At 39.8% G+C, this 142689-nt stretch overlaps 3 protein-coding genes and 11 long non-coding RNA genes across 14 annotated transcripts; all 14 read left to right on the forward strand.

Moving 5' to 3' along the window:
• The first annotated feature begins 1026 nt into the window (after positions 1-1026).
• Positions 1027-33734, forward strand: LOC139708324 (uncharacterized). Its single transcript, XM_071620287.1, has 25 exons — positions 1027-1220; positions 1690-1931; positions 7671-7812; positions 9544-9702; positions 10501-10563; positions 11587-11768; positions 14483-14645; positions 15104-15276; positions 16444-16545; positions 16988-17036; positions 17798-17838; positions 19086-19182; positions 19917-19970; positions 20462-20521; positions 21340-21402; positions 21896-22161; positions 22702-22858; positions 24174-24376; positions 25288-25416; positions 25822-26824; positions 27281-27552; positions 29663-29840; positions 30817-30960; positions 32735-32923; positions 33667-33734. Exons 1-25 carry the CDS (start codon positions 1037-1039, stop codon positions 33717-33719), a joined length of 4368 nt encoding a protein of 1455 aa, XP_071476388.1. The 5' UTR covers positions 1027-1036; the 3' UTR covers positions 33720-33734.
• A 122-nt stretch (positions 33735-33856) lies between these two features.
• Positions 33857-37694, forward strand: LOC139708325 (uncharacterized). Its single transcript, XM_071620288.1, has 7 exons — positions 33857-34060; positions 34328-34738; positions 35081-35269; positions 36008-36031; positions 36237-36401; positions 36669-37079; positions 37420-37694. Exons 1-7 carry the CDS (start codon positions 33874-33876, stop codon positions 37677-37679), a joined length of 1647 nt encoding a protein of 548 aa, XP_071476389.1. The 5' UTR covers positions 33857-33873; the 3' UTR covers positions 37680-37694.
• An 841-nt stretch (positions 37695-38535) lies between these two features.
• On the forward strand, positions 38536-39980 carry LOC139708310 (uncharacterized). The gene is made up of 3 exons (XR_011709338.1): positions 38536-38739; positions 39007-39417; positions 39758-39980. It is a non-coding gene; the product is annotated as an uncharacterized lncRNA (long non-coding RNA).
• An 890-nt stretch (positions 39981-40870) lies between these two features.
• LOC139708311 (uncharacterized) lies at positions 40871-42315 on the forward strand. The gene is made up of 3 exons (XR_011709339.1): positions 40871-41074; positions 41342-41752; positions 42093-42315. It is a non-coding gene; the product is annotated as an uncharacterized lncRNA (long non-coding RNA).
• Positions 42316-43166: 851 nt separating this feature from the next.
• LOC139708312 (uncharacterized) lies at positions 43167-44414 on the forward strand. Its single transcript, XR_011709340.1, has 3 exons — positions 43167-43370; positions 43638-44048; positions 44399-44414. It is a non-coding gene; the product is annotated as an uncharacterized lncRNA (long non-coding RNA).
• Positions 44415-50516: 6102 nt separating this feature from the next.
• Positions 50517-51948, forward strand: LOC139708313 (uncharacterized). Its single transcript, XR_011709341.1, has 3 exons — positions 50517-50706; positions 50974-51384; positions 51726-51948. It is a non-coding gene; the product is annotated as an uncharacterized lncRNA (long non-coding RNA).
• Positions 51949-52844: 896 nt separating this feature from the next.
• Positions 52845-54290, forward strand: LOC139708314 (uncharacterized). The gene is made up of 3 exons (XR_011709342.1): positions 52845-53048; positions 53316-53726; positions 54068-54290. It is a non-coding gene; the product is annotated as an uncharacterized lncRNA (long non-coding RNA).
• Positions 54291-55227: 937 nt separating this feature from the next.
• LOC139708315 (uncharacterized) lies at positions 55228-56631 on the forward strand. The gene is made up of 3 exons (XR_011709343.1): positions 55228-55389; positions 55657-56067; positions 56410-56631. It is a non-coding gene; the product is annotated as an uncharacterized lncRNA (long non-coding RNA).
• Positions 56632-57524: 893 nt separating this feature from the next.
• Positions 57525-58969, forward strand: LOC139708316 (uncharacterized). The gene is made up of 3 exons (XR_011709344.1): positions 57525-57728; positions 57996-58406; positions 58747-58969. It is a non-coding gene; the product is annotated as an uncharacterized lncRNA (long non-coding RNA).
• Positions 58970-59864: 895 nt separating this feature from the next.
• Positions 59865-61308, forward strand: LOC139708328 (uncharacterized). Its single transcript, XR_011709347.1, has 3 exons — positions 59865-60068; positions 60336-60746; positions 61087-61308. It is a non-coding gene; the product is annotated as an uncharacterized lncRNA (long non-coding RNA).
• Positions 61309-62204: 896 nt separating this feature from the next.
• LOC139708329 (uncharacterized) lies at positions 62205-63650 on the forward strand. Its single transcript, XR_011709348.1, has 3 exons — positions 62205-62408; positions 62676-63086; positions 63428-63650. It is a non-coding gene; the product is annotated as an uncharacterized lncRNA (long non-coding RNA).
• Positions 63651-64547: 897 nt separating this feature from the next.
• Positions 64548-65991, forward strand: LOC139708327 (uncharacterized). Its single transcript, XR_011709346.1, has 3 exons — positions 64548-64751; positions 65019-65429; positions 65770-65991. It is a non-coding gene; the product is annotated as an uncharacterized lncRNA (long non-coding RNA).
• An 897-nt stretch (positions 65992-66888) lies between these two features.
• Positions 66889-68333, forward strand: LOC139708317 (uncharacterized). Its single transcript, XR_011709345.1, has 3 exons — positions 66889-67092; positions 67360-67770; positions 68112-68333. It is a non-coding gene; the product is annotated as an uncharacterized lncRNA (long non-coding RNA).
• A 3313-nt stretch (positions 68334-71646) lies between these two features.
• On the forward strand, positions 71647-82540 carry LOC139708339 (uncharacterized). Its single transcript, XM_071620300.1, has 10 exons — positions 71647-71827; positions 72822-72986; positions 73590-73964; positions 75140-75310; positions 76074-76223; positions 77004-77267; positions 78381-78409; positions 79349-79453; positions 80659-80701; positions 81883-82540. Exons 1-10 carry the CDS (start codon positions 71647-71649, stop codon positions 82227-82229), a joined length of 1830 nt encoding a protein of 609 aa, XP_071476401.1. The 3' UTR covers positions 82230-82540.
• Positions 82541-142689: the final 60149 nt, after the last annotated feature.

The raw sequence follows: 142689 nt of genomic DNA on the forward strand, positions 1-142689 counted from the left end.
ATCTCTTTTGATCGTGTAATGATCCATTCATATATAACCGGTAACTGCTGATATTCCAACAACACATCAACTTCAGAATTTTAAGTAATCACAAAGAAAAAAAAAAGATAATTGGCATGTTATTGCTTTGGTAGGTTTATGTCCATATATTTCTTGCTGATTATTCTGGTACTTTATAACAGTGCACTCAACTTATCAGCAACAATTTCACACTACACTACACTACGATTCATTTTTGTTTCATTAATCAGCAACGGGCATGGAAACAACAGTAGTTACAACCGTTGTAACTACAACTGTACCTACCACCACGTCGAAACCCACAACAGTCACTGAAGCTACAACCACAGCTGTTACCACAACAACTCCAATGGGTACTACTAAATCTTTCAAGACCATAGATTATTTGATATTTCAGCTCTGTCTAATACGAATATAATTGATCCATAACGACAATGTTCTCATGTTATTGTTTTTTTATCTCAACATTTACAGAAACGACAACTCTGGGTCAGTCAGGTAGGTCTAAGTCTCCATTATTATAATTGCAATTTTTGAATTAACAATTACACACACAAAAATGAGTTATCACGAAAAAATTATTGCTTTAGTATCAAACTGGTTTCGACTCTTCTTCGCTCTAACTCTTCTCTTAAATAAAAAAAAAACAACTTTCTCTCAACTCTCATAATCACTTAGTGATAGATACATGCGTATCGTGTTTTTTTTTTTTTTTTTTACAGAAGTCACAACAAGGGCGCGAACGCGAGCGACAACTACTACTGCTCCAGGAACCGAGCAAACAACAGCTGTGGTAGAGGAAACTACTGCAACTCCTGAGGCAACAACTACAACTCAGACAACTGTTACATCGACCACAACAGTAGTATACATTTTTCACTCATTACTCTTGCACCTTACAGTGCAATCAACTTCCAGCAAAGAAAAAAAAAAGAAATCACGCTACATAATCTCCAATTTGAGTTTCTCACCTTGGATTTTTGATGTACTTTTGTTCCAAATGTCAGCAACGGGCATGGAAACAACAGTAGTTACAACCGTTGTAACTACAACTGTACCTACCACCACGTCGAAAGCCACTACAGTCACTGAGGCTACCACCACAGCTGTTACCACAACAACTCCGATGGGTACTACTAGGACGGAGGAGACCACAACTCTTTCTACTACTACTACTCCTGCTCAGACTACAGCAATGGGTAAAGCCTTGTTCTTGGGGGGGGGGGGTTTCTCCCTCCTCTCTCTCTCTCTCTCTCTCTCTTTGGCAAATGAGCTTTCTTTACAAATTAATCCCGTAAGTTACATTTCCCTTCTATCCGAATTTAAAGCATGGGATTTAGCTGAGAATAATGTTTTACATTGACTACTGGTGGCACTTTGATACTTAAACGATTGTCATCGCTACAATACAATACATTGTTATATATCCCCAAAACAACATCTCCTCCAACAACTAAGGTGGTAGTGGTGGAGACAACTGCTACTCAGTCGACCATCACATATACCACTTCAGCAACTGAACAACCGACAACAGCACCAGGTTATTTCCATTCCATTCTAATATGATTCATGTCCCATTAGTATAAACATCAACGGTAGTGGAACGCTATGGTATGGCCAAAATGTTTTACCCAATAACTGAGACGAACGATTGACCATTCTTTTCAGAATGCTACGAGCCACAAGAGCCATTGCAAGAAGTCACTGCCTTGACATACGAAGCCAGCTTCAGTCAGCCTACTACTATCACTGGAATCAAACTACCTGCTAACAGCTTCCCTACAATGACTACAGTAGTATTCAGGATCAAGCGCGCCGAAGGAGATGAATGGATTATTGTTCCTGCACAGAGCACAGAATCAGGATCTGGTGACTTCTCCGGTTCAGGACCGGGAGAGTCAGAGAGTCAGGTAAATCCTAAATAGACAAGTATTCCCTTGTTCTACACAGAACATACTTTACCACTTCTTGTTTTAATACGTTATAAAAGGAAAACGGGCGGTATTTCGCCTGTATCTTCTATTAACCCTTTATGTGCTTTGAGTGTTGGTTTGCACGTACCATGGGCGTAAATCCCGGGGGGGGGGATGGGGGGGATATATCCCCCCCTGAAATGGAGGAGGGGGGGATGGCCTGTACAATCATCCTCCCCTGAAATCTGAGGAAAAAATGGAGGAAGCAGAAATGTGCTTTTATCAATTTTGACATATTTTTATTGCATGACGTTCGTACGCCCGCCTTCAGAGAGGTAACAGAGCTGAACAGTATTCCATCTGATAGGATAATGTATACTTAATTTTCTCAAGCGCTCGCTCGCTTCGCTCGCTCGCGAAGAAAGTAATATCGACATAAGGTATGGTCCAGACGTTGACAACGTCAAATAGCATATGACAGGCTTACATGTAAACATGCTATGACGCGAGCAACTCGGGATCATCTGCAAATTATGTACGAAAACAAACAAACAATAACAAAAACCATACCGCCATAATTGAACCCCCTCCATTTTCCTGAATCATTCCTGAAACGATGATGACTCTGATACATCTATGGGCATACCCAGGGATGATCAGGGGCGTCGAATCTATCTTGGGGGGGGGGGGGCAAAGAGGCATTTGCCCCACCCCTGCGGAAGTGTTGGGGCAGACAAATCATTTGTCCCCCAAGCAATTCCCGAGATGAGGACAAATCTCGAACTTTCTTTGTAGAAAATTGTCCAAATACCGCCAGAACTATGCACCAGATCGTTGAATTGCAATCATAAGCATGCAAAAGCTCCGCTACTGGATCCCTTTCGATAGACTTTGAACACTTTTGAGATTGACGTATTTCCTAATATTTTATCAAAGAGCGTGCAGCAGACCTTTCACTTACAAAAGCTCCCTCATTATATGCAGAGGCGTCGATGGAGGGGGGGGGGGGGGGTGGTATCCCATAAAAGTATTGGGGACAAACATATCATATTGCTCCTCCCGAGATGTGGAAATATTCTTACTTTTTTGATAGAAAACTGTCTAAATATTTCATCCACAGATGGCTGAATTTCAATTCTGCAAAATAATACAACATCCCTTAGGCCTACCCCATGCCTCCTATACCCTCCTCGTTCAGTCCTTTCTACTTAATACACTTTAGATTAACATATTTTAAAATGTTTCATCTAAAGTGTGCACCATTTCTGTTACTTCAGTTTTAAAAAAAATGCAAAAGTTCCGTGGGTGGAGATATCTAGATACCTTCAATTAACAGAGGGTCCCCCCCCCCCCAAAAAAAAAAAAATCCTGATGTTGCGCCCCCCCCCCCCCCTTAATTTCCAAAGCGAAAAAATAGCTACAAACGGCAGTTTTTGGACTGTAAAATGTCAAAATTTCCAAGCTCGCTCGCTTCGCTCGCTCGCATTTAATCGTTATGCCTGATTCTGATATTGCTACCAGTAACTGACAGCAGTTTCGCCCCGTTGCGCCCCCCCCCCCCTTAATTTCAAAGACGAAAAAAATGTAGCTACAAACGGCAGTTTTTGTACTGTAAAATGTCAAAATTTTCAAGCTCGCTCGCTTCGCTCGCTCGCATTTAATCGCAATGCTATTCTCCCGATGTTGCTGCCAGTAATTGCCCACAGTTGCACCCAGTGCGCCCCCTTAATTTCCAAAGCGAAAATGTAGGCCTACCATTAGCTATCAAACGGTAGTTTTTGGACGTTAAAATGTCAAAAATTTGAAGCTCGCTCGCTTTGCTCGCTCGCATTAATCGTTATGCCATTCTCCTGATGTTGCTGCCAGTAACTGGCAGCAGTTGCGCCTGTCGCGCCCCCCCCCCCCTTAATTTCCAAAGCGAAAAAATAAAGCTACAAACGGTAGTTTTGCGACTGTAAAATGTCAAAATTTTCAAGCTCGCTCGCTTCGCTCGCTCGCATTTAATCGTTAGGCTATTCTCCTGATGTTGATGCCAGTAATTGTCAGCAGTTGCGCCGGGTGCGCCCCCCCCCCCCCCTTAATATCCAAAGCGATAAAATATATAGCTACAAACGGCAGTTTTGGGACTGTAAAATGTCAAAATTTTCAAGCTCGCTCGCTTCGCTCGCTGGCATTTAATTGCTATGCTATTCTCCCGATATTGCCGCCAGTAATCGTCAGCAGTTGGGCCCGATGCGCCCCCCCCCCCCCCACTTAATTTCCAAAGCGAATAAGTATAGCTACAAACTGCAGTTTTGTGGTTTTAGAATGTCAAAATTTTCCAGCTCGTTCGATTCGCTCGCTCGCATTTAATCGTTATGCTATTCTCCTGATGTTGTTGCCAGTAATTGCCAGCAGTTGCGCCCGGTGCGCCCCCTCCCCTCCTTCTTAATATCCAAAGCGAAAAAAATATAGTTACAAACGGCAGTATTTGGACTGTAAAATGTCAAAATTTTCAAGCTCGCTCGCTTCGCTCGCTCGCATTTAATCGTTATGCCAATCTCCTGATGTCGTGCCGGTAATTGCCAGCAGTTGAGCCCGGTGCGCAACCCCCTTAATTTTGAAAGCGAAAAAATATCGCTACAAACGGCAGTTTTTGTACTGTAAAATGTCAAAATTTACAACGCTCGCTCGCATTTAATTTTTATGCAATTCTCCTGATGTTGCTCCAAGTAATTTATTGTTTCACACCGTCATTCTGAAAAACTTACAATGTTGCTCAATGACTGCGCTGTGGAATGTATGGCATATCGTTATGTATTGTAGTCCCCATTAAGTTTGCAGACTGACAGCGCAGCACACACGCGCACACACACATACACACGCAAGCACGCATAAGCATACACACCCTCAAAATTACTTTTCCACGAGGTGCCCCCCCCCCCAATGTCTCGACCCACGGTACGCCACTGTGTGTCTGTGTGTGTGTGTGTGTTCGTGTGTGTGTGTCTGTCTGTGTGTCTGTCTGTGTGTGTGTCTGTGTGTGTGTTGAGGGGGGGGGGAGCACCTCCAGGCTTCTCCACCCCATCCCTCCCAAGGCTGCGCCGGTCCAGTTCTGGGCTTGTAACCGTGGTGATGGTGACTATCGCCGATCATCCCCCCACTCCTCAGTACGGATTTACGCCGTTGGCACGTACAACCCTAAAGCACTGTATAGACCGATTCAAGCGACTGTTCATGGAAGTGCGCCCTCTTAAGGCGACGCCATAACTGGGGGCCAACCAGGCCGGGTCGGCAAGCGCCGTGCGTGCGTGGCAAGGGTGCCAGCGGCAGCCAGTGCTTTTACCACCCGGCGCCAGCCGGCCAGCTACTGTATCTCTGGCAGCGGTCGACGCGTCTGACTTTGTTACAACCGAATTTTTTTCGCTCGCTAATTAAAAAATCCGCGGTCCAACAGTGATAAGCGAAATTCGTGAAAATTAAATAACTTATACCGAGTATGAGCGTATGGGTAGGTGACATACAGCTGTAGCCAAAACTTGAATTTCAAGGTAAATATCGGTACGATCCGTGAGTGTTTGCAGACTCTTCTTGGCGATGACATGGGTAGGGCTAACTGCGACCAGCCCCAACACGCAGTGTTGGGGCTGCGCATTGTAGCAGACATGATCATGACAGGCGAAGTATAGCGCCTAAAAATCAATATGAAATCGCAAAAATTCTGCAATATGAAGACTTACAGGTGAAGATGTAATGTTGAAGACTGACTGCGTTCAACTTTTGGTTCTGGCAATAGTCCCTTTCTGCTCGGTTTGATGAGTTAAATGCGACTCGGTCGAGAGGAACTCGGGAGAACTACATCTTACACAGTCAATGGATTTGAGATTTGTGCGCATGCGCTGGCCGTCAAGTCGTGTAGCTTTGTGGCAAGGCCTTATCATACTGTTGGCAAACCCTCTCGCTGTATATTGCGTTGCTTTCTGGGTGGGTGCGCGCGCGCAGGCCTTGTCAGAAGGCTAAACGCATTGCGACTCCGCCAGCACATGAATATGTACGTGCGCAGTGTACTGCATACTGATTTCGAAAATGGTGAATGGGATGGGGAGCTAGGACTACGGACCCGTATATGGCCGTGAAAAAAACGTTTTTTCAAGATCATTGGACCAGTGTGAACAAGAACAAGGTGAACGAAGGGTATTAATTAGATAAGAATCTTATGTATACTATAAAAGTACGTTTTTTCCTCGTGATATTCGAAACTTACGGAGGTGCGAAAATCTGTGACAGACTGTGTATGTTTTTCAAGCTTACCGATATAGCACTCTATTGACTCAGGACGCTCCCACAGTGTGTAACTGTATACGGAGCGTCCCGGGGTTAGGGTAGGGCCTACTCGCGTGTATAACTCCTTATACATAGGCCTAGGCTTATTCACATTTGTGTAAGAGAAGGAAAACCACTGGGGAGAACTATGGCTAGGCGCAGGTAGACGTCTTGCGAGTAAGCCTAGACTGTTGAGAAGTTAAAGATATAATTAAATACGTAGACACTCTATGATGAATCAGAATTTTGAGCTAGATATGCCGCTATAGATTGTATCTTTTCAGTTAACTAAACATTTCTACTAATTCTAGGCTCTTACTCAGCAGGGTAAAATCTGTCTTAACGTTAGATCTTGTCTAGAATTCCAAGCAAGAATCCAGACTAACAACTTAAAGTGTTAGACCTATTGACTTCTAGAAACCTGGGTCTACATCCTTTATCATTTTCGGTTGTCGCTAACTGTAAAGTGCTTGTCATAATGATAGCCAGGAACAAACTTTGGAAAGTAGTGCACCAAGCATTGATCTTAACTTGTCTTCTAAAATGAACAACGTACTTTACGAATATGCATTGATAGCATTGATGAAATTTAAAAAAAAAAGATCTAGTAGGCATAGGCCTAACTCTGTTTCGAAATCTGTGCATTTTCATACCGTAACCGTTGTATTTCACTTGTCTCTAATGCAGGCTGTACCTATACCAGGTCTAATTTATCAGGCGTCAGTGGTGAATGAATTTCACACACTGCCATGCCATGACTGCCCATGCACCTTCAATTTCCGTTTTTTCTGTTAGTTCAGTTGTGCACCCAACAACTGTACAATATATTTTCCTGATCCTTTGAAGTTTTCATCGTGTATCAATATGTCTGAATCATTTGATTTGTTCAAAAGAAATGCAGGAAAAGCCGCTGAAAGACTTTCGCACAGCAGGTAAACAATCACAATATTAGAGCGGCGGCCGCCGGTGCAGCGGCCACGGGGGCCGCCCGGCTAACTATGCGCAATGGATACGCTAGGCCGCTGAGCTGCAAGTGCAACTCGCTGGGTAGCTAGCTCGCTGGAAGCCCCCGTTGGCCCCCAGTTATGGCGACCGTTATAGCGCCGCTAGCGGCAGTAGGTGAATAGGACCTCGAAATTGAATCGGTCTATACGATATCCAACGACCATGAATGATAGAGAAACAATATCCTCTATCTTCAGTGTACCAGTCCTAGCTGTCAAATCTCTACTGATCATCTTCTCTGATTCATCGTACTAAAACTTGTTATCTTTCTTGGAAAAACATTATTATGTCACCCCTTTATTGCAGTCGTACTTCAAACATATTTGATTTTCCAGATTTGCATTTGCATTTTCTGAACATTGTTTGGTCCAGACATCAAATTGGAAAGTGGTGCTAATGCATTGATTAATTTCTTTGTATTCTTCATAGGGCGAAGTGACGTTTTCTTTGAGTGACTCTGCTCCAACGAACCTCTGGCTTCCATCCGAATTGGGGCCTGTGCGAGCTATCGAAGCAACCTTTGGAGATGCACTTAATCTGGGGAATGAAATCAAGGTCTACGGCTGTCAGGGTAGGTGCACTTTAAGCGATTTATTCAAAAACAACACTCTTATGTGGACAAGTTCTTGTGAGTTTTCGGCTTTCTAATTCCATGAAAACTCTCTGATATGGTTCAATTTAGCATCTCCAATAGCTGCACAAAATTTGATTGACAAACGGCGAAGCGAACGGTAGGTGTGCATTTCTACATGATTACCAGAATTCCGAAATTTACGTTTAGGCCTATTTGAGGGACTATGTCCTTCTAGATATATGAAAGTTCGTTCTCCGTCATCACAAACTGGCCCGTATTTTGATGATTTTTCAAATTAACATTGATTGTTTTTTTTTTCGTTGGAGGAGCATTTGCTCGGTCGCAGTCACACTGCACGATATGCGCGCTCAATGTCAATGCCTGTGCAAGGCCGCTGAAAATGCATCGCGCTCTACACTAAAATTGCATCGGGGACGTTGCGGCGCTCGTTGGTGGCCGAATACTGGTGCAGTAGACATTTGCATTCAACCCTTGCATTGAATAATTCCCGTAGACACTAATCATAGGGATAATTGCCTAGGGGGTACTGGTGTACGTAAATTTTGTTTTTCTTTTGCGCTTTTTTGGATACCATCAAAGATCGTACACTCATACGACCTTTGATATCATCACACTCTCGGCTTGCTATAATTAAAATATCCCGCAAAAAAAAGGCGTATTTCTCGATTTTTAGCGCTTTTTCGGCGACCCGTCGCGTAGACAATACAAGTGTACTCTTAAAACTGGACTTAATTCGCGCGCGCTTGGAAAAGTTCCGATTCTGCACTTTTGACGGTGGAATTTTGGATTTTCGATGGATTTTTGGAGGAGACTTAAGGACTTTCCTGTACGTGAATGAGTGTTAATCCGTATGTGTAATGATGTGATTTGCGTGTGATGTGACTGTAGAACCAAAGATCGTACACTTCAGTGTACGATCTTTGGTAGAACTCACTGGCTGGTGATAAAGCACACTGGCAATTAAGTGGCCGAATTCTGGTAGATGACCGAATGCACATTATGTTTACCCCGACTTTGTACTTATAGGCGTGGGTCTGCCGCCTTTGACGGCCCCTCTCTAGTTGTTGTTTTGTATTGTGTTTTAAAAGAATCCTCACGTTTTTCGACCGTGAAATTGCCTGGAGAGAAATACTTGACATGGTGATGTTAGCACTTATATTATAGTATGTCCACGAAGGCAAAACTCAAAGGTATACCATTCGACAAATAAACCACGTCATCTTTCGCCATTTCTGTCTACGTCTCCAAAAGTTTAATGTTACGCAACAACACTCAGTCAGCGCAAACTGCACCTTTTTCATGTGTGGGTAAGAGAGCTCGTCTCTGAATAACATGAGCCTGGTATGTAAGAATCATGCTCGAGCCCATGGGAAGCCCGTCACGTTTGTCCTTCATCAAGACGCTATGTCCACATTGCTGCTTTCCACACAGGAGTATAAATGGGTACCTGGTGTGGATGAGAAAGCTTTTGTTGGTTGATCAGCATCATGTGTGCGCCATGAGTGCGACAGGCTGGAATGCTCCCCAGGGAGTGGAGGGCGAGCACTGTTGTCAGTGCTGGTTGGAAACTTTGTTTCCAGTGGCCAGGGTAATAATAGTCCAAAAAGCGCATTGAGATACTAAATACATGTGAAATGCGCTATATAAAGACTAGCAATTATTATTATTATTATAACTATAATTTACATATTGATATCATATTGATAGGTAAATCAACTACCTTGTGGACGTCAACTCGAACGACAACGGTAACCACCCCGAGTATGGAAGAAACGACGACCGTCATAGAGCATTCAACGTCGGCACCCGAAGAGTCGACCATCGTCAAGACTACAGCAACTCCAGGCGGGACGACTTCTGTTTCTGGTAAGAGCGGTAACAACACCATCAACATAAGAAACATTTCGTGTGATGAATACATTATCATTTCGCTATTCTTGTCCCATTTGGAGGATACTTTTTAACTTGATCTTTATTCTAATATTCGTCACCTTGATCATGGTGGGCTCTGCATTGAATGTACTTGAAACTCGAAAGTATGGAACATCGGTTTTCGCCAGCAATGAAACAAACTTTCAAATCGTTCATACGCGAGTTGTACATACACCACCATGTAACTGAAAGGGGTTCTGTTCAGAATTATTAAGCAGACTTTATTCGGGTTTCGGTTTGGGTTTTTTTTTTTTTTTTTTTTGGTAGGTTTTTTTTTTTTTTTCTGGGGGGGGGGAGGGTTGTTTTGTTATGTTTGTTGCCACTGTTTGTTTGTTGTTGTTGTTTGCAATAAACAGAGAACACAGTTTGCTACAACAGCATCCAAAGCGTGATTACGAGAATTGCTCAGGAGCTTCCAATCGTATGAGTAGTATTGTGTGTGTGTGTGTGTGTGTGTGTGTGTGTGTTTGTGTGTGTTTGTGTGTGTGTGTGTGTGTATGTGTGCGTGTGTGCTCACGTTTCTGTTCATAGTAGGGAGTTACATGCAAATATTGTCACAAGAAGACAGCCCCTGTGTAACGGGGTTATTGGTTGATCCCCACGCACACACACATATATAGGGGAGAGAGAACGATAAAAATATATATGGATATAGATATAGATATACATGTAGCAGTTTTATATAGAGATATAGATATTTACTTTTATGACCGCTGTAACTTCTCTTTTCAGAGCTAACAACTACATTAACCCAGGAGGCAACCACAGCAACGCCAAAAGTGACAACAACCCCCGGTAACTAATTGAGCATATGAGTGGACAATCCATTTTCAGAAAAGATACCGAATTGAACACACGAACTTTTTTTAGAGTACTCGTTCTAGAAGCCAGTGTGACTCAGTAGATGATCAAACGGACTCTCGGTCAGGAAGTCCCGGGTTCAAGACCCCTGGCAGAAGTGGTTGTGTCCAAGTTACCCACATTATTTAAAGGGATGGTATAGTTTTGGTTGAGATGGGGCTTCAGGTTTTTAAATTTCTTCTAAGATATAATATAATATATATATATATATATATATATATATATATATATACTAGTATATATGTGATAAAAACCTAAAATGGCAATAGATCTAAAAACGCTTTATTCTGGCGAGGAAAGCGCATGATTTAGAAACAAGACACCAAAAAGGTTAGTCATTGCATTCTTCATCAGCGACCAGGATGCGATGTGATGGTTTTTATCACATATTACATATATATATATATATATATATATATGTATATATATATACATGTATATATATATTATATATATATATCTATCTATATACATATATATATATATATATATATATATATATATATATACATATAATATGAAAAACTATGCCAATCTATATAAGAAGGTTTCAAATTATGTAAGATGAAATTTGGCTTTGAAATGGTTGAGATATCCAACAACAAAGGGATAATGATAAGAGGTGCATAGGTCCTACCTTTTTTATTCTTTTTTTTTATCTCAGTCATTTCAAAACCGTTCCTTTTAGAATTGTATGCTTTCTCTTATTTCACAAGTAGTAGTAGACAAAAAAAAAATGAAGCCTAATCTTGACCAAAACTATACAATTCCTTTGAGCATGGAGGTGCATAGTGATTGTGATATCCCTTTTAAATCAATTCGTGATGTTGAGTAGACATGATTGATGCCGTTTATCTGTGTATTGCAATGAATACTTCCTATCATGCCAAACATCGATGTGATTATGGCAGTTTTGATTATATCACATCGATTTTTTTTTTTCGCTGAAATTTGAAGCCTGCGAAGAAAATCGAGAATGGAAATGCGGCTGCAGTACTACCTGCGAGGATATGGCCAACAACCCATCATGCAACAACTGTGTGTACGCCTGCCACTGTGCGGAAGGATACGTCTTGGACGATGGAGAATGCGTACGTGAGGAGAGTTGCCCATGTTACTACAATGGACAATTCTATCAGGTTCGTATTCTGTTTCCAGTGTACATATGTGTGTCTGTGTCTGCGTCTGTTGTCAGTATTTATGGGCGTAGACCTATTGCGAAAGAGAAACAAGAGCTCAGGTGTAATTTAATGATCGTAATATTTTGGATGGCGATGAAGGTTATAACATTAACGATGGCACGACTTTCGTTTGCAGTATTGAGTATATCGTCATGTAAAAAAGTTAAGAATTTGTCCGACCAATGTTGCTGCAACAAAATGGGCAAGAAAAAATCGACAATTTGCAAAGCCGTTGCCCGCCCACGCATACACATACACTCCGGGGGTCATTCTGTACCGCATGCGCGTTCCCGATTTTGGGGAAAAGGAGTATATTTTTATGGGCTCAATTCGGGGGAAAATCCCGAAAATAATTGACATACGAGATCTTAGAGGATTTTTGTCCGAAATAATTTTAATCAGGGATAGTTTTCAAATCTTTACCAACAACCCTGAAATAGGTCCCGAACAGAGTTAGTTTCAAACCCAGTTTTCTTGGTGTTTGCTCCGATTCTCCCGAATGTGCTTACTCGGAATGTTTTGCCGCAAAGCACATTGGGCTGGCCTTCTTTTCGCTGTGCAGGGAAGTACATCTTCTTTGGTATATTCAGCATGAGAAAGTCTCTGAAGACAATCAAATCAAATCAAGTTCAAATTTATTCGCTTTTTCCACAATATACAAACATAAATCTCACTTTCTTGAGTGAAAGAAACGATACATACAATAATTGTACAGAGAAAACAACAATAACAGAAAAAAACTAACAGTAGCGATACATTGCAATAGTTGCTGAAGTAACGAAAGTGAAATAGTTGTCAATATATGCACTGTGTGAAAAAACGGAGGGACCCACTAAAAAGACAAAACTTGTAGAGTGTGGGCCCCTCTTGTATTAATAGCCCGATGCAAAAATTGACTTGAAGACAACAACAAATCGGCTCAAAAAGTTTGTCACATAAAAGTCTGGCAGCCCACTAAGAGACAGACGGACAAACAGTTATACAAAAAAAAACAGAGTAATGAGCATAAAACAGGACTGAGACAACAACAGGACTACTTGTAGGAAAAAAAAAACTGACTAGACGCCACAAGAGAAAGCAAGACTATAGTGTGATAAAGAGGTAACAGAATAGACAGGAATATGCAACAAAGATAAAGACAACGATCCGCGGAGGTTTGAGGAAGAAAGAGAAGAAAAAAAGAAGAAAAAAAAAGAATATAGAACAAACCCTTCAACTGCGAAATATAGGTTAAAGAAGATCTTATAGTGAAGGGTTAGGCAATAGTAACAATAATAAAAAGAACGGCAATGCAGATATTGCGGACGGGTAACAAAGTAAGCCTATAAACTAATCTGTTTCTGGGAGTCGTCATTATAGGATTGTAAAAGAAAAAAACTTTAATCTCCTTTTAAATGAGTTTATAGAAGGAGCAGATTTTAAATCATGATTCAGGGAATTCCAATAATTTGGTCCAGCGTGAATAAGTATATTCTTTGCTAGAATCGTTCGAAGAAGTGGTAAATGAAACTCGTTAGAGCGTCGGGTGGGGTAATTATGGAATGATTATTTTTTTTTTGAAACATAGAACCAAAGATAGGTGGGAGTAAACTGTTATCATACATATACATAAATTGACCTAAGTTAAATAAAAATAATTCGTTGATTTCTAATAGGTTATAACAGTCAAACAATGCATTTGTATGTGAACGTTTGGGAGAATTGGAAATGATACGGAGGGCTTTCTTTTGCAGTAATAACACTCTATTCAGGAGCGTCTGATGAGTATTGCCCCAAGCTAAAATTCCATAATTAAGGTAAGGGAGTATCAAAGAGGAGTATAACACTAGTAAGGACTTTTCAGAAATAGAAAATTCCAGTCTGTTCATAACACCTATATTGCGAGAAATAATTTTGCAGATATGATTAATATGTATTTTCCAAGAAAGTTTATTATCTACAAAAATACCAAGAAATTTAAAATATGACACACTTTCTACCTTACAATCATTCAGAACTATTTCTGAATTCAAAGAATCAACAGTATTGCTGAAAATCATATATTTTGTTTTTTGAACATTCAATGATAACTTGTTAGCTCTGACCCAGTTGGTCACTTTTTTTTTCAATTCCGTATTAACTTGTTGAACAAGAACATCGATATCGTTATGGGCAAAAAAAAACAACAACAACACTGGTATCATCAGCAAAGTGTATAAAAGAAAGTAACTCTGAAACAGAGGAAAAACCTTTGATATATATTATGAATAACAGCGGCCCTAAAAGACTTCCCTGTGGAACGCCACACTAACTTCTGTTAAATGAAATTCCTGTCAATACAAGGGCTTAAAGTGTGGACACTCTTCACCTCTGAATTCTTTCTTCATTTATTGGGGTTATTTTACAATCTTCCCTTCCAACATGTCTAAAAAATTGTGATGGAGGTAATTCATGGATTTCCTTCCATAAGTCCGTAATAGGGGATCACAATCCTGACCAATTTCCATCTCTAACGGAGGTACACTGTATTTCTAAGACTCTGGATGAAGCATATGTGTATGGTTGCCCGCCTGAGTAGAGGGCCGTAGGGCCGTGAGCCGTTGCTATTAATGTCATAGGTTTCTGACGATTGCATATTACGCCTACCCCCAGCATTCACGCTCCTTAAATCTTTCACACTCTTTCCGACCCAGTACGGCGAAGAAGTCATTCTGGACGACTGCTACTCGGCTACGTGCGGCCCGACGGTGATCCGTCTTGAGAACAGCAAGGTCAAGTCGTGTAACATTGATACCTGCGCGGAAGGCATGAGGCTGTACGATCTGCAAGACGGGTCATGCTGTCGCTGTGTGCCCGGTAAATGTTGACACGCTGCATGCTCGACATTAAGTGTCAGAATATATTGTGTGTGAGAGACACGCGTTTATACAGGGCGTATATTCACGTGTCGTGTGACCTTATACTGACGAAGATCATCGTTTATTACGAACTAAAATCTCCAAACATTTATGTGCCTTCTATAGATTTAGCATGTACTAATCGCAAGACAATGTTTTTGAACAAGGGCTTTTTATTCAGTGATACAGTATTTGAGTCAAGACATCATGATAATGACTTCAATGCCACAGCAAAAGACATTTGCCTCATTATAGACTAGTTCAACAACTAGACGCAGTATTTTGTTCTGTTACCAACCTGTGTGTATAGAAAAAAAAAAGGGAACAGGTAGGCTAATGAAGATATCAATTTAATGTTGTAATGTGGTATCCCACTTACCGAAAATACTTTGTTTCTTCATGAACGTGCATATCCAGAGTGCATCGACGGAAGGGAGTGGCGCGAGGATCCTCGAGAACGTTGCGAGCGGACCTGCGACTCCGACACCGAGGTGTGCAACGTGGAAGGCCGGGAAAGTCCCTGCTATTGCTCGGACAACATGGTGTGGAACGGCACGGCGTGCGCTGACAGCTGTCAATGCGAGCATGATGTAAGGCTTCTAGCATTACACTCGTTAAATGGATGCAGAGAGAGGCCTTTTCCCTTACCCCGCCAACTATAAGATAAACAAAACAACGACAAATCGTTAATCATTTGCGCTCATCTATTGACACTTTGAATATCATCAGTTTCCCTTCCTTATCTGTGCCGTACGTACACTGTGCCGTACGTATACTATGCGTCTCTGGAGGCGATTTTCTTTTACCTCTCCGAAATTAAAGGGAAGGTAAACCCAAAGAACAATGTGGATTGAGTGAAAGCAGCAACATTAGTAGAACACATCAGTGAAAGTTTGAGGAAAATCGGTCAATCGATGCAAAAGTTATGACTTTTTAAAGTTTTGGTGATGGAACCGCTGGATGAGGAGACTACTAGAGGAAATGACGTATGAGTGGACAACGATACAAAGAAAATATAAAGGAAATTCAACAAAAAATCACTTTTCTAGAATAATGAAAGAGCAGTGGACCAACCGCTTTCAGAAAGCAGGGGGAATAATTGCTACCCTTAACATATGTCAATATCAAGTTGATGAAATTTGTAATTTTCATGAAAAATGGATTTTTGTAGTATTTTCTTTATATTTCCTTGGTATTGTTGTCCACTCATACGTCATAACCTCTAGTAGTCTCCTCATCCAGCGGTTCCAACACCAAAACTTTAAAAATTCATAACTTTTGCATCGATTGTCCGATTTTCTTCAAACTTTCACTGATGTGTTCTGCTAATGTTGCTGCTTTCATTCAATCCTCATTGTTCTTGGGGTTTATCTTCCCTTTAAATGGCCAGTCAACGCGTATGAACGATTCGTATACAAAATGCATTTACATGTATAATACATGAATTAGGTAAATCAAAGGCACCCGCAATCATCTTTCATTTAAGGGAAGACCCCACAAGATGATATTCCCATAACATTGCCTTAGTGATGCTATAGCCTAGCAATATGTCCTGGGCCCTGTTGCATAAAAGTTATGATCAAACGCAACTTGATTTGCAACCAATCAGAATGGAGCATTTGGGACTTACGTTTGATCTCCTTGACTTGCGTTTGATCGTAACTTTTATGCAACGGGGCCCTGGTCAAGGTTACCGTCCAACTTCTTTTCGTTTTTCATATCTGTCTCTCAAACCGTGCGTGGTCTTTGCTTTCCAGGGAACCTGGATGGAAGGAAACTGCACATATTGCGAATATACAGACCCGATCTCGTGCATCAAATCTTGTCACAAGAATTGCACACTGGAATGTGCGGCGGACGTGAGTTTATTTTCCATAATCAGTCATTTACATGTGAATATGCCCTCATTTTTAGAGCTAATAATTTATGTGAATTTGGGGCTACGCACACGAATGTAAGAAGTGATGCATTTTGGTGTAGTTAAGCTCATTTGAATGTCGTGTCATCGATATGATCTCAAATATCAATATAACTTTAGGAGGTTTAATGACGATAGGAAACAACACAAGAAACACTTATGCAATGCCATAAGTTAAAAATTGATACTTAAATGGATCGGTTGTGCTGACCTACACTATTATGACAGTGAAGGAGAGGGCACCTCATTATGGTGAAGTAATTTTTAGTATAGTCACACTTTTTCGAACACGAATCAAGAGAATATTTGAGATGAAGGTTGAACATAGTTTCTATCGTCATTTGATTTATGTCTATTTTGTTTTTTAATACCGGTGTTTTTAGGAGGAGGTTGAAGACGTTCCCGACGAGTGCTGCAGATGTGTGCCAAGAGGTATTTTTAAGGCTTTGTTAGTTCCAGCTGTCTCTTTGTAGTTGGAAATAAGGTAGTAAATATGTATGATAATTGTAATACACCAGTATAAGTGTGTTTTCATCATGCCAAAACAGTCATATTCACAAAGCAAAAGGTCTATGCAGCCATTTAAAAGAAAGCGGGGACAATAAGAATCTCATCATTTTGCGTCCAGTACACAGTTTACATGAAGAAACTTCCATGCAAAGCTGTAATATCTAGAAACAAAAAGTGTTTTGCAGCCCTTTAAACGAATGCGGAGACACTAAAATTCTGATCATATTTCGGTGGACAACAGAATAGACTGACAGTGATGTTCATCATCATATATGTCAAAACCAGAAACATTGCGTGAAAGCGTATTGTTTGTTTTTTTTTTTCTGAAACCACAAGTGGACTAAGTGCTAAGCAAGAAAAGTATTGCCGATAGCTCTATGATTAGCTTGTTAAAGTCTGTTTCATGGTGTTGATAACCTGACTTCGTTTTTGTCAAAACTCATAGACGAGGAATTGAACGTAAAAGACAAAATAAGAAAGGAAATTGCGTATTTCACTTGAGATGGGGTGAACAGAAATATACATCAATAGTATGTAAGGCCTATTCATAAATTTAAATGCAACATAACTAGGACAGCTTTCAGACGAGAACACTACAACAAACGTTGGTTCACCTATACCTGCGTCTGGCTATAATAGGTTTTCCTGCCAATTCTATTGCTTTGTATTTTTTTTTTCTTCAGAACGTTGCATTGATCCGGATGTCCCCAATGGCTACATAGAGGTAAGTTTCGAAGCAATCACAATGATAGGTTAAGATTCATTTTGACTGCTCTTCGAACATTTAATGGCTATATACATGATGTAAAGAAGAAATTGACCCTCTATGTACTACTTTAATTACCTGTCCATAGTTTTGTATGCGAAATTTGTGCATATTCGACTTGACATTGGCACTGAAAGGGTTAATCAGCATGGATAAAAACCAAAAATTAATCATTTTGTTTCTCTCATGATAACGTACCACTTATGTTGGTTCATTTTGGAAGATAACTTTATCTTTGCTTTCGGTGTGCATTTGCTTTGCTTATCTTTGTTTTCTTTGCTTTCGGTGTGCATCTGTCTTTAGTGGGTCCCTCCTTTTTTTCACACAGTGCATATATTGAAACCTATTTCACTTTCGTTATCTTAGCAAATATTGCAATGTATCGTTACTTTTAGTTTTTTTCCCCTATTATTGTTGTCTTCTCTGTATAGTATACAATTGTATGCATTGTTTTTGTCACTCAAGAAAGTGAGATTTATGTTTGTATATTGTGGAAAAAACGAATAAATATGAACTTTAACTTGAACTTGACAGATTCGTAGCTTTTCGCAATGTGCAGTCAAGTTCAAGTGAATTGTAATACCCTGGGGCAGCCATTTTTTCTTGTTTTCATGGCCCAAAGGGGTGTTAAAGGGGACCTCCGGATGATTTTTTTTTTCAGACTTTACCATTTGAACAACTATAGATTAGTTAAACTGAATACAGAGTTTCAGAATTTATAGTGATTGGGATGAGGAATGAGAATGTTTTCAAAATCGATAACAAATTGCAGCGAACAAGGATGATGACATGGCAGCCTCACCGTAAGAATGCATGAGTTAGGGCTCAAAGAAGCAAAACAAAAGAAGAAGAAATGCGTAGATTCTTCACAGGTGAACTTGTTGAATTACAGAATTACACTGCTACATTTCTATAATATGTGAGGCTCTCATGTAATCAACACTGTTCAGTGTAATTTGTTTAAGATTTTTAAGTTTATTGGTTTCTCTGCACAAGGACCACAATACATTCCACGAATCTACACATGAGGCTGTCGATTTATGTACCACCATGATGCGAAATTATGAAAACCATCTGGAATGTCCCTTTAAAATTGAGCACGGAGCACGACCTTGGTTTTTTTTTCCTGCTCTGAGAATTGAGAAGTGACGTACTGGTTGTATACATACATTTACAACGACCATCCAATTTTTCGCCCTGTCCAGCTCAACGAGGCCTGGGCGATATCGGAATGCAAGATTGCCGAGTGCATCAAGATAGGAACACAGTATATCATTCGCGAGACAATATCCTCCGAGTGTGGTAAGCCTTTGTGTGCATGGCCTTGTTTTGTTTTGTTTTTAAGACTAATATCTTGCATATTCAAATGTCTGTTCCGTACAACGTCGCATATATGATCATTTTGTCAGCTGGTCGTTTCATGATAATCGCGTCAGCGAAAGTATTGCCATTTACAGTGTTCTGTTACCCAACTCTTTTCAAAGTGAAATACAGGTCCATGTCCATGTTGGCTTTGGTCTAATGATTTCTTTTTGTTTCTGGCAGAAAAGCTAAGATATTTTGCATACAGAAAAACAACAAAATACCACATTGTAAGATGCCTTCCTCTATGCTAGAGTTATGCCAGAATTTTCCATACAACTTCTGTATTATCATATTTGCTTAATGTTCTTCTATTCATGGCAGATAGCTTAGAAGGTAGTTAGCATTTGACACTGATGTACACTGAGAGAGAAAAGCGCTGGAAGCACCTAATCTCATTCCTCAGTTTTCGTAAGATTGCACTTTAATTTTATTCGTGTTCCTTCTACTCCATTCACTAGCGATTCAAAATGAGTGTGGTCAATCCCTCGATCCCCTCCCCCCCCCCCCCCCCATGCATGACTACTTTGGTCATATTTTTCTGCTTGTCAAGTAAGGTGGTCAAAAACAGAACCCTTCTCAAAAGGGGGCACATAAACTGCGAAAACAAGCGTTATTATATCAATTTACATTCCCACTAATGCTACCATGTACGTATATGTTTGAACGCGCAGTGCCAGGAACAACAACGCCTCAATTTACGTCGCCAACGGTGCCTACCACGCCAGGTAAGTGGAGAACCAAAGTATATTTTAGCAGTTGATCTATAAATGGAGCTAGTTCCGTGATATATCTATATCATGACCTATTCCTTTATCATTTTGGACGCGTCTGCAAACCTTTGACAAAGCATAAGATGGATGCGTCCTGTATATCTGTAGCATCCATTTCCTACTGTTGATTTGATTTTTTCTTTCATTTGATTTCAAGTACTATCTATGTGGCATTTACAATTACATCATTTTTCAGCAATTTCACTGACGTCAAATTTGGTATTGCACAATTATGGTTACTGTACTTTCGCATTTTCCAATTAGTTTTGCCGATATCCGCTCACGTAATGTTTTGCTTACAAAGAGTTATTTGGTCCTCTTCTAATGTCAGTCGAAAAGAGGACCGCTTTTTCCAAAAGAAAGAGGTGTCCACAACCCTAGAAAGCATGATTATTGTATAGAATTTCCGTTAATGCTATCTCACGTATATGTGTGTGATTGTACAGTACCAGAAACGACAACGCCTCAGGTTACGTCATCCGCGGTGCCTACTACGACACTATCAGGTGGGTGTACTACTACCATGGACCTTAAACAACGTCGTATGTTCATGGTATTATCGATGTGGCTGTAAGCACCAAATGTATCCAACATATCATATCTATGACGTCAATCGCATCTGCTCGAGCACTATTTCCTCCCTAATCCACATTGTCTGATAGTGGTCAAAAAGTCCAGACCGGACAGTCGAGTCCATTCCAAATTGCTAGTTTTATTATTTCAACATTTTCCAGACTTCATAACCGACAGCAAATTTCACTACCTAGACAAAAATAATATGCTGATACGCATGGTATCAAAATGTCGACACAAGCCCCGCTCACACTGCCAAAAGATCGAGATCAGAAAGATCGAGATCATAAAGATCGCGATCTTAGACTTCGCGATCTTTTGCCAATGTGACCGTGGCTTTTGTGGTTTCTGTATGTATTTTTTAATGTCATTGTAAAGTCCTTGCCTAAAATGAATCATGACAGCAGTAGCAGTATCGGTCATGATGACCAAATGGAAAAGAAGAAGGTAAAGGGAATAATTTATGCAACATTTAAACGATTAAAATGTTTCGAGTTCTGCAGTGCAACTTTAATTGAAGATTCTACGTACATTGTAATAACTTGCTAATGTATTTTCTTAACGTTTCTTAATAAAAGGAAAAAGCTAAGTGAGATTTATGATGTGGAAAGTGTTTTCTGTTGTTATTTCGTGACTATTCTAGGAAGGAACAAGAATAGTGTAACTGCAATCCATTCATCATTATGCCACATGCAAATTGCATATATATTATAACATTATGGAAATTGCATTTTCAATGATAATATTTCAGTTACAGAATCAACTACAGCGGAAGGCCGAACCACCACTGCTTCTACACTGCCAACCGAAGAAGGTGATTGTTTTACTTCAATTTTATCTTTCAGGGATACAGGTGCGGTAGTATAAAGATCTTATGCCAGTTACAATCTCTTCTCCATTTGAAAACAACAAACATATATTTTTTTAATGTATTCTAGAATGTTATATGTTATACATATTTTTACGTTTTTTTCCTCGGGTTAGCCATGATTACTAACTCTCTTTTTTTCGGCAATATGATAATACTAATAATTATTATCATTATCATCAATATTATTATTGTCATCATTATCATTTTCAACATCATTATTATTGTATATTAAGATTATCATTATTTTTTATTATTATTATTATTATTATTATTATTATTGCAGAACGTACATCATCGTCTGCAACATTTCTTATACTGATGATACGTGTCCTGAACAGTCAGCAATCATTTCCAACAAACGTACCATAAGAATCTATGATGAAGAAATTCCCATTAAATACATTTCTTACACTTCGTGGGTACCTTGCTGTTCCAGTTTGCCAGGAACGTTGTCATGTTGAGGTCACTTGCGACTCCTCTATAGAGGACATACCGTTCCCGACCGATAGCGATTGCAAGAAAATAACCGACCTCGCAGCCAACCCGGATTGCGCCTGCAAGGCGGGCTACTACAAGGACACAATCGAAAACCAAGAGGAATTCCTGGCAAATGTTGGACTCGTGTCCAATACCAAAATGTGCGTGAAGCCGTTGGGTGAGACGGAGTGCACTTACTGCCAGTACAACGGTGAGGAAGTCCGGGTGAGTTCTGGCTCGCAAATCTGAGATTTGGAGGTGCCATACTATCCTCTCTTCACAATAACACCATTGCATTGTTATATGCAACCCTTATATGATTTGACTTTTTGCCCTTAAATCGACTGAGTAACATTAATTCATTCTTCTGTTGAAGAGCAATGAATGCTTTCCACCCAGGAAAGTAAAACTGATGATTTACATTCTAACTTGTTTTCAGTAAATGAATGGGAAGAATGGGGGAAAAATACATACGTACATACAAACAGAAAAGGGTATGCTGGCCATCTCACATTTCGTTTTATTTCCTGACTCGGCGAACATGTCTTCGCTGAACCATTCATGTTTGGTCATTGGAAATCATTATTCTTTACTTTTTTCACTGTCATATTTGGTGGATCGTTATCTATCTAAGATATCTATCACAGAAATTATGGACGAAAACAACAAATAGAAGGGAATATACTACTCGCTCTCTCTCTCTCTCTCTCTCTGACGATTCTCCATACAGTGTATTTGTTTTTGCATTGATCTGACGTAACACAGTATGGATCATATATCACGATACCGGGAGACTGCACAAAGTGCCAGTGCATTCGGAATCCTGAGACGGACGCAAGAGAAACGAGTCCATACGTGCTTGATTGTGAACCGTTCGAACCCGAGAACTGTCAGCTCAGCACGACGACGACAGTATCAAACGGTAATATCAACTGGCTCCGCTGCTGGTTATTGTGGAGGCGGTATGGCAGTGTGGGGGCGCTGTGGCATAGTGGATAAGATTTCCGACTCCCAATCGGAGTTCGATTCCCGTCTGGTCCTTACGTCCTTTGGGCAAGATGTTTTTAAACCCACCATGGCCCAGGTTTATAAATGAGTATGGCCTGCCTGGCAACGCTAGGGTTATAATAATGGCAGGGCCCTCTGGTAGAGCAGTGGCAACACTGAAGAGGCTACCCTGGATAAAGAAGACCATATTTATTGTTATTACTGCCGTTATTGTTAGTAGTAGTAGTAGTAGTGGCGGTGGTGTAGTAGTTTTGTGGTATGGTTCGCAGATTATGACTTCCGGGTAAGGTTTACACAGAATGTCAAAGACGAAGGGTTTGAAACACGCCGAGTGAGGGAATAACCTCCGCGGAATGACACTAATCCGGCCTGGAGGCAAAATCTGCCATTACACTGTACTGCAGTGTCCCATGCGCGCAAGCGTAGGGCGAATGCACGATATACAATGGCGACCAGCTCATGCCCTCAACGATATACTTGTATATCATGCATTCAGTAATACGCGTGCACGGCTTGGACACTGCACTAGTGGCGGGTGCTCTGCAAGGTCGGATCGGTCTATAGCTCCCTAAGAAATGTTCTCTTTCTTTTTAATGTATGCCGTTGCATAAGCATTCTCCAGAGAGAATAATTCAACCCTGAGAAATTATGATCAACTTTGACGAAATATGGCTTTACACATGGATAAAAAGGAGGACGTCGGCCTATTGGTGTTTGCTATTTTTATCGAAATTTGAAAGAGTCATCATGTCACTTTCTATTTTTGTGGAATTGCACAAGGTCTTTCGATCAAAAGTGAAACTTGCCCCTCAATTATTGTTGGTTATGATTTACATTTTCGCAGAAAAATATCCGGATCTGCATAATAAAGGTCGGGAAAGGGGGATTTAAGGACATTTCCACTGAGTGACACTATTATGGGAGTGTATATGTGTAAATAAGAATATAATGATATAATTTGATGGTATGACAGTATGATAGTGTGATAAGTGTAATGGTTTGTATGTGATGTCTGTCTTTCTGCCCTCAGTGCGTGCATGTGTACGTTTGTCTGTTTGCGCACAGGAGTGCGTGTGATCTCGTGGGTGACAGAGCGTACATGTACTCTAGATCCTTGACCGGATTGAATAGTAGTCCACAATACACTGACATCGTTTAGTTGACATTGTAGTTTTGTCACCTCGGACGAAAAGTCATTGAGTTGTTGTTTTTTTCGGCCAACATTACAGTTTGCGATGAGGAGTGCTCCTGCAATGTTACCTGTGACGAAAGAGGACAGGGGGCATCTGTGTCGCTCAACTGTTCGGATAACGAAGATTGTCGAAACTGCATGTGCACGGACACACTCATTAGGGACTACATCTGGGGCACATCTCTCTGTTTAAGGATGCCAATATGTCCTGAATGTTTCTTCAACAACCAAGTCATACAGGTCCGTATCTGGTTATACATTCAACAAGTGAAGTCATCAGCGAATGGCCACAACTGTTGATGTAAAAGCAAAATACTACAATCACATTTTTTGGGGAAAAAAATATGTGTATCTTTAATGCAGAAGTGTGATAGCGAAGTTTTTGATGCATATAGTCCTCGGATATCCTCCATATTCCATGTAAGAAATATTTTGTAAATAAAAGTATGAAATATACTGTATATCCCAGACCCTATCAGACTTAAAACAATATCAACAACAACGACAACAACACAGGAAAGATCGGCACTACTAAAAGACAGGTATTACTGCGGATCACACGCGCTTGGGGTCTGGGTGATGCCCAGCGAAAATAAGCCACCGCAAACTGCCATTTCAGTCTGCAAGAGGTTTCGAAAACATTGCCGGGAATTATTCAATAAATGGTTCATGTCATACACTGTGAACATAGACAAAGAGAGTTTTGTCATTTTGGACAGTGGCAGTGATGTGTGAAATACTCATGGTGAGTTGGCGACCAGCTCACATACAAGAACCAAAACACGGTTCCTACAGCCCCACCATCTATGCTCAGCGCAGACGGCATGCAGCGGGCACTGCTTGGAAAGCTGCGCCTGATCGGAACTGCAGACAATCAGCTTGCGCTTTGCATCGCTTGCCGCCTTATGATTATTTTGATCGAAAACTGTGGTATTAGACTGTAATCATGTACGTAAGTGAATCGGTATGTTGACCAAGAATATTTAATTCGTCCGTGCCATATTTCCTTGCCTGTTGACTTGTTTGTTTACTTGTTTGATAGAGGGGGAGAGAGGAAGATAGTTATATGTTATCTATATTACACATATGAAACGAAAAGTAACTGATGTTGCTCAGCAGTAACTCTTCTCCATGTTTTCTGAACCCCTCAGCCGGGGGAGAAATTCACGATGGGAACTTGCAAGGACTGCGTCTGCGATCAAATGGGTCCCATGGGATCTCTAGGCGGTGCTGTATTTTGTACCACCACTTGTTTACTGACAGAAGAAGACTGTAGCCAGGTAAGGATGCTACACAGCTCTAATAGACCATCGTTTCCCCGTTAGTAGTTTTTTCGATTGTCTGTGAAATTGGCAAAGGCGATTTCTGTTCTTTTTTTTCTGCACCCAACTCGTTGTGCGTCACATGTTCGTGTGCATGTGAGATGCATACATATGTACATGTATGCTTAGTACATTTAATTCGATAATCTGGCTATACTTCTGCCAAGTCTGTTACTGTTATGTCAAACTGGATACAAAATTGATTTTTAGTTCCCTTCGTAGACATAATGAAATATTAATGGTATATTTGAAGAATTGCGTTTTTCATAATATTCAAATGACGGTCGACGTTCCAAATAGAAGTTTAGTTCCATCCATTCTTGAATATATATTACAATAAACTTGATTATGTCTTTGAATTAGAATGGACTGGTTTTGGACAACACGGAAGGCAAGTGCTGCGAATGCAGAGAAGAGGTTACCACCACCACAGAGACCATTACAACGAAGGCTACGACAGAGCATTCAACTGAGGGACCAACTACTACGATGACTACCACTGTCACTACAGTCGAGACAACAAAATTACCCGTTACGACAAAATTGGCTACAACTTTGGCACCAACCACTTCTACTCACTCTGTAACGACAACTGAGGGCCCGAAGGTGACAAGTGTTACAACTCGGGTCTCGGTGTCTACGGCCGCAACCCCAACGTCGAATGTTTTGACAACAGTAACGGAGAGAGTCACTGAAGAAAAAATGACGACCACCCCTGCACCTGTTACATCACCGCTACCAACCACACGCGCCCGAGAAACTTCCAGAATCCCTTCGGTGACGTCACCCATACCGACAACGATCACGACAGTTCCAACCACTGAGACGGTTGGCAAGACAACAACTATCTCGCCGACTACTAAGCTGTTCCAGTCTTCCACGATAGTTCCATCTACTGTTTTGACTACAACTGCAGCTCCAGCTATCACAACCCTACCAAGACCGGCCAACCCCACAGAGCCCAAAAAGCAGACAAAGCATATTCCAACCACAACACTGGGAACAACGGAAGGAACGGTGGGTGTAACTACAACGGCTTTTACAACGCCAACGCCCGAGGTGAAAACTACAACGGCAGTACTAACCACACCGCCAACGGTTAAAACTACAAAGACAGTTGAAACAACGTTCCCAAGAGTTGAAACGACACCAGAAATCATAACAACAAGAGGAATACCAACAACAGCTGCAACTACAAGGGTATTTGAAACAACAACACTACCTTCAGTTGGTACAACAACGGTCATTCCAACAACAATGACCAGACGTGTAACTACCACGCCTATGCCCACTACAACGTCTGTAACAACAATGCCGACTACTGCGGCCACAACCATCGCCACCACTACGCGACTGACAACACCAGGTAAGTTTACCGCTGCTGTCGCTATATACTGAATGTTACAAGAGTCATGAATTTTGTTTACATTGCTTTTACTCTTACCATCCATATTGTCATAATGATTGTATTCACTATGTCTTATTGTGATGATTACGGCAACCGCTGTTCTTATTACTTTACAAATGTACTACCACAATATCTTCGTCATTTCTATCTCGTCGATATTTTATAATAAAACAGTAGAGATAACACATAAGACGTTAGAATTATGAGAATGCAATCTATGAATCTAATTTGTCACTTGTCTAGGTAATGGGTTCCTGATCAGTGAATAAGAGTACTCAGAGAACAATTGTATGTACTTGAGATAGTAGGATTTTCACGCTGGAATTATTTTGGATGACGTTGCCTTGCTTGGGTTAAGATTACACAATCAGCATTTTTTTTCTTCTTCTTTTCCAATTCTCTTGCGACTGCCAGGCATCTGCGACGAACCTCTCAGTGACATAAGTGACGTCAGCATCGTCATGACGCCCGTTAACGAGGTTGGTTTAGTCATGTGGGGCAACGTATGGAACGTACTGAATCCCACTGGCCAGCTTCCGATGAGTCTAATGGTCACCTTTAGCACACCTGTCACAGTGTCGTCAGTGGTCATCGGCGATCAAAGGAACTCAATCACGGGCGTCACGATACGACTGCAGTATCGACAATCCGGACAGCAATCGCTGAATCCCGTACAGCGTGCCGACGTGAGTTTGACCCGTGTTCTTGCCTGTCTATTCTTGTCTCGATGTTCACAACCACGAACGTGATTAAGCTTTCCTAAATGTACAAGGATATATGCGAATTTATGTCAATACGTTCTGCCGCTTGGTGCAAGAAAAGGATGAAAAAGAAAGAGGGTTCTTGTTGCCTTAGAAATTTGGTTAGGATTAGGATTAGGTTCAGGATTAGGATTAGAGTTAAGGTCGGTAGAAGGGTCTGGGATAATAGCCCAGGGGTACTTGTCCTAGAACCGTTTGTTGTTATACAAATATTACAGTTTTTCTTAATGAGCATGTCAGTAAGATATTCTTCCCTGCATCATTCTTTTTTGCATCTGCTCTCATAACTTGTCTTCCCTTTGACTCTACGACATGTACTTCCCTCCACTTCAAACAAATGCTGGGCCCAATCTTTTGCTGGAACAGTATGCTTAAATTTAGTTACAAAATAGACCCTATGAAACAATAAGCAATAGAAATGATTAACCTGTAGAAAGGATTGGACTAATTTACTTGGGAAAGTGCCTGCTTTGTACGAATAAACACGTGTAGGGGCATTCAAATGCTGTCAGTACATCTTAACTTTATCGATTAATTCCTTCAGTACGTACCACCTTTTTCTTTTAGTACTTTTTTTTTACCACACCATTTGTATATGTGACTCAGCACCACAAAATAGACAAAAAGTCGCCAGACATGGATATTTAGCTAAGGGCAGATTCTAAAAGAGCACACTGTAAGCTTTGACTGATGTATAACTCGATTGAAATGGACTTTCCTAAACTATCTAAATCTTGAGAAGAAAGCACACTCTCTAGAAAACTGAGTAATGAAACAAAAGAGGCTCTTATGTATAGGGTCTATCCAATCACTTAATCTTACCAAGCCGTGCTCTGTGCAATGAATGGGGCAAAAACATGGTATATAAAAGTCCATATAAACAACAGTGAAGGATTTATCCGATTATCCTGAAGATTGAGAATGCTCTATTAACACATTCTATCCATGGATCCATTCCATGAATTTCAAAGCAGTAGCACCATCCCTTCAAAAATTATAAGATTTGAGAATAAAGAGTGTGTAAAGGGTTTCTACAAAATTAAAAGGTGCCTCTAAGACATACCAGGGACCCGTTTCATAAAACTGCCACATTTCTATGACAAATTTGCTCTCAGCCAATCAGATGCAAGGATTTCAGTAGCTTATCACAACTATGACAACTTGTCACTGATGACAAGTTTTATGAAACGGGGCCCTGATCACATTATCCTACAAAAAAAAAAAAAAAAATGTGTTCTACAAAAACTGCTAAAACACAAATTCCCTTTTGTTTTATGATAGAATAATTGCTCTTTCAGAAAATATAAAAAAGTCAAGATTGACGGGGTTGGCCCGTTTCACCTTAATGAATCCTCACGCAAAATAAGGGCCTGCCACGTTTTGTTGATTTTGTGAGGCACGGTCACGTGGCTGCACATCCCATAGAGTTCAATGTGACTTCTGTCTGATAGTGGTATTCTCCATGCTAACAATGAATACATACCATCATTGTGTAACAGATATCACTCCGCAGATCAGGCGGGTGCAAACAAAGAATCCAGTACTGCGGAGCACTTTGACGCATTTCATCGGCCCTGCAACTTGTGACGACAGACCCTCATAAGAAGAGGTTGATTTGTGTTAATATGAGAAATCTGAGATCAAAGCTGCAATAAAAGAAAATATTAAGAAAACATAGGTGTTTTCAATCTCACCTTCAAGAAAATAATTGGGTATGTAACAAGTGAGGTGTCGCTGGAAAGGTTTTATTCTGCTTGAAATGGTGGTTGACCTACTTTAATTTGTTTGACAATGACACTTAAACCGCACACTACACGACCTTCGGTAGCACGACTGACCGACTTTAGAACTGAAATATATCAGAATATTCTCAGAATATACACGCTTGTTTATTTCAGATCCAAAGTTGGTCAGTCGTGCGATCGAAAGTCGTGTAGTTTGCGGTGGCCTTTAGCCTGTTTTCCGACCTAACTCTTTACAATTATACTTAACGAATTGTGTGTGGTGGTGTTGTTGTTGCTGTTGTCATTGGCAGGGTTCACTGGACTTCCAGCTACAGACGAGTGGCGATAGCAGTAGTCCCTGGAACGTGGAGCTTCCTGAAACCATGATGCAAGTGACAGACATTGCGGAATTCTGGATTACTGTCACCGCGCTGGACAATACAGCAAACGCTGTCTACTTTACCTTTGATTTCAAGGGCTGCATTGTCGGTAAGCAGAATGATTTCTGACTGCCAATTTGTCACATTTGGATGTCACGGGATGTATCTCTATTCATGATAAAGCAATACATTTTGATAGAAAAATATGATGATAGTGATGGTGATAGTATAAGTATGGTAGACCACGCACTTGAAATTGTTTGAAAGCATGTCATTCATATCGGCCGTAATGATATTGGGTAATGAAGTAGATAGCATTCAGTGTAATCATGAGGGGAAACCCTCTAAAGCAAGGAATGACTGCAATCTTTCACAAACTCTCGAACGATCAACAGTGTTTCTGTATTTTTAAACATTTCAGTACTACGGTCACGCAAACGCTCTGAGACATAAATGTATAATTGGGCCGTGACGGGAGAAAAGGGCCCTTAGGGTATTAAATACCGAAAATGAGGTTTTACCTCCACATTGTAGAAGAAACTCTGACGCATTTAGATATGCAAACCTTTTTCTGAAATTCCAACGCGGGCACTGGTTAAGTGATAATTAGCGTGACGACATGCATGTGCTGCTTTCTGAAAGTACGATCCTCGATTTGATGTGCGTAGTTCTAGTCATTGAGAAAAGGCGAATGTCACACGCTAACAAATATTGGTCAAAGAAATGCAAAATATTGGAAGAAAATGACGAGGGAAGACTAAAAGGGTGCTTTTATACGTATAGGTACTTGTATATGTCAGTGAAGACCCGGAGAGTAAAAACACGCTGCGTCGCGTGGCGGACTAAAGCGTACAAGTATTATGATCACCATAAACAAAGACATAATTATGTAATTGGCAATATTTTCTACGCTCTCTTCTATGCCGGAATGTTGAATGTCACGTTATTTACACATATGTAGTATGTATGCATGTATATATGTGCATGTATATGTATATGTATAATCATATGTACAATGTGTAAGTATGTATTACTCGACGGGTGATGATATTCTGATGAAATTCGGTACTTCAAACATTCTACAGGACATACTACCACGCCGACGGAAAGGATCACAACTATCGTCACACCAACCATGACGGAGACTACACGAGTACAGGAGGAGGAAACGACAAAATATTCTACGTTTACACCTACAACAGGGGAGGTCATGGTCCCTACAACACCAGGTAATATCCTTCAATCTAAAGTCAAAACGAGACAAAATGCCGATACTAATTTCATACACTCAGACTTGAATACTTATGTTTGAAAGCCGTATCCGTCAAACTCCATATCGTGTTTTGGTAGACTGATTTAGATATCAAAAACTGATTATTTAGATATCAAAATTTGTCTTCTCCACCAATAACATCCAGCTCATCCAACCTCCCCGAAGAAAGGACAAAAGAAAGAAAGAAAGAAAGAAAGAAGGAAAGAAGGAAAGAAAGAAAGAAAGAACTCGCCACAGTTCAGTAAATATGCCACAACAAATACTCCTCGCGAAATGCGCAGCTCCACCATTCTGATTTCACATCAAAAGAAAAAAAGAACAATTATCGTGAGGATTTGTACATAGGCCAGTCCAGGCTTCTCAGTTTTTGCTATCATCTCTTATCGCATTTATGTGGATGCCAATGATATCACTGATTCGAGGGGAAACAAAAACAGCATTGAACTCTACGATTCACAGACGTTTGCTATATGTTTACCAATGTCTCAACTTGTTTATATCAAGATATATCGGTGCAGATATTTATTCATATATAGTGCGACAACGACCCGTAATCACATCTGCTTGACAGGACTACCTATGTGAACACTACTGAGTGTAACTGTTTCATGTCTCGTCTGGATTGTTTCTTCAGCTCTGACCGACACAGGCGAGCATTTATCCGTGATGGATGCCAGCCGGACGGGTCGCATAGAGCTGAACAAAGTGACTCGTACATGTCACGAAACTAGAACTCTCCGTTGTTTTCACAGGAATGTCCTGTCAAACGGATCTAAATAACTATATACGTGGATTTACTGGGGGAGCAAAATGACATGTTTGCCCCCTAGACCTCAAGAATCGACGCCTCTGCATACGAGGAAACTTTTGCATTTTTAGAATCAAATGAAAACATCTCGTAAACACATTTTTTGATGGAATTCGGAAAACTGTCGGTCCCAGAAGTGCACTATATCTATGGAGGGAAACCAAGCGGTAGAAAATAGGGTTAATTGAAAGTATCTCCATATCCCTTCCCACCCACCCGACGGAACTTTTGCATTTTTTAGACGGAAGCGACAGATCTGGAGCAAACATTTGATGAGATATTCGGAAATCTGTCAATCTAAAAGTGTACTAGGTAGAAATGACCGAAAGGGATAGGGTATGGGAGGGGGTATCCCTCTCTCACGCGAGAAAGATTTTGTATTTTCAGATTTGAACTTCAGCAATCTTTGGGTGAACTATTTGGACAGTTTTCTTTCAAACAGCAACACCTCGCGTATAACTAGGGGGATCTTTTTGGCAGACGACTCTAAGATAGCAGAACTACCAAACACTTTTCTTTCAATATCATTAGTGGCCATAAATGTAAACATCCATGACATATCTTTATAATCACCAGGCGCTTGCAGAGAACCACTGGATTGTGAGACTCGATACTAAATTACACGTTTTACTTGACGACAATGAAGCAAATCTTTGGACGGAACCTACTTTCGATGGAAATACAAATAACTAGATAAATACAAATGTTGATAGCTCTGTGTGCGAGTCAACGGTATTCTGTTTCCCAAACAGTTTTAAGCTACGAATTCTTTTCTTTTACTTTCCACTTTTTTGGTTACTTTTTGGTTACTTCTGATACTTAACCGTGCACTCAACTTTTTATCAACAAATTTACAATTCATATTCTGTAACGTTCCTTTCATATCTTGGATTTCCGGTGTTCTTTTTCTTTCATTAATCAGCAACGAGCATGGAAACAACAGTAGTCACAACCGTTGTCACTACAAGTGTACCTACCAGCACGTCCAAACCCACTACAGTCACTGAAGCTACCACCACAGCTGTAACCACAACAACTCCGATGGGTACTACTAAGACGGAGGAGACCACAACTCTTTCCACCACTACCCCTACTCAGACTGCAGCAATGGGTACAGCCTTGTTGTTGTTCTTTTATATTTGGATTAATGGCCTTTCTACAAAAAAAAAAGAATCATCTCGTGAAATCATTTTAACTGCAATGCCAATTAAACAAAATGGATATAACACCTTCTTCACAGTGATAGATTTTCTACAAATCAAAGGAATCGCAAACTGACGAACAAATACAACCTTCATTCTTTCAATATAGTCCAGATGACCAAAACATAACATTTTGTTTAAATGGGATATCTTCAAAATTTGATATCGTAGAATACGTTCTAGATGCAATACCAAAAAGAAGAGAACAAACAAACACACAAACAAAAACAAACTTGATATGACACAACTTCACTGCACAGGATCTTCACGAATTTCAAACGATGTGCAAGCTAACAAGCATTAATGCTCAAATTTTATTTCAATTGCACAGTCCAGTAAACTAAAACATGACTCGAAGCAGGAATCTCTCTCTTGACCAGATAAAGTGACAAGACGCTAAACTTTGTTTTTTGGGTGTTGTTTTTTTTTAGCAGTGTATTGATGCCAAACCTTACATTTCATTTGCGAGGACACTGTTTTTGAAATTACATCTTGAATTTCCGAACATTAAGATATGCAAAACAATAAATCATCACCTAAGTCATGGAGAGTACTTAATTTGTCTTTCAATAAGATATTTCAGCTCTCTCTGATACGACTGTAATCGATCCGTAACTAGAATGGTCTCATTTTTTTTTCTCAACATTTACAGAAACGACAACTCTGGGTCAGTCAGGTAGGTCTAAGTCTGCATTGTATTTGTAACCTTTTTGACTTAACATGTAGCAAGACAGAAAATCAGTTAACACTATATAATAATTACTTTAAGATCAAACTGGTTTCAGCTATTCTTCGCTATAGGTATCGTCTTTAAAAAGTGTTTCTCAACTGTCATAACCATGAAGTGACAGATACGTGCATGTCGTTTTCTTTATTAACAGAAGTCACAACAAGATCGCGAACGCGAGCGACAACGACTACTGCTCCAGGAACCGAGCAAACAACAGCAGTCGTGGAGGAAACTACTGCCACTCCTGAAGCAACAACTACAACTCAGACAACTGTTACATCGATCACTACAGAAAGGCCGGAATCTACTACGCCAGGTACTTTTTCACTTCCATTTTTGTCGGACTTGTGTCCCAAGACTCTAAACCTGAAGGATTTCATTTGATTAGAAGGCAGTCAGACAAGTTTTCCGCGTTAACATAACCTGTTCCATCATGTACTTTCTGCTACACCACATCCAACGAGCCAGTTTGCTAAACTAGACAAATGAATAAATACAAATATTGGTAGCTCTGTGTACGAGTCAACGGTATTCTGTTTCCCAAACAGTTTTACGCTACAACTTATTTTCTTTTACTTTCCAGGTGATTGCAGAAAACCACTGGATGGCGAGGACCCTGATACCAAATTAAAAGTATTACTGGACAACGACGAAACAAACCTTTGGAAGGAACCTACTTCCAATAGGAAAGTAAGAGTCATTGTCAAATCAACGGATGACACCTCCGAAGTGACGATTACGGTATCAGCCGTCAGCATAACCACAACGAATGGCTCGCCTCCCAGTATTCTCACAATTGATGTCCTGTCGTCGAGCACTGGATCCGTTGAACGCAATTTTACAGCTGAATCCGGACAAGGTCAGCCTCCAGGAATGTACGAGCTTGAAAATTTGACTGCTTTGAATGAAGTTTATTTTGACATCATCCTTCCTGATGACTACAACGTGGCAGATTCGCAGTTGACGGTGACATTCAGAGGATGTATTGAGACAGGTAATTTCGTTTCCTTTTATTCTGGGTTCACTAATTCCTACTTTCTCATCTCTCTTGTTCTCTTATTCGATCTATACTGTATCGAGTTGAATGTCCCCATTGTTGCTGATATTCCACGGTCTATTACATATGAAATTTGCTGTGCTCTCAATTCAGAGACAGAAAAAAATAGTTGTGTGTTATTGAATTGATACGTTCATATAGTCTATACATACTGTCCGCTCGTTAATTCTGGTACTTAACCGTGCACTCAACTTTTTAGCAACAAATTCAAATTTACATTCTGTAACGTTCCTTTCATATCTTGGATTCCCGGTGTTCTTTTTTTTTTTCATTAATCAGCAACGAGCATGGAAACAACAGTAGTCACAACCGTTGTCACTACAAGTGTACCTGCCAGCACGTCCAAACCCACTACAGTAACTGAAGCTACCACCACAGCTGTAACCACAACAACTCCGATGGGCACTACTAGGAAGGAGGAGACCACAACTCTTTCTACTACTACCCCTGCTCAGTCTACAGCAATGGGTACAGCCTTGTTGTTGTTCTTTTATATTTGGATTAAAGGCCTTTCTACAAAAAAAAGAAGAAGAAATAATCTTGTGAAATCATTTTAGCTTCAATGCCAAATAAACAAAATGGATATAACATCTTCTTCACAGTGATAGATTTTCTACAAATCAAAGGAATCGCAAACTGACGAACAAATCTTTCAATATAGTCCAGATGACCTAAACTGAAATTTTTGTTTAAATGGGATATCTTCAAAATTTAATGTCGTAGAATACGTTCTAGATTCAATACCAAAAAGAAGAGAACAACCAAACACACAAACAAAAACAAACTTGATATGACACAACTTCACTGTACAGGCTCTTCAAGGATTTCAAACAACTTGCAAGCTAACAAGCATTAATGCTCAAATTTTATTTCAATTGCACAGTCCAGTAAACTAAAAGATGACTCGAGGCAGGAATCTCTCTTTATACCAGATCAAGTGACAAAACGCTAAATTTTGTTTTTTTTTGGTGTGTTTTTTTTAGCAGTGTATTGATGCCAAACTTTACATTTCATTTGCGAGGCCATTGTTTTTGAAATTACTACTTGAATTTCCGAACATTACCATATGCAAAACAATAAATCATCACCTAACTCATGGAAAGTACTTAATTTGTCTTTCAATATGATATTTCAGCTCTGTCTCATACGGCTGTAGTCGATCCATAACTAGAATGGTCTCATTTTTTTTTCTCTCAACATTTACAGAAACGTCAACTCTGGGTCAGTCAGGTAGGTCTAAGTCTGCATTGTATTTGTAACCTTTTTGACTTAACATGTAGCAAGACAGAAAATCAGTTAACACTATATAATAATTACTTTAAGATCAAACTGGTTTCAGCTATTCTTCGCTATAGGTATCGTCTTTAAAAAGTGTTTCTCAACTGTCATAACCATGAAGTGACAGATACGTGCATGTCGTTTTCTTTATTAACAGAAGTCACAACAAGATCGCGAACGCGAGCGACAACGACTACTGCTCCAGGAACCGAGCAAACAACAGCAGTCGTGGAGGAAACTACTGCCACTCCTGAAGCAACAACTACAACTCAGACAACTGTTACATCGATCACTACAGAAAGGCCGGAATCTACTACGCCAGGTACTTTTTCACTTCCATTTTTGTCGGACTTGTGTCCCAAGACTCTAAACCTGAAGGATTTCATTTGATTAGAAGGCAGTCAGACAAGTTTTCCGCGTTAACATAACCTGTTCCATCATGTACTTTCTGCTACACCACATCCAACGAGCCAGTTTGCTAAACTAGACAAATGAATAAATACAAATATTGGTAGCTCTGTGTACGAGTCAACGGTATTCTGTTTCCCAAACAGTTTTACGCTACAACTTATTTTCTTTTACTTTCCAGGTGATTGCAGAAAACCACTGGATGGCGAGGACCCTGATACCAAATTAAAAGTATTACTGGACAACGACGAAACAAACCTTTGGAAGGAACCTACTTCCAATAGGAAAGTAAGAGTCATTGTCAAATCAACGGATGACACCTCCGAAGTGACGATTACGGTATCAGCCGTCAGCATAACCACAACGAATGGCTCGCCTCCCAGTATTCTCACAATTGATGTCCTGTCGTCGAGCACTGGATCCGTTGAACGCAATTTTACAGCTGAATCCGGACAAGGTCAGCCTCCAGGAATGTACGAGCTTGAAAATTTGACTGCTTTGAATGAAGTTTATTTTGACATCATCCTTCCTGATGACTACAACGTGGCAGATTCGCAGTTGACGGTGACATTCAGAGGATGTATTGAGACAGGTAATTTCGTTTCCTTTTATTCTGGGTTCACTAATTCCTACTTTCTCATCTCTCTTGTTCTCTTATTCGATCTATACTGTATCGAGTTGAATGTCCCCATTGTTGCTGATATTCCACGGTCTATTACATATGAAATTTGCTGTGCTCTCAATTCAGAGACAGAAAAAAATAGTTGTGTGTTATTGAATTGATACGTTCATATAGTCTATACATACTGTCCGCTCGTTAATTCTGGTACTTAACCGTGCACTCAACTTTTTAGCAACAAATTCAAATTTACATTCTGTAACGTTCCTTTCATATCTTGGATTCCCGGTGTTCTTTTTTTTTCATTAATCAGCAACGAGCATGGAAACAACAGTAGTCACAACCGTTGTCACTACAAGTGTACCTGCCAGCACGTCCAAACCCACTACAGTAACTGAAGCTACCACCACAGCTGTAACCACAACAACTCCGATGGGCACTACTAGGAAGGAGGAGACCACAACTCTTTCTACTACTACCCCTGCTCAGTCTACAGCAATGGGTACAGCCTTGTTGTTGTTCTTTTATATTTGGATTAAAGGCCTTTCTACAAAAAAAAAGAAGAAGAAATAATCTTGTGAAATCATTTTAGCTTCAATGCCAAATAAACAAAATGGATATAACATCTTCTTCACAGTGATAGATTTTCTACAAATCAAAGGAATCGCAAACTGACGAACAAATCTTTCAATATAGTCCAGATGACCTAAACTGAAATTTTTGTTTAAATGGGATATCTTCAAAATTTAATGTCGTAGAATACGTTCTAGATTCAATACCAAAAAGAAGAGAACAACCAAACACACAAACAAAAACAAACTTGATATGACACAACTTCACTGTACAGGCTCTTCAATGATTTCAAACAACTTGCAAGCTAACAAGCATTAATGCTCAAATTTTATTTCAATTGCACAGTCCAGTAAACTAAAAGATGACTCGAGGCAGGAATCTCTCTTTATACCAGATCAAGTGACAAAACGCTAAATTTTGTTTTTTTGGTGTGTTTTTTTTAGCAGTGTATTGATGCCAAACTTTACATTTCATTTGCGAGGCCACTGTTTTTGAAATTACTACTTGAATTTCCGAACATTACCATATGCAAAACAATAAATCATCACCTAACTCATGGAAAGTACTTAATTTGTCTTTCAATATGATATTTCAGCTCTGTCTCATACGGCTGTAGTCGATCCATAACTAGAATGGTCTCATTTTTTTTTCTCTCAACATTTACAGAAACGACAACTCTGGGTCAGTCAGGTAGGTCTAAGTCTGCATTGTATTTGTAACCTTTTTGACTTAACATGTAGCAAGACAGAAAATCAGTTAACACTATATAATAATTACTTTAAGATCAAACTGGTTTCAGCTATTCTTCGCTATAGGTATCGTCTTTAAAAAGTGTTTCTCAACTGTCATAACCATGAAGTGACAGATACGTGCATGTCGTTTTCTTTATTAACAGAAGTCACAACAAGATCGCGAACGCGAGCGACAACGACTACTGCTCCAGGAACCGAGCAAACAACAGCAGTCGTGGAGGAAACTACTGCCACTCCTGAAGCAACAACTACAACTCAGACAACTGTTACATCGATCACTACAGAAAGGCCGGAATCTACTACGCCAGGTACTTTTTCACTTCCATTTTTGTCGGACTTGTGTCCCAAGACTCTAAACCTGAAGGATTTCATTTGATTAGAAGGCAGTCAGACAAGTTTTCCGCGTTAACATAACCTGTTCCATCATGTACTTTCTGCTACACCACATCCAACGAGCCAGTTTGCTAAACTAGACAAATGAATAAATACAAATATTGGTAGCTCTGTGTACGAGTCAACGGTATTCTGTTTCCCAAACAGTTTTACGCTACAACTTATTTTCTTTTACTTTCCAGGTGATTGCAGAAAACCACTGGATGGCGAGGACCCTGATACCAAATTAAAAGTATTACTGGACAACGACGAAACAAACCTTTGGAAGGAACCTACTTCCAATAGGAAAGTAAGAGTCATTGTCAAATCAACGGATGACACCTCCGAAGTGACGATTACGGTATCAGCCGTCAGCATAACCACAACGAATGGCTCGCCTCCCAGTATTCTCACAATTGATGTCCTGTCGTCGAGCACTGGATCCGTTGAACGCAATTTCACAGCTGAATCCGGACAAGGTCAGCCTCCAGGAATGTACGAGCTTGAAAATTTGACTGCTTTGAATGAAGTTTATTTTGACATCATCCTTCCTGATGACTACAACGTGGCAGATTCGCAGTTGACGGTGACATTCAGAGGATGTATTGAGACAGGTAATTTCGTTTCCTTTTATTCTGGGTTCACTAATTCCTACTTTCTCATCTCTCTTGTTCTCTTATTCGATCTATACTGTATCGAGTTGAATGTCCCCATTGTTGCTGATATTCCACGGTCTATTACATATGAAATTTGCTGTGCTCTCAATTCAGAGACAGAAAAAAATAGTTGTGTGTTATTGAATTGATACGTTCATATAGTCTATACCTACTGTCCGCTCGTTAATTCTGGTACTTAACCGTGCACTCAACTTTTTAGCAACAAATTCAAATTTACATTCTGTAACGTTCCTTTCATATCTTGGATTCCCGGTGTTCTTTTTTTTTCATTAATCAGCAACGAGCATGGAAACAACAGTAGTCACAACCGTTGTCACTACAAGTGTACCTGCCAGCACGTCCAAACCCACTACAGTAACTGAAGCTACCACCACAGCTGTAACCACAACAACTCCGATGGGCACTACTAGGAAGGAGGAGACCACAACTCTTTCTACTACTACCCCTGCTCAGTCTACAGCAATGGGTACAGCCTTGTTGTTGTTCTTTTATATTTGGATTAAAGGCCTTTCTACAAAAAAAAAGAAGAAGAAATAATCTTGTGAAATCATTTTAGCTTCAATGCCAAATAAACAAAATGGATATAACATCTTCTTCACAGTGATAGATTTTCTACAAATCAAAGGAATCGCAAACTGACGAACAAATCTTTCAATATAGTCCAGATGACCTAAACTGAAATTTTTGTTTAAATGGGATATCTTCAAAATTTAATGTCGTAGAATACGTTCTAGATTCAATACCAAAAAGAAGAGAACAACCAAACACACAAACAAAAACAAACTTGATATGACACAACTTCACTGTACAGGCTCTTCAAGGATTTCAAACAACTTGCAAGCTAACAAGCATTAATGCTCAAATTTTATTTCAATTGTACAGTCCAGTAAACTAAAAGATGACTCGAGGCAGGAATCTCTCTTTATACCAGATCAAGTGACAAAACGCTAAATTTTGTTTTTTTGGTGTGTTTTTTTAGCAGTGTATTGATGCCAAACTTTACATTTCATTTGCGAGGCCACTGTTTTTGAAATTACTACTTGAATTTCCGAACATTACCATATGCAAAACAATAAATCATCACCTAACTCATGGAAAGTACTTAATTTGTCTTTCAATATGATATTTCAGCTCTGTCTCATACGGCTGTAGTCGATCCATAACTAGAATGGTCTCATTTTTTTCTCTCAACATTTACAGAAACGACAACTCTGGGTCAGTCAGGTAGGTCTAAGTCTGCATTGTAATTGTAACCTTTTTGACTTAACATGTAGCAAGACAGAAAATCAGTTAACACTATATAATAATTACTTTAAGATCAAACTGGTTTCAGCTATTCTTCGCTATAGGTATCGTCTTTAAAAAGTGTTTCTCAACTGTCATAACCATGAAGTGACAGATACGTGCATGTCGTTTTCTTTATTAACAGAAGTCACAACAAGATCGCGAACGCGAGCGACAACGACTACTGCTCCAGGAACCGAGCAAACAACAGCAGTCGTGGAGGAAACTACTGCCACTCCTGAAGCAACAACTACAACTCAGACAACTGTTACATCGATCACTACAGAAAGGCCGGAATCTACTACGCCAGGTACTTTTTCACTTCCATTTTTGTCGGACTTGTGTCCCAAGACTCTAAACCTGAAGGATTTCATTTGATTAGAAGGCAGTCAGACAAGTTTTCCGCGTTAACATAACCTGTTCCATCATGTACTTTCTGCTACACCACATCCAACGAGCCAGTTTGCTAAACTAGACAAATGAATAAATACAAATATTGGTAGCTCTGTGTACGAGTCAACGGTATTCTGTTTCCCAAACAGTTTTACGCTACAACTTATTTTCTTTTACTTTCCAGGTGATTGCAGAAAACCACTGGATGGCGAGGACCCTGATACCAAATTAAAAGTATTACTGGACAACGACGAAACAAACCTTTGGAAGGAACCTACTTCCAATAGGAAAGTAAGAGTCATTGTCAAATCAACGGATGACACCTCCGAAGTGACGATTACGGTATCAGCCGTCAGCATAACCACAACGAATGGCTCGCCTCCCAGTATTCTCACAATTGATGTCCTGTCGTCGAGCACTGGATCCGTTGAACGCAATTTCACAGCTGAATCCGGACAAGGTCAGCCTCCAGGAATGTACGAGCTTGAAAATTTGACTGCTTTGAATGAAGTTTATTTTGACATCATCCTTCCTGATGACTACAACGTGGCAGATTCGCAGTTGACGGTGACATTCAGAGGATGTATTGAGACAGGTAATTTCGTTTCCTTTTATTCTGGGTTCACTAATTCCTACTTTCTCATCTCTCTTGTTCTCTTATTCGATCTATACTGTATCGAGTTGAATGTCCCCATTGTTGCTGATATTCCACGGTCTATTACATATGAAATTTGCTGTGCTCTCAATTCAGAGACAGAAAAAAATAGTTGTGTGTTATTGAATTGATACGTTCATATAGTCTATACCTACTGTCCGCTCGTTAATTCTGGTACTTAACCGTGCACTCAACTTTTTAGCAACAAATTCAAATTTACATTCTGTAACGTTCCTTTCATATCTTGGATTCCCGGTGTTCTTTTTTTTTCATTAATCAGCAACGAGCATGGAAACAACAGTAGTCACAACCGTTGTCACTACAAGTGTACCTGCCAGCACGTCCAAACCCACTACAGTAACTGAAGCTACCACCACAGCTGTAACCACAACAACTCCGATGGGCACTACTAGGAAGGAGGAGACCACAACTCTTTCTACTACTACCCCTGCTCAGTCTACAGCAATGGGTACAGCCTTGTTGTTGTTCTTTTATATTTGGATTAAAGGCCTTTCTACAAAAAAAAAGAAGAAGAAATAATCTTGTGAAATCATTTTAGCTTCAATGCCAAATAAACAAAATGGATATAACATCTTCTACTGACGAACAAATCTTTCAATATAGTCCAGATGACCTAAACTGAAATTTTTGTTTAAATGGGATATCTTCAAAATTTAATGTCGTAGAATACGTTCTAGATTCAATACCAAAAAGAAGAGAACAACCAAACACACAAACAAAAACAAACTTGATATGACACAACTTCACTGTACAGGCTCTTCAATGATTTCAAACAACTTGCAAGCTAACAAGCATTAATGCTCAAATTTTATTTCAATTGTACAGTCCAGTAAACTAAAAGATGACTCGAGGCAGGAATCTCTCTTTATACCAGATCAAGTGACAAAACGCTAAATTTTGTTTTTTTGGTGTGTTTTTTTAGCAGTGTATTGATGCCAAACTTTACATTTCATTTGCGAGGCCACTGTTTTTGAAATTACTACTTGAATTTCCGAACATTACCATATGCAAAACAATAAATCATCACCTAACTCATGGAAAGTACTTAATTTGTCTTTCAATATGATATTTCAGCTCTGTCTCATACGGCTGTAGTCGATCCATAACTAGAATGGTCTCATTTTTTTCTCTCAACATTTACAGAAACGACAACTCTGGGTCAGTCAGGTAGGTCTAAGTCTGCATTGTAATTGTAACCTTTTTGACTTAACATGTAGCAAGACAGAAAATCAGTTAACACTATATAATAATTACTTTAAGATCAAACTGGTTTCAGCTATTCTTCGCTATAGGTATCGTCTTTAAAAAGTGTTTCTCAACTGTCATAACCATGAAGTGACAGATACGTGCATGTCGTTTTCTTTATTAACAGAAGTCACAACAAGATCGCGAACGCGAGCGACAACGACTACTGCTCCAGGAACCGAGCAAACAACAGCAGTCGTGGAGGAAACTACTGCCACTCCTGAAGCAACAACTACAACTCAGACAACTGTTACATCGATCACTACAGAAAGGCCGGAATCTACTACGCCAGGTACTTTTTCACTTCCATTTTTGTCGGACTTGTGTCCCAAGACTCTAAACCTGAAGGATTTCATTTGATTAGAAGGCAGTCAGACAAGTTTTCCGCGTTAACATAACCTGTTCCATCATGTACTTTCTGCTACACCACATCCAACGAGCCAGTTTGCTAAACTAGACAAATGAATAAATACAAATATTGGTAGCTCTGTGTACGAGTCAACGGTATTCTGTTTCCCAAACAGTTTTACGCTACAACTTATTTTCTTTTACTTTCCAGGTGATTGCAGAAAACCACTGGATGGCGAGGACCCTGATACCAAATTAAAAGTATTACTGGACAACGACGAAACAAACCTTTGGAAGGAACCTACTTCCAATAGGAAAGTAAGAGTCATTGTCAAATCAACGGATGACACCTCCGAAGTGACGATTACGGTATCAGCCGTCAGCATAACCACAACGAATGGCTCGCCTCCCAGTATTCTCACAATTGATGTCCTGTCGTCGAGCACTGGATCCGTTGAACGCAATTTCACAGCTGAATCCGGACAAGGTCAGCCTCCAGGAATGTACGAGCTTGAAAATTTGACTGCTTTGAATGAAGTTTATTTTGACATCATCCTTCCTGATGACTACAACGTGGCAGATTCGCAGTTGACGGTGACATTCAGAGGATGTATTGAGACAGGTAATTTCGTTTCCTTTTATTCTGGGTTCACTAATTCCTACTTTCTCATCTCTCTTGTTCTCTTATTCGATCTATACTGTATCGAGTTGAATGTCCCCATTGTTGCTGATATTCCACGGTCTATTACATATGAAATTTGCTGTGCTCTCAATTCAGAGACAGAAAAAAATAGTTGTGTGTTATTGAATTGATACGTTTCATATAGTCCTATACCTACTGTCCGCTCGTTAATTCTGGTAACTTAAACCGTGCACTCAACTTTTTAGCAACAAATTCAAAATTTACATTCTGTAACGTTTCCTTTCATATCTTGGATTTCCCGGTGTTTCTTTTTTTTTTTCATTAATCAGCAACGAGCATGGAAAACAACAGTAGTCCACAACCGCTGTCACTACAAGTGTACCTGCCAGCACGTCCCAAACCCACTACAGTAAACTGAAGCTACCACCACAGCTGTAACCACAAAACAACTCCGATGGGCACTACTAGGAAGGAGGAGACCACAACTCTTTCTACTACTACCCCTGCTCAGTCCTACAGCAATGGGTACAGCCCTTGTTGTTGTTCTTTTATATTTGGATTAAAGGCCTTTTCTACAAAAAAAAAAGAAGAAGAAAATAATCTTGTGAAAATCATTTTTAGCTTCAATGCCAAATAAAACAAAATGGATATAACATCTTCTTCACAGTGATAGATTTTCTACAAATCAAAGGAATCGCAAAACTGACGAAACAAAATCTTTTCAATATAGTCCCAGATGACCTAAACTGAAAATTTTTTGTTTTAAATGGGATATCTTCAAAAATTTAATGTCGTAGAAATACGTTTCTAGATTTCAATACCAAAAAGAAGAGAAACAACCAAACACACAAAACAAAAACAAAACTTGATATGACACAACTTCACTGTACAGGGCTCTTCAAGGATTTCAAACAAACTTGCAAGCTAAACAAGCATTAATGCTCAAATTTTTATTTCAATTGTACAGTCCAGTAAAACTAAAAAGATGACTCGAGGCAGGAATCTCTCTTTATACCAGATTCAAGTGACAAAAACGCTAAATTTTTGTTTTTTTTTTTGGTGTGTTTTTTTTTTAGCAGTGTATTGATGCCAAAACTTTTACATTTCATTTGCGAGGCCACTGTTTTTTGAAAATTACTACTTGAATTTCCGAAACATTACCATATGCAAAAACAATAAAATCATCACCTAACTCATGGAAAGTACTTAATTTGTCCTTTCAATATGATATTTTCAGCTCTGTCTCATACGGCTGTAGTCGATCCATAAACTAGAATGGTCTCATTTTTTTTTCTCTCAAACATTTTACAGAAACGACAAACTCTGGGTCAGTCAGGTAGGGTCTAAGTCTGCAATTGTAAATTGTAAACCTTTTTTGACTTAAACATGTAGCAAGACAGAAAAATCAGTTAACACTATATAATTAATTTACTTTAAGATCAAACTGGTTTTCAGCTATTTCTTCGCTATAGGTATCGTCCTTTAAAAAAGTGTTTTCTCAACTGTCCATAACCATGAAGTGGACAGATACGTGCATGTCCGTTTTTCTTTATTAACAGAAGTCCACAACAAGAATCGCGCACGCGAGCGACAACGACTACTGCTCCAGGAACCGAGCAAACAAACAGCAGTCGTGGAGGAAAACTACTGCCACTCCTGAAGCAAACAACTACAACTCAGACAACTGTTTACATCGATCACTACAGAAAGGCCGGAAATCTACTACGCCAGGTACTTTTTTCACTTCCATTTTTTGTCGGACTTGTGTCCCCAAGACTCTAAACCTGAAGGATTTTCATTTTGATTAGAAGGCAGTCAGACAAGTTTTTCCGCGTTAACATAAACCTGTTCCATCATGTACTTTTCTGCTACACCACATCCAAACGAGCCAGTTTGCTAAACTAGACAAAATGAAATAAATACAAATATTGGTAGCTCTGTGTACGAGTCAACGGTATTCTGTTTCCCAAAAACAGTTTTTTACGCTACAACTTATTTTTCTTTTACTTTCCAGGTGATTGCAGAAAAACCACTGGATGGCGAGGGACCCTGATACCAAAATTAAAAAGTATTACTGGACAACGACGAAAACAAAACCTTTGGAAGGAAACCTACTTCCAATAGGAAAAGTAAGAGTCATTGTCAAATCAAACGGATGGACACCTCCGAAGTGGACGATTTACGGTATCAGCCGTCAGCATAAACCACAACGAATGGGCTCGCCTCCCAGTATTCTCACAATTGATGTCCCTGTCGTCGAGCACTGGAATCCGTTTGAACGCAATTTCACAGCTGAATCCGGACAAGGTCAGCCTCCAGGAATGTACGAAGCTTGAAAAATTTTGACTGCTTTGAATGAAGTTTTATTTTTGACATCATCCTTCCTGATGACTACAAACGTGGCAGATTCGCAGTTGGACGGTGACATTCAGAGGATGTATTTGAGACAGGTAATTTTCGTTTTCCTTTTTATTCTGGGTTTCACTAATTCCTACTTTTCTCATCTCTCTTGTTCTCTTATTCGAATCTATACTGTATCGAGTTTGAATGTCCCCCATTGTTTGCTGATATTTCCACGGTCTATTACATATGAAAATTTGCTGTGCTCTCAATTCAGAGACAGAAAAAAAAATAGTTGTGTGTTATTGAATTGATTACGTTTCATATAGTCTATACATACTGTCCCGCCTCGTTAATTTCTGGTACTTAACCGTGCACTCAACTTTTTTTAGCAACAAATTCAAATTTTACATTCTGTAACGTTTCCTTTCATATCTTGGATTCCCGGTGTTTCTTTTTGTTTTTTTCATTAATCAGCAACGAGCATGGAAAACAAACAGTAGTCACAACCGTTGTCACTACAAGTGTACCTGCCAGCACGTCCAAAAACCCACTACAGTAAACTGAAAGCTACCACCACAGCTGTAACCACAACAACTCCGATGGGCACTACTAGGAAGGAGGAGACCACAACTCTTTCTACTACTACCCCTGCTCAGTCTACAGCAATGGGTACAGCCTTGTTGTTTGTTTCTTTTTATATTTGGATTAAAGGCCTTTCTACAAAAAAAAAAAAGAAGAAGAAAATAATCTTGTGAAAATCATTTTTAGCTTCAATGCCAAATAAACAAAAATGGATATAAACATCTTCTTCACAGTGATAGATTTTTCTACAAATCAAAAGGAATCGCAAAACTGACGAAACAAATCTTTCAATATAGTCCAGATGACCTAAACTGAAATTTTTTGTTTTAAATGGGATATCTTCAAAATTTAATGTCGTAGAATACGTTTTCTAGATTCAATACCAAAAAAGAAGAGAACAAACCAAACACACAAAACAAAAAAACAAAACTTGATATGACACAACTTCACTGTACAGGCTCTTCAAGGATTTTCAAAACAAACTTGCAAGCTAACAAGCATTAATGCTCAAATTTTTATTTCAATTGCACAGTCCCAGTAAACTAAAAAGATGACTCGAGGCAGGAATCTCTCTTTATAGCAGATCAAGTGACAAAAACGCTAGATTTTTGTTTTTTTTTGGTGTGTTTTTTTTTTTTTAGCAGTGTATTGATGCCAAACTTTACATTTCATTTTGCGAGGCCACTGTTTTTTTGAAATTACTACTTGAATTTCCGAAACATTACCATATGCAAAAACAATAAAATCATCACCTAACTCATGGAAAAGTACTTAATTTGTCTTTCAATATGATATTTCAGCTCTGTCTCATACGGCTGTAGTCGATCCATAACTAGAAATGGTCTCATTTTTTTTTTTCTCTCAACATTTACAGAAACGACAACTCTGGGTCAGTCAGGTAGGTCTAAGTCTGCATTGTATTTTGTAACCTTTTTTGACTTAACATGTAGCAAGACAGAAAAATCAGTTAACACTATATAATAATTACTTTAAGATCAAAACTGGTTTTCAGCTATTCTTCGCTATAGGTATCGTCTTTAAAAAGTGTTTTCTCAACTGTCATAACCATGAAGTGACAGATACGTCCATGTCGTTTTTCTTTATTAACAGAAGTCACAACAAGATCGCGAAACGCGAGCGACAACGACTACTGCTCCAGGAACCGAGCAAAACAGCAGCAGTCGTGGAGGAAACTACTGCCACTCCTGAAGCAACAACTACAACTCAGACAACTGTTTACATCGATCACTACAGAAAGGCCGGAAATCTACTACGCCCAGGTACTTTTTTCACTTCCATTTTTTGTCGGACTTGTGTCCCCAAGACTCTAAACCTGAAGGATTTTCATTTGATTAGAAGGCAGTCAGACAAGTTTTTCCGCGTTAACATAACCTGTTCCATCATGTACTTTCTGCTACACCACATCCAACGAGCCAGTTTTGCTAAACTAGACAAATGAATAAAATACAAATATTGGTAGCTCTGTGTACGAGTCAAACGGTATTTCTGTTTTTCCCAAAACAGTTTTTTACGCTACAACTTATTTTTTTCTTTTACTTTTCCAGGTGATTGCAGAAAAACCACTGGATGGCGAGGACCCTGATACCAAATTAAAAGTATTACTGGACAAACGACGAAAAACAAACCTTTGGAAGGAAACCTACTTCCAATAGGAAAGTAAGAGTCATTGTCAAAATCAACGGATGACACCTCCGAAGTGACGATTACGGTATCAGCCGTCAGCATAACCACAAACGAAATGGCTCGCCTCCCAGTATTCTCACAATTGATGTCCTGTCGTCGAGCACTGGATCCGTTTGAAACGCAATTTTACAGCTGAATCCGGACAAGGTCAGCCTCCAGGAATGTACGAGCTTGAAAAATTTGACTGCTTTGAATGAAGTTTTTATTTTGACATCATCCTTCCTGATGACTACAAACGTGGCAGATTCGCAGTTTGACGGTGACATTCAGAGGATGTATTGAGACAGGTAATTTTCGTTTTTCCTTTTATTCTGGGTTCACTAATTCCTACTTTCTCATCTCTCTTGTTCTCTTATTCGATCTATACTGTATCGAGTTTGAATGTCCCCCATTGTTGCTGATATTCCACGGGTCTATTACATATGAAAATTTTGCTGTGCTCTCAATTCAGAGACAGAAAAAAAATAGTTGTGTGTTATTGAATTGATACGTTTTCATATAGTCTATACATACTGTCCGCTCGTTTAATTCTGGTACTTAACCGTGCACTCAAACTTTTTTAGCAACAAATTCAAATTTACATTCTGTAAACGTTTCCTTTCATATCTTGGATTCCCGGTGTTTCTTTTTTTTTTTCATTAATCAGCAACGAGCATGGAAAACAAACAGTAGTCACAACCGTTGTCACTACAAGTGTACCTGCCAGCACGTCCAAAACCCACTACAGTAACTGAAGCTACCACCACAGCTGTAAACCACAACAACTCCGATGGGCACTACTAGGAAGGAGGAGACCACAACTCTTTCTACTACTACCCCTGCTCAGTCTACAGCAATGGGTACAGCCTTGTTGTTGTTCTTTTATATTTGGATTAAAGGCCTTTCTACAAAAAAAAAAAGAAGAAGAAAATAATCTTGTGAAATCATTTTAGCTTCAATGCCAAAATAAACAAAAATGGATATAACATCTTCTTCACAGTGATAGATTTTCTACAAATCAAAGGAATCGCAAAACTGACGAACAAAATCTTTCAATATAGTCCAGATGACCTAAACTGAAATTTTTTGTTTAAATGGGATATCTTCAAAAATTTAATGTCGTAGAAATACGTTTCTAGATTCAATACCAAAAAAGAAGAGAACAACCAAAACACACAAAACAAAAAAACAAACTTGATATGACACAAACTTCACTGTACAGGCTCTTCAATGATTTCAAAACAAACTTGCAAGCTAACAAGCATTAATGCTCAAATTTTTATTTCAATTGCACAGTCCAGTAAAACTAAAAGATGACTCGAGGCAGGAATCTCTCTTTATACCAGATCAAGTGACAAAAACGCTAAAATTTTTGTTTTTTTTTGGTGTGTTTTTTTTTTTAGCAGTGTATTGATGCCAAAACTTTTACATTTCATTTGCGAGGCCACTGTTTTTTGAAATTACTACTTGAATTTCCGAAACATTACCATATGCAAAAACAATAAATCATCACCTAACTCATGGAAAAGTACTTAATTTTGTCTTTCAATATGATATTTTTCAGCTCTGTCTCATACGGCTGTAATCGATCCATAACTAGAATGGTCTCATTTTTTTTCTCTCAACATTTACAGAAACGACAACTCTGGGTCAGTCAGGTAGGTCTAAGTCTGCATTGTAATTGTAACCTTTTTGACTTAACATGTAGCAAGACAGAAAATCAGTTAACACTATATAATAATTACTTCAAGATCAAACTGGTTTCAGCTATTCTTCGCTATAGGTATCGTCTTTAAAAAAGTGTTTCTCAACTGTCATAACCATGAAGTGACAGATACGTGCATGTCGTTTTCTTTATTAACAGAAGTCACAACAAGATCGCGAACGCGAGCGACAACGACTACTGCTCCAGGAACCGAGCAAACAACAGCAGTCGTGGAGGAAACTACTGCCACTCCTGAAGCAACAACTACAACTCAGACAACTGTTACATCGATCACTACAGAAAGGCCGGAATCTACTACGCCAGGTACTTTTTCACTTCCATTTTTGTCGGACTTGTGTCCCAAGACTCTAAACCTGAAGGATTTCATTTGATTAGAAGGCAGTCAGACAAGTTTTCCGCGTTAACATAACCTGTTCCATCATGTACTTTCTGCTACACCACATCCAACGAGCCAGTTTGCTAAACTAGACAAATGAATAAATACAAATATTGGTAGCTCTGTGTACGAGTCAACGGTATTCTGTTTCCCAAACAGTTTTACGCTACAACTTATTTTCTTTTACTTTCCAGGTGATTGCAGAAAACCACTGGATGGCGAGGACCCTGATACCAAATTAAAAGTATTACTGGACAACGACGAAACAAACCTTTGGAAGGAACCTACTTCCAATAGGAAAGTAAGAGTCATTGTCAAATCAACGGATGACACCTCCGAAGTGACGATTACGGTATCAGCCGTCAGCATAACCACAACGAATGGCTCGCCTCCCAGTATTCTCACAATTGATGTCCTGTCGTCGAGCACTGGATCCGTTGAACGCAATTTCACAGCTGAATCCGGACAAGGTCAGCCTCCAGGAATGTACGAGCTTGAAAATTTGACTGCTTTGAATGAAGTTTATTTTGACATCATCCTTCCTGATGACTACAACGTGGCAGATTCGCAGTTGACGGTGACATTCAGAGGATGTATTGAGACAGGTAATTTCGTTTCCTTTTATTCTGGGTTCACTAATTCCTACTTTCTCATCTCTCTTGTTCTCTTATTCGATCTATACTGTATCGAGTTGAATGTCCCCATTGTTGCTGATATTCCACGGTCTATTACATATGAAATTTGCTGTGCTCTCAATTCAGAGACAGAAAAAAATAGTTGTGTGTTATTGAATTGATACGTTCATATAGTCTATACATACTGTCCGCTCGTTAATTCTGGTACTTAACCGTGCACTCAACTTTTTAGCAACAAATTCAAATTTACATTCTGTAACGTTCCTTTCATATCTTGGATTCCCGGTGTTCTTTTGTTTTTCATTAATCAGCAACGAGCATGGAAACAACAGTAGTCACAACCGTTGTCACTACAAGTGTACCTGCCAGCACGTCCAAACCCACTACAGTAACTGAAGCTACCACCACAGCTGTAACCACAACAACTCCGATGGGCACTACTAGGAAGGAGGAGACCACAACTCTTTCTACTACTACCCCTGCTCAGTCTACAGCAATGGGTACAGCCTTGTTGTTGTTCTTTTATATTTGGATTAAAGGCCTTTCTACAAAAAAAAGAAGAAGAAATAATCTTGTGAAATCATTTTAGCTTCAATGCCAAATAAACAAAATGGATATAACATCTTCTTCACAGTGATAGATTTTCTACAAATCAAAGGAATCGCAAACTGACGAACAAATCTTTCAATATAGTCCAGATGACCTAAACTGAAATTTTTGTTTAAATGGGATATCTTCAAAATTTAATGTCGTAGAATACGTTCTAGATTCAATACCAAAAAGAAGAGAACAACCAAACACACAAACAAAAACAAACTTGATATGACACAACTTCACTGTACAGGCTCTTCAAGGATTTCAAACAACTTGCAAGCTAACAAGCATTAATGCTCAAATTTTATTTCAATTGCACAGTCCAGTAAACTAAAAGATGACTCGAGGCAGGAATCTCTCTTTATACCAGATCAAGTGACAAAACGCTAAATTTTGTTTTTTTGGTGTGTTTTTTTTTTTTAGCAGTGTATTGATGCCAAACTTTACATTTCATTTGCCAGGCCACTGTTTTTGAAATTACTACTTGAATTTCCGAACATTACCATATGCAAAACAATAAATCATCACCTAACTCATGGAAAGTACTTAATTTGTCTTTCAATATGATATTTCAGCTCTGTCTCATACGGCTGTAATCGATCCCTAACTAGAATGGTCTCATTTTTTTTTCTCTCAACATTTACAGAAACGACAACTCTGGGTCAGTCAGGTAGGTCTAAGTCTGCATTGTATTTGTAACCTTTTTGACTTAACATGTAGCAAGACAGAAAATCAGTTAACACTATATAATAATTACTTTAAGATCAAACTGGTTTCAGCTATTCTTCGCTATAGGTATCGTCTTTAAAAAGTGTTTCTCAACTGTCATAACCATGAAGTGACAGATACGTGCATGTCGTTTTCTTTATTAACAGAAGTCACAACAAGATCGCGAACGCGAGCGACAACGACTACTGCTCCAGGAACCGAGCAAACAACAGCAGTCGTGGAGGAAACTACTGCCACTCCTGAAGCAACAACTACAACTCAGACAACTGTTACATCGATCACTACAGAAAGGCCGGAATCTACTACGCCAGGTACTTTTTCACTTCCATTTTTGTCGGACTTGTGTCCCAAGACTCTAAACCTGAAGGATTTCATTTGATTAGAAGGCAGTCAGACAAGTTTTCCGCGTTAACATAACCTGTTCCATCATGTACTTTCTGCTACACCACATCCAACGAGCCAGTTTGCTAAACTAGACAAATGAATAAATACAAATATTGGTAGCTCTGTGTACGAGTCAACGGTATTCTGTTTCCCAAACAGTTTTACGCTACAACTTATTTTCTTTTACTTTCCAGGTGATTGCAGAAAACCACTGGATGGCGAGGACCCTGATACCAAATTAAAAGTATTACTGGACAACGACGAAACAAACCTTTGGAAGGAACCTACTTCCAATAGGAAAGTAAGAGTCATTGTCAAATCAACGGATGACACCTCCGAAGTGACGATTACGGTATCAGCCGTCAGCATAACCACAACGAATGGCTCGCCTCCCAGTATTCTCACAATTGATGTCCTGTCGTCGAGCACTGGATCCGTTGAACGCAATTTCACAGCTGAATCCGGACAAGGTCAGCCTCCAGGAATGTACGAGCTTGAAAATTTGACTGCTTTGAATGAAGTTTATTTTGACATCATCCTTCCTGATGACTACAACGTGGCAGATTCGCAGTTGACGGTGACATTCAGAGGATGTATTGAGACAGGTAATTTCGTTTCCTTTTATTCTGGGTTCACTAATTCCTACTTTCTCATCTCTCTTGTTCTCTTATTCGATCTATACTGTATCGAGTTGAATGTCCCCATTGTTGCTGATATTCCACGGTCTATTACATATGAAATTTGCTGTGCTCTCAATTCAGAGACAGAAAAAAATAGTTGTGTGTTATTGAATTGATACGTTCATATAGTCTATACATACTGTCCGCTCGTTAATTCTGGTACTTAACCGTGCACTCAACTTTTTAGCAACAAATTCAAATTTACATTCTGTAACGTTCCTTTCATATCTTGGATTCCCGGTGTTCTTTTGTTTTTCATTAATCAGCAACGAGCATGGAAACAACAGTAGTCACAACCGTTGTCACTACAAGTGTACCTGCCAGCACGTCCAAACCCACTACAGTAACTGAAGCTACCACCACAGCTGTAACCACAACAACTCCGATGGGCACTACTAGGAAGGAGGAGACCACAACTCTTTCTACTACTACCCCTGCTCAGTCTACAGCAATGGGTACAGCCTTGTTGTTGTTCTTTTATATTTGGATTAAAGGCCTTTCTACAAAAAAAAGAAGAAGAAATAATCTTGTGAAATCATTTTAGCTTCAATGCCAAATAAACAAAATGGATATAACATCTTCTTCACAGTGATAGATTTTCTACAAATCAAAGGAATCGCAAACTGACGAACAAATCTTTCAATATAGTCCAGATGACCTAAACTGAAATTTTTGTTTAAATGGGATATCTTCAAAATTTAATGTCGTAGAATACGTTCTAGATTCAATACCAAAAAGAAGAGAACAACCAAACACACAAACAAAAACAAACTTGATATGACACAACTTCACTGTACAGGCTCTTCAAGGATTTCAAACAACTTGCAAGCTAACAAGCATTAATGCTCAAATTTTATTTCAATTGCACAGTCCAGTAAACTAAAAGATGACTCGAGGCAGGAATCTCTCTTTATACCAGATCAAGTGACAAAACGCTAAATTTTGTTTTTTTGGTGTGTTTTTTTTTTTAGCAGTGTATTGATGCCAAACTTTACATTTCATTTGCCAGGCCACTGTTTTTGAAATTACTACTTGAATTTCCGAACATTACCATATGCAAAACAATAAATCATCACCTAACTCATGGAAAGTACTTAATTTGTCTTTCAATATGATATTTCAGCTCTGTCTCATACGGCTGTAATCGATCCCTAACTAGAATGGTCTCATTTTTTTTTCTCTCAACATTTACAGAAACGACAACTCTGGGTCAGTCAGGTAGGTCTAAGTCTGCATTGTATTTGTAACCTTTTTGACTTAACATGTAGCAAGACAGAAAATCAGTTAACACTATATAATAATTACTTTAAGATCAAACTGGTTTCAGCTATTCTTCGCTATAGGTATCGTCTTTAAAAAGTGTTTCTCAACTGTCATAACCATGAAGTGACAGATACGTCCATGTCGTTTTCTTTATTAACAGAAGTCACAACAAGATCGCGAACGCGAGCGACAACGACTACTGCTCCAGGAACCGAGCAAACAACAGCAGTCGTGGAGGAAACTACTGCCACTCCTGAAGCAACAACTACAACTCAGACAACTGTTACATCGATCACTACAGAAAGGCCGGAATCTACTACGCCAGGTACTTTTTCACTTCCATTTTTGTCGGACTTGTGTCCCAAGACTCTAAACCTGAAGGATTTCATTTGATTAGAAGGCAGTCAGACAAGTTTTCCGCGTTAACATAACCTGTTCCATCATGTACTTTCTGCTACACCACATCCAACGAGCCAGTTTGCTAAACTAGACAAATGAATAAATACAAATATTGGTAGCTCTGTGTACGAGTCAACGGTATTCTGTTTCCCAAACAGTTTTACGCTACAACTTATTTTCTTTTACTTTCCAGGTGATTGCAGAAAACCACTGGATGGCGAGGACCCTGATACCAAATTAAAAGTATTACTGGACAACGACGAAACAAACCTTTGGAAGGAACCTACTTCCAATAGGAAAGTAAGAGTCATTGTCAAATCAACGGATGACACCTCCGAAGTGACGATTACGGTATCAGCCGTCAGCATAACCACAACGAATGGCTCGCCTCCCAGTATTCTCACAATTGATGTCCTGTCGTCGAGCACTGGATCCGTTGAACGCAATTTCACAGCTGAATCCGGACAAGGTCAGCCTCCAGGAATGTACGAGCTTGAAAATTTGACTGCTTTGAATGAAGTTTATTTTGACATCATCCTTCCTGATGACTACAACGTGGCAGATTCGCAGTTGACGGTGACATTCAGAGGATGTATTGAGACAGGTAATTTCGTTTCCTTTTATTCTGGGTTCACTAATTCCTACTTTCTCATCTCTCTTGTTCTCTTATTCGATCTATACTGTATCGAGTTGAATGTCCCCATTGTTGCTGATATTCCACGGTCTATTACATATGAAATTTGCTGTGCTCTCAATTCAGAGACAGAAAAAAATAGTTGTGTGTTATTGAATTGATACGTTCATATAGTCTATACATACTGTCCGCTCGTTAATTCTGGTACTTAACCGTGCACTCAACTTTTTAGCAACAAATTCAAATTTACATTCTGTAACGTTCCTTTCATATCTTGGATTCCCGGTGTTCTTTTTTTTTTTCATTAATCAGCAACGAGCATGGAAACAACAGTAGTCACAACCGTTGTCACTACAAGTGTACCTGCCAGCACGTCCAAACCCACTACAGTAACTGAAGCTACCACCACAGCTGTAACCACAACAACTCCGATGGGCACTACTAGGAAGGAGGAGACCACAACTCTTTCTACTACTACCCCTGCTCAGTCTACAGCAATGGGTACAGCCTTGTTGTTGTTCTTTTATATTTGGATTAAAGGCCTTTCTACAAAAAAAAAGAAGAAGAAATAATCTTGTGAAATCATTTTAGCTTCAATGCCAAATAAACAAAATGGATATAACATCTTCTTCACAGTGATAGATTTTCTACAAATCAAAGGAATCGCAAACTGACGAACAAATCTTTCAATATAGTCCAGATGACCTAAACTGAAATTTTTGTTTAAATGGGATATCTTCAAAATTTAATGTCGTAGAATACGTTCTAGATTCAATACCAAAAAGAAGAGAACAACCAAACACACAAACAAAAACAAACTTGATATGACACAACTTCACTGTACAGGCTCTTCAAGGATTTCAAACAACTTGCAAGCTAACAAGCATTAATGCTCAAATTTTATTTCAATTGCACAGTCCAGTAAACTAAAAGATGACTCGAGGCAGGAATCTCTCTTTATACCAGATCAAGTGACAAAACGCTAAATTTTGTTTTTTTGGGTGTTTTTTTTTTAGCAGTGTATTGATGCCAAACTTTACATTTCATTTGCGAGGCCACTGTTTTTGAAATTACTACTTGAATTTCCGAACATTACCATATGCAAAACAATAAATCATCACCTAACTCATGGAAAGTACTTAATTTGTCTTTCAATATGATATTTCAGCTCTGTCTCATACGGCTGTAGTCGATCCATAACTAGAATGGTCTCATTTTTTTCTCTCAACATTTACAGAAACGACAACTCTGGGTCAGTCAGGTAGGTCTAAGTCTGCATTGTATTTGTAACCTTTTTGACTTAACATGTAGCAAGACAGAAAATCAGTTAACACTATATAATAATTACTTTAAGATCAAACTGGTTTCAGCTATTCTTCGCTATAGGTATCGTCTTTAAAAAGTGTTTCTCAACTGTCATAACCATGAAGTGACAGATACGTGCATGTCGTTTTCTTTATTAACAGAAGTCACAACAAGATCGCGAACGCGAGCGACAACGACTACTGCTCCAGGAACCGAGCAAACAACAGCAGTCGTGGAGGAAACTACTGCCACTCCTGAAGCAACAACTACAACTCAGACAACTGTTACATCGATCACTACAGAAAGGCCGGAATCTACTACGCCAGGTACTTTTTCACTTCCATTTTTGTCGGACTTGTGTCCCAAGACTCTAAACCTGAAGGATTTCATTTGATTAGAAGGCAGTCAGACAAGTTTTCCGCGTTAACATAACCTGTTCCATCATGTACTTTCTGCTACACCACATCCAACGAGCCAGTTTGCTAAACTAGACAAATGAATAAATACAAATATTGGTAGCTCTGTGTACGAGTCAACGGTATTCTGTTTCCCAAACAGTTTTACGCTACAACTTATTTTCTTTTACTTTCCAGGTGATTGCAGAAAACCACTGGATGGCGAGGACCCTGATACCAAATTAAAAGTATTACTGGACAACGACGAAACAAACCTTTGGAAGGAACCTACTTCCAATAGGAAAGTAAGAGTCATTGTCAAATCAACGGATGACACCTCCGAAGTGACGATTACGGTATCAGCCGTCAGCATAACCACAACGAATGGCTCGCCTCCCAGTATTCTCACAATTGATGTCCTGTCGTCGAGCACTGGATCCGTTGAACGCAATTTCACAGCTGAATCCGGACAAGGTCAGCCTCCAGGAATGTACGAGCTTGAAAATTTGACTGCTTTGAATGAAGTTTATTTTGACATCATCCTTCCTGATGACTACAACGTGGCAGATTCGCAGTTGACGGTGACATTCAGAGGATGTATTGAGACAGGTAATTTCGTTTCCTTTTATTCTGGGTTCACTAATTCCTACTTTCTCATCTCTCTTGTTCTCTTATTCGATCTATACTGTATCGAGTTGAATGTCCCCATTGTTGCTGATATTCCACGGTCTATTACATATGAAATTTGCTGTGCTCTCAATTCAGAGACAGAAAAAAATAGTTGTGTGTTATTGAATTGATACGTTCATATAGTCTATACATACTGTCCGCTCGTTAATTCTGGTACTTAACCGTGCACTCAACTTTTTAGCAACAAATTCAAATTTACATTCTGTAACGTTCCTTTCATATCTTGGATTCCCGGTGTTCTTTTTTTTTCATTAATCAGCAACGAGCATGGAAACAACAGTAGTCACAACCGTTGTCACTACAAGTGTACCTGCCAGCACGTCCAAACCCACTACAGTAACTGAAGCTACCACCACAGCTGTAACCACAACAACTCCGATGGGCACTACTAGGAAGGAGGAGACCACAACTCTTTCTACTACTACCCCTGCTCAGTCTACAGCAATGGGTACAGCCTTGTTGTTGTTCTTTTATATTTGGATTAAAGGCCTTTCTACAAAAAAAAGAAGAAGAAATAATCTTGTGAAATCATTTTAGCTTCAATGCCAAATAAACAAAATGGATATAACATCTTCTTCACAGTGATAGATTTTCTACAAATCAAAGGAATCGCAAACTGACGAACAAATCTTTCAATATAGTCCAGATGACCTAAACTGAAATTTTTGTTTAAATGGGATATCTTCAAAATTTAATGTCGTAGAATACGTTCTAGATTCAATACCAAAAAGAAGAGAACAACCAAACACACAAACAAAAACAAACTTGATATGACACAACTTCACTGTACAGGCTCTTCAAGGATTTCAAACAACTTGCAAGCTAACAAGCATTAATGCTCAAATTTTATTTCAATTGCACAGTCCAGTAAACTAAAAGATGACTCGAGGCAGGAATCTCTCTTTATACCAGATCAAGTGACAAAACGCTAAATTTTGTTTTTTTGGTGTGTTTTTTTTTTTAGCAGTGTATTGATGCCAAACTTTACATTTCATTTGCCAGGCCACTGTTTTTGAAATTACTACTTGAATTTCCGAACATTACCATATGCAAAACAATAAATCATCACCTAACTCATGGAAAGTACTTAATTTGTCTTTCAATATGATATTTCAGCTCTGTCTCATACGGCTGTAATCGATCCCTAACTAGAATGGTCTCATTTTTTTTTCTCTCAACATTTACAGAAACGACAACTCTGGGTCAGTCAGGTAGGTCTAAGTCTGCATTGTATTTGTAACCTTTTTGACTTAACATGTAGCAAGACAGAAAATCAGTTAACACTATATAATAATTACTTTAAGATCAAACTGGTTTCAGCTATTCTTCGCTATAGGTATCGTCTTTAAAAAGTGTTTCTCAACTGTCATAACCATGAAGTGACAGATACGTGCATGTCGTTTTCTTTATTAACAGAAGTCACAACAAGATCGCGAACGCGAGCGACAACGACTACTGCTCCAGGAACCGAGCAAACAACAGCAGTCGTGGAGGAAACTACTGCCACTCCTGAAGCAACAACTACAACTCAGACAACTGTTACATCGATCACTACAGAAAGGCCGGAATCTACTACGCCAGGTACTTTTTCACTTCCATTTTTGTCGGACTTGTGTCCCAAGACTCTAAACCTGAAGGATTTCATTTGATTAGAAGGCAGTCAGACAAGTTTTCCGCGTTAACATAACCTGTTCCATCATGTACTTTCTGCTACACCACATCCAACGAGCCAGTTTGCTAAACTAGACAAATGAATAAATACAAATATTGGTAGCTCTGTGTACGAGTCAACGGTATTCTGTTTCCCAAACAGTTTTACGCTACAACTTATTTTCTTTTACTTTCCAGGTGATTGCAGAAAACCACTGGATGGCGAGGACCCTGATACCAAATTAAAAGTATTACTGGACAACGACGAAACAAACCTTTGGAAGGAACCTACTTCCAATAGGAAAGTAAGAGTCATTGTCAAATCAACGGATGACACCTCCGAAGTGACGATTACGGTATCAGCCGTCAGCATAACCACAACGAATGGCTCGCCTCCCAGTATTCTCACAATTGATGTCCTGTCGTCGAGCACTGGATCCGTTGAACGCAATTTTACAGCTGAATCCGGACAAGGTCAGCCTCCAGGAATGTACGAGCTTGAAAATTTGACTGCTTTGAATGAAGTTTATTTTGACATCATCCTTCCTGATGACTACAACGTGGCAGATTCGCAGTTGACGGTGACATTCAGAGGATGTATTGAGACAGGTAATTTCGTTTCCTTTTATTCTGGGTTCACTAATTCCTACTTTCTCATCTCTCTTGTTCTCTTATTCGATCTATACTGTATCGAGTTGAATGTCCCCATTGTTGCTGATATTCCACGGTCTATTACATATGAAATTTGCTGTGCTCTCAATTCAGAGACAGAAAAAAATAGTTGTGTGTTATTGAATTGATACGTTCATATAGTCTATACATACTGTCCGCTCGTTAATTCTGGTACTTAACCGTGCACTCAACTTTTTAGCAACAAATTCAAATTTACATTCTGTAACGTTCCTTTCATATCTTGGATTCCCGGTGTTCTTTTTTTTTCATTAATCAGCAACGAGCATGGAAACAACAGTAGTCACAACCGTTGTCACTACAAGTGTACCTGCCAGCACGTCCAAACCCACTACAGTAACTGAAGCTACCACCACAGCTGTAACCACAACAACTCCGATGGGCACTACTAGGAAGGAGGAGACCACAACTCTTTCTACTACTACCCCTGCTCAGTCTACAGCAATGGGTACAGCCTTGTTGTTGTTCTTTTATATTTGGATTAAAGGCCTTTCTACAAAAAAAAGAAGAAGAAATAATCTTGTGAAATCATTTTAGCTTCAATGCCAAATAAACAAAATGGATATAACATCTTCTTCACAGTGATAGATTTTCTACAAATCAAAGGAATCGCAAACTGACGAACAAATCTTTCAATATAGTCCAGATGACCTAAACTGAAATTTTTGTTTAAATGGGATATCTTCAAAATTTAATGTCGTAGAATACGTTCTAGATTCAATACCAAAAAGAAGAGAACAACCAAACACACAAACAAAAACAAACTTGATATGACACAACTTCACTGTACAGGCTCTTCAAGGATTTCAAACAACTTGCAAGCTAACAAGCATTAATGCTCAAATTTTATTTCAATTGCACAGTCCAGTAAACTAAAAGATGACTCGAGGCAGGAATCTCTCTTTATACCAGATCAAGTGACAAAACGCTAAATTTTGTTTTTTTGGTGTGTTTTTTTTTTTAGCAGTGTATTGATGCCAAACTTTACATTTCATTTGCCAGGCCACTGTTTTTGAAATTACTACTTGAATTTCCGAACATTACCATATGCAAAACAATAAATCATCACCTAACTCATGGAAAGTACTTAATTTGTCTTTCAATATGATATTTCAGCTCTGTCTCATACGGCTGTAATCGATCCCTAACTAGAATGGTCTCATTTTTTTTTCTCTCAACATTTACAGAAACGACAACTCTGGGTCAGTCAGGTAGGTCTAAGTCTGCATTGTATTTGTAACCTTTTTGACTTAACATGTAGCAAGACAGAAAATCAGTTAACACTATATAATAATTACTTTAAGATCAAACTGGTTTCAGCTATTCTTCGCTATAGGTATCGTCTTTAAAAAGTGTTTCTCAACTGTCATAACCATGAAGTGACAGATACGTGCATGTCGTTTTCTTTATTAACAGAAGTCACAACAAGATCGCGAACGCGAGCGACAACGACTACTGCTCCAGGAACCGAGCAAACAACAGCAGTCGTGGAGGAAACTACTGCCACTCCTGAAGCAACAACTACAACTCAGACAACTGTTACATCGATCACTACAGAAAGGCCGGAATCTACTACGCCAGGTACTTTTTCACTTCCATTTTTGTCGGACTTGTGTCCCAAGACTCTAAACCTGAAGGATTTCATTTGATTAGAAGGCAGTCAGACAAGTTTTCCGCGTTAACATAACCTGTTCCATCATGTACTTTCTGCTACACCACATCCAACGAGCCAGTTTGCTAAACTAGACAAATGAATAAATACAAATATTGGTAGCTCTGTGTACGAGTCAACGGTATTCTGTTTCCCAAACAGTTTTACGCTACAACTTATTTTCTTTTACTTTCCAGGTGATTGCAGAAAACCACTGGATGGCGAGGACCCTGATACCAAATTAAAAGTATTACTGGACAACGACGAAACAAACCTTTGGAAGGAACCTACTTCCAATAGGAAAGTAAGAGTCATTGTCAAATCAACGGATGACACCTCCGAAGTGACGATTACGGTATCAGCCGTCAGCATAACCACAACGAATGGCTCGCCTCCCAGTATTCTCACAATTGATGTCCTGTCGTCGAGCACTGGATCCGTTGAACGCAATTTCACAGCTGAATCCGGACAAGGTCAGCCTCCAGGAATGTACGAGCTTGAAAATTTGACTGCTTTGAATGAAGTTTATTTTGACATCATCCTTCCTGATGACTACAACGTGGCAGATTCGCAGTTGACGGTGACATTCAGAGGATGTATTGAGACAGGTAATTTCGTTTCCTTTTATTCTGGGTTCACTAATTCCTACTTTCTCATCTCTCTTGTTCTCTTATTCGATCTATACTGTATCGAGTTGAATGTCCCCATTGTTGCTGATATTCCACGGTCTATTACATATGAAATTTGCTGTGCTCTCAATTCAGAGACAGAAAAAAATAGTTGTGTGTTATTGAATTGATACGTTCATATAGTCTATACATACTGTCCGCTCGTTAATTCTGGTACTTAACCGTGCACTCAACTTTTTAGCAACAAATTCAAATTTACATTCTGTAACGTTCCTTTCATATCTTGGATTCCCGGTGTTCTTTTTTTTTTCATTAATCAGCAACGAGCATGGAAACAACAGTAGTCACAACCGTTGTCACTACAAGTGTACCTGCCAGCACGTCCAAACCCACTACAGTAACTGAAGCTACCACCACAGCTGTAACCACAACAACTCCGATGGGCACTACTAGGAAGGAGGAGACCACAACTCTTTCTACTACTACCCCTGCTCAGTCTACAGCAATGGGTACAGCCTTGTTGTTGTTCTTTTATATTTGGATTAAAGGCCTTTCTACAAAAAAAAAGAAGAAGAAATAATCTTGTGAAATCATTTTAGCTTCAATGCCAAATAAACAAAATGGATATAACATCTTCTTCACAGTGATAGATTTTCTACAAATCAAAGGAATCGCAAACTGACGAACAAATCTTTCAATATAGTCCAGATGACCTAAACTGAAATTTTTGTTTAAATGGGATATCTTCAAAATTTAATGTCGTAGAATACGTTCTAGATTCAATACCAAAAAGAAGAGAACAACCAAACACACAAACAAAAACAAACTTGATATGACACAACTTCACTGTACAGGCTCTTCAAGGATTTCAAACAACTTGCAAGCTAACAAGCATTAATGCTCAAATTTTATTTCAATTGCACAGTCCAGTAAACTAAAAGATGACTCGAGGCAGGAATCTCTCTTTATACCAGATCAAGTGACAAAACGCTAAATTTTGTTTTTTTGGTGTGTTTTTTTTTTTAGCAGTGTATTGATGCCAAACTTTACATTTCATTTGCCAGGCCACTGTTTTTGAAATTACTACTTGAATTTCCGAACATTACCATATGCAAAACAATAAATCATCACCTAACTCATGGAAAGTACTTAATTTGTCTTTCAATATGATATTTCAGCTCTGTCTCATACGGCTGTAATCGATCCCTAACTAGAATGGTCTCATTTTTTTTTTCTCTCAACATTTACAGAAACGACAACTCTGGGTCAGTCAGGTAGGTCTAAGTCTGCATTGTATTTGTAACCTTTTTGACTTAACATGTAGCAAGACAGAAAATCAGTTAACACTATATAATAATTACTTTAAGATCAAACTGGTTTCAGCTATTCTTCGCTATAGGTATCGTCTTTAAAAAGTGTTTCTCAACTGTCATAACCATGAAGTGACAGATACGTGCATGTCGTTTTCTTTATTAACAGAAGTCACAACAAGATCGCGAACGCGAGCGACAACGACTACTGCTCCAGGAACCGAGCAAACAACAGCAGTCGTGGAGGAAACTACTGCCACTCCTGAAGCAACAACTACAACTCAGACAACTGTTACATCGATCACTACAGAAAGGCCGGAATCTACTACGCCAGGTACTTTTTCACTTCCATTTTTGTCGGACTTGTGTCCCAAGACTCTAAACCTGAAGGATTTCATTTGATTAGAAGGCAGTCAGACAAGTTTTCCGCGTTAACATAACCTGTTCCATCATGTACTTTCTGCTACACCACATCCAACGAGCCAGTTTGCTAAACTAGACAAATGAATAAATACAAATATTGGTAGCTCTGTGTACGAGTCAACGGTATTCTGTTTCCCAAACAGTTTTACGCTACAACTTATTTTCTTTTACTTTCCAGGTGATTGCAGAAAACCACTGGATGGCGAGGACCCTGATACCAAATTAAAAGTATTACTGGACAACGACGAAACAAACCTTTGGAAGGAACCTACTTCCAATAGGAAAGTAAGAGTCATTGTCAAATCAACGGATGACACCTCCGAAGTGACGATTACGGTATCAGCCGTCAGCATAACCACAACGAATGGCTCGCCTCCCAGTATTCTCACAATTGATGTCCTGTCGTCGAGCACTGGATCCGTTGAACGCAATTTTACAGCTGAATCCGGACAAGGTCAGCCTCCAGGAATGTACGAGCTTGAAAATTTGACTGCTTTGAATGAAGTTTATTTTGACATCATCCTTCCTGATGACTACAACGTGGCAGATTCGCAGTTGACGGTGACATTCAGAGGATGTATTGAGACAGGTAATTTCGTTTCCTTTTATTCTGGGTTCACTAATTCCTACTTTCTCATCTCTCTTGTTCTCTTATTCGATCTATACTGTATCGAGTTGAATGTCCCCATTGTTGCTGATATTCCACGGTCTATTACATATGAAATTTGCTGTGCTCTCAATTCAGAGACAGAAAAAAATAGTTGTGTGTTATTGAATTGATACGTTCATATAGTCTATACATACTGTCCGCTCGTTAATTCTGGTACTTAACCGTGCACTCAACTTTTTAGCAACAAATTCAAATTTACATTCTGTAACGTTCCTTTCATATCTTGGATTCCCGGTGTTCTTTTTTTTTCATTAATCAGCAACGAGCATGGAAACAACAGTAGTCACAACCGTTGTCACTACAAGTGTACCTGCCAGCACGTCCAAACCCACTACAGTAACTGAAGCTACCACCACAGCTGTAACCACAACAACTCCGATGGGCACTACTAGGAAGGAGGAGACCACAACTCTTTCTACTACTACCCCTGCTCAGTCTACAGCAATGGGTACAGCCTTGTTGTTGTTCTTTTATATTTGGATTAAAGGCCTTTCTACAAAAAAAAAGAAGAAGAAATAATCTTGTGAAATCATTTTAGCTTCAATGCCAAATAAACAAAATGGATATAACATCTTCTTCACAGTGATAGATTTTCTACAAATCAAAGGAATCGCAAACTGACGAACAAATCTCTCAATATAGTCCAGATGACCTAAACTGAAATTTTTGTTTAAATGGGATATCTTCAAAATTTAATGTCGTAGAATACGTTCTAGATTCAATACCAAAAAGAAGAGAACAACCAAACACACAAACAAAAACAAACTTGATATGACACAACTTCACTGTACAGGCTCTTCAAGGATTTCAAACAACTTGCAAGCTAACAAGCATTAATGCTCAAATTTTATTTCAATTGCACAGTCCAGTAAACTAAAAGATGACTCGAGGCAGGAATCTCTCTTTGTACCAGATCAAGTGACAAAACGCTAAATTTTGTTTTTTTGGTGTGTTTTTTTTTTTAGCAGTGTATTGATGCCAAACTTTACATTTCATTTGCCAGGCCACTGTTTTTGAAATTACTACTTGAATTTCCGAACATTACCATATGCAAAACAATAAATCATCACCTAACTCATGGAAAGTACTTAATTTGTCTTTCAATATGATATTTCAGCTCTGTCTCATACGGCTGTAATCGATCCCTAACTAGAATGGTCTCATTTTTTTTTCTCTCAACATTTACAGAAACGACAACTCTGGGTCAGTCAGGTAGGTCTAAGTCTGCATTGTATTTGTAACCTTTTTGACTTAACATGTAGCAAGACAGAAAATCAGTTAACACTATATAATAATTACTTTAAGATCAAACTGGTTTCAGCTATTCTTCGCTATAGGTATCGTCTTTAAAAAGTGTTTCTCAACTGTCATAACCATGAAGTGACAGATACGTGCATGTCGTTTTCTTTATTAACAGAAGTCACAACAAGATCGCGAACGCGAGCGACAACGACTACTGCTCCAGGAACCGAGCAAACAACAGCAGTCGTGGAGGAAACTACTGCCACTCCTGAAGCAACAACTACAACTCAGACAACTGTTACATCGATCACTACAGAAAGGCCGGAATCTACTACGCCAGGTACTTTTTCACTTCCATTTTTGTCGGACTTGTGTCCCAAGACTCTAAACCTGAAGGATTTCATTTGATTAGAAGGCAGTCAGACAAGTTTTCCGCGTTAACATAACCTGTTCCATCATGTACTTTCTGCTACACCACATCCAACGAGCCAGTTTGCTAAACTAGACAAATGAATAAATACAAATATTGGTAGCTCTGTGTACGAGTCAACGGTATTCTGTTTCCCAAACAGTTTTACGCTACAACTTATTTTCTTTTACTTTCCAGGTGATTGCAGAAAACCACTGGATGGCGAGGACCCTGATACCAAATTAAAAGTATTACTGGACAACGACGAAACAAACCTTTGGAAGGAACCTACTTCCAATAGGAAAGTAAGAGTCATTGTCAAATCAACGGATGACACCTCCGAAGTGACGATTACGGTATCAGCCGTCAGCATAACCACAACGAATGGCTCGCCTCCCAGTATTCTCACAATTGATGTCCTGTCGTCGAGCACTGGATCCGTTGAACGCAATTTTACAGCTGAATCCGGACAAGGTCAGCCTCCAGGAATGTACGAGCTTGAAAATTTGACTGCTTTGAATGAAGTTTATTTTGACATCATCCTTCCTGATGACTACAACGTGGCAGATTCGCAGTTGACGGTGACATTCAGAGGATGTATTGAGACAGGTAATTTCGTTTCCTTTTATTCTGGGTTCACTAATTCCTACTTTCTCATCTCTCTTGTTCTCTTATTCGATCTATACTGTATCGAGTTGAATGTCCCCATTGTTGCTGATATTCCACGGTCTATTACATATGAAATTTGCTGTGCTCTCAATTCAGAGACAGAAAAAAATAGTTGTGTGTTATTGAATTGATACGTTCATATAGTCTATACATACTGTCCGCTCGTTAATTCTGGTACTTAACCGTGCACTCAACTTTTTAGCAACAAATTCAAATTTACATTCTGTAACGTTCCTTTCATATCTTGGATTCCCGGTGTTCTTTTTTTTTTCATTAATCAGCAACGAGCATGGAAACAACAGTAGTCACAACCGTTGTCACTACAAGTGTACCTGCCAGCACGTCCAAACCCACTACAGTAACTGAAGCTACCACCACAGCTGTAACCACAACAACTCCGATGGGCACTACTAGGAAGGAGGAGACCACAACTCTTTCTACTACTACCCCTGCTCAGTCTACAGCAATGGGTACAGCCTTGTTGTTGTTCTTTTATATTTGGATTAAAGGCCTTTCTACAAAAAAAAAAGAAGAAGAAATAATCTTGTGAAATCATTTTAGCTTCAATGCCAAATAAACAAAATGGATATAACATCTTCTTCACAGTGATAGATTTTCTACAAATCAAAGGAATCGCAAACTGACGAACAAATCTTTCAATATAGTCCAGATGACCTAAACTGAAATTTTTGTTTAAATGGGATATCTTCAAAATTTAATGTCGTAGAATACGTTCTAGATTCAATACCAAAAAGAAGAGAACAACCAAACACACAAACAAAAACAAACTTGATATGACACAACTTCACTGTACAGGCTCTTCAAGGATTTCAAACAACTTGCAAGCTAACAAGCATTAATGCTCAAATTTTATTTCAATTGCACAGTCCAGTAAACTAAAAGATGACTCGAGGCAGGAATCTCTCTTTATACCAGATCAAGTGACAAAACGCTAAATTTTGTTTTTTTGGTGTGTTTTTTTTTAGCAGTGTATTGATGCCAAACTTTACATTTCATTTGCGAGGCCACTGTTTTTGAAATTACTACTTGAATTTCCGAACATTACCATATGCAAAACAATAAATCATCACCTAACTCATGGAAAGTACTTAATTTGTCTTTCAATATGATATTTCAGCTCTGTCTCATACGGCTGTAATCGATCCATAACTAGAATGGTCTCATTTTTTTTTCTCTCAACATTTACAGAAACGACAACTCTGGGTCAGTCAGGTAGGTCTAAGTCTGCATTGTATTTGTAACCTTTTTGACTTAACATGTAGCAAGACAGAAAATCAGTTAACACTATATAATAATTACTTTAAGATCAAACTGGTTTCAGCTATTCTTCGCTATAGGTATCGTCTTTAAAAAGTGTTTCTCAACTGTCATAACCATGAAGTGACAGATACGTCCATGTCGTTTTCTTTATTAACAGAAGTCACAACAAGATCGCGAACGCGAGCGACAACGACTACTGCTCCAGGAACCGAGCAAACAACAGCAGTCGTGGAGGAAACTACTGCCACTCCTGAAGCAACAACTACAACTCAGACAACTGTTACATCGATCACTACAGAAAGGCCGGAATCTACTACGCCAGGTACTTTTTCACTTCCATTTTTGTCGGACTTGTGTCCCAAGACTCTAAACCTGAAGGATTTCATTTGATTAGAAGGCAGTCAGACAAGTTTTCCGCGTTAACATAACCTGTTCCATCATGTACTTTCTGCTACACCACATCCAACGAGCCAGTTTGCTAAACTAGACAAATGAATAAATACAAATATTGGTAGCTCTGTGTACGAGTCAACGGTATTCTGTTTCCCAAACAGTTTTACGCTACAACTTATTTTCTTTTACTTTCCAGGTGATTGCAGAAAACCACTGGATGGCGAGGACCCTGATACCAAATTAAAAGTATTACTGGACAACGACGAAACAAAGCTTTGGAAGGAACCTACTTCCAATAGGAAAGTAAGAGTCATTGTCAAATCAACGGATGACACCTCCGAAGTGACGATTACGGTATCAGCCGTCAGCATAACCACAACGAATGGCTCGCCTCCCAGTATTCTCACAATTGATGTCCTGTCGTCGAGCAATGGAGCCGTTGAACGCAATTTTACAGCTGAATCCGGACAAGGTCAGCCTCCAGGAATGTACGAGCTTGAAAATTTGACTGCTTTGAATGAAGTTTATTTTGACATCATCCTTCCTGATGACTACAACGTGGCAGATTCGCAGTTGACGGTGACATTCAGAGGATGTATTGAGACAGGTAATTTCGTTTCCTTTTATTCTGGGTTCACTAATTCCTACTTTCTCATCTCTCTTGTTCTCTTATTCGATCTATACTGTATCGAGTTGAATGTCCCCATTGTTGCTGATATTCCACGGTCTATTACATATGAAATTTGCTGTGCTCTCAATTCAGAGACAGAAAAAAATAGTTGTATGTTATTGAATTGATACGTTCATATACTAGGTGTTTCAAAAAACATTTCCCACTTTTGATTCTTAATAATTCAAAAACTATATATCAAATAACACTGTCATTGATATGAGTGATAGCTGAATAGTGTACAATTTGGTTGAAGGTAGTTTAAATATGAAAGCATAAATAAGTTTCATGAAATCCATGATTAATTTCAAAGTTAGGTTCCAGATTTTGCTCTATTTTCAACCCTCTGTACAAAATTTCACTTTGCACAGGGGTCAATGGGTGTGTATGGGAGTGTGTGGTTAACACTCTGACAATGGTCCTGAACAATGGCCAGGGTTTGAATGCTTCATTATTCATTCATGAGAAATTCCACTATCACAGCTAGTCTTTATTCAGCCTCTGGCAGTATCTGTGTAAAGTCAAACGCCTGTCGATACTGTCGTTGAGTCGCGTCAGTGCTCTCCCTACTTCTGAAAAATAAAATTACGATGAATACCTTCTGTTCTATCGTAAACGTGGTGACAGGAAGTAAAGAAAATCAATTAGAGTATAATACACTTGTGTATATGGAGCCTTAAATAAATCTACTCTGAAACAAATCACCCCAATGATAAATGCTGCTGAACTCTTTACCAAAAATGATCTCTTTTTATCGAAAAAGCGAAAAATTTGTCAGACTATTTAATTAGTAGACAGTTGTATTAAAATGAGGAACTTTAGATCATTCATGCTTATTTATATCCCAAATTTAGTGATATGTCAGAAGCAAAATTTGAAAATGATTGCCAGCTGGAATGAAATGTGGTGTTTGCAAGCACTTTACCATGCATGAATTCAGACTAGCAGTGCCCAGGGCAATCCACATGAATTATTGATTAAGCATTCATGTGCCAGGGAGCGCCAGACTGACGCCTAGTCAACAGGTGGTTCAGGCATGTCCATTGTTCAGGGCCATTGTTAGCACACACTCACATACACATCATTGGTTCCTGTGTGAAGTTCCATTTTTGTATAGAGGGTTAAAATTTGACCAAAATCTGAAACCTTACTTCAAAATCAATGTTAGATTTAATGAAACTGATTTATGCTTTCACGTGCAAATTACCTGTAACCAAATTGTACACTATCCAGCTATTACTCATATTAATGACAGTTTTATCGAATGAATAGTTTTTGAAATATTTATGATCAAAAGTGGGAAATGTTTTTTGAAACACCTAGTAGTCTATACATACTGCCCGCTCGTTAATTCTGGTACTTAACCGTGCACTCAACTTTTTAGCAACAAATTCAAATTTACATTCTGTAACGTTCCTTTCATATCTTGGATTCCCGGTGTTCTTTTTTTTTTTCATTAATCAGCAACGAGCATGGAAACAACAGTAGTCACAACCGTTGTCACTACAAGTGTACCTACCAGCACGTCCAAACCCACTACAGTAACTGAAGCTACCACGACAGCTGTAACCACAACAACTCCGATGGGCACTACTAAGAAGGAGGAGACCACAACTCTTTCTACTACTACCCCTGCTCAGTCTACAGCAATGGGTACAGCCTTGTTGTTGTTCTTTTATATTTGGATTAAAGGCCTTTCTACAAAAAAAGAAGAAGAAGAAATAATCTTGTGAAATCATTTTAGCTTCAATGCCAAATAAACAAAATGGATAACACCTTCTTCACAGTGATAGATTTTCTACAAATCAAAGGAATCGCAAACTGATGAACAAATATAACCTTCATATCTTTCAATAATATTGAATTGAATATTGAATAGTCCAGATGACCTAAACTTAAATTTTTGTTTAAATGGGATATCTTCAAAATTTAATGTCGTAGAATACGTTCTAAATTCAATACCAAAACGAAGAGAACAACCAAACAAACAAAAACAAACTTGATATGACACAACTTCACTGTACAGGCTCTTCAAGGATTTCAAACAACTTGCAAGCTAACAAGCATTAATGCTCAAATTTTATTTCAATTGCACAGTCCAGTAAACTAAAAGATGACTCGAGGCAGGAATCTCTCCTTATACCAGATCAAGTGACAAAACGCTAAATTTTGTTTTTTGGTGTGTTTTTTTTAGCAGTGTATTGATGCCAAACTTTACATTTCATTTGCGAGGCCACTGTTTTTGAAATTACATTCTTGAATTTCCGAACATTACCATATGCAAAACAATAAATCATCACCTAACTCATGGAAAGTACTTAATTTGTCTTTCAATATGATATTTCAGCTCTGTCTCATACGGCTGTAATCAATCCATAACTAGAATGGTCTCATTTTTTTTTCTCTCAACATTTACAGAAACGACAACTCTGGGTCAGTCAGGTAGGTCTAAGTCTGCATTGTATTTGTAACCTTTTTGACTTAACATGTAGCAAGACAGAAAATCGGTTATCACTATATAATAATTACTTTAAGATCAAACTGGTTTCAGCTATTCTTCGCTATAGGTATCGTCTTTAAAAAGTGTTTCTCAGCTGTCATAACCATGAAGTGACAGATACGTGCATGTCATTTTCTTTATTAACAGAAGTCACAACAAGATCGCGAACGCGAGCGACAACGACTACTGCTCCAGGAACCGAGCAAACAACAGCAGTCGTGGAGGAAACTACTGCCACTCCTGAAGCAACAACTACAACTCAGACAACTGTTACATCGATCACTTCAGGAAGGCCGGAATCTACAACGCCAGGTAACATCTGCTCGTATGTTCATGTAAATGGTGTCCACAGACAAGTTCTTTGCTGTTTATGCATGTAAGCGACTTGAGAACAGGCAGAGAAGATTAATGTTCTCGTCCACCTCTTTTACAATCGAACAGATACAACAGCTATTTTTGATCCACTAGAAGATTTTTAGTAGGAAAACGTCGCAACTTGACAAACTGAGTAAAAGTTGATATCAACCATGTCCTGTAGACAATTCACGCCGCAAACTAGTCTCCATGACTACCGACATTTGCTTCATTTGAGTTTACTACTTGCTGTTTGCAGACAGTTTAATTACCTTCATCCAAATCTAACCACAATTTCTGTTCTATTGGTTGTAATCTTCTATCTGAATTGAGTTATCCGTGGAGAGCTCTCTCCCTCTTTAGCTTGTACATCGCGTTTATATTGCCGTATTTTAGTAAGTGTCGATTAGATAACAATCAAGAAATATTACTAGAATAGATGGGAGCTAGTTGATCACTGATATGAATGGCGTACTGGTTTACGTACTGTACGAAGAAAAAAAAAGTCAAAAATGCTCTTCTAAGACCTGTATATCTACAATCTTGAAATCACTCTTGCAGGGAAATGCGAAGATCCAATGGATGAGTTCGTAAGTCAGCTGCTATCCAGTGGCGGGGCCGTCCAGAACAGTGCGTGGACTGCGACCGCAGCCAGCGACAGCCTCACTCTCCAATTCACGCGACGAATCAAGCTGACGGCCATCGAAGTCGTGCAGGACAGCGGTCCGGCCATCTCGCAACTCTCCGTCAGGTACGACGGCGGCGACGCTCTCGGTGAAGTCGAGGCACAGCTCTCCTCGCCGACCGAAGGCGTCTTCTCCGTCCCCGGCGACGAGCTCGGTGCGACTCCGATCTCGAGTCTGACTATACTCCTAGATGGCTTCACCGCGTATCCCGTGACTACCGAATTCAGATTACGCGGATGCGTGTACAGTGGTAACAGAACCTTCTGTTTAACATGTCACAAGTCTAAGAGGGATTGTTTAGACGTTCTGCTGTTATTGGCTTCTCTGGGGTTTTTTGTATTTGTTTTTTCTTGCCTTTATGAGCTCATCATGTTAATTTTTAATCTGTTCACATCTGTCATAGGAAAGTGACGTGTTCAGTCTGTAAACAAGTCTGTAAAAAAAAAATCAAAATTGCAGTTACTGGTTGTTTGTTTAATTGTTGTTATTTTTGTTTTTGTGGGGTGCTCTGTTTTTAATATGTTAAACGGCGTACCAATAAGGAAGTTGCCCCCCCCCCCCAAAAAAAAAAAAAAAAAAAAAGTGCGGTCCTTGCGACCTCGGTATAATGGAGTTTCGATGTTTTGATGAGCACACAGACTGCCATGGTTTGCAACAAATAAACAGAAAGCACGATCCGATCACGAACAGATCTCGCTGTTGTGATGGGCAAGGGGTTCAGATGCATTCGCATGAGCTCAGAATACTTGACATGAACGGATACCTCAAGTTTATGGAAGCAATATCCTCGTCTACATTTGCGCGCGGCAATCGTGGATAAAGTTCGGTAGCAAAGGTGTAACAGAAGATGACAATGAAATTACAATATGAGACAAAACGTTTAAAAATCAATACAATAATGTGATGGTAAATGTGAAAATTAAGAGGGAATCCCGTTGCTATGCACAAATGTTGCCAGAACTTGTTAGGTCTGCCCAGTTTATAGAGTATATAAGACGGAAGAGCGTACAGATTTCTCATCTATTATTCCCTCAGGAACAACTCGGCAATCCCTATTCAGATTTCTTGTGGGGGAAAGATTTGATTGAAGTGGAACACGTTCATGCACTTTTTGCCACTGATTGACAAATTTTCCTACATCAACGGCAGAATTTCATAAGTTCACGCACTTTTCACAGTAGGCAGAAATCCAAGAGCACTTACTTAGTGACAGAAAAAAGTAATAGATAAATAAGTGAAATGGTTCAACGGCCGAGAAAGTGTCCATGATTGACTTAATTTTTGGATAAATGTTGAATTCATTTACGTAAGAAATTTACGTCGCACGTCGTCAAAAATAAAAGGAATGTTAATGATATTGATTTCATTCATGCCAATGATCAACAAAGTAAGTATTGTTTCACACTTTCCATGACATCCTCTCAGCAATCGAAACCACGACCGTGACAACAGTGTCCACCACTACAACAACACCGACGACAACGGGGCAACAGGAGCCCACAACCACTGAAACGATATCCGAAGTGATCACCACAAAAACGCCCGAAGGTTCGACGACGGAGGAGAAGACTACGACCGTCTCAACACCTGCAACAGGTAAGTCTCTGAAAGCAAATGTGTCTATTGGCGCGGCCTGAACAAAATCCCCCTCCCCCCCCCCCCCCCCACAAAAAAAAAATGGAAATGAAAGAATAAAAAACTACTCTTCCTTTTTTCTTTGTCAATTACGCAAAAGTAAAAAAATTAGAATACAATGTAATTCAACCTTTCAAGATATTCTGAGTATTCAGGAAGTCGAAAGAAAAATTAGTTTTCTGACACCACCCGGTGACCAAAAATTCGCCGTCATGGCATGACAAACTATTGCTGTGCCTTAATGTAAAGACCACTGTGACATCAATTTGGGAGCTTTTTTGTTGTTGTTGTTGTTGTTTTTTTGTTTGTTTGTTTTTTTGTGTGTGTCTTTTTTTTGGGGGGGGGGGTGTTTGTGTGTGCGTGTATGTGTGTGTGTGTGTGTGGTGTGTGTGTGTGTGTGTTTATATATCAAATGCAGCCATAACTGAGGGGGCTTCAGTATGTCTAACAATAGTTAATAATCAATCAACTGACAAGCATTGCACCTGACTTATTGCATGACCCATTGAATCATCTTTTCTTCTTTAATATGTTGGACGCTCCCCAGTTGTGACAGGCGTAAGCTACTGGTGTTTAATAAAACGGAATTGGTCTATACAGTATTTCGAGTAACTGAAATGACTGTCACTTATTGCATTGCTACCCTAAGTTTGAATTTCCATTTGTACACGACAGACTACCTTTACTTATGATGCTTTTCTACCTGTAACTTAAATGTTTCTAGAAGAGAGAACGACATTCACTCGCAGCAGAACGACAACCACGACACCTTTGACGACAACAGAGTCCGCTGTAGAGACGACCACTCGAGGGGAAACGACCACGGAGAGGCGAACAACAACCGTCACTACTCCAGCGCTCGCTACGACCAAGGGTGAGACAGCAGTTATTGCTGCAGTTATCGCAATCGTTGTCTCTCCCATGAATCCTCCCCTTAATAATTCCCCTTGCACTGCTTGATTGACGAACAAACTGCATCTGCAGTCTTTGCGTGATTCCTGGGGGTGTTTCAGAAAGAATTTAAGTCGATCTTAGATTCTAGATAAACTTCAAATTATGGTATGCTGTATGTGTCTTCAGTGACAGTTTAACTTTCAAATGATAATGAAAATTTTGGTGACTTTTTAATGCAGGCATGAATATACAAAATAAAATCAGGAACAAAGGAATTTTTCTGGAAATTTTGGTCACAATTAGTAGTGGATTTTGAAAAGTTTTAACAACAGTATAGGAAAACCAATGGCTTGCCATGATTATAAATTGATATTAAGATTTAGGATTGACTTCAATTCTTTGTGAAACACCCTCCTTGGCTGGTGTGAATATGTAACTCTTTGGCAGGTTAAGTTGCAAATGTGTGAAAATAATGAGAAATCAGCAAAAGTGTAAGCCTGATTTCAGTTAGAAAAAGCTGGTGTAAACAAGAACTCGATGCCAGTAGCAAGGGTTAGAAAATGTGGTCGTGCAACATTTTTTGGGCAAGATGGATCAAGCTGGAAAGATGAAAAGCTAGGTATTATTGAAAAAGAGGGAGGAGGAGGGGTTATGGAGCGAAAGAGATTTATAGAGGAAGGGGCAGAGTTGTTAGTCTAACCCTTTTCCCTTACAAAAATCATTAAGCATTCTGTATATTTCATGTGATTTGGGTTTTCAGGTGAGGCATCTACCACCCTCATCGTTACCATAACAACGACACCACAGGGTAGTACTGAGGAGACATCCGAGATTAGTTCCACCACTGTGGAGGGCGTCACGACCACGGAGAGAATCACAACGACTCCGACATCGATCACCAGAGGGGTGACGACCACGGAGGGATCAACTTCTACAACAAAAGCTACCACCAAACCTCGCTCCACTGCTCCTACAACTCCTACAACAATTGCATACACCACAACGCCCTCTTTCAATGCTACCGGTACGGATTTGTGTCATGCAGTGTTCCCCCCCCCCCCCCTTTTTTTTTTTCTTTCCTTCACCTCCCCTGCACAATAGAAAATTGCAAATAAGTGTATAGAGTTGCTCCTTTTTTCAATGGAGAACAGGGATAGAGAATAAGAGGTGTATTCAGGAATCGAAAAGATAAACATTGGATATCCACTGAAAACGGGTCTCTCATTGTGTTTCTAACCAATTACAAACTGACTGACCAAAACAGGTAAGTGTAGTAAAGGACCTACACGCGTATGTAATCCGCATTCATGATGACTTGTACTGATTTATGATACCCAGATCATCAGTGAGGCCATAAGAATATCTGAATACATGCCCTAATATATTCCATTATAATTTTCTGCGTCTTTGTTCAAATTACTTGGACCTGCCAAAAAAAAAAAAATGGAATCAAGATTCTGTCAATGACATCATCTGTCAATCACGTTACATCACTAATTGATTGAAAGAGTACATTGGAATGCACCTTCCCTAAACTGAGCATAACTTGCATGTTTCTATGCTACTGAATATGATTTTAAGAAAAGACACTCAACTGCTTGGAAGTATGCAAGTTATGCTCAGTTCGAGGGAAGGTGCATTCCAATGTCTTGTTAATCTCAGTAGTATTGGGTTAACATGCATCTGCATTGTATAGGTCCTTGGCCTTTGCGTAGTCAACTTCCAATCTACAATGTCATCCGAACCAAGTTCACTGCCATGTTGCTGTGGGAACGAGAAGAGTCTATGAGATGATGCTAGCAAGTATTCACAAAACAAGCGATGTGATGGAATGGGTGAAACGATTGTCACAAGTGGAAAGGGAAAATGAAGTTAAGTGACACGTGAAAAATCACTCTGCAGTGATTGATGACAGTGATACCACTAGCATTGCATCAGCTGCAGCTATTTCAGATAGCAGGCCAGCGAGAAAGCAGTACAATACTGAGTACCAAAACTGGATGAAAGTGGTCTCTTGAAATGTACTTGACTTGTCTTAAATCCACGGACTTCTGTATGAGGAATCTCTCTCAAATTTTGGCATGTAATTCAAAATAATTGTATGTCCTGTATTTTACTTTTCTTGTTTCACCTTCAGGCTGCTGGAAAGATGGCATTCTCTACGAGGTGAGAAAGAAATATATAATTATGACAAGAAAACCCTTCTAATCTTGTTGAAGTTTTGGTTTGTTTGTGTCTTTCTCTCTTTTTTTTTTCCATTTATTTGCCTATTCTCACATTTTCCTGTGGGGGGGGGGGGGGGGGGGGGGGGGGGGGGGGGAGAGAATTGAGGGGGTTAATGATAGTGGCCAGACCTATCCATGTATTATTTTCTAGTAATTGCACTTGATGCATCTTTTCAGTGTGAATGGAATATACCAGGTAAACAAAATGAAAATGAAAGGCTTGGCAAATGTGGCCTTTCTCTCTCTCTCCTTATTCTCTTGCTCTCCCCAACCATCCCCCTTCTCCCTCTCTCTCTCTCTCTCTCTCTCTATCTATCTATCTTTTTCTCCCTTTCTATGGGCTCTTTCTTTGCTCCAATTAACTTTCAAACATATTCTCCTACCATCTTTCCACCAACGATGCACTAGTTATAATAGGGTCTGATTTAATTGCCCAGGGTAGCCTTCTAAACTCAGGCACTATACACTTCGGAAAGGATTCGGTCATTATTATTGCCCCCCCCCCCCCCCCCCCCCCCCCCCCAATGTTGCCAGTTTCCATCAATACACCAATCCTACATCAAAACAGGACACAAGTCAGCAAAATGTCTTTTGCAAGGATGTACAGTGTACGCAGAGGGCGAAATTTGAAGAGTTTTATTTCCAAAAAATTTTTTTTCTGCACGATACAGTGTGCCCACCACTGTGGTATAATGATATTTGAACAATGATCAGAATGATGATGATGAAGATAATGATGGTGATGATGGTGATGATAATAATGAAGAGGAAGATGATAGTAATGATAAGGATGATGATGATGATGATGATGACAGTGATGATAAAGAGGACAGGATAGATGTAGTAACACTTCAATTCACCACGTCTTCTGTAAATGCAGTGGGAAGAGGTGGTGTTCTCCACTAACCCGTGCACCAAGATGATCTGCAAAGAAGGCGTCGGTATCATGAGCATCGAGGAATCCTGTCAGGACTTGGAGTGCGAGGTAAGGGGGCACCTTGGTGTGAAAAATCCAACCCATGCTGAAGACGATTGACACGACACGAAACTAGAGAAGCACTCTGAGAACGCAGACCTCCGCCAAGCAGCTCATTTCCACCACTGATCTTGTTCTTCCATAGAGATCAGCGATTTCCACTCATACGTATGCATGCCGAAAGTCGCCCGATTTCCCAATATAGAAGCCTTTTGTTACCTCATCAAATTCCAGCTGCACGGCGCGCCTCGCCTTAGCAAAAACTACAGCACGCACTTTAGTGTGTGTATGAAACCTCAAAAATGCGCAGGTTGAACTCCCAAGTTCATTGACCCTACCTGCCAAAATATCAAAAATCCTTCATAAAATCCATAAATATTCCTGGATCTCTACCAAAATTTAATCATCTGTTACTTGTGTCATTTTCAACCTTTCCTGTAAGTTTCATCTAAATCCGTTCACAACTTTTTGAGTTATTTTGTACACGGACAATCAAACAAACCAACAAACCAACGCCAAAGAAAACATAACCTCCTCCCTTGGCGTAGGTAATAAAGTCAAGCTAGCATGGCAAGGCAGTCTGCATTAGACTTGGACAACAGAAAATATTCCATTACATCATTCTTTCTTTTTTGTTGGTCCAATTATGAATAATAGTTAGAGCTCTAGTTGGAGTTCTATCCTTCACCTTCTTGAAGCAAGAGGAGTCTCCTTAAAGATTCACATTAGTTCCTGACCACCTTTATCAACTTGAAGTCACACAACATAATATAACCACAAAGTAACTTTATGTGATATAACCTCCCTTCATATACTTCGTGCAAGTAATGTGGACATGCAGTGCAACAAGATCTGATGCAGCAAACTAGGGTTACCTTGAACCCACAACCTTTACATGTTTTGTGCTTGCAGTTGTTGTTGTTGTTTTTTTCTTATATTCTTGTTCTCTTTTTTATGACCCTGTGGTATTTGTTTGCTTATTTTGCCTGTTTGGGTTTTGTTTGTTTATTTGCTTGTTTGTTTGTTTGTTTGTTTGTTTGTTTTTTAAATCCATGAAAAATGAATCAACAAGCTAGCAAAATATTAAGATTGATTTGTAGTTGTGGTGCATAGATGTTTGATGTTTAATGTCTTGTCATTATTTTTGTGTTTGCCATATCGAAAATGACAGGCTTCATTGTATCACGGTTCTCTGCTCCTATTTTGTGTTTCAGGGCAAACTTGTCTACGCTGAGGGCGAATGCTGTCCCATATGTGGTAAGAACCTTTACTCCAACTCCTACTATGTTACAATTCCCTTTGTCTAAAGGTAACACAGAACTGTTGATTTTGGCTTTAAGATGTACACACATTATGCATATTGTGTGTACAATAGGGCTGTGATATAACACATTTTCAGTGAATTTATGCCACCCCCTTCCGATACATCGTGATTCGTTCAGATTTTGAGACATGCTTTACCCAGTTCTTGCAAGGGAGGTGTTAAAGGGGATGGCTAGTAACCGATCAGTGGGAATCAGTGGGAATGCTGAGGGATGATTGTTCCAATCCTTGTGGGATTCATTTAAGAGTACATTATATATCTACTGTTGTGTGAAAATTATTTGCTTCATAACGGTCTTATATTCAAGTAATGTGCAGATTAATGCCCCGTCACTGACCAGGGATGCTTACCTGGAAACATTAAACTGCACATTACTTGAATATGAGACCATTCTGAAGCAAATAATTTTCACACAAGAATAGATATATAATGTACTCTTAAATGAACCCCACAAGGATTGGAACAATCATCCTCCAGCATTCCCATTGATTCCCACTGATCAGTTACTAGCCATCCCCTTTAAGCTACATGTATGTGGGTATTTGACTCTCTGTGCACTTTAAGTGCTGATTGGCACACAGAACCCCAGAGCATTGCACACACTGTCCAAAGTCTGTGGCACAATAAGGGTTAATGGGAACATGAAAACATCAGGGAGAAGCAATGCACACTGTCTAAGCTCTTGTTAATCACAGGCTTGGAGAGACAAAAGTCAAAATTTGTTGCAGTTTGAGCAGCAGCTCGTTCTGAGTGCAAATTCAACCTTCTAGAAAGTATACGATCTTGCTTGAAGTGCAGAAAGCATTCACAGGAACTCCCAGCAAACTGATTCACAGTCATATTCTGTAAAAGTGGAAATTTTCACGATGTTGAAATTTTCGCACATTTCCCGCAACTTGAAACTAGCGCGGAAATAAAAGCACGCAAATATTTTTGCTTGCCATACGTTCCAGTTAGTTAATGTCTTGGTTCTGCGGAACTAAAAACACGCGAAACTCTTCTTACCCTGCCGAGCGTGAAAAATCAGTGGCGCGAAAATATCCACTTTTACAATACAATGTACACTCTCGTCACCCGTGCACTGCTAACGTCTACCCTCCCTCCAACTCCACAGAGAAACCACTCCCGACTTGCGAAGCCAAGCGCGAGAGGCAGGAGCAGATGGTGATTGACGGCTGCGTGTCCCAGGGCCCTGTCATCCTCTCCTACTGCTCCGGTCTGTGCGAGTCCAACTCCACCGCTCTCATGGGCCCGCCTTTCATCGAGATGAACTGCCACTGCTGCAAGCCCACGGCCTGGTACAACACGACCATGACGTTCGAGTGCGAGGACGCAACGCAAAACTTCCAGCGGGAGTACTTCATCATCGAGGAGTGCGACTGCGAATCTTGCGGCTTCGACCCCCGAGAGTCGGCCAGTATGGTGCCAGTCGCCGCGGCGACAGCCACAGCTAACCCGTAGGGGATCAGATCAACAAAGATTTTAATGACAACAAGAATACTTGCTATATTTTTTGTTCCTCTGTAGATAGATTCAGCTGCTGGTTTAGATAGAGAGTGGTTATGGTAGATGTCTTGCATACCAATCAATCTTGTAATCAATCATAACACTTCATTTCAACAACTTACAAAAACACATCATGTGCATGAATTGTCACATATACCAACAATGTGTGAATTTTTATGAGCATCCATGGCAACAGCTGTAAACAATTTCCACTCATGCAAACTTTGCTAAATTCTGAAAGCTTATCTTCCATTAAAGTGTAGATTGAACCATGAGTGTGATTAGACTTTTGACACACACCAGCCTTGCCAGAGCAGTAAATGAATTCAACATTGGTGACTTGTTGATATACACGAGGTATAATGGTTTAAAAGTATGGTACATGCAGCTTCCATAATGTACAGGTTAGCAATGAAGACACATACACCTGAAACTGGGAATGATGTGTAGCAAAGCATATCAGTGCCCAGTCGCAATAAGATTGCAGCCTGGATTGGCATTTGAATGAATGTTCATTCCAATTGTACAGAAAAAGAACAAAACTAGAATATATACATTACGATTAATTTATGTTAATGTACATATATGTGCAAACTGACCCATCTTATTAACTGCTACTTAATAAGTATGATGCACTGTTTCATTCAATAACATGTACACATTTCAAAGCTTAACTTTTCGTGAACGACACTGCATAACAATAGAAACACAATCTTGGGCACTTGTGTGGCCAGCTAAATGGAATTTAGACACTTTGCAACCCGACACGCCTCTGAAGCAAATATCTGTTATGATACAGAATGGGCAAATTTCTCATGCACCTGCACAAAGGGAAGGTTCTAGCAAAGGTACTGTATGACAGGCATATTCATAACAAGTTTCAAATTGGCAGCATTGTGCATGTCTGCATGCTTACCATATTCAGATTCTGGAGGGGAAAAAAAAACACGTTCTTAACTTTGCCACTGTTAAAGATATTGGTTACAATAATGACACTCGTTTGCGCAAGTACTGAATCTTAATGGTGGGTTTACAAAACATTGCCACCACAAGATTGGAGTTAGACATTCCAGGGCACTGCCTTGGTGCAATTGAGCACCTTTAGCTGTAGGCCTAACTTCATTCACGTGAATCGCACGTAACCTTGAGAAAAGTTTGAATAAATCTTAATTCTGCTGCCACTGACCTTTAACAGGTTCTTTTACTATTAATTGCTCTGTAATATCATGATATACTGTACTATTTCACTTGGATATTGTTTGATGTTCACTGTAAACTCATTTCCCACTATGTTTACTCAACATACATTAGCTGGCAGCTGAATAAATTGCATTATGAAATTGAATAAAAGCAGTTTTAGGAGTCATCATTTTCTCCTCTGTCACTTGCAGTTCACTATTAAAGATCCGTAGCCTTTGTTTGCAAGAGAGATGAGAGAGAGAGAGAGAGAGAGAGAGAGAGAGAGAGTTTAAAGGGATGGTATCGTTTTTGGTTGAGATGGGGGTTCAGATTTTCACTCTTTGCAAGATAATAAAGAAACCACTGATGAAATACATGTACGAAAGAGTAATACAATTCTAAGAGGCAAGAATTCAGATTTTTATTTGATGAAAATCAATTGTGAAATGGCTGAGATATAAAAATTAAAAAAAAAACGTAAACAATCACGTCCTAATAAAAAGGCGTTTAACACCTTTTGATAGGACCTTTGTTTTTGGATATCTCTGCCATTTCAAAACCAATTTTCATCAAATAAACTTTGAATTCCTCTTCAAATTGTGTTCACTTTCATATTTCACAAGATGTTTCAAATTATCTCACAAAAAGTTGGAAACCTGAAGCCCCCATCGCAACCAAAATTATACCATCCCTGTAATGCTACACACTATTAATAAACGTCAAATAGAATTTGAGTGATTTAAAATCCCTTGACATGTATTCCTCGCATTCTTTACACCTCTCCCAAATTAGTTGTCTAATAATGTGAAAGCACTTCTGTTAAATCCTCAATTACATCTACAGTGTATGTATGCATCAAATACATCTCAAATGCACATAAATAACAAAAAATGTAAGTTAAAATGTACACAAACAGCAGGCCTATATCCATATTGTGTCAAATGTACAGTAAAATCAATTAGTTCCTTAGTTCAATTACCGATCATATTTTGGTTTAAGGGTAGTGTTCCACTAAGAGTGTTTCCTGTTGCCTAAACAGTGATTTTCACAATTAATAGAAAACTGCAAATCCTGAGCAACTCTTTTGATAACATTACATCATTATGATTATGAGTTCTTCATTATTTCACGCCAGTGGCCTATTTCTCAACACATTCCATAATTCCAGGCTTATTCAGGATGGAAGTTACAGTATTATATGAAATTATGTGTTTATGGAGTCATCTATAGACAGTATTATTCTCAATGTGAAGGCATGTGTCTGTGTGTGTGTGTGTGTGTGTGTGTGTGTGTGTGTGTGTGTGTGTGTGTTTGTGTATGTGTCTGTTTCCATGTTTCCAAGAAAACTGAAGATTTGTGATGTCTCATTATCTGGCAACTAATACCATATTCATTGCAGACCTTTGACTGATTCTATAGTATGTAAACAGCTGAATGTCAATATCCTCAGACACAGATGTTTATGCTCAAGTGGTGTGCCACCCATGCACTAGACGGCTTCCTTAAAGGACAAGTTCACCTTCATAAACATAAGGATTGAGAGAATGCAGCAATATTAGTATAACACATCAGTGAAAGTTTGAGGAAAATTGGACAATCGATGCAAAAGTTATGAATTTTTAAAATTTTTGTGTTGGAACCGCTGGATGAGGAGACTACTACAGCTTGTGAGTCATATGCGTACAACAGTATAAAGAAAATGTAAAGAAAATTCAACATATTTTCAGTTTTTTCGCACAATAAAAGAGCACTTGACTTGCCTCTTCCTAAAGGCAGGGGGAATAATATTACCCATAACATTTGTCGGTAACGAGTCGGGGGAATGTGTACTTTTTTCAAAACATGACATTTTGTGAAATTCTCTTTATATTTTCCTTATATTGTTGTACGCATGTGACATCTAAGTTATTCACAGACTGCAGTAGTCTTCTCATCCAGCGGTTACTGCACAAAAACTTCAAAAATTCATAACTTTTGAACGGAATGTCCGATTTTCCTCAAACTTTCAATGATGTGGTCTACTGATATTGCTACATTCTCTCAATCCTTATGTTTATGAAGGTGAACTTGTCCTTTAAGAAAAGCAAACCGACTTAAAGAAGAAATCTACCAAAAAAAAATTAACTTCAAAACAATGACAAAAATATTCCCTCAAAAATTATACTAATATCACAAAATCAGATAAGGAATAAGGAAGATATGCCATTTTGAAATTCAATGTTTTTCAGACATTTCTTGACCAGTCCTTATGAATATTTAAATGAGCAACTTGACCATGTCATACCCTCATAAAATTTCATGTATGCATATATGACGTTTGGAAAAATTGTCACTACTAGTATAAGCTAATACAAGTACACCTGTAAAAGCATGCTCCCGTACCAAGATATATCAGAGTTAGCATTTATTCTTTTTTATTTTGGGTGGTTTTAAGACAAGTTTTATATTCATCCTGCTGAAAAATGAGATTTTTGTCATTCTGTATATAAAATGAATAAGAAATTGTGAGAGCATGACATTGTCAACTTGCTGATTTGAATATTTGTACAGACTAGTCAAGAAATGCTTCTTGAAAAAATGTGAAATTTCAAAATGTCATATCTTCCTTATTTCTTGTCCAATTTTGTCATTTTTGAATCGTTCTGTAGGTAATATTTTCCTCTTTCTTTTGAAGTTTATTCATTTTATTTTGGGGGTGGATCTCCTCTTTAACATGGTCAATAAGTTTTTCAATGAAACATTCACCAGATGTAAGTACTCTACCTTATATCAGTGCCATTCATCCTTGTAACTTGTTCAATTTCTAATAACAAAACACTTTGAGCTGGATTCCACATGCCTTCTGGTATAAAGAATAAATAATAAAATGTACAATGTGAGTGTACAGTGTAATTTATGTAATCACATGCACATACTTGGTACTACAATGTATATATGCTGGCACTATACGCATACGTGTGCATACCTGTGTCTATCATATATCAATATCCAATTTTCCCCCTCCCCTACACACACGCATATGCATGCACACACACACACACATACACACACATACACACACACATAGGCACATACACACTCTCATTTTAACAACATTAAAACAAGACTACTACACTGGACAAATAGGTGGGCTAAATTCAAAAAATACAAATGTAGGCTGCTTTTATTATCCCTTTTTTTTTTAAGAGAGCTTTGCTGATACAGTACATGAGAAGCAACACAAGGTACAATGTAATTCTATAAGAGATGAGGATATCTAGAATAAGAATGCTGGAAATGTTGGGTATAATCTATGACGAGAGAGTACTCAGTATACAGTATAATGTTTTCTAGTCTCTTTCTAAGTCTCGGCTCCATTCAAGCAGAACTCGATACTGGCACTTCATCGAAAGGGAAGTTTCCCTAAATATATGGATCGAGACTATCATGCAGCAAACATTACCATAACACATACAGGAGTGAAATTTGAGGAAAATCGGACAATCCATTCAAAAGCTATGAATGTTAAGAGTTTTGGTGCTGGCATCATCGGATGAGAAGACTTCAAACAGTTTGTGACATCACTGCAGAAAAAGCAATACAAATAAAACTAGAACCGGAATTTGTCAACACTGACAAATTAGGTGATCCGATCTCTTCGAAAATCAATGATTTGAGTCCTGATCCCAATAGGCATGACCGTAAAGGTTTCATCTGTGGTTATGGACATTGGCCGGGTGATGTTTGGATTCTCATTTAGAAAAAAGGGAGTCGGGTTTGCCATCTTTGGTACCATATTCCGTATACACTATAACGAAGATACAGAATAAAGTATATTTGACCATTGACCCCACTTTGCACAGCCAAGATGGCATCTGAGAAAGAAATGGTTATTTTGTGAAATGATCCTGGTAACGTGATCTTTGTGTGTGCAAAATATTGGAAAGATAGGACATGTATTCACCAAGATACAGGATGATACATTTATGACCTTTGACCCTAGTTTATCTACCCAAGATGGTGTTCGATCAAGTAGTTGTTACCTTATAAAATAATGTACGTCACATGAACTAAACATGTGCAAAATATGGGGGTACTAGGGAATGTCTTTCATGTGTTATTGCAAAGAAATTTGCAAAAAGAAAGAAATATGAAAATACATCGAAGCTAAGCTTTAATTTAAGCGAAGTTTTTCGACGTGATTTCGACGTCGTATGAAAAACTAGAAATGTCGCTATGGCGACTGATGCCTCCGCCATAATGCATAATTCTCCCAATAGGCGTATAGTACAATGTCTTCACAATGTGTGATCCATGACAGTTTCACATAACTGGCAAAATATTGAAATGACAGGTCTGTCAGAAATGTCTTGAACTGGGTTGCTATAATTTTCTAAGAGTGCAGGTACACATATTTGGGGAATTGAGAATTTTTACTTGAATTCTGACGGACCTTTTTATTAGTTTTAATATGCATTGAGTAATTTCCAAGGTATGATGAAAGAGTGTAATGATGGTACAAAATATATATATATATATTTTTTTTTTGTGGGGGGGGCATTGAAACCTGGCCTTTGACCCTTAACCTCTGACCTTTGACCTTCTAGCTGGAAATTTCCCGGAGAATCTCAGGGTAATGCATGTATTAAGTTTTGAAACTAATAATGCAAGCATTGCATATACTAGTACATTGTATATGAGGGAAATAATAAAATTTTGCGGAGCTGACTATTGACCCATGACCCCTAAATTCCGTAGATAATCCCTGCCAGTCAGTACATGCGTATTTACCAAGTTCCACGAAGATACATTGAACCATTAGCGAGAAAAGTGATATTGCAACATTTTCGTCTCACCTTTGACCTTTTGACCTTTGACCTTATGACATGAAACTCTCTCTGGAGAATCTTTACGCAGTAGTACACGTCCACACCAAGTTTCAAGAAAATACCTTTTGGGCATTGCATAGATATGGGGGAATTTGCAACATTTGTGGCATTTGACCTTCACCTTTTGACCTTTGACCTCTTGCCAATGTCACTAAAATCTACTCAACTAATTGTCCCATCATACATCATCCTTGGACCAAGTTTGGTGAAAGCTGCTTCTTTCAGTTTTGAGTTACAAAACTGTATCACGTAAACAGATAAATTTTAGGATTTGACCTTGATCTTTGACCTTTGACCTCTGTCCGATTTCACTGAAAAACTAATCAAGTAATTGTCCCATCATACATCATCCTCCAACAAAGTTTGGTGAAATTTGCTCCATCCAGTCTTGAGTTATCGCGTAAACGGATACAATTTCATGATTTGACCTCGACCTTTGACCTTTGACCTTTAGCCGATTTCACCCAAAATCTAATCAAATAATTGCCTCATCATACTTCATACTTGGACCAAGTTTGGTAAAATTCCAGTAAATATTACTCAAGTTATCGCGTAAACGAAAGCGGACGGACGTACGGACGTACGGACGGACAGACAACCCGAAAACATAATGCCTCCGGCACCACTTCGTGGCGGAGACATAAAAAAACCCGGAGGACACATTACCGACAGCGCAAAGTCTCAGCAAACACATATTAAAATCTGGGAGAAATTCACCGTAGGATAAGTTAGATAGTGCTCGATAAAGACAGTCATGTTAATTTTCATTTCAAGAAAAACTGCACTCCTATAGAGATAACTCGCAAATGGGTCAAATTTGACAAGGTTACCTTCAATCTATTTTTACGAGGTGAAGACTTCATCCAGCGAAATTTTTGAATATTAAAACTGATAGAGCATTAAATCAGCTACAACATTCAGAAATCTGGGTGAAAATTGACCAAGGATAAGTGAGATACGCTCGAGTAAACTTGAAATTTGATGACGTCATTTCAAAATTTTACTTTTTTTACTTTACTGAGAAATTTGATATCTTTTCATCATTTTTCCAGCATCGCCAACCCATGTAATGACATGTACAACTCATCAGCTTTCAAAATATGTAAAGAAAATGGGGGGTCATCGTCCATCCTGGCGAGTAAATTCGGATTTAAAATTGGCGGTTTTTTGGCATTTTTGCACTGTATATCGCCATTGACGCGCGCGCGGAATTTCAACTTTGACGGGCCCGTATGACGTCATATTGAGTCGGATTGACTTGAAACTTGGTAGAAATATTTCTTGACATTTCAGGCATCCGATAAACGTAAAAAAACGGGAAATTTCAGTTGCATATGAGCTGTGCATGCGTGTATGTGCGCGCGCGTACGCGTCCGTCCGATTTTTTCAATTTTTCAAAAAATGCTCCAAATGGTCTGAAACGTGTGTAAAAACAAATTGAGCTCGATTTGAGCATACAAATATTCTAACGCGCGCATACGCGCGCGTTTTAAGAGAAAATATGAATTTTGAGAATATGAAGAGAATGCGCATAACTTGAAATATATGTGACGTAAATTTCACTGAAAAATTCCATTCCATTGATGAGATATGATTGAGAATGTGTTTTCATATAATGACGTCATAGTGACGTCACGGTCGACTGATCACTATGATTTTATTAGACCCGTCGTCTTTAGGACATGATACATATATGGTATAAGTTTGAAATTGATAGGAAGAACACTTTCTGAGCTAATCGATACACAAATTTTGTCCAGAAATAAAGAAAGAAGAAGAAGAAGAAGAAAGAATCCGAACAGATACAGAAGGTGATCCGAGAGGATACTCGATCACCTAATTATGAAGAGAATTCCACAGCATTTCAGTATTTATGATAAATACTAGTACACATTACTCTGGTTTGTTACTGACATATGCTAAGGCTAATATCATGCCCCCTGCTTTCTGAAAGAGGGTAAAAAACTGCTCTTGTTCGCTATGCGAGAAAAAAAAATGAAAGCTTTAAGGCTTAACAGAAGTAGCTGAACCAGATGGCAATCCCACTGACAATGATGAACAGGATGAGAAACATATAGACAATGCTGAGAGAGAAGACAACCTAATGGACAATGATGAACATTGTATTTTTGAAAAGATGTTGTCTATAGTGTAAAAAACACATGACATGTATTTCTAATATCATTACACATTAATTTTGATACATAATTTGGAATGAGGTCTGAATGTTCTGAGATTTGTCTTTAATTGTTTACATGATATCAGATCTTTTATAAGGATTTTGTTTGATAATTACGTATGTCTACCCGCAATTTATATTGAAAATTATATGTCTACTCAGAAGAAAGTACTGGCAAGTGATTTGTATGACGAATGATACACAAAGCCAGCATGTCAGGATTAACATTAGACAGTAGAATACAGTCAAACACAATCTAGCATTTCCTCACGTGGTGTCTTAGAAACTAATTTTATTACAAAACATTTAAAAAAAATCCAAAATAGTTTAAAATCATCTTTTGCACCTCAGCTGGAGATTCTTCTGGGCAGTACGGAGTCCTATTTGCCAACTGAAGCCGGGAGGAAATTATCAAAATGCAACATAACGACCCGACAACGAGACCATCATTAAGTGGATATCAGCCTCAGATCAGAGACCTAATTGCGAAAAAGAAACACAATAAAAGTCCTGAACCTCATACCTTGTGGTTATCGTGGTTGCAATTACAAAATGGTGGATGGACTTTTGTAAAATCGGCATGGCACTAACGGTAAGCTCCAATTGGTAGCCCCCTGAAACTTTATGATTATATTCTTCATTTGAATCATGCCGCCAAGCTTTCAGGACACCTCGGTATCAAAAAGATGCTCAGCAGAATGCAACGAAGCTTCTCCTGGCATGACAGGAAAAGCTCTCTCGGTTCACCTGTTCATAGTCAATTGTGTGACGTGTGGAGCGCGTAAGAGGCTAACTTCGAGATCAAAAGCACCGCTGGGAGAATACACTGTTGGCGCTCCGATTGATCGGGTTGCCATGGATATAATGGGACCGTTTCCACGAAGTGACAAAGGGAACCGCTACGTGTTGGTCATCAGTGACCTATTCATAAAATAGATTGAGGCCTTCGCCATCCCTGACCAATCTGCCAAGACAGTAGCTGACACAGTCATCCACAAGTTCATTTTCTGGTTCGGAGCACCTCTAGAAATTCACTCGGATCAAGAGAAGAATTTCGAGTCAAATTTGTTTCAACATGTGAGTAACTTATTCCAAATTACAAAAACCAGGACTACCCCATATCATCCCTCATCGAACAGAATGAGTGAGCGATTCAACCAGACGTTAGTGAATGCGATTGCTTCGTTCGTGAATAAACGGCACCTAAAGTGGGATGAACATTTGCCCTTGTTAACTGCAGCCTATCGCACCTCACAACATGAGAGTACTGCGTTTTTGCCAAATTTTCTCATGCTGGGACAAGAAGTTTGCACCCCGCTCGAAATGGCACTTGGCGTTGATCGATCGACCAGATTCGGCTGTGAGCCAATCCAACGGCTATGCCGCTAAACTCACCAGCACGATAACGGAAGCTCATCAATTAGATTGTGAACACTTAGCGAAAGCTACTTCCAGGCAGAAACTAGCCTTTTGTCAAGGCCCTCTCGCTGTAACGGACGAGCGCAGTGAGTCCAGCTGAGCACGCAGTGCGAGAGCCTTTTGAGATCACCATCCAAAAGCGGCCGCAGAAGTCAAAGATGGGAGTGAGAATGGACAAAGAAAACAATTGATAAAGTCGAGTGAAAGTCCATCAGTCATGCAGTTATGCGTGGGGAAAGTCCAAAAGAATGAAGGATCGAGAAAACAACTGTATACTTCACAACGTCATCATTGGCACCATCACCAGTAAGTCATTGTCAACACTTGTAGACGTGTTGCTTATCTTCAAACAAATGCACTCGGCTGGGCTCTCTTCACCATACAGCGAGAGGGCCTTGACAAAAGGCTAGGCAGAAACAGGACCATGACTCTAAGCTATCAGTGATCCGAGACCTAGTCTACTATCTAGACTCAACTAAACGAAAGGGGCTATCGCCAAAGTTAAAAGCTGCAAATTGGATAGGCCCTTGTGTAATAACGAGGAAGTTCAGTGACTTGATCTTTGAAAGAAAGATGGAGTTGCAGCGAGAGATGAAGAGAGAGAAGATGCAGAGGAGGAGACAGGATGAGGAAAGATGGCCAGCTGATGAGATGGAGAGGAAACGAGAAGAGGAAGAGATGGAGAGCAGATGAGGAGAGAAGGCAGGCTGAAGAAGCAAACAGAGAATGCAGGTTTGAGATAATGCAACAACAGATGCTACAGCAGCGACAACTCCTTCAGCAGCAACAACAAATGTAACAGCAGTATCAACAGATACACACCTTGATGATGGACCTCATAAGAAAGTCTTTGGAAAAGAGAGATTTTAACAGTAAGATGCAGAAAACAGAAAGATTGATATGTATATGTATCTCTTTTTTTTAATTCATGTCCACAGGTATAATTGTAAGTGCTCATTCATGGTATTCTACAAAGTAGGCAGACATTTTCCTTTGCAATAAATTAAAACCAATCTTTCTTTACATACAGCTAGGCAATGCTATTATGACACCAGCCATAACTTATGAAGATTGACTAATATGAAAATGGAATTAATGGAATAAATGTACTACTCTGCATTTTCATGCATTCAATAAATCTCCTACCAAATTAACACAAGAAGTCATTCATTTATCCTCACTAATTTGAGCAAAGCTGATAAATACTTCTAGGGGCTCAAATTTTATATCCTGTGTCTGCATTTCGAGAATGTTATCTGTCGGCAGGCTTGAGGGGCTGTTCACACAAGCAGGGGTGGGTATGCCACAGCTTACATGCATTAGTGCATTCTAAGCATGGGTTTGGGAATGACGATGTCTGATGCATTATAACCCGAAACTTCCAGTGTCAGTTGCCACCAATGCAAGTCCACTTGGAGTGGGTGCAGTGCTTTCACATATCCTTCCTAATGGAGAGGAAAATCACATCCAATTTGCATCATGAACACTGTCAAAAACTGAACGAAAATATCCACAAATAGAGCGCGAGCAATTGTTTTTGCTCTAAAGAAAGTCTATGATTATGTTCTTGTACGGTCGCAAGTTTGTGTTGATCACAGACAACAAGCTGCTAGCAGCATTGCTTGGACCACATATATGTAGAGGTCTACCGATCTACCACCTCAAACTTCCTGAAGTTTCACTGAATCAAAATTATGGTTTGGGACTTTGGCAACATTTAGAATTGTCTGTAGAATCTACAGTAGATCTGAAATTACTAGACCCTACTCTCGTGTCTAAAGGCCCCCTCACACCTGAGCGAATTGCCTGAAATATGACTTGTGGTGGCTGGCGAAAGGCATTTTTGGAAAAATCGTTTTCAATGGTAATTGATAGCAAGTCATATTTACCCTTCGTGATTGGGTTCGTACACCTTCTGAAGTAACATTTGCGATTATTCAAATTCGCACGGGATTTTTGAACATGTTTAAAATTTCCAGACGAATTGAAAAATCGTCTGTCATTTGCATCTCTTATTTAGTCTGCAGTAATCGTTCGTTTATCGTTCCTGTGCTATTGTCACGCATAGTCCCTTATCGTGCTTTTGCCAAGGTGGACCGATCTCGAAAGAACCCTAAACGAAGCAACACAATGACTAAATATGACTTGCGCATAGAAACGAAGATACTATGACAAACGTATTTTCGCTTGCCATCTTCTATGCGAAGGGAAACTAAGACTGACTTTTACTAAATTTGAAAGGCGATGCATACACGAAGGCAAGTCTAAGAGATACTATGACAAACTATGGATTGCGAAGTGATACGAATACGAGCGAATGACCTGATGAAAAAATTGGCGAATGCTGAGCTGCTCTCTGTGACCAGCCACTCACCACACTACTCATATATAAACATTCCACCTGAAAGTTTCAAAGTTTCTTCAGAAAAATGGAAGATGCAGCCCGCCTCAGTGTCCAGTATTTACTGGCAATGACTCAGAATGGTATTATACATCAGCAGCTGAACCTACACCAGTTCATCAGAGGCCGATTCAGATGGAGACGAGGCTTCAGACAACGTCCTATCTGGAGAAGGACGTGGCTGAACCCTGCCAGAGAGAAGGGTTTTTTTAATCTACGACCAGCTGTTGGTTGAGCTCCGAAGAGAAGACCCTTCGACTTTCAAGAAATTTCTCTGCATGCCCCCTGAACTCTACGATGAAATCCTGGAGAGGGTCAGAGGAAGAATCAGGAGGCAGTACACCTGGTACAGGGAGCCGCTGGAAGAAGGTCTCAAGTTGGCAGCTACTCTCCGTCATCTTGTGTCTGGTACCAAGTACTCCGACATGCAGTATGGGTGGAGGGTGCCTGAAAACACCCTATCTGTAGTGGCCAGGGAAGTGTGTCAGGCCATATGTGACGAGTATGCAGATGAAGTCATGACAGCCCCTTCAACCCCTGATGGATGGAAACAACTTGCTGGTAGATTCTACAAGCGGTGGAATTTTCCCAAATATGTGGCAGCTATTGATGGCAAGCATGTGGCCATCAGGAAGCCTCCTCTGTCCGGCTCGCTATGCTGCAACTACAAGGGCTTTTTTAGTACAATCCTGTTGGCTATAGTGGACAGTTTACAGGGTCCAGTCATAATAAAGTGTCAAATGTGAACCATCGATCTGGAACGAGGTGACTTAGTACAAATTGTATATGTCAGGAGATCCTATAACGAGGTGAAACCACTGGCTGGAGGTATGTTAATGGGGTGATATCTGAATGATATATTTTTACTTGCATGGGGGTAAAATGGCTGGACATGCTTCAAATCAGGGACTTGGAGTTTGACAGCCATCGAAGTGAGTTGGATTTTGTCGGCCATCTCGAGATCGGAGACCGGCATGTATCTTACAATAAAGTAACCATACAAACTATACTCCTGTTGTGTTTGGTGTCATCATTCAAACCAGTGGCCCGTTACCATGGCAAATAACACAATCTACAAATGCAACAACTGGTGGCAGCGATAAAGCCGTGTCGATGTTATTATGCCATTCACCCGTTCGATGACCAACCAAATGACGGACACAAAAACTTACACGAACTTACGCGAAAGTTCACGGAATTGATACAAGACTACTTGTCGACACTAATGCAGCAGTAACTTTAATCCCGACGCGCTTGTTCAAGCGACTTTTGGATTCAACTTCAGTGCCCCACCTTGAGTGCCCAAATGTTGTGCTTAAAACAGCAGATGAATGGTGAACTCCACAAAGATGCATATGTGGAGAAAGACATCAAAATTGGTGGTGAAGTTTACACATGGAACATGTTTGTTGTCCCAATATTGGATGATATTTTAATTGGATACGACTTCATGTACCATTTTGATTGTATTCTGGAAGCGCAAAGGGGCCTGATCATAAATGGAAAATTCATTGAGTGTGAATTTGTGGGAAAAATTCCTCCCATCTCGCGTGTGCACCTAAAAGATGATACTACTGTGCCTGCCCATTCGGAAATCATTACAAATGGCTACGTTAAAGACCCCAGTTTTGATGGGGATGATTTCACAGTGGAGCCCCTCCAAGGCGGTATGAGCAGTGACTCGATTTTGGTTGGAGCCGTTGTAGCAAAAAGCGATTTATCAGCCATGGGAGTTATCTGTGAGAATTATGAACACATCTTCGGAGGACATAAGAATAAAAGCAGATACCGTTATAGGGGTTGCCCATGAGATAAAGGACATCGCAGTTGTCGATGAGACTGAGAACAATTGCTGCCATCACGCGAATCGTGTATCAAATGTGTTCACACCAGCCCGTGTGAACCCGCCCAGTCTCCATCAGTGCACTCTCTGAATGACTTGGAGGACATGCATCCATCAGTGAGCGAACTGTACGATAGAAGCAGCAAGGAACTGAATGATACCCTGCGGGAACAATATCAGAAATTACTTGCTAAGCACCAAGATATATTTGCTCGTTCATCTTCAGACCTGAGGAGGACATCAGTATTACAACACGAAATTAAAACCGGACGGGCCAAACCAATTCGCCAACCTGCCCGCCGACCACCACGCTCATTCGAAGGGGAGGAGGAAAAGATAATCGAGGAACAATTAAAGGCAGGAGTTATCCGCCCATCGTCATCTCCATGGGCATCTCCCATTGTTTATGTCAAGAAGAAGGACGGGACTATCCGCCCATGCGTCGATTATCAGAAGCTCAATGCAGCTACTGAGTTCGACAGCTTTCCCCTTCCCGAATTGATGACTGTTTGGACAGTTTAGGTGGTAGCAATTATTTTTCCATCCTCGACTTGCAGTCCGGGTTCTGGCAGGTTGAAGTCAAAGAATCAGATCGCGAAAAGAGAGCATTTCGGACACGAAGCGGCCTTTTTTAATATAATGTGATGCCTTTCGGCTTATTGAATGCCCCAAGCACGTTTGAGAGGTGCATGGTGCATGGAGCTAGTTTTCAAAGGCCTGCAATGGAAAACTCTACTCATCTATTTGGACGATTTGATTATTTTTAGCCACACGTTTGAGGAGCACATTTCGAGGCTAGATGAAGTATTTTCTCGCTTGAGCAGGGCCGGACTCAAGCTCAAGCCCAGCAAATGTGACCTATTTCAACGCGAAGTGTTGTACCTCGGACATATCATCGCATCAGACGGAGTAAAAGCAAACCCCGAGAAGCTTGTCGCAGTGAAAGAATGGGCAACCCCAACCAATGTAAAGCACGTACGATCTTTCATGGGACTTTGCTCATAATAGACGATTCATTAAGGGATTTTCCCGAATCGCACGTCCCCTTAACCGTCTCCTAGAATCGGGCGTGAAATTTGAATGGACCGACGAGTGCGAACATGCCTTTAATGAGCTTAAATGTGCCCTCGTTAGCGACAATATCATGGCCTATCCCCTCAACACTGGGCTTTTTATTCTCGACACTGATGCGTCCAACTACGGTATTGGGGCAACACTGTCCCAAATGCAGTGGAATGAAACAACAAAACGCTTTGAAGAACGACCTATTTCATTTGCTAGCAAATCGCTCACAAAAACGCAGCGGCGTTATTGCGTCACCCGACGAGAATTGCTTGCTGTTGTAACATTCGTCAACCAGTTTCGTCACTACCTGCTAGGTTGTGAATTTGTGATAAGAAGTGACCACAGCGCATTACGATGGATTATGTCGTTTCGTGAGCCAACACAACAAATGGCAAGGTGGCTGGAAATATTATCACAATTCAATTTCAAGTTCGAGCATAGGGCGGGAAGATGCCATTCAAATGCCGACGCACTGTCACGCGTGCCATGCGTGCTTATTCCCTTTCAAATACTATTTGCTACAATTGTTGGAGTATTTAATGGTGTTTGTAAAACAATAGGCCAGTCATTAAGGAGTATTGGATACCCTACACAAGTCAGGCAGGTTACTACACGACGGCAATCCCGGAGAAGAGAAGATAATGTTAATGATAGTCATAGTGGAGATCTGGCAAATCTGGTGAAAATACAGAACAGCATATTTTGAATACACTAGGCTCAACCTCGAATAATATTTCTTCTCTGCAGAGACAAGATAGGGACCTATGTACCATTATTGCATGGTTATCAGAGTCGAGCACTAGGCCAGATAGGGAAAGAGTACATGATAAAAGCCCGACAGTACGGCATTACTGGTTGCTACGGGAACAGCTTGTCCTAATTGATGGTGTTTTGTATAAGAAGTGGGAAGATAATTCTTCATGCTCCCACCTGACATTAGTTGTGCCAAAAGTACTGATAAAAAACATCCTGGAGGCAAACCATGATGCTGTACTGTCTGGTCACCTGGGCTTTAAGAAATCTCTGAGCCGCATACGCCAAAATTACTACTGGTATCAAATGAAAGGCACGGTGAGGAATTATGTAAGGGCTTGCAGTGTTTGCGGGGCTCGCAAGAGATCACATAGATCCCCCCCGTGCCCCCCTCAAAAATTACCAACAAGGGGCCCCACTTGATAGGATAGCTTTGGCTATTCTTGGTCCCTTTCCTGAGTCTGACCAAGGCAACAAATACATACTGGTAATTGGGGATACATTTACAAAGTGGCTGGAAGCTTACGCAATCCCTGACCAATGTTCCAATACAGTTGCAAACAAATTGGTTCATGAATTTGTATCCCGATATGGAGCGCCATTTGAAATCCATACGGACCAGGGTAGATCATTTGAATCGTTGTTATTTCAAGAGGTGTGTAAGATTCTTGAGGTCCACAAAACAAGAACTTCAAGTTACCACCCCCAGTCAAATGGCTTCATTGAAAGATTCAATCAAACATTAGTAAACATGATTTCTGCATATGTCAGTAAGCACCAACGTGACTGGGATGTCAATTTGAATTTGTTGACCGCTGCATATCGCAGCACTGTGCACGATACCACTGGGTTCTCGCCCAACTACCTTATGCTAGGTAGGGAAGTGAAAACTCCACTCGAAGTTAAATTAGGTCTGCGAGCTAACCCTACCTATCATAGCAGTGATGAATACGCTGTAGAAACGCAAAAACAGCTTGATGAGGCATATCAGCTTGCCAGGGACCACATTGGAAAGACAGCAGAAAGACAAAAGAGGGACCATGATGTTCGAATGTCCCACAATACATTTCAAGTAGGGGATTTGGTGTATTGTCTTGATACAACAAGAAAGAAGGGTATCAGCCCAAAATTAAACCCTGAGAAGTGGCAAGGACCGTTTGCAGTGGTACGAAAAGTGAATGATCTATTGTTTGAAATTCAGCAAAATAGATCAAGATCGAAGGTTATCCATCATGACAGGATTAAACCTTATTTAAGTACAAATTTGCCTGATTGGGTTTCAAAATTACAAGACAAAGTTTTGTCAGGCAGACACACATCGTCCCGGTCGCGTGCGGTTCAAACTGATCTATAATTGCACTAGGGGTGCAGAGACTTGTAAATAAGGTTGTGGATGAAGGTACATCCAAAAGAAAAAAAAAATAATAATGTGCGTTCTTTTGAGATATCGCTGTATATATGAATGACATGCCGAATGTTCGTACTATTATGAATCAGTATTAATGCGCATGCTTTCACATGAGTTCTTGGAGTATAGAGAAAGTATTTGACACAATGTTCATCTCATTGAGAGGGCTGTCTTTAATCGACAGTCAAGCATTTACGTAAATAAGCACTGAATTGATCAGTGTTTTAGTAGTAGCCATGATAAAAAATCATGGGCGTACATACTCGAGCAGGATTCGAACCTACAACCTCCTGATCACCGGACAGGCGTCATCTCCACTAGACCACCGAGCTTTCGCCCGGTAGCAAGTGTTGGTTCTAATCCTTATAGCATGCAGCGGGTACTGCTTTGTTATTCAAATTCATGATTTTTCTTCCGTCGAGATGTTTTCATTGCAACTGATTGACAAATTGCCCTACATCGACGTAAATAAGCACTGAATTGATCAGTGTTTTAGTAGTAGCCATGATAAAAAATCATGGGCGTACATACTCGAGCAGGATTCGAACCTACAACCTCCTGATCACCGGACAGGCGTCATCTCCACTAGACCACCGAGCTTTCGCCCGGTAGCAAGTGTTGGTTCTAATCCTTATAGCATGCAGCGGGTACTGCTTTGTTATTCAAATTCATGATTTTTCTTCCGTCGAGATGTTTTCATTGCAACTGATTGACAAATTGCCCTACATCGACGTAAATAAGCACTGAATTGATCAGTGTTTTAGTAGTAGCCATGATAAAAAATCATGGGCGTACATACTCGAGCAGGATTCGAACCTACAACCTCCTGATCACCGGACAGGCGTCATCTCCACTAGACCACCGAGCTTTCGCCCAGTAGCAAGTGTTGGTTCTAATCCTTATAGCATATGCTATAAGGATTAGAACCAACACTTGCTACCGGGCGAAAGCTCGGTGGTCTAGTGGAGATGACGCCTGTAGCAAGTATGCTATAAGGATTAGAACCAACACTTGCTACCGGGCGAAAGCTCGGTGGTCTCGTGGAGATGACACCTCCAATGAACTACTTTCATCAAAAACAAACTTTCAAATCACCAAATAAGCTCGTACATTTCGGTTAAAAAAGTGTGACTCTGCAAATGAGCAAGTCTTGGTGGAGAGTCATACGTCATCGATGCACAACTCTTTCCAGCGGTGTTCTGCTCGTCATCCCTAGTTATTTATAAATACATGTTTACTATTTATTTTCATATTAATTGTATATATAAATAAGCTTGAAATATTTTGTTTGAAATAATAAAACCACATATTGTCACATTTTATGAAAAAATCAGATATGATCATTTTGAACACTCAAATTGGTTTTCTGAGGCACGGCTGTCAACTTGAGAGTAGGGCATCAATGACGTTGCACCTTTTGGCAGGCTCTTACACGATCGCTTGCAGGAATTATTTTTTTTAAATCGAGTACGGAGACAATTTTTGATGTCCACGCGTATAAATTGGTGAAAGGTTATATTTTTTACTCTTCTTAATTATTAGTACAGTGAAAATCTCAGGACTGCTTCCCTATATTTAAGAATTCAAATGCAAGCACTAATTTGTAAATGTTCTCTTTATCTCCCTCTATCTAGCAATCTATCTATCCATCTATCTGTCTCTATATCTATTTATCTACCTTTCTCTCCACCTCTATGCCTACATCTATTCTGCTGCTTTATCTTTCAGACCTCTATATCTCCTCTCTGATCACTCTCCTCAGTTTTCTCTCTTGGCGTCTTGGCGATCTTTTCCTTCTTCTGTTACTTTACTGACACTTATCATTTTTAATGCATTGATATCGATATTATTTTGTACACCATGTGTATATATTCTAAAGCTTGACATGATTGTCTTCATTTTGTTTTAATAGGCACTGTTTCCTTCATTTGGCATTACTTAAAGATTTTGAGAATCATGATATTGTTGACTCGCTTGGGTCATTTCTTCCCCTGCCACTATGAGCTTACCTGGGGATTGTGGGCATGACCAATGTTTTGGGGTGCTGCAACTCACTGTTTGATTGGTTGGACTCTCCCTCACATGAAAATATTATGCTCAACTGCACAGCTATGTGCGCATGTCATTTCACTTTTTATGTTTTGTCTCTGGCGGATCTCTCTACCCCTGGTCCAGACTCTTCTGACCAGGCTCTTAATGTTTTGATGGCAATAAACAATTGTCCACCTCTCTCTTTCTCTCTTTCTCTACCCCTCTTTCTCTCACCTCCTTATTTTTCTTACTGCTCTCCAGTTACTTACATGTACCATGTCTTTCTACCTCTCTCTCTGTCTTCACACTTCAGGACAACATATGCCTGCTGTGCACCTTCAAAAGAAAAAAAAGGAAGCTCTGTGGCAGTGTTTATGTGTATATATATATACATGTAGGGAGAACATGGCGAGTCTATTGCTTTAGTGATGAATATTCACGCAGGTTGCTTGAATACACAATTTTTTTAATGATGATGTCTGCATTTAACCTCTTTTATCTCTTGTATTTGATGTGTGTATAGCTCATTTACTCGTTGTATAGTACATTTTTACTCTTTGCCAGTTTTCTTCTCTTTTTTTATAGTTTTTTCTTTTACTTTTCTCTACATCTGTTTTTTCATCACTTATGCCTAATGTCGTTTATATCACTTAGAAGTGTCTTATTTTGTTTGTGAGGATGTTGTATATGTAGATGTTTCATGTTATTATGTTTACTGCTATTTAAAGTATGTTGCAGCAAGAGGTATAAAAACTAAAACACCTTATTAAGAAAAAAAAGAAATATTTTTGTTTTTGCGATCTGTTTTTAAAATTCACTAGAGTGTGAATATTCCTGTGAGAAAATAAAAAACATGTATCATCAGCAAAAAGAGAATAAGTAAATAATCATTTGATTTAAGCTAATATTTTGACTTAAGCTTGTAATTGAGTGTATACTTGTAAATAGAGTTATGATTATCAGTCGGCTCTGATGAACAACATTTTAACTTTGTTTCAATATCTTAGATAATGCCAAAGTGTTGCTGAAAGACTATATGAGTGACAGAGAAATGTGGGCGTGCACGTTGGTTTCGATTATTGGTTCTCCCTCCCTTCGCGTGCCCAGTGCACACACTTTTTTTTTCCTCTCTCAGGCAATGGACAGGGGTACGTTCACTGACCAATCAGAGTAGCTAATTCCAATCTCCTTGGCATGAGCCTGCACTGTATCATAGGAGGTTACATGAGGTCAGACTTGAGGCATTTGCCTGCTGCATAAACTTGGGAAAGACTAGGCACTAACTCTGATATGTATTTTGATAATGTCCAGCTACATAATTCCGTCATTTGAATAGTTTGTATCTGAATTCTGCCCTGAGTAATAGCCAAAGAATTCTAGTGGGTAGGCTGGTGACCAGAGACGTTCAACACTTGTCCTCACTCCTCACCGTACATCATGCAGTTGGTGTGGTCATTATCATGTCGTCTTTAAAGAGGACATTTTTTTTTTCCTGTCTCACGCTAAGCGAGAGGTAATTCTGTGCCATTTTTTTTTCTTCAGCAGGCATCAGTGCACTTTGTTTTCTTTCCTGTTTTTTTTTTGTGTGTTTTGTTTAATGTCATGGTGTGCGAGTATATGCGTATGTTTATACATGTACGTAGGATAAGTTAGTTAAGATTTTCGTATTTATTGTCAGAGTAGCATAGATCTTGATGAAACGTGTGTCTCTCTTGTATTAAGGTCACGATGTCATTAATTCTTTTCTGTCATTTTTCCAAAATTGTTTTGAGTGGGCTCGTCAATGTTCAAAAAAACAAAAATCTTAACGTTGCAATTTGACATTTATTTACAATTCCTTACAATTTGAACGTTATGTTGGGTTAAAAATCTGCTGTACTGTTCACACATTTCTGTCTTGCATTTTGGTATTGCGGACAATACCTCTTTTTCAAAGGGGGGAAGAGTGTTACGGTCCCAGAGTTAGGCAAATTGGGACTCCACTTGAAAGTTGGTAGGGCAAGTCTTATGGGCAGACACATTAACTGAGAACATTGTTTGTATCTGCGGTTCTCCCTTTCCCCTTACCATGGACGAGCCCCTGGAGTTAATCACCCCCAAGTAGACTCTCTGTCCTCAGACCAGACACGGTCACTGTAGAATGCAGTCATTGTTCTTAAAGTAGTTCATTGTATACAAGAAGGTGATGAAGGATGCCTTGCTGTTGTAAGAAATTAAGAGGGAGTCTTGAGGAGTATATCCTCGAAAACTGACTGGAGTAAAAGTCAGTCTTGGAATGAGCACTGGCGTATGACAGTCATGTAGTCTTACGAGCTTGAATAAAACACTTTTGAGACATGAACCCTCGAAATGACTGGGTGCCTGGTTTCTCCTTGTGTCCTTTAGAGTTTAACTCTAACTGTCTTGGGTACCAACTCGGCGGTCCCAACACTGGTGGCAGCGGTAAAGCGGTGTCGATGTTATTATGCCATTCACCCGTTCGATGACCAGCCAAATGACGGACGAAAAAACTTACACGGACTTCGGCACGCAAGTCGGAGGGGACATGGATACGATTACCAACAGTGACCGCAAGAGGGGCGATGATCGAAGCCCTACGGATGCGACAGCAGCGAAAGGCACTGTCCCTCTCCAACGACAAGCCGTCTTCTCGGGGGAGAAATCGTGGGAGTCCTTCATTCTGCTTTTCATGAGTCTTGCGACGGCGTGCTCCTGGTCTGACGAGGAGAAGAGGCTGCGACTTCTATCACCAGTGACGGGGGAGGCGGCGGATTACCTTTTCCGCACTCAGCCTCCGGCTGTTCTGAATGAGTTTTCGTCCCTAAAAGACGCTCTGGAGACACGATTTGCGGAGAGAACAACACCTAACTCGTATCTGCTCATGCTAGAGGGACGAAAACTGATGCCGAACGAGTCACTGGCGGTGTACGCCGCCGACTTAAGTCGTTTCACGCTCCGGGGCTATCCCGACGCGGACAAGAAGACTCGTGACAGGATCGCTCTCCACCAATTTATTCGCGGGCTCCCAGACCAGCAGCTCGCCCTGACCGTTGGACTGAAAGACCCGGCAAGTCTCAGCGAGGCCATGGACATCGTCGAGCGCTATTGCAGCCTCCATGAGGAACACCGCCCCTCGACTCGGGTACGACCAGTTGCCGCCGCAACGAGCAATGTGGTGACAGAGGAGAGGCTTGCAGAGTTCGAGAAAACTATGAAGGAGGCAATCGACAACAAAGTCGACACCCTCGTCGATAGAATTGCCGAGTCGCTCTCCTTCCGCGGTGCAGCTTCTAATAGAGCAGGGGGACGAGGCCATGGACGCGGACGCGGACTATACGGTGGACGCGGTCGTGGTTCGTGGACTTGTTTTAATTGTGGAGAGCTGGGGCACTTCCAGTACAATTGCTCACTCCCTCCCTCCCAGCCTGCCCAGGGAAACTAGATGGGACCGGGTCGCCCGGCCAGATACCGGTCCACATCGACATAAAGAAGAACAACACTGCGAACGGACTTTCTGTTTACATCCCAGCGAAAGTTCACGGAATTGATACGAGACTACTTGTCGACACTGGTGCAGCAGTAACTTTAATTTCGACGCGCTTGTTCAAGCGACTTTTGAAATCAACTTCAGTGCCACACCTTGAGTGCCCAAATGTTGTGCTTAAAACAGCAGACGATGGTGAACTCCACAAAGATGCATATGTGGAGATAGACATGGAAATTGGTGGTGAAGTTTACACATGGAACATGTTTGTTGTCTCAATATCAGATGATATTCTACTTGGATACGATTTCATGTACCATTTTAATTGTGTTCTGGAAGCACGAAGGGGCCTGATCATAAATGGAAAATTCATTGAGTGTGAATTTGTGGGGAAAATTCCTCCCATCTCGCGTGTACACCTAAAAGATGATACTACTGTGCCTGCCCGTTCGGAAATCTTTACAAATGGCTATTTTAAAGACCCTAGTTTTGATGGAGATGATTTCCTGGTGGAGCCCCTCCAAGGCGGTATGAGCAGTAACTCGATTTTGGTTGGAGCCGTTGTAGCAAAAAGCGATTTAGCAGCCACGGGAGTACCGATGAGAATTATGAACACATCTTCGGAGGACGTGAAAATAAGAGCAGATACCGTGATAGGGGTTGCCCATGAGATAACGGACATCGCACTTGTCGATGAGACTGAGAATAATTGCTGCCATCACGCGAATCGTGTATCAAATGTGTGCCGCGTTCACACCAGCCCATGTGAACCCGCCCAGTCTCCATCAGTGCACTCTCTGAATGACTTGGAGGACATGCATCCATCAGTGAGCGAACTGTACGATAGAAGCAGCAAGGAACTGAATGATACCCAGCGGGAACAATATCAGAAATTACTTGCTAAGCACCAAGATATATTTGCTCGTTCATCTTCAGACCTGGGGAGGACATCAATATTACAACACGAAATTAAAACCGGACGGGCCAAACCAATTCGCCAACCTGCCCGCCAACCACCACGCTCATTCGAAGGGGAGGAGGAAAAGATAATCGAGGAACAATTAAAAGCAGGAGTTATCCAACCATCGTCATCTCCATGGGCATCGCCCATTGTATATGTCAGGAATAAGGATGGGACTATCCGCCCATGCGTCGATTATCGGAAGCTCAACGCAGTCACTGAGTTCGACAGCTTCCCCTTCCCCGAATTGATGACTGTTTGGACTGTTTAGGTGGTAGCAATTATTTTTCACACACCCTCGACTCGCAGTCCGGGTTCTGGCAGGTTGAAGTCAAAGAATCAGATCGTGAAAAGACAGCACTTCGGACACGAAGCGGCCTTTTTTTAATATAATGTGATGCCTTTTGGCTTGTCGAATGCCCCAAGCACGTTTGAGAGGTGTATGGAGCTAGTTTTCAAAGGCCTGCAAGGGAAAACTCTACTCATCTATTTGGACGATTTGATTATTTTTAGCCACACGTTTGAGGAGCACATTTCGAGGCTAGATGAAGTATTTTCTTGCTTGAGCAGGGCCGGACTCAAGCTCAAGCCCAGCAAATGTGACCTATTTCAACGTGAAGTGTTGTACCTTGGACATATCATCACATCAGATGGAGTAAAAGCAAACCCCGAGAAGCTTGTCCAAGCTTGTCTAGATATGGCCATGAGAACAATGGATGATGAAGAGGACCTCAAAAGTCCCTCCACTGCTATCAAAATGAAGTATGATCTGGAACGGTTGGCCCACAGCAAATGCATCTTGGCTATAAAAGAGTATGACAAGAGCGAAGAGACCAAATGGCAAGATGCCAAAGAGGAGGCACAGGGATTTATTACTGAATTGAGGCACGATTATAGTGACAAAGTCACCAGACTTGCCAGGAAGATCTTGCAGGAGAGGAGAATGAATGTTCAGCACGTACTGCCAAGTCCTGAAGATGTAGAGAAGCTGTCAAGATACGTTAGAGACAAGCTTTCACATCTTGATTACCAGAAAGCAACATGGAATGTCATTCAGGAGGTGGGATCTCTGGCTCTGACAAGACTCCTAACATACAACAAGAGACGGTCAGGAGAGATAGAAGCAGTCCAGTGAGTATAAAAGACAAACCTCATACTAGGCTGTAATATGGTATTACATGTATCTCACAATAGTTTGTGGGGCAAGTTATTTTGGAGGATACTATTACATCGTCCTTTCCCTGTATAGTACAGGGAACCCCATACCTCATGATGAGGTAAATCTAAATGTTTGTATGATTCTCATTTTAATTGTGTTATATTTGTGAATGTGTTTATAGGGGGGTACCGCTTATGATAAGGTAAAAAGTGGGGTCCCCCTGACCTTGTTATAACAAGGTTTCACTGTAGTACTAATTATGGTGTAATACTATATTTCCTTTGAAGCATATTGATTTCATTGCATTCTCTTTCTTTCTTTCATTTCTCTTTTTAAGTATCAAGAGTTATGTCCAAAGGGTTGGCATTACTGCAGTGGACCAGACTTTGCTTGGCCAATTAACAGAAACAAAGAAGTTCCTGATGAAGTCCCAGGAGCTCATTGAGACAAGAGGAAAGGTATTTTTTTTTTACATGTTTTGAAATAAGGAAAAAGCAAACAGTTTACAGGTATGTAAAGTTGTACATTTTGTTTATATTTGCATAATACACTTCACAGGATGACTCTGATGATGAACTACTTGCAAGACTACGAAGACCAAATGCACTCTCACAGCCAAGTCCAGTTACAGATGTCCATTCACAAACTGTGAAGGTAATTTAGTTCTGTGCTGTCTGTGCAAAAAGGAATTTTTAAAGTTCTATGTAGTTGATAACTGCTCAAAGAAAATGTGGTTAGATTCCCAACAAATTCTGCCCCAAGTTCTACTGAAATGCATTAGACTGAAGAAAGCTGATTTCATGGTTGTCGTCAATGCCAGCAAGAAATTTAATTCCCCCCCCCAAAAAAAAAAATAACACAACAAAAAGCAAACAAACATACAACAATTTTGATAGAAAAACTACCACATCAAAAAGTCCAAATATGATATTCAGCCATCCAAAATAAGCAATTTTTTCCGTTCACTGCTGTTTGGAGGCTCATTTGACATGTGTCCATACCTATTAAAGCAAGTAAAGTGATGTTCATTGATCCCGACTCATTGCAGTTTTGCCTTTTGCAAACACTCTTTCTCAGTATCTGAAACTTTCAATTACATATTTTTTTTTACATTATATTAATAATGAACAAACTACTTGATAGCCTCCCCATGAGATCATGAAATTAAAGCCAGATGAGATGAAAAATATTCTAAAGCCCTCATCGAAATGAAAACTCATTGCAACCTGTTAATGTGTATTACACTTAATAATAATAATAATACATACAATTTCTATAGCGCCGTTCTCCACTTTGATTAAATGCTCAAGGCGCTTTACAATTGTACATCAAAGCAAACAGATTGAAAATACAAGTACATCACAGTAATAGAAGAAGATGAAGAAGTAGAAAAAAAAAAGACATGAAAGTCTGTCTTCAAAAGACACTGGTCTTCAAAATGCACTGCTAAACAGATAGGATTTTAAATTACTCCTGAAAGATGTTATAGAGCTTGAGTCTTTCAGCTCACGAGGAAGTGAATTCCACAGTGTTGGTCCAGCGTGAGCGAAAGCTCGTTCCCCCCAAGATTTCCTAGAAAACGGAATATGTAAGAGACCTGAAGTTGAGGATCGAAGAGTTCGTGAAGGTTGGTATTGACAAAACAAACAAACATTGTAATCAGGAGCTGTTCCCTCAATAACATGATAAACCAAAAGAAGTATCTTAAACCGAATACGCTCCTGTACAGGCAACCAATGAAGACTCTTCAGGATAGGTGTGATATGACTGCGTTTACTTGACAAAGAAACAATACGTGCAGCGGCATTTTGTAGCTTTTGTAATTGGGCAATTTGCGAGTTTGGTAGATTGAAAAACAAACCATTACCGAAATCAAGGCGTGAAGAAATAAGTGCATGAACAAGTTTTTCCGTGGCAGAGCGAGTCAAATACTTGCGAATAAAACCAATATTGCGCAATTGATAACGGACTGATTTAGAAATGTTGGTGATTTGATCGGACATAGCCATGTGAGAGTCAAACATAACACCCAGATTGCGACATGACTTTGACAGAGGAATATCATTACCTACAATCGAAATACAATTAATATCCAACTTATTCAAGTGAGATTTAGAACCAAAAAGGATAAATTCACACTTGCTGTGGTTTTAGAAACAATGAGTTTGTAGTTATTTTTTTATTAATAATCACTTTTTTTTCATTAATAATCACCATTCAGATAAAATCCTGTCCACTGATACAAACAAAAGCAAGTGCCTGCATGTAATTTATTCAACGTACCAAAACGTACAAACATAATTTCTAATATCTAAGCCAAATTTATGCATAATTAATCAATGCACGCTTCTCCTTTTCTTTCAACAGAGATTTGTGGAGGGATTGGAGAGAGAAGAGCTGGAGAAAGTGACAAGCAACATCCTCTGTCGGTTCCAGGAGATGTATACTGATGCAGTGGCATCACTACAACCCATGGTGGACATGCCAAGCAACGGCCAGGCGCAGCCATGGTGCATCTGCGGTAACTGTAGGAATATGCCCACGGAAATTGTAAATAAGTGTTGCCGCCTTCGGGGCTGCATTACCAGTGAGCAGCACTTCATGGATACAGTCCTTAATGGAAATGTCCTGGCTGCCTGCGTGGTAGCCAGTAACGATCACTTTCCCAAGGACATTCCCAGAAACAATGAGAGTTATAGGCACTATGCCTACCGTCAGTACACATACATCACCCATAGACGTTTGGGTGTTGGAAACTACCGAGTGTGTCCATCCTGTGTGGTTCTTCGAGTAAGGCATGCATACCCTTCTCCAACCAATATCTATACAGGTTTCATAAACAGAATTCATGACTAGTTCATCATATAGTTCATAAACTCTAGAGCATGGCCTTGTACCTACATGTCTGTATGTATATCAACTGGATAAAGAAATCATAAACTTTAGTCTATAACATTTTTCAGAAACTTGTGTTTTTTTGATACCTTGTAATGAATGGTGTTCTGTTGACAAGCACATGATACGTGTACAGTACTTATATGCAGGAGGGAGCGAGTGTACCCTAATTTTGCGCATTTGAATTACAGCTTTGTCATAGAATATGACACAGTATGCATACATGGAACATAAAACTTCTCAGATGAAAACATTGAGGTCACATTAGTGCAGAGACTCCAACTCTCCCGCTTTCGACAGGAGATCTCCCGCCGAAAGCCCATTTTTGTAAAATCTCCTGTTCTCCCGCTTGAGATTAGAATTTTCCCCCCCCCCCCCCCCCCCCCCCCCCGGCTCTGTGTCTCCCGCTTGAAATGATTTCTTACTAAGTGTCATCGTATCTTGAAAAATAAGCCTTAGATAGCACGAGAGAGCATCTGGAACCCTAGAGCTTCCAGGATCCTTAAGCGGGCCCTGGACCCCGGCCGTAAGGAACTTATGATGTGCGCAAACAAGTTGGAGTCTCCCGTTTGCTAGGGTTTTAGGCGGGAGAATCTCCAGACCAGAAGGTGCTTGGGGTTGGAGTCTCTGTTAGTGATGGATTTTGTTTTATTTTTCTAGAAGTGCACATATTGACATTTCAGACCATACCTCATTTTAAAAGTTTTTGGATGAATTTTTTAAAGAAGATGTGCTAGAATATGCTCGATCCCTTTGCCCAAACTCCAAATGAGTAGTTCAGCAAATCACGAACGTGACATGAATTCTGTCTCAAAGATCACACCATAGGTAAAGGGATTGATCTCCCAGTTTAAGTACAGAATAACCAGGCCATTGTTTCTTTAGTCAGTAGCTGAAGAGATGGTCGGGTATATGATGATAACCTATAAATCTTTTTAGATGCCTAGCTCTTTTCAAAGGGATAGATTCCAGATGTCTCGAAAATGAAACGAAAATCTTGTACAGACAATATAAGGCGGATATTCCCATATTGGATTTTCCTGGTGTTAAACTCGATGAACTGAGAAAGATTGAAGAGATGTTTCAGCTCAATATAACAGTATATCAATTGCAACCGGTAGAATGCAACGAAAGTGAAACGACAATAGAAATTGAGGACAAAGTAACAATGAAAATGCTGTAGTTGTTAAACTTGTTCGATGCGGACTGAACAAATTTTCAGACACCATGTTCGTAAATTTGTACGAAACCTATTTCAGCTACATCTCCGATATTGAACGTTATTGCCAAAAGTACCAATGTCATACATGCAACAAATTTTGGAAAACTCGAAAGACACATCGACGTGAGAACTATGCACTTCAACAGCCACCACGCATGTTTTCCCAAGGGGCATGGCGACATTTCACATCCCGTTAACAATATGGGAAGAGCTAGCTGATGAAGGAATTTTGGTTTCACAGGTATTTCCCTTATTTTGCTACGTTTGACACGGAGTCCTACCTAGAAAAAATAGAAAACAGCAACGACTTGAATGATACCCCCACTGAAAAATTACAGTTCTGCTCCAGACATATTCCAATGAGCGTCAGTGGTTACTCGAACGTTAACAGGTATACAGAACCATTTTGTCAAGTGTCCAGTGGAGACTCTCAAAAACTAATCGATGACACTGTAATGTATATATGCTAGAAATCAGTCGTCAATCCAATTCTTTGCTCGAGTCTTCCTACAAGGATGTTACAGAAAAATGAGACTTTGAAAAGACAAGAATTTGAAACATGGCAGAAGGAGAACAAAGAACACCCTTTGAAAGCAACACATCTCAAGAGAATAAAGCAACGGTTTGTCGGCCATATCTCAGAGGTCCCTGTGGTTGGATTCAAATCAGGTAGATACGATATTAATGCCATTAAGCAATATCTGTATCCCTCACTTTTGAAATACGATTCGGTAGACTTTGTCATAAAGAGAAACCATAATCATATGGCTTTAAAGACAAACCATATCAAATTTCTCGATATCTCTAACTTTCTTGCTCCAGGCTTTTCTTTCGCTGCATTTCTAAAAGCGTATGAATGCGAACAAGGTAAAGGCTACTTTCTTCATGGCTGGGTAGATTTTCTCAACAAATTGGATGAGACCAAACTCCCGCAAATCGAAGCATTTCGTGATAACCTCAACAAGACAGCCTTTTCGATTGAGCAATACGAATACTGTCAACGCATTTGGAAGGACAAGAATATGACTTGCCTTAGAGACTATTTGATTTGGTACAACAATCTCGATGTTACTCCTTTCATCGAAACAGTTGAGAAAATGTGTGAGTTTTATAAAAAGCTCAAACTTGATTTGTTTAAAGATGGTATTTCTGATCCCGGACTCACGATTAAATACTTGGTGAAATGCAGCCCCGATGGACATTTTAGCGTCATCTCGGATAAAGACAAAGATCTTTATCATACTTTTCGAGACAACTTGGTCGGCGGTCCGTCCATTATTTTTCATCGTTATCACGACTGTGGTATAACACAAATCCGTGGAGGTAAACCTTCTGAAAAGGTTATTGGCTTTGATGCCAACGCTTTGTACCTTCATGCTAATATGCAACAAATGCCTACTGGACATTACGTGAGGCGAAGAGTGGAAAATAATTTTAGACTGGCAAATAAACACCAAATAGCGCAAGAAAGTTTTGTCGCCAGATTCCAATTCGACATGTTGGCAACCATTCTGAGAAGATAATTGGTCCCCTCCAGATTCCCGTGGATGGCTTTTGCGCCCAAACCAAGCAAGTGTTTAAATTTCATGGATGCTACTTCCATGGGCATCCCTGTCATCTCAACAAAGGTCAGACACAGAATACTAAACTGGGAAAACTATGGAGGAATTGTTAGAAAAACCAAGGAAAACAGCGGTACATAAAAAGTCAAGGTTACAAGTACATATCAATCTGGGAATGCGAGTATAAAGAAATGCGCAGAACATTGCAAACTAAGTACTTTTCTCACGGAAAGGTTTCCCCATGGGTTGAAACAGGAGAGACTTCTCTCCGCCGTACATGATGGTTCTTTGTTTGGATTTGTTGAGTGCGACATCCACGTCCCCCAGCATCTCAAAGAATACTTTTCTGAAATGTGTCCTGTTTTCAAGAATGTGGGCATATCCAGAGAAGACATCGGGGATGTGATGAAAGCTTACGCGGAAGACTATGATATCATGAAAACTCCTCAGCACAGTCTCATTGGAAGCATGTTTGGTCAGAAAATCCTACTCTACACACCATTGCTCCAGTGGTATCTTCGCCACAGGTTGGTGGTACCCAAGATATACCAATTTGTGGAGTACGAGCCCATTGCTTGCTTTAAACACTTTGGTGAAAACGTGTCAAATGCTCAACGTAAGGGAGACGTTAATCCTTCTAAAAGCATTATAGCTGACACCATGAAGCTAATAGGCAACTCGTCTTATGGTAAAACCATTACTAATAAGGAGAAACATCGAAACGTTGATGTGTCCGATGAAGAAAAAGCACAGAAACATGTCAAAAGTAGTTCTTTCGGGACCTAAATCCCATTTCAGAAGATTGTTACGAAGTTGACATGGCGAGGAGGAAAATCAATATGGACCTTCCGGTTTCGATCGGCAATTGCGTATGCTTAAAGAAATGAAATGAATGGAGCGCTCCACAGGTCATAGTCACATGATATACCATGTAAAGGTTCTGCGTAACGACCATTCATGCGATAGTCTCGTGAATGCATATTCATAAGGCTCCACGCAACTCTTACCCTTCCTGGCGAAAAAATAAATGGTGAATGCACTTATACTACAGCACTCCAATTTACATCTCATTACCTCATCGCCTGAAAAAGCTCCACGAACAATAAATTTACATTCGTGGCATGCTGATTTACACATTCGCGCATAAATCATCGACGAGACTTTAACCTCATACATATTCTTTAGGCTCCACACAACGCTCGCCTTTCCTCAAAAAACGAATGTCACATCGCTTGCCATACGCTAGGCTCCACGTTTAGATTCATGTTCGTGGTAGGGTGATTTACATACTTAGTCGAAAATCAATCATAGCAACATCATTGACCTCGTACATATTCACCAATGACAGCTCCACAAAACCGTTGAGCTTTCACACGCTTGTCGGAAAGATATGCTCATTTCCCCCTTATTAATGCTATCTAATTTTACCAGGAAATAATGACATCATACATATCGGTATTCATGTATGATGACATCTCATGCATATTCATCGTATGACGGAGCTCCACAGGCTCCACCGGCTAAACCATGATGCCAAGGGGAACATATATATACTACTGAAACCTCATATGAAATATGAAAGAGGATGTAATTTAAAGAAGGATTCAACGTTTATTTGATGAAAAGTGGTTTTCAAATGGCTGAGATATCAAAAAAATGATAATAAAAGGCCACAGGCCACACATTTAATTAGGATCTCTTTGTTTCACTGTTTTGGGATATCTCTGTCATTTCAAAACCAATTTCCATCAAATAAACTTTCATTTTCCCTTAGAATTGTATGCTCTTTGACATCTCATAGAGTGGTTTCTCAATATCTCGCAAAATGCTAAAAGCTAAATCCTCACCTCAACCAAAACTATATAGTCCCTTAACCGAAGTAACTGAACCAGATGGCAATCACACTAACAATGATGAACAGGATGAGAAACATACATAGACAATGCTGAGAGAGAAGACAAGCTAATGGACAATGATGAACTTTGTATTTTTGAAAAGATGTGTCTATAGTGTAAAAAACACATGACATATATTTGTAATATCATTACACATTAGTTTTGATACATAATTTGGAATGAGGTCTGAATGTTCTAAGAATTTTCTTTAATTGTTTACATGATATCAGATCTTTTATAAGGATTTTGTTTGATAATTACGTATGTGTACCCGCAATCTATATTGAAATTATATGTCTACTCAGAAGAAAGTACTGGCAAGTGATTTGTATGACAAATGATACCCAAAGCCAGCATGTCAGGATTTACATTAGACGGTAGAATACAGTCAAACACAATCTAGCATTTCCTCATGTGGTGTCTCAGTAGCTAATTTTATTACAAAACATACAAAAATGTCCATCATAGTTTCAAATCATCATTTGTACCTCTGCTGGACATTCTTCTGGGCAGCATGGAGTCCTATTTAGCAACTTCAGTCGGGAGGAAATTATCAAACTGCAACATAACGACCCAGACGTCGGGACCATCAAAGGGTCTCTGAGGTAAAAAAAAAAATAATTTGTATACTGCTAAAGTGCATAAAATTAACCCCAAATAACTTATCCGACATGCTATGGATTACCAGTTAAGAAGTTAGAAGTAAATACAGTAAACGGTAACGTCCACGACTGACGCGCGGAACTAAACTCCGAGATAAGTTCCGCACGAGACTTTTTGAATGCGTGTGCGTTTTTCTTGCGTGCACGTCAGGTTTCCCCCAAAACAGCGATTGGAAAATGATCGCGATCGAGAGTTTGCTGAAATCAGTCCAAAGTGCACCCATACGCGCACGTTGGCCCCGATCGAGCAAGCTAGCTAGCTAGATCGCTCGACGCCATCTTTGTTTCTCGAACGCCGGTAGCTATTTCAAGATTTTTGTCAAGAGTTGAAGAAAATATTCTACAGATCTGCCGGTGCCATCGACTTTCAGTTCACGATGCCTGGAAACTGTGTGGCACCGGGCTGCAGCAGCAATCCTTTATCTTTGTGTTCCTTCCATAATTTCCCGAATAAAATCCGACGTCCTGATCTTTATCAAGAATGGACAGAGCGGTTGGTTGCAGCTTATGTGAACGCCGGATCCAGTCTACCAGCACAGTGCTTCGGCGGGCTAGCCCTCGACTGTGCAAGAGGCACTTTAGCCCGCTGGATTACTGCGATGCACTATCGTGGCAGAAGGGTATGAAGTCAAAGCGGAGACGACTTCGAAGTGATGCAGTGCCGTTCTTCGAATTTCCAAGGATAAATCGGAAAGAGGTAGGTTCAATTCATTATTGTTTAATGTTATTGCGCAACTAAACTATGGTCTGATGGTGTAAATGTGAGTGTGACTGTGACTGCCTGTGAGTGTGACTCTGTCAGTCTGTGATTGAGTGTGAGCAGTTGTGAGCAGTTGCCCCTCCATGAGTCCAGTCCTGTGTGTCACTGTGAGCTCGTATTGGTTTTACCTAAAATTTAACAAGAATTTCTTGATATTCCATAACCCCAGGGGGCTCCAACGCTTATGCATTGATGCCCCAGGTACAACTAACCAAAATCTTCCTTGCCCGTGGCATTAGCATGATCAGGTCTTTAACGTACAGTCGCATTAAGCCGCCACGGCTGTTAAGTCGCCATACATTCACATCTAACGTAGTTTGGTTGGTCGCATCGTTTAATTTTGGCAGGTAAGATGAAAATTTGCACTTATATTTCAAGAGAATTATTGTAACTATCCAGCAGGCACTTTGATTTCACGATTTGACAATCATTTTGAAATTCAATGAAAAAAAGTGAAAAAATTTTCGCCGAGCCAATCGAATCATCTGAATCAACGGCACAGTATGGGAACATTGGATCAGCGAGAAAATTCCATTTTTTATTTTTTCATCTAAATAATTGTCAAATCATGAAATTAAAGTGCCTGCTAGTTAGTTTCAATGATTCTCTTAAAATATAAGTGAAAATGTTCATCTTACCTGCCAAAATAAAGCGATGCAACCGACCAAACTTATGCAGAGGAAGACTTTGGTTATTTGTACCTGGGGATCCAACGCATAAGCGTTGGAGCCCCCTTGGGGTTCAATATTCCACTGCTGCTTAAATTCATATTATTCCTGATGATATTCTAAAGAGTAAGTATGCGAAAAAGATCAACTATGTTATTTTCACAAGAAATGGCATGAACTGCAGCCATGTTTCATTTCATTTCACTTTTTTTTTTTTTGAAGCTGCTTGATTTATTCAACCATTTTTATGTTGACATAAACCCGGCCATGGCAGTGGTGACCATGTCTGAGCACTCATTCATTTGACACACAGTTCAGGATTTTTGACAAGGACAGCAATTTGAGGCCTGTGCTAGCCTGAAATAAGACCTTTCATGAGGCTTTTTCAATATTTTGATTTTTTTTTTTTAAATTGGTTGCTGTAATAAGATTGAAAAGTTTGTGCTTATCGAATGTTTTGTTTGATGGAATTGCGCAGTTACAACTTTGGAATGAGAAAAGAAAAGAAAAAATCTTCTGACCGATGACGTCAGCATCACTTCACAGTACACTCCTGGACAGGCTACCAACCTTGTAGAGCGTACATCACAAGGTTCAGAGACGTGTGAATTAGCAACACATTCAAGCTCTGCAGCAAGTACAGCAATTTTTAATTTCTTAGAACATACCTCCTCCTTGATGTAATTGAACATGGTTGTGAAGTGTATTGTGTTTCATCACATTAAAAACAAATAATGGGATTTTGGAAAACGCAGCCTGTACTGACAAAGATGACTATGAAATTTTATCTACCTGATAGTTGATTAACGTAATATTGCCATTTCGAGGTTAAGCCTCCAAAATGCATTGAATTGCCCCTAAAACCAATCAATGAATGAATTAATAAATGAATATACAAATGAATAGATAAAGAAATAAATAAAGAAAACAATAACAAATATATAAGTTATGAATTTCATGATGAAGTACATGTAATAAATAAATGTAAACATGCCTCTTAAGTTCATTGTTTTCCTTTGTGATTGTCATTATTCAGAAGCCGATGATGTGAGCATCACTTCACGAGACACCCCTGGACAGGCTACCACTTCCAGTCTGGCCGATGACGTGAGCATCACTTCACGAGACTCTCCTGGACAAGCTACCAATCATGAAGAGCATACATCACAACCAGAGGCGGCACATTCCAGTAGTATGGCAATTGGAACATTCTGCTCTGCAGTTGGTATTACCACTTCTCATTTCTCAGACCACACTCAAACTCTTCCTGAACTTAATAGTACATGTAATGGTGTAGTGGTTGAGTTGCATTCATATCTAGTAGATAAATGTAAATATACATTTAAAGAGGTAGCAAGCATACTGTTAAAGATTGTAGGACGAGACGAGGTCAATTTGAATTCAACAGTCTCATCTGTATGGACTGTATTGAAGTCACTCAAGAAGAAGAACAGGAAACGGAAACCAGCAGATCTGGAGAAGCTCCTGAATGAAGATTTCAAAATTGCCAGAAAAAGAGGAGTGCAAGTACAAGACACACTATGCAAGAAACAACTGAGAGCTGAATTGCAGGAGAAGAAGGACGAATTGAAAGAGAGCAAAGCAACACCGTCAAGCACACGGAAAAGGCTCCTTCTTTCTGAAGAAGACGCTATGCAGGAGTCCATGAAACGCAAGCATCTTGAAGAGGTAAATGAAGAGTTGACCAGGGACTTAAGCATTCTAAACAAGTCTCTCAAATCTGTTTGAGTAAAGTATGAGGAGACGCTCAGTAGGCTGGACTCCATGACATCGAAGTTCAATCCCCTCCAAGATGAAGTTGCTGAATACAAGCAGCTCTTCAAGAAGGTGTCCGCGGAAAGCACAAAAATCCAGAAAAAATAGAATCAGGTCAAAGAAAAGATGTCGCATATCGATACACAGAATGTGAACAGGAGACTAAAACGACAAAAGGAAAAACTGTCAGAGCTCAATCAGGCTAAAGAGCAAAAACAACGTCTTGAAAGAGAAATCACATCATTGAAGACGGAGCTTCAAGAGACAAGAAATGCTCTCGGCGCCACCAAGGAGGCCAAACAGGCATAAATACAATCCAAACTAGAGGCCAAGCAAAAGGAACAAAAACAAATTGGACAAAAACTTTGGTATCAACAAAAATCTGAAGGAAGGCCTGCTTTTGATGTAAACGAATATGAGAAGGAATTTGGCTATCTCCAAAGGTGCGCTGATCTCCTGGAACAGAAAAACAAGGAACTGTCGGACCATTTTCCTTGTTGGAGGATGATGAAATGAGCACATTTCAAGATGGCAAATACACAGACGAAGTAAGGGAGACAATAATGGAATTGCTGTCGTACAATGTATCCATGGCAAAGGTTTCTAAGGTAATACGAACCGTGCTGAAGAAAATTGGGAAACGGAAAGTGCATCGCCTGCCAAGTTTAGCAACAGTATCACAAATTGCAATAGAAGCGCGTTTCCTGGCTGACATGGTGAAGTTGCAACTGCAATGGCGAACAATAGACCTGAAGAAGCCCTCAGCAATTGTCTACACGGAGATGGAACAATTAAATATCATAAGAAATACCAGAACTTTCAAATAACCCTACCGTACCGTATGGAACTTCACGGACCCTTGGACTCACACAGATGGCTAAAGGAGACGCTGACAGCACTATGGCAGCATTTGAAGAAAGGATGAGGGAGTTAGCAAGTGCTCTTGACAGAAATGATGATAATCCAGAAGAAACCTACAATAATCTGGTCTGTTCTATCAAATCTACAATGACGGACCAAGGTCCGGCTATGCCGCAGTTTACCAGTAGAGTACAGTGCTTCCGAAATGAACTGCTGCCAAAGGTATTGGAAAAATGGGAGGATCTCCCAGAAGAAGTGAGGGAAAATGCCAAATTGTTTGGAAAATTATATTGCAAACTTCATCCTCTCATCAATTTCTCACAGGAAATAAACAAAGTTTTGAAAGCCTTTGAAGAAATATCTATGACAGGCAAAAATCCACACACTTTTGCTACTGGAGAAACCGGTGTAACCCGAGTAGTTCGTACAACCAGCAAAGCCTTTAACCATAGGGGTTCCGACAAATCAGGTGTCGAAGATGCATTCACAACATATGTTGAACATGAATTTGGTGTAAAAAATTCAGTTGTGAACTACCTAGGAAACAGAGCAAATATTTTGTTTGAAGGAGCTGCTCAGACCTACTTTCACAAAGATCATATCAAAAGTTTCATTGGGATCCTTCCAGACCCAAACAACTTACTTCTTGCTGTGAAGGAAGACATCAGTGAGCCCATTCATGTTGCAGAACTCAAAGCACTTGGAATCATATACTATGCAATAACAAATCCACTGTGGAAGAAAATCATCACCGTCGACAACATCCTTGGCATGAATCGCTACCGCCACCAACTACAGTGTCAACTAATCAAATGGAAGTAAGATGCCACCACCCTTCTTCATGGAGAAGAAATTTCTCCTGACATGCCAATCCACCATGATAGCATATCAGAGAAACTCTATGAAGAAGTCGATCCTGAGGTGGAAGCCATGTGCGTACAGGCATTAGAGATGACAGCATGTGCCATGCTGCTCATCCTTGAACGTCAGTGTCAAGACCAGCTGCCGGGGGGAAAATACTGGAACATCAATGAAGGCACGGAGGCATCCTTTGCTAATGTCCCGACAACAAACATTGTGGCAGAGAGGGATTTTGCACAACTGGATCTCCTGGTTCGCCAAAAACCAGCAGCAAGGACGATGACGGTGGAAACAATTATCATGAGGGTTAACAACAGAACCCCCTCATGGCTAGATTGCCTCGACCCAGAGACAAAGGCCACCTACATGCAGGAAGCCCGAGGCCATTCCTGTCTTGTTCTTGATAGGTACAGAAAGCGCATGCAGGCCCTTAAAGAAGAGCGATGGCAACTCCTCAGTGAAAAATCTCAAAAGGTGAAAGAAAAGGAAACAAGACAAAGGAACCAAACACTTGACCTGGTGGAAAAAGTGATGAACCTTGGAGGTGCTTGGACGTCACCAGAGGAGGCCGAAGCCAAATGCACAGAGCTTGAAGAGGACAGTGTTCAAACTGTACGAAGTGCCATCTACAACCAGGTGCAATTTATTAGTAAAGTCTTGAAATTCAAGGCACCAACCAAAGAACACTTCCAGCTGTCATCACAACAGAAACAATTTTCCAATGCAGAATTGTTACAACATGTAAAGGAGGTCATTACTGCAAATGACATGACCAAAGGCAGTGCAGAAAATGAAGCAACTACATCTGCTAAGGTGTATATCACATATAGAGACAAAGATGAAAGAGAAGGTCTCTTCCTTGAGCAGAAGAGGAAGCTCGGTGAGAAAATAGAAGGGGAGAGGAAGAAAAGAGCTGCAGAGAGCTCAAAACAGCTTCTTGAAGAGTATGTCCAAGAGCCAGAATTACTGGTAGGAAAACGGATTGAACACTTGTTCATCATTGAAAAGGAGAAGAGATGGTACTCTGGAACTGTGATGAGAGTAGGAAAAAAAAAACACAAAGATACAATGAAAACGGAGTACGCTGTTGATTATGATTTAGAGTCAGAATTGGAGGTTTACCCATAACTGAAATATTTAAGCAAGGCAGAGTTGATTGTGTTGTAATGTTGTGAACTAAAAGGGTTGGATATGACGATATGAACTTATGGATAGTTGCGTGGGAGATATTGTGAACGTATTACTGTTATAATTTATCAGTGTGAAATGTGAAATTAAACTCAAAGAAAGTTATCTCCTCAGAATTTGCATTTGACAGCAGTGACAGTGATACTCCCATATGTATGTGAATTTTCACTTCAACTTGATATTTTGAAATCTACTTCAAAAGTTTGATCAAGTAAAGGCAACTTTTCTTAAAGATTCTGTTCTTGTAGGTGGAATGTTTATGACACATTTTTTTAAAGATATTAAATAATGAATAATTGTGAAAGAGAAAACAATTCTCTTCCCAGTATTACAGTTTTGTTAAACAATATCTATAGTATAAAAAAAGAAATACAGATATATCTTATATCCAAGCCCTTTCATGTACATGCTGCCATATTGTGTAAAAGTGAAGCGCTGAAAAGTAGTATCTGAAATTACTGTTGATACTTTAAAAGTGAACCTGTCTGTAATGACTGGCTTTACTACATTAGTATACTTGTTTAGCTCATTGTCCTTTGTTTTGGTAGGAATTACTCCAGGTTAGAAAGACGTTGATAAAGATGTCATAATTTTTCAAAACTGTCACTTCAGCTATGTATGTATTATAATGTGATTGAACATCTCATACATAATTTTAGCCAATGCCTTTAAGTTGAAGAAAATTCAATTAACAGGCTTCATTACTAAACGTACCTTTGTAAACAGAAATATGTTGAACAGGCATTGATATGGAATTCTGTGGAAAGCATGCATGTTGCTAAAAACCAAATGTTACATTTCATGCTTACATATATATATATAGTAACATAAGTTTTTCCTTCATGAAAACTGTATGAAATTTGGAGTTGTCACCAACGTTAAAGTTTTAGGCTGGAGACTGTAATGTAAAGTTTGGTCGGGTGCCAGATGTAAATAGACCAGGGGGGTGTTTCATCAACGTTTGTTGGCGCTGATAACTTGAATCACCATAGTAACAGTCAGTGACCAGAGCATCTCAGCCAATCAAAACCAAGGATTTTGCTTAAATTGGTCAGCGCCGACAACTGACAAGGGTTGATGAAACACCCCCCTGTTGTACTTGTAAGTTTCCTTTCCCTCCTCGTGTTCAGTGCAGAACCATGTATTGATTGGTAACTTGTACATGTATTTTTCCTCAGACTCTCAGAGAAAATGACAAATCCAGATCCACCTGTTTCTTATTATTTTGAATCCTCAGTTGTTATTTATACCTGTGTATTTTCCTTTGTTATCCATTCATTATAATCCTGTCATAAATGTTGATACTTTTTCAGCAATATTAATTATACTGCCATGGTTTTGAATTATCTTTGTACATTATGACATACAATTGACAATTGCTGAATAATTTCTTAATGAATATGGCTTGTATGTAATGAACAGAAAGCAATGCACCAGAATGGGTAAAAAAAAAAGATCCACAACTGAAAGGTACACTATTTCAAGTTGAAATGTCCATGTTGATCCTTTTCGTGTAATGACTGGTGGTACACTCTGCAATTCATGTATTCGTAAATGCATGAATGCATTAAGATTGATACAAGAAGTAGTTTCACATTAATGAAGCTGATATGTTCTTGATCTATTTCCTAAGTTGTATATGAATGGTGCTACATTCTGCTCTCAATTCTCAAAATTATAACCAGAACCAGCTATAACAAAATATTGTTTCTGATTTTGTAATGTGCATTTAAAGGCCTGCTCTATGTTGTGTGTGTTGTATGTATGTATGTGTGTGTGTGTGTGTGTGTATGCACATGTGTTTCATGTGTTTGTGTGTGTGTGTGGGGGGGGGGGAGGGGAGGTGTGTTGCATGTTGGTAGGTGAGAGAGAAAAATTGAGTGTAGATGGCATGTATGATGTATGATCATATGTATGATGTATGTAAGTATGTATGATGGATGTAATATGTATGATCAAGAAAGCAGCTTTTCAACGCAAGTAAAACCAATTACAACGTTTAAATTTTTTCAAGGTCAAAGTCATGGTCACATTGCATAATTTCTCACACCTGTTTCACTTCATCACAAAGTAGCTGGACACTAATGAAAAATATGTAGTAATATATATTTGAATAATCAATAGTTTATTTACACAGAATATAGATAATACACAAATTTATGATTTCATCAAGGTCAAGGTCATAGATACTGATTTATTTTCCTTCCACCATCATTGTATAACCAGGGATATTGAATAAAAGAATTAATAAAGAATATATGCATGAAATTTATGTTTTTATTGGACATAAAGGCTGAAATATGTGAAAATATTCCAAAATATGATTTAATATTTTATAATTTTGTATTTATGAATTATGATTAATAAAAAGTTATCAAACAAAGCTAAATCAAATTACAGAACAATATCTGCATGCAAATTGATGTTTTACTTCACATAATGGATGAAATATGTAAAAATATGCACAAGATATGATTTGATATTTAATAAATTCATATCTATATATCATAGTAATAAAAAAAATGTCAAATTGAAGCTTGATGTATCTACTATCATCCTGCCAAGTTTCATCCCTGTACTACAAAAAAATGTGCGAATTACATCAATTTGAAAGGAGAAATAGCAGGCTCTTTGTGGTACCATTGTCTAAATAAAGTAAAACAAAAGAATGACCTTTGACCCCTAGTCAAATAATGACCATGGGTGTCAAAATATAATTGTGCATATTTCGTGAACCGATGGGTCAATTTTCAAAATTCAAAGTGTTCTGAAATCAGGAAGAGATGATCTTTTCATTAGTACAACTTCCAAAGGCACAAATACTACTCTTAAAAATTACCTAAAATGCCTACCTTGGTAAACTCTGCCCCCACACCATTCAGCTCAATAAAATTCAGGTTTTCTTGCTCAATTGCAATAATTACCAGCAGCTCACCAAAATCCATAATGTATGGATCATTTGTGCTGTTGATTTTTCTTGCCAGAGCAAGAAAACTTGCATTTTACTGAGCTGAATGTTGTGGCAGCCGAGTTTACCAAGGGTGCCAGATTCTCCCTTATGTATAGTAATTAATTTTAATCTATGTAGCTGGGACTCTGTATTTGATTCCTGGTTAAACTAATCTCAGCCATTTTTTTAGTTTTAAGATTCTCTAAATTTTAATCTATTTATGTCCTATTAGAATTATGCATGTAAAATCTACTGTAAAATTTAATTATAGAAATAGAGAAATGTAAAAATGTGGCCTAGGTCCTATAATTAAACATTCAGAATGGTGTGCACTTCTTGATAAAAATTTCCTCTTCATACTAATCATTTGATTATCTTCTTTTAGCCTCAGCAATTCAGAGTTCAAGTAAAAAAAAAATATATATATATATATTTAGGCATGATGTAACTTATGGGGGACAGGGGATGGGTTGGGTAGAGAGGTGAAATCATTTATCCATGGGGCAAAATTCTACTCTAAAGTAAAAGTTAGACTCTAATTATTTTATGGGATTACCTATTATTCAACAAAACAAATTATATTGCTGTTAAACTCAAAATCTACTGCACCGTGCAATACCGGCCTAACTGACAAAGTGACAGAATAATCAGCATGTTGATTGCGTTCACTCACCAGGAAGAAGAAGAAGAAGATGACTATACAATAAATAAATGTCATTTCAACACTTTCTAAATGACTACCTGCATCTTTTAAAATGTATCATTTTCTGACCCCCCCCCCCCCCCCCCCCCCCCCCCCCCCCCCGGCAATTGAGACATGCTTAGGTGGGAACATGGTCATGCAAGACAAAAGTTTGGAGTGCTATTTTCGTCAGATAAGTGAGACGGCACTTTGTTTGGGCGGGACACTAGAAGAAAAACGATGGAAATTTCATTCTAAATTATTAAATCTCAAAGCGATTGTAAGATATTTTTTCATTTAAGTTGTAAATCATTCATATAAGTTTAAGATCATGAAATACCAGCATGAATTATGTAGGTTCTTGGATAGACAATATTCTTTGATTTTAACAAAAGAGCTTCAAGCTTGGATATACAACAATAGCACTATGCTGGTGACTCACATGATTATGAATAATAAAGACTGCTGGAGTACAGTTTAATCCCTATTTACTGTATATTTATATAACAATGTATATTGTTCTCCACGCAACTTATACAGGTAGCATTCTAATTAACTTGTCTGTGTTCATGGTAACATGGCTTGTTGGTAGGATATTAAACATATACTTGTATTTTTTTTATAAGATATCACAGAAAAGCAGAGTCATTCTTGTTTCCCACCATCGTCCGGTGCGGACCACTTGTTCTTAACCCAGGCCACCACTAGTTGCTTTTTGTGCTTTTGCTTTGGATAAGCAAACATTTCTCCAATTATTAAATAATTTGTGTACTTTTCCTTGTAGATGGCAGATACTGCAGGTAGTTCGGGTATGTCCGACCATCAGTCTGCCTTGGAAGCAATATGCCGGCTGTGTGGAACAAAGTTTCATCGAAGGGGAGTGCCAAAAATGACTATTTCAAAACTGGTTGCAAAAGCAACTGGTGTGTGTTTGGAGAATGACGATGACAACATTCATCCACCATTCATTTGTGAACTTTGTGACAGGAAACTATCACGGTGGAATTAAAAATACAAGGAAAAGAAAGCTGGACCAAAAGCTGCTAGGACTGTGAACATTATAATTAAGGACTTTGTAAAACACGATGATGATTGTGACATTTGTTCTGTGTTTGATGAATCAACTGGATCTGAGTTGTTGAACTTGTGTAGAGAACTTGGGGGATGTTCGTTTGTAATTCTGAACAGGAAGAACAAAGTTCTATTAATTAAACACGATGACCACGGCAATTCTGAGTTATGGTTGTCTGTGAGGGAAAATGGAGACTGGACTCTCAGAGCGTACGGACAACTGGTAGAAAGTAGCAAAAGTTACCTTAAAGTACATGAGAATGTAACGGTAGACACACTTCCAGAACTCATAAAAGGAGTTCAAGAGTCTATGGTGTGCCCTGGTAACCCTGAGTATGTGGTCACAGAAGCAGTTCTGGAAAATCTGCCAGTGTTTGTCAGCCACCAACCAGGACACACCACTGTACGGCACCAAGCTTGCCCTATAATCAGTGCGAGAACTGGAAGATGTGATGCCTGCAAGATTTACCGCTCCGATTTGTCTGTCACCTTTAATCGGTACAACAGTACACTTTCCCCTGCACCTAAGACAAACTACAAATCTACAAAAACTGCAAAACTGGCTAAAAAGCTCAAAGCTTCAAGGGAAAATGGAGGACCATGCAAAAGCAAATAAAGAACCTAAAGAAAAAAATGCAGGAACAATTCAACAGTGAGGCCCTTCAGGTGAAAGAAGTTGACAATAAAGCATTTCGCCAGATATTTGAGGAGGAAGGCGAGTCCATATGCACAAGATTTCCCAGAAAACTCCCCTCAAAAACAGTTTACCTGGCCAGAAGCACCAAGTCTGATGTTGTCCACTTTGTCACTGACACATACCCGTCTGTCGGCATCAAAGGTGCAGAAAGAAAAAGGTGTGCTGCAAGTGGATCCCAGCAGATTAAGATTGCAAACCAGGATCAACCAGTTCCAAACCAATGGAAGAAATTCTTGGCAAATAGCTTCAACAAGCAACACTTCCCCTACCAAGTTTTTATGTGAGACTTGGTGTGCTTGTGGTGCAGATGAATTCAATGGAGTTGATGTATACCTTGCTCATTGTGAAGAATGCCACAAGTTATCTTGTCGCAGAGGTACCACTGTGAGTAAGCGTATGCATACATGAACCAAGTTTAAAGTTGATCACTTCAGTGGTTCTTGAGTTATAGTGAGACTAAGCTATTTTCATGTATATAATGACCTGTGACCTATGACCTTTGACCTTTGTGGAAGTGCTCCACTTCCACAGCTGGGAACTATGAGAATTTTGATCAGGGATTCACAACCTACATTTTGAGCCATAATTTAGGTAGTCAACAAAAGTCATTTTTAGAGAGCTATTTTCACCCCTTGGCCCATAGCCTATGATTAAAGTGATGTTCATTGATCCCAACTCATTGCAAATTTACCTTTTGCAAATACTATTTCCCAGTATCTGAAACTTCCAATTATATATATTTTTTACAATATATTAATAATAAACAAACTACTTGATAGCCTCCCCATGAAATCATGAAATTAAAGCCAGATGAGATAAAAAAAAAATATTCTAAAGCCCTCATCAAAATGAAAACTCATTGCAACCTGTTAATGTGTATTACACTTGTAGTTACTTTTTTTATCAATAATCACTTTTTTCATTCATAATCAGCATTCAGATAAAATCCTGTCCATTGATACAAACCAAAACAAGTGCTTGCATTTAATTTATTCAACGTTCCAAAACATAGAAAAATAATTTCTAATATTTCAGCCACATTTATGCATTATTAATCAATGCACGCTTCTCTTTTTCTTTCAATAGAGATTTGTGGATGGATTGGAGAGAGAAGAGCTGGAGAAAGTGACAAGCAACATCCTCTGTCGGTTCCCAGAGATGTACCTGATGCAGTGGCATCACTACAACCCATGGAGGACATGCCAAGCAACGGCCAGGCACAGCCATGGTGCATCTGCGGTAACTGTAGGAATATGCCCACAGAAATTGAAAAGAAGTGTTGCCCCCTTCGGCGCTGCATTACCAGTGAGCAGCACTTCATGGATACAGTCCTTAATGGAAATGTCCTGGCTGCCTGCATGGTAGCCAGTAACGGAAACTTTCCCCAGAACATTCCCAGAAGCGATGAGAGTTATAGGCACTATGCCTACCATCAGTACACATACACGTGTACATCACCCATAGACGTTTGGGTGCTGGAAACCGCCGGGTGCGACATCCACGTCCCCCAGCATCTCAAAGACTATTTCAAAACTGGTTGCAAAGGCAACTAGTGTGTATTTGGAGAATGATGATGACAACATTCATCCGCCATTCATTTCTGAACTTTGTGACAGGAAACTATCACGGTGGAATTAAAAATACAAGGAAAAGAAAGCTGGACCAAAAGCTGCTAGGACTGTGAACATTATAATTAAGGACTTTGTAAAACACGATGATGATTGTGACATTTGTTCTGTGTTTGATGAATCAACTGGATCTGACTTGGGGGATGTTCGTTTGTAAATCTGAACAGGAAGAACAAAGTTCTATTACTTAAACATGATGACCACGGCAATTCTGAGTTATGTTTGTCTGTGAGGGAAAATGGAGACTGGACTCTCAGAGCGTACGGACAACTGGTAGAAAGTAGCAAAACTCATCTTAAATTACATGAGAAAGTAACAGCAGACACGCTTCCAGAACTCATAAAAGGAGTTCAAGAGTCTATGGTGTGCCCTGGTAACCCTGAGCATGTGGTCCCAGAAGCAGTTCTGGAAAATCTGCTGGTGTTTGTCAGCCACCAACCAGGACACACCACTGTACGGCACCAAGCTTGCCCCATAATCAGTGCGAGAGCTGGAAGATGTGATGCCTGCAAGATTTACCACTCCGATTTGTCTGTCACCTTTAATCGGTACAACAGTACGCTTTCCCCTGCACCTAAGACAAACTATAAATATATAAAAACTACAAAACTGGCTACAAAGCTCAAAGCTTCAGAGGAAGAAGGGAGGACCATGCAAAAGCAAATAATAAAGAACCTAAAGAAAGAAGTAGACAATAAAGCATTTCGTCAGATATTGGAGGAGAAGGCGAGTCCACTGCACAGGACTTCCCAGAAAACTCCCCTCAAAAACAGTTTACCTAGCCAGAAGCACCAAATCTGATGTTGTCCACTTTGTCACTGACACATACCAATCTGTCAGTATCAAAGGCGCAGAAAGAAAAAGGCGTGCTGCAAGTGGATCCCAGCAGATTAAGATTGCAAACCAGGATCAACCAGTTCCAAACCAATGGAAGAAATTCTTGGCAAATAGCTTCAACAAGCAACACTTTACCAAGTTTTTATATGAGACTTGGTGTGCTTGTGGTGCAGATGAATTCAATGGAGTTGATGTATACCTTGCTCATTGTGAAGAATGCCACAAGTTATCTTGTCGCAGAGGTACCACTGTGAGTAAGCGTATGCATACATGAACCAAGTTTAAAGTTGATCCCTTCAGTGGTTCTTGAGTTATAGTGAGACTAAGCTATTTTCATGTATATAATGACCTGTGACCTATGACCTTTGACCTTTGCGGAAGTGCTCCACTTCCACAGCTGGGAACTATGAGAATTTTGATCAGGGATTCACTACCTACATTTTGAGCCATAATTCAGGTAGTCAACAAAAGTCATTTTATAGAGCTATTTTCACCCCTTTCCCCATAGCCTATGACTAAAGTGATGTTCATTGATCCCGACTCATTGCAGTTTTGCCTTTTGCAAATACTATTTCCCAGTATCTGAAACTTCCAATTATATATATATTTTTTACAATGTATTGATAATAAACAAACTACTTGATAGCCTCCCCATGAGATCATAAAATTAAAGCCAGATGAGATGAAAAATATTCTAAAGCCCTCATCAAAATGAAAACTCATTGCAACCTGTTAATGTGTATTACACTTGTAGTTACTTGTTTATTAATAATCACTTTTTTCATTCATAATCAGCATTCAGATAAAATCCTGTCCATTGATACAAACAAAAACAAGTGCCGGCACATAATTTATTCAACATACCAAAACGTAGAAAAATAATTTCTAATATTTCAGCCACATTTATGCATTATTAATCAATGCACGCTTCTCTTTTTCTTTCAATAGAGATTTGTGGAGGGATTGGAGAGAGAAGAGCTGGAGAAAGTGACAAGCAACATCCTCTCTCGGTTCCCGGAGATGTATACTGATGCAGTGGCATCACTACAACCCATGGAGGACATGCCAAGCAACGGCCAGGCACAGCCATGGTGCATCTGCGGTAACTGTAGGAATATGCCCACAGAAATTGAAAATAAGTGTTGCCGCCTTCGACGCTGCATTACCAGTGAGCAGCACTTCATGGATACAGTCCTTAATGGAAATGTCCTGGCTGCCTGCATGGTAGCCAGTAACGGTAACTTTCCCCAGAACATTCCCAGAAACAATGAGAGTTATAAGCACTATGCCTACCATCAGTACACATACATCACCCATAGACGTTTGGGTGCTGGAAACCACCGAGTGCGACATCCACGTCCCCCAGCATCTCAAAGAATACTTTTCTGAAATGTGTCCTGTTTTCAAGAATGTGGACATATCCAGAGAAGACATCGGGGATGTGATGAAAGTTTACGCAGAAGAATATGATATCATGAAAACTCCTCAGCACAGTCTCATTGAAAGCATGTTTGGTCTGAAAATCCTACTCTACACACCATTGCTCCAGCGGTATCTTCATCACAGGTTGGTGGTATCCAAGACACACTAATTTGTGGAGTACGAGCTCCTTGTTTGCTTCAAACACTTTGGTGAAAGTTTGTCAAATGCTCGACATAAGGGAGACGTTAATCCTTAAGAGCATTTCAAGTTGATGTGTGCGATGAAGAAAAAGCACAGAAATATGTCAATAGTAGTTCTTTTGGGACCTAAATCCCATTTCAGAAGATTGTTACGAAGTTGATATGGCGAAGAGGAAAGTCAATATGGACCTTCCGGTTCAGATCGGCCATGCCGTCTATCAACTAGCAAAAGTGCGTATGCTTAAAGAAACAAAATGAATGTAGCGCTCCACAGGTCATAGTTACAGCATTTGTACATGATATACCAAGCAAAGGTTCTGCGCAACAATGAGAACATATATAGACAATGCTGAAAGAAATTACAAAAACCAGGACTACCCCATATCATCCCTCATCGAACCAGACATTAAAGAATGTGATGGGAGGGGGTACACCCTGCAGCTCCAGGACGAGCTTAAGACGGGGGTAAATGTTCCAATGATGTTTGCCAAAACATTTACCCCCAAGGGCAAGATAAGACAGGCAACTACCTTGCTTGAGGATCTTCTCACAACCCCGGTGTCATCGGCCTGCTCATCCGCTTCCAGATCTAATGTGCATAATTTTGATAAAAATTGAATAATTTCTGAAACTATTTAACGGAATACAATGCAGGATATAATTTTTCTCACAGAAGTCCAGCTGCATGTGTTTTTCTATTAACCCGTTCATTACGGGAACCTGGTAAACCAGGTTCCCATTGCGGCAGCTGATATATGGGAACCTGGTTTACCAGGTCCGAAAATGGAGACAAGAGTGTCGGCATTCGTGGCCTAAATGCATGTTTATTTGTGTTGTACTAATCAGAAAAACAATCGTAATGACGAGATTAAAGTGTGTACTTTCAACATCTGTTCTTTTCATGTAGCAAATTGTGTCTGTTATTTGGTAATTTAACGTTGCTTTGCACTTGCCTTGTTATGAAACTCGTATGAAGACGAATGGAGCATACCGAGCCTCCGATTGCTAAAAATGAGATTTCGCTGATCCAGTACCACTCATTTGGGTATACTCATAATGTGTACAGCGGAAGATTTTGCAAGTGCATTGTACGCGCTGCTAGAGAGCTCACATCCGATCGATACTTTGCATAGATCGGTATCACGCGATGGTTTGGCATGTTCGTACGCCACACATGTGTTGATCACCCACAGAATTCTACTGTACACACGGTGAATGTTACGGCAGCTGATTCTGTTCGAGGCGCTCGCCTCAGCTGATTCTAGCCCTGACTTGCGGGAGACGAAAGCCAAACATAACCGTAACAGGTCATGGTTCATCGTAAGGCTTACATACATACCGTTGCTTCACAACAATCCAAGATGTCTCGTTCGTGGAGGTCGTGCGCTTTTCAGTGTAGAAGACGCCAGAGAAGCCATCTTGGATTCTGATTCAGACAAGAAGTTTGATAGGATATCTGAAAACCTATCTAGTGATGAGGAGTACTCCGACGTTGAATCGATAAGAGACCAGCAGTACTTTGATGCTGATACGGCGTTGGACGAGATCTACAAGGAGGAAGATTCGATTCCGCCATACACGATGGTTCTTTGTTTAAATTTGTTGAGTGCGACATCCACGTCCCCCAGTATCTCAAAGAATACTTTTCTGAAATGTATCCTATTTTCAAGAATATGGACATATCCAGAGAAGACATCGGGGATGTGATGAAAGTTTACGCAGAAGAATATGATATCATGAAAACTTCTCAGCACAGTCTCATTGAAAGCATGTTTGGTCAGAAAATCCTACTCTACACACCATTGCTCCAGTGGTATCTTCACCACGGGTTGGTGGTATCCAAGATACACCAATTTGTGGAGTACGAGTCCCCTTGCTTGCTTTAAACGCTTTGGTGAAAGCGTGTCAAATGCTCAACGTAAGGGAAATGCTAATCCTTCTAAAAGCATTATAGCTGACACCATGAAGCTAAAAGGCAACTCGTCTTACGGTAAAACCATTACTAATAAGGAGAAACATCGAAACGTTGATGTGTGCGATGAAGAAAAAACACAGAAATATGTCAATAGTAGTTCTTTTGGGACCTAAATCCCATTTCACAAGATTGTTACGAAGTTGATATGGCGAAGAGGAAAATCAATATGGACCTTCCGGTTCAGATCGGCCATGCCATCTATCAACTAGCAAAACTGCGTATGCTTAAAGAAACAAAATGAATGTAGCGCTCCACAGGTCATAGTTACAGCATTTGTACATGATATACCAAGCAAAGGTTCTGCGTAACGATGAGAACATATATATAGACAATGCTGAGAGAAATGACAAAAACCAGGACTACCCCATATCATCCCTCATCGAACCAGACATTAAAGAATCTGATTGCTTCGTTTGCAGACAAATGGCAGCTAAAGTGGGAGGACATGCAAAGCAACGGCCAGGCGCAGCCATGGTGCATCTGCGGTAACTGTAGGAATATGCCCACGGAAATTGAAAATAAGTGTTGCCGCCTTCGGCGCTGCATTACCAGTGAGCAGTACTTCATGGATAAAGTCCTTAATGGAAATGTCCTGGCTGCCTGCATGGTAGCCAGTCACGATCACTTTCCCAAGGACATTCCCAGAAGCAATGATAGCTATAGGCACTATGCCTACCGTCAGTACACATACATCACCCATAGACGTTTGGGTGCTGGAAACCGCCGAGTGTGTCCATCCTGTGTGGTTCTTCGAGTAAGGCATGCATACCCTTCTTCAACCAATATCTATAGAGGTTTCATAAATGGAATTCATGACTAGTTCATCATATATTGTAGTTCATAAACTCTAGAGTGTGGCCTTGTACCTACATGTCTAAATGTATATTAACTGGATAAAGAAATCATAAACTTTAGTCCATAACATTTTTCAGAAACTTGTGTTTTTTGATACCTTGTAATGAATGCTGTTCTGTTAACAAGCACATGATATGAGTACAGTACTTTATATGCAGGAGGGAGCAAGTGTACCTTAATCTTGCGCATTTCAATTACAGCTTTGTAATAGAATATGATACAGTATGCACACATGAAACATAAAACTTCTCAGATGAAAACATTGAAGTCACATTAGTGATGGATTTTGTTTTATTTTTCTAGAAGTGCACGTATTGACATTTCAGACCAAACCTCATTTTAAAAGTTTTTGGATGAATTTTTTAAAGAAGATAATGTGCTAGAATATGCTCGATCCCTTCGCCCAAATTCCAAATGAGTAGTTCAGCAAATCACGAACGTGACATGAATTCTGTCTCAAGATCACACCATAGGGAAAGGGATTGATCTTCCAGTTTAAGTACAGAATAACCAGGCCATTGTTTCCTTAGTCAGTAGCTGAAGAGATGGTCGGGTATATGATGATAACCAGTATGTCTTTTTAAATGCCTAGCTCTTTTCAAAGGGATAGATTCCAGATGTCTCAAAAATGAAACGAAAATCTTGTACAGACAATAAGGCGGATGTTCCCATATCGGATTTTCCTGGTGTTAAACTTGATGAACTCAGAAAGATTGAAGAGACGTTTCAGCTCAATATAACAGTATATCAACTGCAACCCGTAGAATGTAACGAAAGTGAAACGCCAATAGAAATTGAGGACAAAGTAACAATGAAAATGCTGTAGTTGCTAAACTTGTTCAACATGGACTGAACAAATTTTCAGACACCATGTTCGTAAATTTGTACGAAACCCATTTCAGCTACATCTCCGATATTGAACGTTATTGCCAAAACTACCAATGTCGTACATGCAACAAATTTTGGAAAACTCGAAAGACACTAATTAGAACATCGACGTGAGAAGCTATGCACTTCAACAGCCAGTAAGCATGTTTTCCCAAAGGGCATGGCGGCATTTCTCAACCTGTTAACAATATGGGAGGAGCTAGCCGATGAAGGAATTTTGGTTTCGCAGGTATTTCCCTTATCTTGCTACGTTTAACATGGAGTCCTACCGAGAAAAAATAGAAAACAGCAACGACCTGAATGATATCCCCACTGACAAATTACAGTTCTGCTCCAGACATATTCCAATGAGTGTCAGTGTAAACTCGAGCGTTCACGGGTATACAGAACCATTTTGCCAAGTGTCCGATGGAGATTCTCAAAAACTAATCGATGACACCGTAATGTATGTGCTAGAAATTAGTTGTTGTTCCTATTCTTTGCTCGAGTATTCCTACAAGGCTGTTACAGAAAAATGAGACTTAAAGTAGGCCCGCATAGAAATCTAAATTATGCATAAACCAGGGTCATATATACCTCATTATAACGAGGAAGTACCACAGATTCCACCTAACCATGTTTCAAATTCACCTAGAAACGCTTACCGATGATAGGCCCTTCTAAATAAAACGAATAACTAGTTTTAATAAAGCAAGAGAACAGCTCGTTTGTACTCTCAGCGGGGAGATGACGTCACCGTGATGAGGCCTCGATCTTATGCGAGAGAGCGAGCGCGAGCTAGCGCTAGCTAGCGTATAGCTAGCTGTATACAAAGCCAAGCTAATACGTGTAGGATGCGAAGCCGACTAGACTTTCTTGTTGAAAATGGCAGAAGGTACCTCTGACTTGGATATCGAGGACCTCATTTTGGAATGTGATGCAGATTCGGAGGATTCGTTTGATGATTCGGACTCTTACGATAACGACCAACGACCATGGGGAGATAGGCGAGTACGCCGAAGATGAAAGTGACGTCGAAGGATCATCAGGCAGTGTAGGTGCAGTTGAACGCCAGCCTGTACCGTATCAAAACGAGCATCTTCCTCGCAATCCCGCCGTGGCTGGCCGGGTAGTGGAGCGGGAGAGAGATGGCAACGAAGGCGCGGGTGAAATTGATCTCCGCAGTAGACTTGACCCAGCTAATGTTCAAAATTGGTAAGTTTTAGCACCATTTGTAGCAGATTTCATATCAAATTGAATAATGTGAAATGTGAGTATGTATTAGCCCAGCCACAGGCCATCAACATGAATTTGGGAAAGTATCAGAATATAGAGACCTTTCAGTTTCAGTTCAATAGAACTAGAACAAGATTCAAGAAGTTCGATTGTGAGATTTTGAGTTTGGAATGAGAGCAAGGGCCTAACTGTTAGCAATTCAATTAGCATGACTATGTCTGAGCTAGGGCCTAACTTTTTAGACTATGCCAAAATGGGGAAATTAGCAAAGGTAGTTTTGTTGTTGAATCAAGATATCTGGCCTCAAAATGCATTTTTGATTTGGATTTACCAATTAATACCCCTTGATTTTTTAATGTGGTACGCATACAGGCCTTAATTGCATAGTCACTCTCCAACAAAATGGCCCAGCTAATAAACATCATTTACATATTTAAAACGAAGGTTATTATACTTACTATTCAGTAGTAAACAATGCCCAAAGGCAAAGAATTAGATTCCAAGCTTCACTGGCACGAAGAGAAGTAGCCTAACATTCCAACTTGATCATCAGCTCGCCGAATTGCGTCCGAGTCAGAGTGCATGCAACTTGTAGTAAACAATCGTCGATCATTCAACGGTTTCGAACTAAAAAAAAATGACTTACTGATATCAAAAAGCTTGAATTTCCACGAAAATGTTATACAAATGTATTACTTTGATAATCCCGTAGTTTTAAATCAGAACTTTACAGTGACAGATTTGATTTTACTAAACTTCGGAGTTTCCTGACGATGAGGCGATCGCGAGCAGAAAAACATATATCTACTTCCATGGGCTTCCCTGTCATCTCAACAAAGGTCAGACACAGAATACTAAACTGGGAAAAACTATGGAAGAATTGTTGGCAAAACCAAGGAAAAACAGCGGTACATAAAAAGTCTATGTTACAAGTACATATCAATCTGGGAATGCGAGTATAAAGAAATGCGCAGAACATTGCAAACTAAGTGCTTTTCTCACGGAAAGGTTTCCCCCTCCTAAATTCCGTCATGGGTTGACACAGGAGAGACTTCTCTCCGCCATACACGATGGCTCTGTTTCGATTTGTTGAGTGCGACATCCACGTCCCCCAGCATCTCAAAGAATACTTTTCTGAAATGTGACCTATTTTCAAGAATTGGACATATCCAGAGAAGACATCGGGGATGTGATGAAAGTTTACGCAGAAGAAAACTCATGAAAACTCATGAAAATATCATGAAAACTCCTCAGTGCAGTCTCATTGAAAGTAGGTTTGGTCAGAAAATCCTACTCTACACACCATTGCTCCAGTGGTATCTTCATCACAGGTTGGTGGTATCCAAGATACACTAATTTGTGGTGTACGAGCCCCTTGCTTGCTTCAAACACTTTGGTGAAAGCGTGTCAAATGCTTGACGTAAGGGAGACGTTAATCCTTAAGAGCATTATAAGTTAATGTGTGCGATGAAGAAAAAGCACAGAAAGTGCTTTCTTGAAGAAAAAGCACAGAAAGTTGTATGTCAATAGTAGTTCTTTTGGGACCTAAATCCCATTTCAGAAGATTGTTACGAAGTTCATATGGCGAAGAGGAAAGTCAATATGGACCTTCCGGTTCAGATCGGCCAGGCCGTCTATCAACAAGCAAAAGTGCGTATGCTTAAAGAAACAAAATGAATGTAGTGCTCCACAGGTCATAGTTACAGCATTTGTACATGATATACCAAGCAAAGATTCTGCGCAACAATGAGAACATATATAGACAATGCTGAGAGAAATGACAAAAACTAGGACTACCCCATATCATCCCTCGTCAAACCAGAAATTAAAGAATGTAATTGCTTCGTTTGCAGACAAATGGCAGCTAAAGTGGGATGAACATTTGCCCTGGTTAACTGCAGCCTGTAGCAGCTCACAACATGCATGAGAGCACTGGGTTTTTGCCAAATTTCATCATGCTGAGACGAGAAGTTTGCACCCCGCTCGAAATGGCGCTTCGCATTGATCGACTAGGTCCGTCTGTGAGCGATCCCGACGGCTATGCCGCTACACTCACCAGCCAGATGACAGAAGATCATCAACTAGCTCCTGACCATGTAGCGAAAGCTACTTCCAGGCAGAAACGACACCATGACTCTAAGCTATCAGTGAACAATTACAAAGTTGGAGACCTAGTCTACTATCTAGACTCAACTAAACAAAAGGGGCTGTTGCCAAACTTAAAAGCTGCGAATTGGATAGGCCCTTGCATAATAACGAGAAAGTTCAGCGACTTGATCTTTGAAATCACAGCTGCTCAAAGAAGGAAACCGCAGATGCTTCATCATGATCGTTTAACCCTAATCAGGCTGGGCTTTTTTGGCTATGCTCGGATTCAGCCCCCCCCTTCAGATCTCGCCTATGGAACGCGCGATCGCGCCGAAAATCGGCACACGCGACGCCCGCGACGTATTCTATCAAAATGTATGGTTGCTTTCTCCGAAAAATTTTTCTTATATTTTATATCAATTAATTATTGTAATTTATGCATAAAATCAGTTTCGGGCTCTTAATCACTTATTAATGCTCCAATTAAGCTAATTTCTTTTTTAAAATGCTTCTTGTATCATTCTTCTGAGACATACGATAAAAAAAAAATCTGTATCGAAATTAATTTCTTATGTATTTTATTGTTCTTTGAATTTCTTATGTATTTCATTGTTTTTTGACCTTTCGTTTTTGTTTGTTTTTTGGCCAAAATTTGTCACAGACATTTTTCGAAGCATTATTATGCTAAAATGAATTAATTTCGGCCATTCTAAGTGAAGATATGAATTTTTATGTGAATTAATTGAAAAAACACAATTTGCATTGGATTTGTACACAAAATCACGTTTTGGAGCAATTTTGGGGTTGACAAATTTTTTTCGAACGGGCGTCGCGTCAAAACGGTACGCGCGGGCGCAACAATTTTGGTCTCAAAAGTTGCGCGATACTTGAAAGAAAAAAGTCATTAAACATCGCGGCGGGAGCTTATCGCGTTGCGAAGATATTGCGCGAAACGTCTGGGGGGGCGGATTCCGCCCCCCCCCCCAGCCTGATTAGGGTTAAAACCCTTCACCAGTGAACACATTCCCGACAAAGCTGTCAAGAATAAAGATGAAAACTGACTCTGCACTTTGTGACAAGAAGCAGGCTGCAACGCAGACTAGGCCTCAGGACTTAATGCCCCCACACAGGTCTTCTCAGACACCACAACCTAAGAGGCGATTTGGCTATTCAACCCTCGGCGGTGCCTAATTAATCCGTCACCCTTTTGTTTTCTTCGCTTCAGTATAAAAGCCTGATTTGGACTTGACTGCGACACTCTATTTTACTGTTGAACTACCTAGCTATATATTTTTAAAGCACTGCAGAGCTGTTGTTTCCTGGCTATAATTCTCTTATTCTTCCTCTATAATTCTATAATCCTCAGCGACTCCTCTTCTCAATCATGGATCCTCTATCCTTTCCGTCCCCAAATACCCCAATTGTGGACGAGAACAATGATTTCGATCCAGTTTCTGACGAGGAAGGTGCATCTGCCGACGCAGTGACAACCAGAAGGGGATCTGATGCTACCAGCACGCTATTCCAGCCGACCCCGCTACCGGCAAGGCCCGTGGCACGCACGACCTTGGCTCAACCCTCTTCAGTTAACTCCATTCTCCATACGTTAGCTGCAATGGACAAGACAATGGACGTGGAATTCGCTGCCCATCGTATGGAAATAGCCGACCTGAGGAGTAAGGTGAAGGAGATGATGGCAAACGTATCTCATCTCGACGCGAACGGTCTCATCTACGCTTCCAACCAGCAGCTGAACTTCACCAGGGAAATTAACTACCTGGTGGGCTTAATCAATGCGAGGAACCAGGATTGTGAACTATGATTCTTGCGTATTATGATATAACATCTCCAGGGACAATGAACTCAGTTTGCAAATGGAGAACTGTAGATACTGTTTAATTTTGTTTTTATGTGCCTTTAACCATGCATTTGTTTTCATGGATTTACAACTGTCATGCTCGATACCGTGGGTTTTTTTTTTTTCCAGTGCCTTTAACTGAGCGTTGTGGATTACTTTCATGGATTTACAACACTGTGCCTTTAACCAAGCGTTGTGGATTATTTTCATGGAGTTACAAGACCTTGTATGAGTGTTTTCTGTACCTCATGCTGTTTGACAAATAAGTTCTATTATCTAAGTTTCTCTGCTGGTTTTTTTATACATATGTTTCATGTCTTTCGCCTTCGCTTTCCAAGCATAAAATAACACTTTCCTTCCGCTTAGAGGTGTATTCTTAATTATGCTTTGCTTTGTGAAACAGTGTAATACATGTAAGCATTACGGAAGTAGAATGCTTCAGACAGTTCTTCATTTAAATAGGCGAGAGTTTGTGTATCACACATAAATTATGTGTTTGACAATTGTATTGCTGCTCAAATTCATGCTCTTACATTTCTAGATATGAAGTTCCAATTCGGCGACTTCGGCCAGGCAGAAGCGAGATAACGATGCCAGGCTCTCAGTTAATACATACAGTGTTGGAGACTTAGTCTACTATCTAGACACTACGAGACAAAAAGGGTTTTCTCCGAAGTTGAACGCCGCGAACTGGATTAGGCCTTGTGATGTAACGAGAAAATTCAGTGATATACCATTCGAAATTCAACCTCGGCCAAAAGGACGTCAGAAAGTTCTACATCACGATCGGCTAAAACCATTTGTTAGCACAGATGTACCCCCATGGGCACGGGAACTATCAAAGAGGGTCAAGATGCTTACTGTATCAAATAATCAACGTAATGTTTGGACACAAACTAGCGTCAAGGACAGTCTACCCCTCATCGGTCTTCTCTTAAGCCCAAAAAGCCTGACAGACTCGAGCTATAAAACAAGATATGAATGATTTTGTTTTTCTACATTCCTTTGCCGAACAAGTGGTAAAAATGAAGGTCTCGCAATCATGGTTTTTCCTGGGACTATTAAACTTATCACTTGCATTGTCTGACTTTTGCAGTGGAAACACCGCCTATCACCTTGCTCTAACTCTGCGGATGCTTCTAGTGTTGAATTGAGTGAATTGATATATTAACTTTGTCTCTTTCCTGAAATACATCTTCTTCTTCTATATTAATCAACTGAGACAAGTATAGACATGGTCGCCTATAATAACTCCCAGTATGTTAATGGACAGCTGTAATCGTGCAACCCTTTCGTAATCCATTAACCCGGCAACCCGCTCATGGACGAGAAACTATCAGGAGTTGGAGCCAGTACTATTCCTCATGGAGCAGACGAGCCAGTTCTGCACCCGAATCTCCTATATTCTCCTCTATCGCCAGCACTGCCTGCCATGACGGGAGGGGCCACGAGGGGCAACCTTAACTCAGGATTGGGCTCTTCCCACTCCCCGTCCGCCCAGGCAGGGATGGCCTTCCAACCAAACCTGCTCCCTCAACGGAGTGCACAGCCTCCCAGGAAAAGGAAATATAGCACTCAGACGGGAGGAGAAGAGGGGGGAGTACAACGTTCAAATCTCCTTGCTCCAGCCCCGTCAGAAAGCACGGTCCTCCAGGCCATCACTGCCATGATGAACATGCTGAAAGCAGAGTTGGCATCCCTCCACAGCGAAATCGCTGGCCTCCAGGAGTCCGTCGTCAACCTGGAGGAGAAGATAGAGGCCGGCGGTGATGATAGGAGGGGGTACACCCTGCAGCTCCAGGACGAGCCTAAGACGGGGGTAAATGTTTTGGCAAAACATCATTGGAAACCACAAGGGCAAGATAAGACAGGCAACTACCTTGCTTGAGGATCTTCTCACAACCCCGGTGTCATCGGCCTGCTCATCCGCTTCCAGATCTAATGTGCATAATTTTGCAAAAAATTGAATAATTTCTGGAACTATTTAACGGAATACAATGCAGGATATAATTTTTCTCACAGAAGTCTAGCTGCATGCGTTTTTCTATTAACCCGTTCATTACGGGAACCTGGTAAACCTGGTTCCCATTGCGGCAGCTGATATATGGGAACCTGGTTTACCAGGTCCGAAAATGGAGACAAGAGTGTCGGCATTCGTGGCCTAAATGCATGTTTATTTGTGTTGTAGTAATCAGAAAAACAATAGTAATGACGAGATTAAAGTGTGTACTTTCAACATCTGTTCTTTTCATGTAGCAAAATTGTGTCTGTTATTTGGTAATTTAACGTTGCTTTGCACTTGCCTTGTTATGAAACTCGTATGAAGATGAATGGAGCATACCGAGCCTTCGATTGCTAGAAATGAGATTTCGCTGATCCAGTACCACTCATTAGGGTATACTCATAATGTGTACAGCGGAAGATTTTGCAAGTGCATTGTACGCGCTGCTAGAGAGCTCACATCCGATCGATACTTTGCATAGATCGGTATCACGCGATGGTTTGGCATGTTCGTACGCCACACATGTGTTGATCACCCACAGAATTCTGCTATACACACGGTGAATGTTACGGCAGCTGATTCTGTTCGAGGCGCTCGCCTCAGCTGATTCTAGCCCTGACTTGCGGGGGACGAAAGCTAAACATAACCGCAACGGGTCATCGTTCATCGTAAGGCTTACATACATACCGTTGCTTCACAACAATCCAAGATGTCTCGTTCGTGGAGGTCGTGGTCGTGCGCTTTTCAGTGTAGAAGACGCAAGAGAAGCCATCTTGGATTCTGATTCAGACAACAAGTTTGATAGGATATCTGCAAACCTATTAAGTGATGAGGAGTACTCCGACGTTGAATCGATAAGAGACCAGCAGTACTTTGATGCTGATACGACGTTGGACGAGATCTACAAGGAGGAAGATTCGATTCCACCGTACACGATGGTTCTTTGT

Source organism: Diadema antillarum, unplaced genomic scaffold (genome assembly GCF_040938485.1).
Source record: "Diadema antillarum isolate AM-2024a unplaced genomic scaffold, OU_Dant_1.0 seq00001325_RagTag, whole genome shotgun sequence".
Classification (NCBI taxonomy): domain Eukaryota; kingdom Metazoa; phylum Echinodermata; class Echinoidea; order Diadematoida; family Diadematidae; genus Diadema; species Diadema antillarum.

Excerpts from the sequence above, each read along its gene's own strand:
- LOC139708324 (XM_071620287.1), top strand. The coding sequence starts at position 1,037 with ATGGAAACAACAGTAGTTACAACCGTTGTAACTACAACTGTACCTACC. Across the intron at positions 1,932-7,670 it reads CGGGAGAGTCAGAGAGTCAG|GGCGAAGTGACGTTTTCTTT; the intron begins GTAAATCCTAAA and ends TATTCTTCATAG. Across the intron at positions 19,183-19,916 it reads GACAATATCCTCCGAGTGTG|TGCCAGGAACAACAACGCCT; the intron begins GTAAGCCTTTGT and ends TTGAACGCGCAG.
- LOC139708325 (XM_071620288.1), top strand. The coding sequence starts at position 33,874 with ATGTCGTTTTCTTTATTAACAGAAGTCACAACAAGATCGCGAACGCGA. Across the intron at positions 34,061-34,327 it reads GCCGGAATCTACTACGCCAG|GTGATTGCAGAAAACCACTG; the intron begins GTACTTTTTCAC and ends TTTACTTTCCAG. Across the intron at positions 36,032-36,236 it reads GTCAACTCTGGGTCAGTCAG|AAGTCACAACAAGATCGCGA; the intron begins GTAGGTCTAAGT and ends CTTTATTAACAG.
- LOC139708339 (XM_071620300.1), top strand. The coding sequence starts at position 71,647 with ATGGAAACAACAGTAGTCACAACCGTTGTCACTACAAGTGTACCTACC. Across the intron at positions 77,268-78,380 it reads GCCCTCTTTCAATGCTACCG|GCTGCTGGAAAGATGGCATT; the intron begins GTACGGATTTGT and ends TTTCACCTTCAG. Across the intron at positions 79,454-80,658 it reads GTCAGGACTTGGAGTGCGAG|GGCAAACTTGTCTACGCTGA; the intron begins GTAAGGGGGCAC and ends TTTGTGTTTCAG.